This window comes from Heteronotia binoei, chromosome 18 (assembly GCF_032191835.1).
Source record: "Heteronotia binoei isolate CCM8104 ecotype False Entrance Well chromosome 18, APGP_CSIRO_Hbin_v1, whole genome shotgun sequence".
In the NCBI taxonomy this organism is placed as follows: Eukaryota; Metazoa; Chordata; class Lepidosauria; order Squamata; family Gekkonidae; genus Heteronotia; species Heteronotia binoei.
Genome location: NC_083240.1, coordinates 20,135,005 through 20,279,183, shown reverse-complemented (window position 1 = coordinate 20,279,183; position 144,179 = coordinate 20,135,005).

The window sequence follows — 144,179 nt, the reverse complement described above, 5'->3', positions numbered from 1 at the left end:
TTTGTATAGGTATTGCATAACAGAGATGGGGCATGAAATTATGCCTACGCACATGTGAATCTGTTTTGGCTTCCATCCATCTGAAGAAGACAATGGCTGGATTCAAAATTTTGCTCCAAAAGAAACCAGCAATTCTTCCACATGGCAACCATCTCTCTCTCTCTCACATGAATGTCAAGCATCTCCCACTGAGACACCCATTGTAGTCAAAAATTAATTTAAAATACAAAATTTGGCAGTGTTTCAAGTGGGGAATGCTGAGAAGTTTCAAGTTGCCCTTTGGAAAGCTTATTTTGAAGAATGCTTTAAAACATAAACCTTGTTATTTACACCGAAAGCAATAACTTGATCCTTTTTACTTTCCCCCAAACTCCCTAAATTCAACAATATTCATAACTGAAAACGGTGTTAAAAATCACTGCAGAAGATTAGATAAGTTTTGGCAAACAAACAAAGTAAGGAGATACTTTTCCCTCTCCAAAATTCATTCTGGTTCCATTATTTATTACTCTGTAGAGCTCAGGGCTGTGTTCACAGGTCCTGGGTCCCCAGAAGGTGTACCATCCAGGTTTTGATTGGATGCAGACCTATTTGATTTCAGCAAGGTGTCTGTTTCATGTACCTTTCAACCATTCCATAGCATCAGTTCGGTGTCTGGGGTAATCTATATTTAGGGCCATGAAAAAAAAATGATATGGCTTTCATCATCCTCTTAAATGCAAAGTTTTTGTCTTGGATTTGCTATTGAAGAAAGAGGGGAGCTCTATAATATTGATATAATACATTTTTTTTTAAATGCCATCATTGCTGTAGAAGTATCAATGCCCTTGGATGTCAGTATTTCTGCAGTATTCCTCCCTAACCCTGTATCACCATTTCAGGGAGGACAGTTCAGGTAGTGGCCCAGAGAATCTGGTGAACTTGGAAGCTATGTCTGACATAAAATTTGCAAACCTGCTGCACTGCTCCACTCTGGGTAAATTATTGCTGAAGGAGGCTGTTAGGTTCTCCCCCTGTGCTGCCAGACTACCAGGCTCCTACCTGTTTGCCTTCTGACTGAGTTCTTTCTGTTGGCTGATCAAGACACTTGCCTGTAATTAAGCCTGAACATCTCACAGGTCTTCTCTCATTCCAGTAAGTTACCTTGAAGTGATCTTGATCAAGCATTAGAGCCCCAGTGTTTCTGAAATACACCCCAATGTTGCCAAACCTCCAAGAGCTTACAGGGCTTAGTACAGGGCCTACTACAAGTTCCAGGAGGATTGGCTACATCAGGGGGTGTTGCCTAATATGCAAAGGAGTTCCTGCTACAAAAATTCCCTATCTGTGGCCATTATTTCGATTATCTGCCATCCACTGCACCGCCTCAGTGGAGTGGGAAATGCATCTCAGAGGAAGGGGAAACAAAAAAAGGTCACTGCTAGAAATGTATTTCCTGTTGAAAGCAATGAAATGAATCTGAAAGTTTAAAAAAGCAAATCCAAAAGATAATATTATAACTTGTAGAATAGTAATAATAGGACATGGAACAATCTAAATCTCACTTGTTTATGCATACTGATTAACACTCATCTGGAAGCCATTTCTGGTTCCTCAAAGAGTCTTCCAAGGCCTGAACTTTTAAAAATAAACAACAATAATAACACCTTTCTAACTCTTAGCTAAGCGGTTGGACTTAGTTATCAGGTCTGAGGATGACATCTGCACTCCTGTGGAGCTCTCCGTGGTCCTGAACATCCTGGTTCTCCTTTGTGTTATTTGCCGCTTGAAGAAAATAGGAGTCAATTGCACTTTAAGACCAGCTTAGTTTTAGTCAGAACGTAAGCTTTCGTGTGCATGCACACTTCTTCAGATGAGGAATGAGGTACAGTAAGCAGAGACACATATAGCTGGTGGGGTTTGGAATGCCAAGTGGTACAAAGTAAAAAACCAATAGCAGAATAGTAAAATTAATGAATTCAGAAAACCTTTGATCTGGGTTGTATTAGCGTGGGAAACCATAAAACAGTAACATGTCAGAATGTGAGAATGCCTGTTAATTATTCTATTGCTAATAAACCTGGGTCAAAAAGAAGGTATTTCTTTCCCCGAAGTTTTTCCTGTCCAACTAATTTACTTTTTAACATGTGACATACCGGTAAATATATACATAATTCTAGTTTGCTTTTAGGAAAAATTACATTAAAATATAGTGGAAGATGGGTTTAGTATAGGTAATGAGATAAACAGCCAATATCCCTTGTTTGAGTATGCCAATACAAAAGCATTATTCTGATACCCTATCCTAAAAGAGAAATACATTGGAATACTGTGGATATATCGCCATACTTGGTGAAAGTGGGTTTAGCATATATAATGAGTTTCTGTTGCTAGATAGTCTCTGTGCCACTCTGGGGCTTCACCCATCACCTTCATAACCCTCAGGCAGACTAGTGTAGAATCAAGAGTTCTGTAAATGCCAAAGACTTAAATTCTTTGGATTTTCTTTTTTACTTTGCATTTTAATTAGCTGAGTCGCTTGTTTGAGGAGGCAAAGCTGCATGTGGAAACAAGCGATACCCTAATCTCATGCACAGGGACCAGTTTGGATGTTATTCAACTCTGGTTCCTACACTGAGTTGTTTGATAAGATACAGTGGGGAAAAGTAAGGAAAGGGAAGAGGGAAAGGCAGAGCATGGGATGACTTGGCTTTCCAAAACATTTAATGCAACTTTTAAAAAAAAGCTACTCAAATAAAATTGAATTTATCAACTAGCAGAAAAGGAGGACTGGATTATCTCCAATCATCCACAGACTTTGTGTAGTAGGACTTTCTTGCTTACCCTTCCTGCTGCAGCCTGTTGACCCCCTCAAATTTTATTCTTGGGTGTTGCCTTTTGGAACAGCATAGGAGGTAAAATGTAGCTCTTTGAAACATGTTGAATAAAGATCCTTGCATATTCCAGCTGCAGAGTTACAGAGTGCTTTGACTGTAGGAGCTTGAAAGACAGTGACTGAGGTTTATAATGAATGCACAGGTGGGATGGCCCAGGCTTGACCAATCTTGCCAGATCTTGAAAGCTAAGAAGGCTTTTCCCTAGTTAGTACTTGTATGGGGAAACCACCAAGGAAGTTCATGGTTACCACATAGAAGCAGGCAAGGACAAACCACCTCTGGTCATCTCTTGCCTTCAAAACCCTACAGGGCTGCCATAAGTTGTCTCTGACATGATGGTGCTTCTTAGCTCAATCATACAGGGGAGGCAGCCTTGAAATCAGGGATGCTAGTCTGTGGGAACTGAATTTGATCTCCCATTACCAACCTATTTTATGTCCTTGCCCAGCTTTGTTCATCAAACCAAAACAGAAGTAGAAAGTAGGAGTCAAGTTGCACCTTTAAGACTAACAAAGGTGCAACTTGACTCCTATTTTGTTCTACCACTTCAGACCAATGCTGCTGCCCACTTGGATCTATCGAGAAAGTAGAAAGGGAAAGGAAATGAACTGTTGAAGGCACTGTCCAAGTGCTGAAATTAGGAGATAAGATTTTCTTAAAAATCATGATCGCTTTATTGCCTGTCCGCTTGCTGCACCAGTCCAGGATGCCTTTGCCAGTCTGCAGTCAGCTGCCATGGACTGTGACTTGCTGCCTTCACTGAAAATAAGCTTGTAAGCCAATGGAGAGAAAAATCAAGAGCTCCTGAGAGAGATTACCCACCAATTATTGACTCCGTGTCATGCAGCTATTGCATCCGCAGCCGCTGCCTTCTCCCAGGAGAGCCAGACCCATGCTCTAGAATAAATTCAGCATCACCCTTTTCTCAGATATAGATGGACCCAGCCCTCTTTATTGAGCTGAATTTGAAATATGTGGGTCAGAGTGGTTTCCACCAGCATCTCTGCAAACTCAGAAACTCTCGGTGGAGTATTTCAATAGGGGAGGCATGCTGGAGCCAAATCAGATGTTATGGCAAGCGTTCAACTCCTGATGAAATATCTGCATGTGGCCATCTTATTCCTGTAACACCTACAAATGGGTTGGAGAGGGGCTGTGGCTCAGCAGTAGAGCATGTCTTATATGCAGAAGGTTCCAGGTTCAATACTGGGTGTCCATGGTTGAAAGTTTCAGGTGATGTGGAACACCTGAAACCCCTGGAAGACCATTGCCAGTCAGAGTAGACAATATTGACCTTGATGGACCAGTGGTGTGACTCAGTAGAGGACAGCTTCATGTGCTTATGCGAACTGCCATCATCATACAATGTTATCATAAAAGTCTGCATTTTATTGTCACAAGGATAAAATGAGGGGTGGGGGGTGGGGGGGGGTGGAAAACCATGTATGTTGCCCTGAATTCCTTAGAAGGAGGCCTAACTGGAAATATAACAGATAAATGAATGCTCCATACAAAGTAGGCATAAATGCACTCAAAATGCATCTCCTTTTGAATGCAAGCACCTTATCAGTGTGAGCGCAATTCTCAAACCAAGAGAAAATGGGCAAGGTTCATTTGATTTTCAGAAGGTTTATTTGAATCATCGTATGGGAGAAAAATGTTCTCCTTTTTTAAAAAGCTGTGCTGACTACCGTAGTGGTGATGGAAAGTATTGTCAAGTCCCAGACAACTTTCCAAAGTAAGAGATGAATAGAAGTGGTTTGCCATTGTTTGCCTCTGCGTGAAGCTCCTTGGTGGTTTCCCATCCAAATACTGACCAGGGCTGACTCTGCTTAGCTTCTGAAATCTAATGAGATAAGACTAGCATGGACTATCCAGATCCAGGCATTCACTGCTATAATTCCCCTGTTCTGCTAAAAGGGCCAGTTTGGTATAATGGTTAAGTGCATGGACTCTTATCTGGGAGAACTGGGTTTGAGTCCCCACTCCTCCACATGCATCTGCTGATGTGACCTTGGGTCAGCCACAAGTTCTCTCAAGGCTGTTCTGCTCAAGAGCAGTTCTCAGAGAGCTCTCTCAGCTCCACCTACCTCACAGGGTGTCTGTTGTGGGGGGAGGGAGGGAAAGGAGATTGTAAACCACTCAGAGACTCCTTGGGTCAGTAAAGAGTGTGATATAAATCAGATATCTTCTTCTCTTCTAATGTTTTGCCACGATTTTGTATTTCTTTCTTATTCTTACATTGTGGGATGCAGGGTCAGCATCTCAGAACTGCTTAGTCCCGAGATCTGATCAAATTGGGCCAACCAGGTCAGGTACATCCCTAATATGGTGCTATGAATTTCACATCAAATGTCTTCACCAGTCAAACTTACTGCGTTTGACTGTGAGAATTAGGCATATGCTGATCACAGGATCTATTCAGTGGGTTTGCACTTTACAACCTGTCAAATGGGTTGGCACTTTCCCCCATGTATTTCTCATGTATCTCAATTATTGTTATATTAGAATCATGGAATCATAGAGTTAGGAGGGACCTCCAGAGTCATCTAGTCCAAACCCTTGCACAATGCAGGAAACTCACGAATACCTCCCCCTAAATTAACAGGCTGTCAGATGGCCATCTCGCCTCCGCTTAAAAACCTCCAAGGAAGGAGAGCCCACCACTTCCCAAGGAAGCCTGTTCCACTGAGGAACCGCTCTAACAGTCAGGAAGTTCTTCCTAATGTTGAGTCAAAAACTCTTTTGCTTTATTCTTTTGTCTAGAAGCCTATGTGCTATGTAGACTTCCTTGAATAAATGAATGTTAGCTTTGAAATGGCTTTGCACATTTTTTTTAAAAAAAACCCTGCATTTGTGTAAATTGCTGCCTGTCCAAACAAATGAGCAGCCGCTGACGTCACAAAGGACTACGTAGGTGAACACTGAGCAATAGGATTTTGTTTAACACAGTGTTTATTCCTTATTGATTTCTATAATTTGACTCTATTTAAACAACTGCCTGCCAAGCAGAATGGTGGCAAAGCACAGGCAGAGGGGGCAGAACTCCATGGAGCCGGGTGAGAAGTTGCCTGAGTGAAAAGGAGATTGTGTTGCAGTGCATTGTTAAGAAGGAATGGGATGAAGCAACCTGCTGAACAGTCACCATGGGCCAACAAAAAGCCCATCAGAGCTGTAGCTTCCTGATTGGATAAAAATCCATTCGCCAGATTGCATGCCCAAGCCTCATTTGGGGCAGGAGCTCTGACTGGAACCTCTAAATTTTATGGTGCGCTTTCTTTCTTAAGCACCACGCCCCCCCCCCCCCCGCGAGACTTGCTTCTGGGCTCCATTGTTCAAGCCCCCTCTGATAATTTTGCTGAACTCTAAGTTAAGACAAACTTTCTAATATTTCCCCCTGCCAAAAAATGGGGAAATAACCAAAGCGTATAAAGCAGACAGATGAAAATCTTCATCATGGTCACATAGGAGAAAATGATTTTAGAAGTCTGATGGGAGTAAGGTTTTCTTAGGACAATAATAATTCAAAAGGCATTTTAAGGTCGATGCTGAGCTGATATAATTTAGTACCTCTTCTGGTGATGTCAGGGGTGTGTGGAATATGCAAAGGAGTCATGCTAATGAGTTATGCTAACGAGCTCCAGCACCTATTTTTCTATGAAATAACCCCTGTGCATGTCTAATCATGGATCATGAAAATGTTGTGTTTTTAGAGTACCAGAAGAAGAAGACTGCAGATTTATACCCTGCCCTTCGCACTGAATCAGAGACTCAGAGCAGCTTATGAACTCCTATATCTTCTCCCACCACAACAGACACCATGTGAGGTGAGTGGGGCTGAGAGGGCTCTCATAGCAGCTGCCCTTTCAAGGACAGTTGATGGCTGTGGCTGACCCAAGGTCATTCCAGCAGTGGAAAAGTGGGGAATCAAACCCGGTTCTCCCAGATAAGAGTCCACACACTTAACCACTACACCAAACTGGCTTTCAGATTGTCATGCATAGTCACTGGTTCACTCCTGTGCCTGTCCCTGTAAAAAGATTTCAAGCAGCAGGTTCGGGAAGGAGTAGCGACTGAGAACCTGAAGAGCTACTCCCTTTATGAGTGGAAAGTCCTAGACCAGAGGGGCTGATTGCCTGTTAGCATTTTGAATCAGATGGGCAGAGACTTGGGCAAAACTCGGCATGTGTTCCTTATGGCTCTCTAGCACGGTGATGAGCAGTGCACCTGGGAATGGAAATGACGTCTGGGAAGAAGTGCCACTACGCCTGTGAGTGGCCAGCTCTTGAGTTGTCTCATCAGAAGATCAGCCGCTGAAAGATTAGTTCAGCCTTGGCCATTTGACAGGGAGAGGTATATTTGATTGGAGGGGAACTGTGGACAGAAGGTGTCGGGAAACGGTTGGGAGGATTCAGGCAGCCAGAAAGGTTGACTTGCGACCAAGGATGACATGATGCCATTTCTGTTTCCTTGTTCCTGCAAATTATCTCAGGACCCATAACTATTTTGCATGAATTATGCAGGAGGGCAGATGAGGGACCATCTGTGGAGAAACGCCGTGCTCTTGTGGCGTGAAAAGTCTCTCTCTCTCATGCTTCCTAAAGAGTGAGGCAAATATAAATGACCATGTTAACATGTGCAACTGTAAAGTTTCTCTCAAGCACACCCACAACAAATACATGCCATTCTCTTGCAGAAGACAAGTGAACAGGATATTATGACAAAGAACACAAGAGTGGGTTGTTGGAACAATATCACTCCCATCATGGCCCATCGACACTGGCTCTCAATTTGTTTCCAGACTCAGCTCATGGATTGGGGTTGGCCTTTAAAGTCTCATATGTTTTGGGGCCAACAGACCTGAAGGACCTCCAACACCTTTATGAACCTAACTGAGATAAGGCAAGTGACAACCCAGGAGAAGGCTTTCTGGGTCATAGCATCAAAACTCTAAAACATTTTAGCTAGGGACATTTTGTCTGTCCCCTTCGGTTGCCATCTTCTGCCAGCTGGTGAAGAGTTTCTGTTGTTGTTTCCTTTGGCATTCCCTCAGTCTTGCCCAATGTTTTGTTTCAATTCTTTTTTGTTCTGGTTTTAAATGTTTTAATGATGTGGGCTGTTGTTGAAGGCAGCATGGTATAGCCCGACCTTGTAACATCTCAGAAGCTAAGCAAGGTCAGTACTCACAGGGCGTTTTTTGAGCAGGAATGCACAGGATTGCAGTTCTGGCTGGCTTGGTGCCAGGGGGTAGGACCTAATATGCAAATAAGTTCCTGCTGGCAAAATAAGGGGGTGTGGCCTGATATGCAAATGAGTACATGCTGGCTACTCGGATGGGAGATTGTCAAGGAAGACTACAGAGGAAGGCAATAGCCAACCACCTCTGCTTCTCCTTGCCTTGCAAGACCCTTGTTGGGGTCCCCCAAAGTAGGGTGCAACTTGGCTGCTCTTATGTATGTATCTACCCCTATTTACATATCCTTCTATCCTTCCTTCCTTGTGCTTTCTGTAATAATGCCAATTAGCTATGTCTGAAAGAGCTGCATTTCCCCCCTTCCCACAAATAAACTGAAATCCCACACGAACAGAACCAGGCTGTGTGAGCCGGTTGATAAAGCTAACCAATTACTGCCCTCTGCTTCGTGAACGTCAGCCTAGCATCCCTCATCCCACCCCCTCCCCAGATGTAATTAAAAACTCTCTCATCATTATGTGGCTTGCTTCCACTTCACCGGATGCCACAAGCCTGGCAGGTATTGAAAAGTAATTTAATTGTTTCTACTTAAGCTGCAGGCTGGCTGAAGAGGGTGGCTCTCCAAACAAGGATCCTACTTAGCGCTGCCTACCTGTGGGGGTCAGAGGAAGTCCAAAAGCCTTCACGGTGGGGAAGAGAGTCATTTGGTTATTGAGGAGCAGAGCTGCGTCACTGCCCCCACCTCCAGCTATACTTCCTATTAACACATATCCAAATCCATCCTTCACAATAGCACATGGCTTTACTGTGGCCTGGAAAGTGCACGTTAAGTTGGACATCTCTGTCAAAAATATCCACCCAAATCCCAGCGTGTTTCTTGTTCAGGCATTAATGGGATGGGTAGGTTTTTTGCGGGGAGGGAAGGTGCCCCTCTATCTGTATCATGCATTATTAAGGGATCTTTCTTCCAAGGAACTGAGGAGCAGAGCCCGTGGGAAGGCAGAGTTTGGGGGGAATCTCAGCTGGGTCTAATGCAGGGGTGGCCAAATTGTGGCTCAGGAGCCACATGTAGCTTTTTTGCACATATTGTGTGGTTCTCGAAGCCCCTACTGCTTCAGAGAAGGTATTTGTCTCTTTAAATTTTTTTATTTTGGTAAATTTATATTCCACCGTTTCCCAAATGGGCTCAGGGCAGATTACATCCAAGTAAAACCAGTCAAATACAATAAAACCACTAAAGTGCAATTAAAAGCAAAGCAACACAACACAGTACTAAATGACAAAGGCGGGCGGGCTCATAATGCAGGTTGGAATATAATCAATGGCCCAGATATAATAATTTAGATGACGGATCAATGTGGGGGAGGATTGCAGATGGTATAGACAATTCTCCAGTGGCTTGGAGAAGGCATATAAAGTTAAAATTGCTTTCTTTCCACCTCCCTCCCTCCAACATCTGGCATTTATTCTATATGGCTCTTAAGTTATGCAAGCTTGGGCACCCCTGGTCGAATGCCACAGAGCCCATCCTCCAAAGCAGCCATTTTCTCGAAGGGAGCTGATCTCTGCAGTCTGGATATCAGCTGTCATCCCAGGGGAGCTCAAGGCTCCACTTGGCAGCCGTAGGTCTGACGAAGTAGACAGCAGCTTTGTGCGCTTTTGTGAATCTCCCTGGCTCCGCTTCAGCTCAGTGTCTTCTGCCCCATTTAAGGTAATCTGTCCCTCTTCAGGTGCCATATAGGCCCGAGTGCGAAGTGACAAGCGCCGCTACGTTTTTTTCCCTATTCAGACAGGAGCTAAATGGATTTTTAATGAAAGCCAGCTACTTTCCGACATACTTAGAAACTATAAATTAAGGCCGCCTCTCCACCGGAAGTGTGTGGCGGTTCCCGGATCCATCTATTTTAGGTCTCTCTTCACTGTTTCTCTTGCTGAATGTAGACAACCGGCACTAATCATGGCCGTAACTGTTCATTTAGATGCCCCTGGCAGACTCTCAATTGTATTGCTGCCCCCACTTCCCTAGGAGGTTCGACATCACACAATTTTTAAAAAATCGCCTGAGAGGATACATTTATTGGGTTAACGAAAGCCCAAACCAATTGAAAGCAGAAGTTACCCACATACTGACCCCCCCCCCCGGGAGATTCTCTGTACTAGGTAAATTCGATTGTGATTATTAACAATATTAATACAATAATATGAATAATACTAATCATACCCATAATGATGCCATACTGTATTTATTTATATCCTTAGAGCTTAAACACTAATTACTATGAAAAAATGTTTAGGGAGACAAATCCTCCCCAGGTTTATACTCCAAATTAAAAATATTGAATAGGAATTAACTCCTGGACTAAGGGAGTTCAAGGTTGTTGTCCTTTAAGGGTACTGCTACTGAAATTTCTCTATTTTTTTTGTTTGAAAAAAAAAATTAATCGGTTATGGGGGGGGGGGGTTGTTCATTTTTGTCAGGAAACAACTTCCTGTACACTGCTGTTCAGGGGGAAAAAAAGGTCGCTGGTGGGAGTCAATGTTGCCTGTTTCTGGATTTCCTCCTTCCTCCAGCAAGCAGTATTTGTGAAGAGTGAATGTGCTGTCCTACAGCATTCATGGCACCATGCTGCCTGGTTTGCTGCCCTCACTAAGCCTCCAGGCTGGATGCTCACTGCCTTTTCATCTCATTGTCAAAACAAGACAAATCATTGAGAGGACAGGGGCGTCAGTAAGGTGCAATGCCAGAGAGTCCATCCTCCGAAACAGCCATTTTTCTCCAGAAGGACTGATCTCTGTATTTTGGAGATGAGATGTAATTCCAGGGGATCCCTGGATACCACCTGGAAACTGGCATCCCTAGCTTCAGAGAGCAGCCTTTGCATCATAATGTCCTAGGGTTGCCAGGTCCAACTCAAGAAATATCTGGGGACTTCGGGGTTGAGCTAAGAAACTTTGGGGGTGGAGCCAGGAGACTTTGGGGATGGAGCCAGGAGCAAAGGTGTGACAAGCATGACTGAACTCCAAAGGGAGTTCTGGCAATCACATTTAAAGGGACCATGCTCCTTTTAAATGCCTTCCCTCCATTTGGAAATAATGAAGGATGAGGGCACCTTCCTCTGGGGCTTATAGAATTGGACCCCCTGGTCCAAACATTTTGATACTTGGACAGTGTTTTGAGGAGAGGCACTGAATGCTATGCTGAAAATTTGGGGCCTCTAACTCAAAAAACAGCCCCTTTAGAGTCCCAGATACCCACAGATAAATTCTCCATTATATTCTATGGGAATTGGTCTCCAGAGAGCATAGGGGAGTGCCCAACAGACATTTTCCCCCCACCACTTACTGATAACCCTGAAATGTGGGGAGGGCCTCCAAACCAGGGGATCCTCTGCCCCCACCTGGGGATCATGCAGGTTGAGGGAGCCAGAGTTTACCTCAAGAGGTCTCCAGCTCACAAGCTTGAGAGTGGTAGGGCAGAAGATGTTGCAGGGCGAGTGAATCTTTGTTCACCACTGACTTCCACAAGGCTGTGAAATCTGGCTGGCTGGCAAGTGCTGAAAAAACAAAAGCAGCAATTACAAGGCAGAACAGAAGCAAAACATCATCAAGACCTGCCATACTGTTTCCATCCTCTCGTAGAAGCAATTGTGAAATGTGGAATAAGTACAGCCGCGTCGCGTATGATTCTTTGTGCCTTGCTGTAAAGAAGTGAACATCAAGAGCGTTGGTCTCCGTGGAAAACTCTACTTGTGGAATTACTTCCTGCACTCATCTACTAAAGAACCTTGGACATTCAATTGCCTTTTCAGTGACTTTGGGTGAGGGGTGGATGTTCCTTATGCACTTTTCAATGAAATGACATTGTTCAACATTGGAAGCAATTTTTATATGTTACTTAGTAAACTCAAGTTTGTATATTTTTTGAGGCTGGTTTACGCGGAGGTTTGTTAACCTTTTTTTCCTGCACCACCTGGGGATTGGCAACCCTGCGCTGACTTTCCATACCTCCCCAAACCGCCCCATCCCCAACACTGTTCCTACATCTCCAAGAATTTCTGAGAGTGTGAGTTGACATTGGCAGTCTTCTAGCAGGTGGTCAGGACAGCAAACAGGTTTGGGGCCCAGTAGTGAATCCCTGAAAAACAGAAAACCAAGAAAGAAAGAAAGCTCCCAGAGCCTTTTGCAAAAGGGAGAGACAGACAAGGCATGCCGCAGCACAGTCGGGATTATGCCGCTCCAGCCAAGCAGAATTTCACAAGAGTTAAGCTTGCTAAGTGATGACAGTAAAGTGGTCTATTGCTCTTCCTTCATTTGCACCTGAAAGGGAAGATGTGAAGAGTGAAGGGCACCCTGGATTTTCTATGGGCCATGTAAGAAACAAGGGGGGGGGGAGTACATTTAGCACAGCCCGACCAGTCTTGCAAGGTCTTTGCTAATTCCAAAGGCCTGTACTTGACAAAGGTTTGTTGCCTGGATCATGGATGGATTGTGCCCTCTTTGTCCCGAGGGTGTTTTTCTATGTCCCCTTTCCCCCACCGTTCTCCAACAAAGGCATCCCCCATGAATTCTGTGAAAACAGGTTTCAGTAAAAGGGAACACCAGATCTACACACAAATCTACCCATTACTGAACAAAGCTGGAGTCCAGTAGAGCCTTTAAGGCCAAAATTTTTTTATTGAGAATGTCTGATGAAGTGTGCTTTTAGCACATGAAAGCTTTCATTCTCTGTAAAACTTTGTTGGTCTTAAAGGTGCAACTGGACTCCAGCTTTGTTCTATTGCTTCAGACCAACACAGCTGCCCACCTGGATCTATCTACCTAGAATTGATTGCAGCAAATAACATCACATCCTTGCCGAGCTCTCTACTGAAGCTCCATCCTCCCCAGGCTCTGCCCCCAAATTTCCAGGGATTTCAGAGGCCAGGAATTGACAACTCTAGCTCAGGTAGGGGCTGACCCTCATGGCTGGAGACATGTCATGGACTTATTGTGGCTTGGTGGTTGAGAGGAACGAGGTGAGGTGAAGACAAGTCCCAGCATATTGGGAGCAAGTGGCCAGGAAGAAGTCTGGCGGAGTCAGGGTTGTAGGCAGAGCTTTTTTTCGTAGCAGGAATTCCTTTGCATATTAGGCCACACACCCCTGATGTAGCCAATCCTCCAAGAGTTTACAGGGCTCTTAGTACAAAGTCTACTGTAACCTCCAGGAGGATTAGCTACATTGGGGTGTGTGGCCTGATATGCAAAGGAGTTCCTGCTATAAAATAAGCCCTGATTGTAGGGAAACTGAGATGAGCCTCTTTGGTACCCAGGTGGAAACATCAAAAGAGCTATGGGCTTCCGTCTTGGAAGCAAGGGATATGGCAGTTCTTGGAAGGCTGCTAGGAAAGTTCAGTGAGGTGGCACAAATTGGGTGCTGCAATCACAAAGGAACGTGCCCTAACTTGGCATTATGCCAGAATACAGACTGGATTACTATTGTAGAAGCAAATGCTATAGAAACTAGAAAAGACCTGCCATAAGAAAAGCAAAAACTGGATTGCAGAAATGAGAAATCAGTGTAGCAGAACCCGGAAATGCACGTTTAGATGTTTTGCAACCCGTCTTGAGTTTTCAAATAGGGAGAAAGACAGAAGAACACAAATGCAAGACATACATTGATTTGCAAATTAACAAAAGAGAGGAAAGAGTGTGAGAGAGTCCTCCAATGTGTCCCATGAGCAGAGGAAGTTGAAAGTAGCTGAGAGTCACTGAAAGGAGGACAGGAATTGGCCTGCTCAACTTTGGAGAGACCAGAGAATCTCCAAAGGAGGGGATTTTAAAGCATTCTCCCACTCAGCTCGTTGCAACCACAAGCTCATCTAGAGACAGACTTTTAGTGCGAATCTGCGGCACTGGTTTCCCACCCATACACACGAGTTCAGCCAGCCTTCAGCTGCTCAAGGGAAGCCACAGTTATAAGACTAACTTGAATATACTCTCCCCCCCCCACACACACACACATTCTTTCTCTCCTTCCATCTGTCTCACCATATCAAGCCACATGTCATAAAGTACTCCAATTATGCAGGCTTTCAATGGGATGGAATTGAGTTGAGGGTGCTATTAGTGAAATAATCAGCTCTTCAGAGATCAGCAGTTCAAAGCTTAACTGTGAACTCTCATTGTCAGAAACCAGTGGTACAGCTTTCTTAAAACTTCTCTTTGCCTGCATTCATTTTAGGTATCAGCCCGCTTATTATTTAGTGGTGACCTGATGAAGTCTGTTTTGGATAAGAAGAAGGGGTGTAGAGATTGTCCAGATTTTGTCCCCTTCCACACGCTTATTTCCTCTTTCCCTGCTCCTGGCAACCCCCATATCCTTCCCTTTTCCCTGCTTCTTTCTCTCCTTCCCACTCACCTTTCCACCTACCTTTTATTTTTATCCCCCTCTTCAACTATATTTATTTGCTTCATTTACACCCTACCTTTCTGCACTATGAGGATCCAAAGCAAGTTACATCATTGTCTTCTTCCTCTTATTCTACACAAACAAAACAAAACCCTGTGAGGTACATTTGGCTGAGAATATGTAACCAGACCAAGGTCATCCCATGAGCTTTCCCAGCAGAGTAGGCTCCCCTGATTCTAATGTGAAACTCTAACTACTACACCCACTGGCTATTATGGAGTAGCTGCTGTTGAACAGTTGCAAACAGCTGGGCCTGGGTGAGTCATGTTAGTCACATGGTAAAAAGTGATTGGTCCTGATCCTGATGGAAAGGAAAGGTCCCCTGTGCAAGCACCAGTCGTTTCCAACTCTGGGGTGACGTTGCTTTCACAATGTTTTCATGGCAGACTTTTTATGAGGTGGTTTGCCATTGCCTTCCCCAGTCATCTACACTTTCCCCCCACCAAGCTGGGTACTCATTTTACCAACCTCGAAAGGATGGAAGGCTGAGTCAAAGTCCTCCTTTAAAGACTAAAAATGCCCTAGAAGGGATCTGCACCCTGTTTTTAATTAAATAAGCAAAGGCTTAAAGGCTGACAATACTGCTGTGGCTGCCTGGCAACCCCCACAATAGCTGCTGAAAGTGTATTCATCTCTTAAAGCTACAGACACTTTGTTTTGGCGGGTCTTGCTCCCCCAATGCATTTTAAAAAAATATTTCTGATAACTTGGGGTTTTTCTTGGGTTCATTGAAAGATATGTCTTGTCCGTTAATGGCTGTGTCTCCAGACTTAAGTATCCACAAACAGGGCCATGTTGAGAAATAAATATATTCAGGGCTTTTTTGTAGCAGGAATTCCTTTGCATATCAGACCACACCCCCATGATGTAGCCAATCCTCAAAGAGCTTACAGGGCTCTTCTTACAGGGCCTATTGTAAGCTCTAGGAGGATTGGCTACATCAGAGGGGTGTGACCTAATATGCAAAGGGAATTCCGGCTACAAAAAAGGCTCTGAATATATTGATGATGACTAAATGGAAGCTCCATGTTCAGAAACACAGTGGTTGTTAAATAGATTAAAGTGACAGGGACCTTTGTCTTAGTTGCAGGTCTTTCTGCAGTATGTGAAACAGGATGCTCGATGTGGTAGAAATGTAAGTGAACCTGAGGCATTTCTGTATGGCAGCTTGAATTAGCCCTGGCCTCTATTCTATCAGATCTTTGGCTCAGCAACCCATAAGGCTCTATAGTCTGGCTAAGTGCTGCATTTTTTCTAAAAAGTTCTAAAAAGAATGGTTTACATTTCCAGGGTAACAGTCTAAACATCTAAGATATGGGGATATGTGTCTCCATGATTCCTCCTTGACGCACAGAGTGGTTATCCAGAGTAATTCCTATTATTAATAAATTTATTGACTCTTTTAAAAGTACATAAAAATGAAATAAAACATTTGGTCGAACGAGGAAAAATCAAATAGCCTTGGCACAAGTACAGTATTATAAAAATAGAAGAAAGACGTTGGATAGAGAAAGGAATAGAAAGAGATGGATGAGAAACACATAATTAGAACATATAAAACTGCAGCATGATCGGATTACTTGGAAGTAAATTGTGTTCTGTCAGGTAAGTAATATATGTAGGACTCTTTTTGAGCAGGAACACACAGGAATGCAGTTACAGCTGGCTTGGTGTCAGGGAGTGCGGCCTAATATTCAAATGAATCCCTGCTGTGCCTTTTTTTACAAAAAGCCCTGGTGATGTCAGGGAGTGTGGCCTAATATGCAAATGAGTCCCTGCTGGGCTTTTTTGGTAGAATATATGGAAGTCATTTTGTAGAAAAATGGGAAACAGTAGAAGTTGTGTCTGGTTGTGTTATTGGCTCTTCTATTTTTCCCATGATATAGGAATCCCAAAGCTTAGATCTCCAGTTCACAAGAGATGGAATTTTGTCAGTTTTCCACTGACCGGCCAAGGTTAGCTTCGCTGAGGCTAACGTGGTCAGTATCAGGTGACGACTAGACGATGGAATATGTACTTGGTCCCAACAGTTAAGGAGGATGACTTCAGGTTTAATGGGAACTGTGTAACTCAGAATAATTTTTAACCATTGATAATATACAGATTGCCATTTAAAGAGATGCCAGGATACTTGGTGCTTCTTGCCCTCACAGAAATTGTTTTAGCTATAGGCAAAGTCCATGCCTTGCTGTATGAAAGGGGCTGGGTTTTGTTACATGCACCAGATGCTCATCACAGACCTGACTGTTACATTAGCTCCTCTGAATAGGAAAAGGTACTTTAGGGCTAGGTACAGACAGGCAGCCCTGTGACACAGAGTGGTAAGCTGCAGTACTGCAGTCCAAGCTCTGCTCACAACCTGAGTTCGATCCCGGTGGAAGCTGGGTTCAGGTAGCTGACTCAAGGTTGACTCAGCCTTCAATCCTTCCAAGGTTGGTAAAATGAGTACCCAGCTTGCTGGAGGTAAAGTGTAGATGATTGGGGAAGGCAATGGCAAACCACCCCATAAGAAGTCTGCCATGAAAACGTCATGATGTGACATCACCCCGGAGTTGGAAATGACTGGTGCTTGTGCAGGGGACTACCTTTACCTTTTACAGATGGGCAGCTTGGGGCGGCAGCCTCCTGGCTCAAAGCCAGCATAGTTTAAAGCACCTCAGAGCAGTCAGACAGTGAACACCCGGCTGCTGGAAGAGGGGCAGGCTGCGTGAGACCAGGAGGAGCGGTCACATCACTCAAGTGCATGGGAGGTGCTTCCCTGGCACTCCCTGGCCGCTCAGGAAAGGCTCCCTGGAAGCACTTCAGTAATTTGCCACCAGTTACTAACTAGTGGCTTTTTTAAGCAGCAGAGAGATGGTGGGGGATGAGATAAGGGCAGAAGCAAGGTGGGACCCATATGTGAGTGTTTGAACATGCCTTTTTAATCTGGATGTGGGGGGTGCCTGTGTCAGTCCAAACTGACTATCTGGATTCAGCCAATACCTGAGTTTGGTGTAGTGGTTAAGTGTGTGGACTCTTATCTGGGACAACCAGGTTTGGTTCCCCACTCCTCCACTTGCAGCTGCTGGAATGGCCTTGGGTCAGCCATAGCTCTCACAGAGCTGTCCTTGAAAGGGCAGCTTCTGGGAGAGCTCTCTCAGCCTTATCCATCTCACAGGATGTCTGTTGTTGAGGAGGAAGATATAGACGATTGTAAGCTGCTCTGAGTCTCTGATTCAGAGAGAAGGGCACGGTATAGATCTGCAGTCTTCGTCTTCTTCATTGTTGCTCTGGCTAACCACCCTCTTTTCTGGGTTTTGACAAGAGCATCCAAAGATATCCTTTGCAGAACTACTGTGCACAATGTTTAACCATTGAAATTTGAATTAATGTTTGTATGTTGCATACTAGATTCTTATATGTTTGGAAGGTTTTTTGCATTATGGTTTTAATTCTTAATAAATGTCTGCGGTAGTGATGCTCTGTATTTTTGTTGATGGGGAGGGGCAACAGTGAGAGAGCTTCTAGTGTCCTGGCACCACTGATGGACCTCCTGATGGCACATGGGGTTTTTTGGCCACTGTGTGACACAGAGTGTTGAACTGGATGGGCCATTGGCCTGATCCAACATGGCTTCTCTTATGTTCTTGTTTCACCAGGATTCATCATATGTTTTTGAGCAGGGCTTTGGTGCCAGAAGGGCTAAAAGAAACCTGTGTTTAAAGCAAGAAAATAAAAAGGAAGCTGAGATTCTCAGGAAGCTGAATTTTGAATTACTTGCACGTGGTGTGTTCTGTACTGTACTGCACTCTGGCTATGCCCAGTAATTCAGGAAAGTGAGGAGAGAGAGAGAGACAGAAGAAAATATTAATATTAAAAGAGCACTCATCATTTTAATCAAGTTTGAAGGGGGAGAGAGGAAAGATGGGGGAGAAACACATCTGACACGCCACTTTGCGGAGTTGATAAAATGTTTGACATTTTATTCTCCGCCTGTAATGAATCTTGTCTAACTGTTCCCTTTGGAAATGCCACTCCACACACTATCAGTGGAGTTTCAGAAAGCACTCCGACTGCCGAAGTGTTATCAAGACCAAAAAAAAAAATGGTTAAACTCTGCCACCATTCAGTCACACCCGCGCCGTGTAATTTTTGCCGGAATACAAATCAAAACTTCGGATGGAAGACGAGAGGGTCTCGCGGGCTGCGATTAGCAGCGAGGTTGCAGGAAAGGAGCTATTTGCCGACAGTCAAGGGCAATTTCCTCTGTGAAGAGGGCAACGTCGTAAATTATATAGAACTGCCAAGAGCAGAAAACCAAAAAGAGAGAGGAAGATTTCAATTCCTTCCACCAAGCCAGACAGGCAGTAAAGACAATATGATTTTGTTGGCAGCGCCAGTTTGGGGGTGGGGGGATTAATTCAGATCGGTCACAAAATGCCAAAAGGATTAGATATGCTGTATGATGAGTAGTTAAAATAATATTTGGATCTCTCACAGCTCAACCCTAGGCAGAATTACATCATTCTTCTCCCAATAGACGTGTAGGGGTGCAACTCTAGATAGCCCAGGCTAGCCTAATCTCATCAGAACTTAGAAGTTAAGCAGAGTCTGTCTGGTTACTGCTTGGATGGGAGACCACCAAGGAAGTCCAGGGTTGCTATACAGAGGCAGGCAACGGCAAACCACCTCTGAATGCCTCTTACCTTGAAAATCCTGTAGGGTTCTCAGAAGTTGGCTACAACTTGACAGCAAGACAAACAGTCTCTGGCTACGACTGCACTGTTACCCGCCCCCCCCCCCAGCCATATTTAAAGAAAGCAATAGTTTGAAAGGGATTTGCAAGGGAGAAATCCAGCTGCTTCCTAGAGAGACCACACTGATGATTCTGCCATCTTTCATAGAGTCATAAGAGTTGAAGGAGTCCTTATAATGCCATTGACGCTCAAGTTGCCAGCACTACCTTGGCAAATGCCAGGATATTTTGAGGGCAGTGCTGGGATGGTAGAATTTGGGGAGGATATACTGTGAGCTGCCCTGAGTCCGCTTGCCGAGAGGGCGGGATATAAGTCAAATGTAATAAATAAATAAAATAAATATAAATAAATAAATCTTCAGGTGATAGTCTAGGAATTTCCCCTAATATCTATGGTAAAGACCACAGATACATGGGGAAATTCCTACAGCATCTCTGTGGGAACCATTATCTTCATAAGCAGGAATATTCCTTCCTCCTCTCAGTGTCCTTTCAGCGGTGGCTGCACCATCAAGTGGTGGGCACCCCTGCATGGCACCTCATATGCAGTGAGCCACCTTCCCCCATCAGTTTGACTGACAGCTGTTCAGTAGACAGTACAAAGCTACCCTGAGGCTGTCTAGGCCACTGAGAAACAAGGCCAATCTTGCACTGAGTCTGCTTCTTGCTCAAACTCAAGTAAGATCGAATGAATTTTATTAAGATCATACTTTATACTATATGAGTAATAAATCTGTGGGAGATACTAGTCCTTCTGCATCATCTGCTCTTACTCCACCCCCTTTCCCTGCCCCTCATCTCTCTGCCTCTTTATGCTCACATCCATACCCGCAAAATAACAAAGTACAAGTCGAGTGGCACCTTTGACAAAGTTTCATTCAAGGTGTGAGCGTTCATCTGGAATGCAACTTTGTCAGTCTGAAAGGGGCCACTGGACTTGAACTTTGCCCTGCTACTTCAGACCCACACAACTACCCATCTGCAGGGGTGGAATTCTAGTAGGAGCTCCTTTGCATATTAGACCACACACCCCTGATGTAGCCAACCCTCCAAGAGCTTACAAGGCTCTTTTTGTAAGCCCTTGGAGGATTGGCTACATCAGGAGTGTGTGTCCTAATATGCAAAGGAGCTCCTGCTAGAATTCCACCTGAATCTATATCCCACCTTCCCCTTCCCACCTGAATCTATATTCCATGCTCTCACAACTGCAGCAGGAACATGTCTCTGTCTCTCCCCCTCACACACACACACCCTGGAAACATAGCAGTAGAGATATATTTTGGTGGCTAGAGAGGCCACGTTGTTCCAGAGACACCATAATTTTTCAAGGAAGAGTGAGAGGGAGTTGTAGCGAAGGGAGCAGGATTTCTTTATTTACTTTCTTGGTTTATACTCTGCCCTTTTCCCCAGTGGAGACCTGGAGTGGCTTCAAACCTTCTCCCCTCCTCCATTTGATCCTCACAATAGCCCTGTGTGAGGTTGGTTTGGTTGTGTGCAACCAGCCCAAGGACACCCTACAAGCTTCAATTTTAGAGTGTGGATTTCTGACTGGTTCTCTGACACTCCAGCTGTTATAGCATGTCAGGGGAAGCAGGGAAAGAGACCCTAATCTCCCCCCCCCACACAAAAGGGCTATTAAAATGACCAGAATGCTTATAGATGTCTGAAGCATTTCTATCCCACTCCTCCTGCAAGAAGCTGAGGGTGATATATCTGGTTCTCCTTTTCTTGTTTTATCCTCAGAATACCTTGTGGTGTCGGTCAGAAAGCCAGTCTGGTGTGGTAGTTAAGTGCACTGACTCTAATCTGGGAAAACCGGGTTTGATTCCCCACTCCTTCACATGCATGTGCTGATGTGACCTTGAGTCAGTCACAAGTCCTCGCCGAGCTATTCTCTCAAGAGCAGTTTCTCTCAGAGCTCTCAGCCCCACTTACCTCACAGGGTGTCTGTTGTGGGGAGGGGAAGGGGAAGGAGATTGCAAGCCACTCTGAGACTCCTTTGAGTAGTGAAGGGTGGGGTATAAATCCAATCTCCTCCTCTTCTTCTTCTTCCTGAGACTAAGTGACTGACCTATGTTTATCCAGGGAGCTTTTTGGCTGGGAGGGCATTTGAACCCAGGTCTTCTAGAACCTAGTGCAGTACTCTAACCACTATTTTACACTGGAACTCACAAAAAGAAGACCAGAATCCCTAAGAGACGCATCACACACCCGTCTTCATGAATCTGCCAAAAATGGATGTGAACCTCCAGCTGGGGCTTAGAGTTCTCTGGGAATGACAGCTGATCTCCACTTGCATGCCCTGGAGGAAAAGACAGCTTTGGAGGACAGGCAGTTTGGGACCACATACTTTCTGGTCTCCCTCCCCTCCCCAGACTCTAACCACCACAAGTCCATGCCCAAACCTCCAGAAATTTCCCAGCCAACCAAGAGCTGGTAGCCCTCTTCTCAGGGAAGGTTGAGTTCCCCACCCACCATGAGGGCAGAGGGGCATTCCCTCCCCTTAGAGAACTTCATTTTTATCCCTGGGGCAGTCCTTTTGCACTCTGAGAGGGTCACACAGGAATAACACTAGAGAGGTAGCATCCTTCCCTTGCAATATGGTAGAACTTTGTGCCTGGAAGTCCCCACTTTCATTGTTCTTCCTGAACTGAGATGCCCTATGACTTTTAAACATGGTTGCCAACTTCCGGTTGGGGCCTGGAGACCTCCTGGAAGTACTACTGATCGCCAGACAACAGAGAGCAGTACCCCTGGAGAAGATAGCACTTGGAGGGTGGGCTCTATGACACTGTGCCCCACTGAGGTCGCCTTCCCAGGTTCTACCCCCACCCCATTAGCAATCCTAGAAGGTGTAAGGGGTCCATGACATTTTGCTATTTCTGTATACACTGGCTCTCACAAAAGAAGACCAGATTCCCTAAGAGACACATCACGTACTATCTTCATGAATCTGCCACAAATGTGGGAGGGTGCGCTGTGCCTGCTTTGCCTTGGCTTTGCTCTGTACATTGTAACAGTCACAAGTATTCATTTCTACCCTGCAGAAGGGAGCAAAGCCTGGATGGTCAAGGTTGTTTTATCTCCTTCCAGAGGCAGCTCAGCTGCCCACTATCTAGTGTGAGAAAGGTGTTGGTGGGAACCAGGGGTCATTGTGTAGAAAGATAGGTGGTAGAGCTCATCCAGATATTGTTATGCAGCTGCACCTATTATTCAATTGACAGGAAGGTGGAACTCTCAGAAGGAGGAGGTGGAACTTTCAGAAAGGTTCAGGAGCTGTACTCCTGTGAGTTCCCACTGAATCCAAAGCCTGGTGGAAACCAATTTGTAATACTGTACATGGGCTTTTTGCACTGTAGTTTTGGCAGGCTGCGTAACAGCCCTGGATAAGGTATAAAGAACTGGTCACCTCAAAGGTGAGCCAGTTCTGACATAGTTCTGACACAGTCGTGTAATGCTACTGTTCTATCGAACAATAAAGTCAGCTTTCTCATCACACTGGAGACCTTATCTAATTGAGGATAGTCCCAGAGCTTACATAATGCCTCTATGTCTAGAGACTTTAGAAGGGGACCCCAATTACTGTACTGCCTGCCCCCCTCCCCCCACAATTAGTTTCTCAGGGCAGTGGTTGAGCAGGCTTGAGGATCATTTTAAGATTCTGTGCCCATGGCCCCTAAAGAGATAGCTTTTTCTCTCCCTCTCACTCTCTCTCATATTCAAAACTTCCCTGCGGAAGGAGGAGGAGGAGGTTGCAACCCAGCCCCGTTGCAATTTGCACCTGGACCGCCGATGAGCTCTTCTCCTCTCGGCTCCCTCTGATTGCTCTCCCTCTGAGAGCCTCTTTCAGAGATGAAGCAAGGCAGGAAAGGCCTCTTTGCCCTAATGGGGGCTGCTAATTTTCATCTCAATTGTGAACTGCAAATCAGGCACCTTAAGTCCTCTGTCAAGCCGCGTCAAAGCGGTTTGTATTTATATTCCTTGGAAAATGCAATCAAGTTTCCCGACTATTTGCTTTCCCTTGATTCATTTTGTTGTTTGACACAAAATCGGAATTGGGCGGAACCCTCCTCGGGTTGGAAGCTTCAGTAGAAAAGTATAGTTAGATGCCAATCCTGATTGCAGCCTGGTGAACAAATGGGGTTCACTGCGATGGATACCTGTTTGGTTAAAACAATTTTATTTGGTAACATATGGTAACAAATTATATTTCTTGCATTATTAATAACTTCTTTTATCTATCACATATATTAATTTCTACCCACCCCTCCCCCCGTTACTTGACCCCCGCCGGTGTTATTTACTTAAAGTACTAATGTTTAAAGGTATCCTTAACTAATAAAAACAAAAATTAATATTCTTTTTTCTAAGATTTAATCATTATCAAAAATTGTCCAATGTCCTTTTATTTTCCACTCTTTTTCTACATATCTTCTGAACTTTTTCCACTCCATCTTAAAAACTTCTAAATCATAGTCTCTTAAAATTCTTGTTAATTTGTCCATTTCACTCCATGTCATAACTTTTACAATTCAATTCCATTTCTCTGGTATTTTTTCTTGCTTCCACAACTGCGCATACAATGTCCTAGCAGCTGAAAGCAAGTACCAAATTATAGTTCTATCTTCTTTTGGAAATTTTTCCATTTGTAATCCCAACAGAAAAGTCTCTGCAACTTTCTTAAATTCATATCCCAAGATCCTAGAAATTTCTTGTTGAATCATCTACCAATACTTTTTTGCTCTTTCACAAGTCCACCACATATGGTAGAAAGAACCTTCATGTTTTTTACATTGCCAGCATCTGTCTGGCATCTTATTATTCATCTTTGCCAATTTCTTAGGAGTCATATACCATCTATACATCATTTTAAAACAGTTCTCTTTAATACTATGACACGTCGAAAGCTTCATAGAGTTCTTCCACAAATATTCCCAAGTTTCCATCTGTATTTCTTTATTTACATTAATTGCCCACTTAATCATTTGAGATTTCACTACTTCATCTTCCGTAGACCATTTTAAAAGTAATTTATATAATTTTGAAATTAATTTTTCGTCGTCTCCAAGCAGAACTTTTTCCATTTCTGTTTGCTCTTTTCTTATTCCTTCAGTTTTAGTATCATTCTCCACTAAGCTCTTTATTTGTTGCATTTGAAACCAATCATATTTATTATTCAGCTCTTCAGCAGTTTTCAATTCTATTTTGCCACTTTGTATTTTTAATAGTTGATTATATGACAACCACTTTTCTTCACCCATCTCAGCTGTTATTTTTATCACTTCAGCTGGCACTATCCATAATGGTTTTCTCTCATCTCCATATTTCTTATATTTCGTCCATATATTTAGCACGCTGTTTTTTATATAATGGTGAGAGAAAAAGCCGTCTATCTTTTTCCTCCATAATACATATAAGCGTGCCAGCCAAATTTATTTCCAAGACCTTCCAATGCTAAGAGTTTTTTGTTTAACAACATTATCCATTCTTTTATCCAAACTAAGCAAGCTGCTTCTGGGGTTGGTAAATGCCGAGCTGAATTGCTTCTCAGAAAGGGAGCAGGCTGGGGCTTCTGTTCGGGGTAGTGGAGGGTAATTTAATGCCTATTATTGAAAAGGGCAAGCCTTACTCTATCAAACCTGATAGTTTAAATTTAATTTGGAGAGGTTAAAATTTTTGGTGTTTTTTTTTAAATGTCAAAGCATAAGTTAACCTGTGCAAGGACTGCCTCAATGGAGAAAATGCAAGAGCAATTAGAAGCAATGGAAGCCAGGATGATGAAAGGGGTGAGAGACATGATAACTGCTTCTAAAAAAGAAATTAGAAAAGACATTGAAGAGCTGAGGAAAGATATAGAAGATCTCAGAAATGAGACTGTGGTTACATCAAAGAAAGTGCAAGAGGTGGAAGAGAGAGTGAAAGTACATAATTCCACCTTGCTAAAAATGCAAGAAAAGGTGGCAATTCATGACTGCAAATTGATGGAAACCCAGATACGTCTGAGAGGAGTTCCTGAGGATGAAGAGACTGATTTGAAAAGATATATAATAAGAATAATTGCAGAATTTTTGGAGGAAGATCCTGAAGGAACTAGAAGCATGTATGACTATATGTATAGAGTGAACTCACTATATGCCAAGAAAAATAATCTACCAAGGGATGTGGTTATAAGATATATGACAAAATAAATGGTGGGGAAAATCTTGAATAAAAATTTTGAAAAGACATTGATAGTGGGAGGCTGAAGAGTAAGAATCATGAAAGAATTGCCAGGACAAGTGATAAATGACAGAAAAGCATACAAAAAATTGACAGAAAAATTACATGACAATGAAATGAGGTATAGATGGATAATAGCTGAAGGTCTGAGCTTTGAGTTGTAAGGGAAAAGGATTACAATTACAAGCACACAGGAACTGCGTAGGTTTTATGAAGAACATAAAGAATTTGCACCATGATGGATTACAAATTATTATCTTGGAATGTAAATGGACTAAATTCACCACAAAAAAGAAAGGCAACATTTCATTGGATTAATTTTTTTTTTTTTTTTTTAAGTTTTAAAGTTTTATTAAAGAACAAAGACATAAAAAAGAAAAAACAAATAACAAACAACGAAACACAAAACACATACACAATGCCTATCCTCTAACAACAACAACTACAACTAACAACTAAAACTAATACCCCATCCCCCCCCACTGGGAGAAGGAGAGGATTAAACAGATTATAAAACAGTATTCATTTCTCCATTGTTACTCTTACTTGATATAGTTACTCCATATCAAAACCTCTGCTTTTAACCCAATCATATACCGGGTCCCATTCCTCCCGACATTTCTGCACATTTCCACTTCTTAATCGGGTGGTCATTAAGTCAGATTCCGCAATTTCTAACAGTTTAACAATGAATTCCTCTCTATTAGGAGTTCTTTCTTCCTTCCAATACTTGGCATATAACATTCTAGCAATTGTAACTATGTATAGCAGTAATTTCAACTTCATCACTGGTAGGTTTTGCCTACAAATGTTTAAAAGATACAGTTCCGGTACGTGTTTTACTTGAATTTTCAAGATTTTTAGGATCCAGATGTTTACTTGTGCCCAGTATTTCTTGGCCTTTTTACATTTCCACCATATGTGAAACAAGGAGCCTTTGACTTCTGTACATTTCCAACATTTGTTGGAATAAGAAGGGTAGATTTTTGCCAGTCTATCTGGTGTTAGATACCATCTGTATACCATTTTATACAGATTTTCTTTAAGATCTGCAGGCTTTATTAGCTTAATATTTTGTTTCCATAACTTCTCCCATTCTTCCAAGTCTATATTATAGCCGAAATCCTTCAACCATCGAATCCATGCTTCTTTCACCACCTCGTCTTGCATCTTATTTTGCAACAGCCAATCATACACTTTGGCTATTAGTTTCTGTTTGGACTCTAGAATCATGTCTAGTTCTGAATAGGAGTTCACAAACCCTTTCACCTTATCCTTCTGGAATCTTGATTTCAGTTGACATTGTAACCACCATGATAACTTTGACACTTCTTCTTCAATCAGTTCATTATGATCATTTAACAGGAAAGCATAATCTTGTTGATTATCCCAATTATATAGTTTAGGATGAGACGAAGCCTCTATCGGAGAGATCCATTTTGGAGTATAATTATACTGTACTTTAATATCATTCCACACCAAATACAAGGATCTTCTTATTTCGTGTCTGAAGAACACCCCAGTTCTGATAGGAGTTTTGTACCACATGTAGCTGTGCCAGCCTTCTCCCAAACCATCTCCTTCAATAGATAGTAATCTTTTGTTATCTAATTTACACCAAGATCTCAACCACGCAATACAGCTAGCTTTATAATACAGGTTCCAATCCGGGAGAGCCATACCACCTCTCAGTTTACTATCTTGTAAAACTTTCATTTTAATTCTGGCCTTTTTGCCCTGCCAAACAAATACCTTCACCATCTCATTAAGTTGCTGAAAAAAGGACTTAGGTAAAGTAATTGGAATCGTTTGAAATAGAAACAGGATCCTCGGAAGAATATTCATTTTAATTGTTGCAATTCGGCCAAGAAGTGAAATTTGGAGGTCTTTCCAATTAATTAAGTCTCTACGAACCTCTCTCAAAATTTTTTCATAATTGTCTCTATATAAAGTCTTTAAATCATTGGACAAGTAGATTCCCAAGTATTTTACTTTCTTTTCATTCTTAAATCCCGAAAGTTGCTCCAGCCGTTCAGTTTGGGCTTTATCCATATTTTTCACTAAGATCTTAGTTTTGGTGACATTCAGTTTGAATCCGGATACTTCTCCAAACTCTCTTAATCTTTGCTTTAGAAGCTCTATCGAAGATATAGGTTGTTCCAAAGTGAATACCAAATCATCAGCGAACGCCAATGTCTTTAATTCTGTGTTATTTATTCTAATCCCTTGAATTTGCCTATCCTCTCTGATCTTCTTAATCAGCGGTTCTAACGTTAATATGAAAAGTAGCGGAGATAAAGGACACCCTTGTCTTGTTCCTTGTTCTACTTCTATTAAATCGGTCATTACTCCGTTAAAGTACACTTTTGCTGTCTGCTTCGTATACACTGCTTCAATCATTGTGCGATACCTTTCACCACAGCCAATCCCAGCCAAAGTCGTTCCAATGAAGTTCCAGTTAACGTTGTCAAAGGCTTTCTCCGCATCTATCAAAATTGCAGCAAATTCTTTATCTGGATGCTCCCTATAATATTCTAACGCGTTCAACAACAGCCTCACATTTTGATTCATTAAACGACCTGGGACAAATCCAGCTTGATCTTCATGGACTAGGTTTGTAATAACTTTCTTCAGCCTGTTTGCTAATATTGTCGCAAAAATCTTATAGTCGCTATTCAATAGTGAAATTGGTCTATAGTTTCTGATTTCTGTTGGATCTGAGTTCTCTTTATGTATAAGAGATATTAAGGCTTCTTTCCAAGATTCTGGAATCTCACCTGTGTTGTATACATTTTCAACTACCTTCTTAAATGGTAATAGTAATACATCTTCAAAAGCTCTAAAAAATTCGATCGGTAATCCATCTGTACCCGGGGTCTTATTACTTTTTTGAGTTTTAATGGCTTCTACTACTTCCTGCATAGAAATCGGGTTCTCCAAACTTGCTTGCTGATCCTTTGTTAATTGTTTCATTTCCACTCCCTTTATATACATCTCTTGTTCTTGTTGGTCAGTCTTTTGCTTCCTATAAAGATTCCGATAGAAATTTTGAATAATAATTTTCATTTGAGAATTTTGGAACATCTCCTCATTTGCCTCATTTTTTAATCTCTTTATAATCTTTTTCTCCCTCTCTTTCCTCAATCTATATGCCAACCATCTGCTCACTTTATTAGCGTTTTCAAAATAGCTTTGCCTTGCCCATTTTAATTTTTTCTCCATTTCTTCTGCCAGAAGAATATTTATCTGATGTTGAGTGGCAATAATTTTGGCCTTCACCCCGCTTTGGTTCACAATTTTCTGTTGTTTCTCAAGATGATTCAATTTTGTTAAGAGTTCATTATAGGTCTTTCTTTGTTCCCTCTTTCTCCTTGATGTATACCGAATGGCAACTCCTCTAAAGAAGGCCTTGAAAGCATCCCAAATAACTGAAATCTTCGTATCTTTTTCTAGGTTGTGGTTAAAAAATTCCTGAATTTCTTTTTTGGCTCCTTCTAGAAATTGAGTTTCCTTCAGAATTTGTGAATTTAGAGACCATCGAAAATTCCTTTTTTGTTCCTGAAATGATACCACAATTGGACTGTGGTCCGAATATGATTGTGGGAGAATATCTACCTGATTAACCGACAGGATCATATTCAAAGACACCCATGACATATCTATTCTTGACCAAGATTTATGCGGCTGTGAGTAATAAGTAAAATCTGCTGTAGTCGGATTTCTTGCTCTCCATGCATCAACTAGATTTAATTCCTCCACCATTTTCAAGAAGGAGTTGGGCAATAAGTTTCGAGTCTTCTTCTTCCTTTGGGGATCATCATATTTTTTGTCCATTTTCATATCAAATATTGCATTATAATCTCCAACAATACAATATCTGTCTGCATTGAATTCTCTGAGCTTGAGGTACAACTCTTGATAAAATTTTTCTTGTTTTTCATTGGGGGCGTATATATTCCCCAAAATTGTTTTGAACCCATTTAGTTCCACTTCAACAATAAGAATTCTTCCTTGCTCATCCGAGTATAGACAGCTCGACCTAATATGTTGAGAAATAAAAATTGCTACTCCCTTTTTCTTTTTTTGCGGATCACATGAAACATATAAGGTTCCCAATTTCTTATTTTCCAAATACTTAACATTATCTTTTCGGATATGGGTTTCCTGTAGACAAATGACTTGCGCACCAGATTTTTCCAATTGTTGAAAGACTCTCCTCCTCTTTCCGGGTTCATTTAATCCGTTAACGTTCAAAGAAAGTATTCTAGTTTCTGACCTGGGATTCATTTTGCTAAATCCTTACTATCAGGTATCTTGGCTTCCTTCTTGCTCTGAAGTCTTGTCTTCACCTTTTTTCTTGGAGAAACCCCGGCCGGAGATTTCTCAGGACCTTCAACCTCTTGTTCTTCTTCTGATTCCGATCCATTCCGCCCCACATGCTGCTCCCAGAATTCTTCCATCTTTGCTTCCGTTGTAATGTTATATCTTTTCGCTTGGAATGTGAAAAAGAGGCCCTGCGGGATAAGCCATCTAAACTGAATTTCATGTTTAATCAACCAAGAGGACAGTTTCTTAAATTTAAATCTTCGCTGTCTTACACTCCACGGTATCTCTTTCAGAATTTTTATCTTGTTTCCTTTCCAGATGATTTCACTTTCTCTCGTCTTTCTCAGGACCATCTCAGTCGTTTCTGCTCTCAGAAGTTTAACTTGCACCTCTCTGGGAAGTTTAAACTTCCTTATGTAGCTTGATGAGACCCTTTTAGCCCACAAGATATCCCTTGGACCTTCTTCCAGCAGTTCTTCCCCGTCCACCGTTAGAATATCCATTATTTTACTGGGTAGGTCCTCTTCCCTCTCTTCCGGAACATTTTGGATACGTAAAATAGTTGCAGCTTTCTCCATTTCAAGCCTCATCAACCGTTCTTCCACCTCTGACAGTTCTTTTTGGTTCTCACTGACCATACTACTTGTCTGCTTATTCCGTTCTTCCATTTTGTCAACCTTTGCAGTTAAGTCATGAACCTGTTGTGTATTAGCAAGTAGTTGTTTTTGAAAGTCTGCCAATTGATCATTTGTTTTCTTAACCTCACCCATCAAATCAGTTTTCAAGTCCTGCATTGCTTCTTGGGTTTGCTTAAATCCAGCTGTAACACTCTTCTGCAATTTTTCCAGCATATCTTGATTAACAGAGGTTGGAGTCATTTTACTTCCCCCCGGTGGTGGGGTACCTTGCTGGTACTTTTTGATCTTTGTTTCTGTCATATTAGTTTAGTTAACCCCAATCTAGTAGTTTAAACCACCTTTCACTTACAACTTAGCAAGAGAAAATAGTTACAGATTAACAGAACGTGTCCCCAATCATATATAAGAAAAAACAAATTGATAACAGATCCAGATTTCATTGGATTAAAAAGCAAAATTGTAATATAGTTTGTTTACAAGAAGTGCATATCAAACAAAAGGATTACAAATTTTTATGGAATAAACAATTGGGATTAGAATTTTATTCATTGGCTGAACAGAAGAAAAGGGGAGTGATTTTCTATATTAAACAAGAATTGGAGCTGAAATTAGTGTTTAAAGATAAAGATGGAAGATTTGTAGCTGTAGAAATAATATTAAATGCAAGAAAAAACCATTGTTATTGGGACTGTATGCGCCAAATGGTGCAAAGAATGCTTTTTTAAAAGACATTATACAACAATTTGATGAACTGACTTATGACCAAGTTTTGATAATGGGGGACTTTAATGGAACAATTAAGAACACACTGGCTAGGTCTAGGGGTAAAAAAAATAATAAGGAAGGGAAATTGCCAAAGTCTTTCTTTGAATTGGTCAAACAAGAAAATTTGGAGGATATATGAGGAAATTTAATCCTGAAGTGCGGGACTATACCTTTTTTTCAGCAAGACATAAAACTTAGGCCTTATAACAAAGAAAATAGAGATTTTACCTAAAATTAGGGCTGACCATAACTTAATAATGTGGATTAGAAAATTGTCTAAGAAGTTGAGAAGATGGAGATTGAATGAAGATTTACTACAGAATAAAGAAATAGTGACATCTCTAGAAAATGAAACTAAAGCTTTCTTCCAAATAAATGATAAAGACGATATAGAATTTCAGACAGTCTGGGATGCTTATAAAGCAGTAATGAGAGGAATATTGATTACATTGAATAACAAAGATAAAAGGGCAAAAGAAAAACAGATGTTGGACATTCAAAATGAAATAAAGAAAAAAGAAGGGGAACTGAGAAAAAGGCCAGGGAAAAAGAAAATGATAAGAGATTATAATATTACAAACACAAATGAGAAATTTGTTAAATAAAGAACTGGAATGGAATCTGAAAAGATTGCAGCAAAAATCTTTTGAGGGAGCAAACAAACCAGGAAAATATTTGGCCTGGCAACTGAAGAAAAAGAGAGAAAGTAAAATTATTAATAAAATTGTGGTGAATGGAAGAGAGGTGGTAGATCAAGAAGGAATAAAAAGAGAATTCTTTAAGTATTATGCCAAGTTATTTAAAGGTGTTAAAATAAGGAAAGAAAAGATGGATGAGTACTTACAAAAGATAAAAATAGCACCCTTAGCAGAAAATATGCAAAAAGTTTTGAACAATCCAATTGAAAAAATAGAAATTGAAGCAGCAATTAATGCAATGAAAAATGGAAAAGCACCTGGGCCAGATGGATATACAGCTAAATTTTTTAAAACCCTCAAAGAGGAGTTAATCCCGAAACTTCAGAAATTGATGAATATGATAAGAACAAAAGGGAAAATACCAAATACGTGGAAGGAAGCGGTTATTTCATCGATTCCAAAGGAAGATAGAGATGTCATGAACATAAAAAATTATAGACCAATTTCATTATTAAATAATGACTATAAAATATATACAAGAATCTTGGCAGAACAGTTTAAACAATATTTAATAAATTTTATAAAGGAAGATCAAGCAGGGTTTCTTCCCAAAAGGCAAATAAGAGACAATATCAGAACTGTTGTAAATATTGTAGAATATTATGAAAGACATCCAGAAAAGGAAGTAGCATTATTCTTTGCAGACACAGAGAAAGCATTTGACAATTTAAATTGGGATTTTATGTTTGAAGTAATGGAGAAAATGGAGCTGGGAGAAAGCTTTATAAGAATGATAAAAGCAATATATACTGAACAACGTGCAAGGCTATGCATAAATGCTGATCTTACAGAAGACATGATAATTAGTAAAGTTACAAGACAAGGTTGTCCACTTTCCCCACTGTTGTTTATTATGCCTCTTGAAATATTACTGATGCAAATTCAAGAAGATAAAGAAATAGAAGGATTAAAAGTAAAAGGATTTACTTACAAATACAGAGTATTTGCAGATGATATAATGTTTATAAATGAAAACCCCACACAAGTCACACCTTTGATGTTAGCCAAAATACAAGAATATGGGGAGTCGACGGGTCTTTGTATTAATAAAGAAAAACTTCTATGTAAAATATGCAAATAAATAAGCAACAATAACTGCAGAGACTAACGGGCTGTGAAGTTACCTCCAAGGTGTGGAGATAACAATGAAGAATATTGATTTGTTCAAAAATAATTATGAGAAGTTATGGCATAAAATGGATGAAGATATGTTAAAGTGGAATAAACTTAATTTGTCACTGTTGGGTAGAATAGCCGCAATTAAAATTAATATTCTACCAAGAATAATGTATTTGTTTCAAACTATTCCGATTGTGAAAGACAATACACAATTTAATAGGTGGCAAAGAAAAATTTCAGAGTTTGTGTGGGCGGGGGAGAAACCAAGAATTAAAATGAAAATTTTAACAGACGCAAAAGAGAGAGGCGGATTTCAATTACCAGAAAATTATATCACTGTGATGGATACCTCTGATGGGAATAGGGTTGCCAGCTCCAGCCTGGGAAATACTTGGAGATTTTGGGGGGTGGAGCCTGTGGAGGGTGGGTTTTGAGAAGGGGAAGGACCCAAGTAGGGTCTAATGTCCACTTTCCAGATGGGCCATTTTCTCCATATGAATTGATCTGTCACCAGGCGATCTCCAGCCACCACCTGGAGGTTGGAAGGAGATTAAAAGCAGCGCTTCCGTGCAAACTGACTGAACAGATTTCTTAAAGGAATAAAGACATAAAACATCAAATTACCGAAGTATCTAGTTTCCTTATTAGCGCAACTATTGGACATAGAAAACCAACGAAACAAAGCAGTAAACTGGAAGAGGACACAACCTACTAAATATCTCAGTCCATAAGTAGTTCAACAGGTAAGTCCTCTTTTTTCCCTGTTCAGGTCTGACGTCCACGTTTCCAGTGTGCTCGAGTGAGGTGGACTGCAAACCACGAAGACAGCATTAATCCATCCGTAAGATTCTCTGGTGTGAAATAATTAAATGAAAGTCCTCTTATGCAAGCAAAAGCTGAACGGGCATCCCGGGAATTCTGAGCCTCGTTTTCACCTGCTGGACTTTTCCCAAGCTTTAATGAGTGTCTTAGCACTTCCAATGGATCAACATTCTTTCCACTCTCTTATGCTTCCCAATCAGGTTACAGTCTGGGAATTACAATTACAGAATTATAAAAGATGTTCATGTTTTGCGGCTCTCAAACATCTGACAGTTTATTCTGTGTGGCTCTTATATTAAGCAAGTTCAGCCACACCTGCTCTAAAGTCAAATGTGGCTCAATATGGAACTAAATATGGCTCTTGAAAAGAAAAACAAAACCTTAAAGGCAGCTGGAGTACTGTGTGCAGTTCTGGAGGTCTGATTTGAAAAGAATATAGACAGAATGGAGCGAGGGCAAAGGAGAATGACAAGGATGATCAGTGGTCTGGAGACCAAGCCCTATGAGGAAAGGCTGAGGGATTTGGGGATATTCAGTCTGGAGAAGAGGAGGTTGAGGGAGGAACATGATTGCTCTCTGTATTTGAAAGGCTGTCACTTAGATGAGGGCTGGGAGCTCTTCCTGTTGACAACAGAGGACAGGACTCACAATAATAGGTTTAAATTACAGGCGGAAAGGTACTGGCTGGATATTAAGGGGGAAATTTTATGGTAGGGGTAGTTCAGCAGTGGAATCAGCTGCCTAGGGTGGTGGTAAGCTCCCCTTCACAGCCAGTCTTTATGCTGATGGACACTTGTCACAGATGCCTTAGGCTGATCCTGCATTGAGCAGGAGGTTGGTCTAGATGGCCTGTCTGGCCCCTTCCAAATCTATGATTCTATAATTCTAAGTCTAACAGAGGGTAGGTGGAATGCTAGAATAACCAATATATGAAGAGAACAGGAGAAAAAGACTTACAGCACGGGAGGGCTTCTTTGACATGCTTTAGAGAAAGGGAAATGATGGAGATGAACGGCTGCCAATAATCCAAGGGCACATCGTGCGCAGCTTGATGCCAGTACGCTAAAACAATCACATAGGGTGTTCCTGTGTGTATTCATTGCTTATTGTGAGACCTTGTGCGTGCCAGTTCCTAATAAAGGACTTGCCATAACCAGTGTTTTGGCAGCATGAGCTTTATAGATTATTAATCAGTGTGTCAATTATCTGTCATGTTAAACTGCATAATTTCAGTTATGCAAATAGGTTATCGCACTAGCACTTTGTTGATTTCTCACTCTGAATGTTGACATAATGTGTCTCTTTGATTGCCAAAGGTCGCTGAGCCCTGACAGTTCAATCGCAAAGTGTGCATCTTAAGCCCTGCCTCTCTGGAGAAAGCTGTTTGGGCTTTAAAAAGGTAGGTCACTCTCAGTTATGGAGATGGGGCTGAAATCTATAATTGGAAGATTTAGTGTGGCAGTCGAGAAGAGATCTTTAAGGCTCCAGAGGCTCCAGGGCAGTTGGTAAGGTTGCCAGCACCAGGTGGGAAATTCCTGGAGATTTGGGGTTGGAACCTGGGAAGGGTGGGACCTCAACAGGGTCTAATGCCTTTGAGTCCACCCTCCAGAGCTGCCATTTGCTCCCGAATAACTGGTCTCTGTTGTCTGGAGATCAGCTGTACTTTCTGGAGAGCTCCAGACCTCACCTGGAGGCTGGCAACTCTTGTTTAGTGGTCTAGACGGCCAGTCTGGCCCCTTCCAACTAACTCTATGATTCTATAATTCTGGGTCTATTGGAGACATGATGGTCCTGTAAAAACGGTGGTCCTGCAAGAATTTCAAGGAAAGACACATTCAGAGGTGGCTTGCCATTGCCTACCTCTGCATAGCAACCCTGGTGGTCTCCCATCCAAATTCCCACTCCTTGGGCCAACTTTGCTTAGCTTTCAAGATCTGATGAGATCAGGCTAGCTCAGGGATGGCCAAATGGTGGCTCTGGAGCCACATGTGGCTCTTTCACACATATTGTGTGGCTCTCAAAGCTACCACTGCCCTGTTGGCTGGCTTGGAGAAGGCATTTGTCTCTTTAAATCACTTCTCCAAGCCAAGCCAGCTGGCAGCTTGGAGACTGCATTTAAAGTTCCTTCCTTCCTTTCTTCCTTCCTGTCTTGTGGCTTTCAAACATCTGATGCTTATTCTATGTGGCTGCTATGTTAAGCAAGTTTGGCCACCCCTGGACTAGCCTGAGCCATCCAGGTCAGGGTGACCCTACGTTTAAGGTTCAAAAGCAGATAAAATAATCAAAAAGAGAGTAGAAATCAGTTGTCAATCCCTGTGGTTACTCACAGGGTCCATGACTGTGTGGCATCTTTCACCCAAATAAAGCCCAGGACCAATGACCTTGGTTGTCCAAATGAAGGCACACACTTTACACAAGCGCAACGTCCCATCTTTATCTTTTGTCATTAAGTGGCAGTAGCCTTGCATAAATACAGCTTATGTTCCCTTCCGAAGTAAATTGCAGTGGAGCTCAGGGTATTTATGTTCCTCTTCAGGAAAGGACATGACCGTGAGAAATGGCAACAGTCCACGGCCGAGGAGGCTTCATTCTTCTCGGGGCCTCCCCTCCTGCATAAAGGAAAAATACATCAACTAACAAATTAAGTCTCTCGCAACTCCTTCATTTCTCAGGAGCACTGCATAGGAAATTGGGTTTTAAGAGGTTTGGAATTGAAGGTCGGAGGGGGTCAACGGGACAAATTACGGAGAGCAAAATGACAGATCTATTTGAGGGAAATCAAATGTTATGTTTGGTGTCAGACAGAGAGCCTCGGTGGTCGGTAAATTGCGACAAAGTGTTTTGAGAAGTCTTCAAAATGACATGAGTATCCTGCAGCAATTATACTACTCCCCTCCTCTAGGCCAGTGGTTTTCAATCTTTTGTAGCTTTATCAACCGCTCTATCAGAGAGCTTAGGTCCTGCCATGATACAGAAAAGCAGTCAGTTTCCCAAAGAATGACTTTTGTATATTGACATCAGGGCTTTTTTCTTTTAGCTGGAACACACAAGAACGCAGTTCTGGCTGGTGTGGTGTGGCCTAATATTCAAATGAGTTCCTGCTGGGCTTTTTCTACAAAAAAGCCCTGTGCTAGACAATTTATTTGATTTGTGGTGATTTCAGGGAGTGTTGCCTAATATGCAAATGAGTTCCCACTGGGCTTTTCCCACAAAAAAGCCCTGTGTGAATCAATGGTGGTGCCAGGGGGTGTGGCCTAAATGCAAATGAGTTCCTGCTGGATTTTTCCTACAAAAAGCCCCGCACAAAACAAAGGCTGTGTCAGGGTGTGTGGCCTAATATGCAAATGAGTTCCCACTGGGCTTTTTCTGCAGCCCCCTGCGAAATGATGGTGGTGTCAGGGGTGTGGCCTAATATGCAAATGAGTTGTGCTGGGCTTTTCCTACAAAACCCCCTGTCCAAAACAATGGTGGTGTCGGGTGTGTGTGTGTGTGACTTATATGCAAATGAGTTCCTGCTGTTCCCCACCACCACCAAAAAAGCCCTGGACATCTTGTTACTATTACTAAAAAAAAAGGTAAAGGTAGTCCCCTGTGCAAACACCAGTCATTTCCGACTCTGGGGTGATGACGTTTTCACAATGTTTTCATGGCAGACTTTTTATGGGGTGGTTTGCCATTGCCTTCTTCAGTCATCTGCACTTTCCCCCCAGCATCGGTCCCATCGTTGTGGGGCCCAGGGGGCTGGTGCAGCGGCACGCTGAAGCAGCCTGTCGGTCACTTCCGGGTTCCTGTCCTGCATCTCGACCTGTGTTATTAGTGACAGGCTGCTTCGGCGTGCCGCTGCGCCGGCCCCCTGGGTCCCACAACGATGGGACCGATGCCACAGGGATGGGCTCGAAACACTCTATAACCCCTCAAAAGAACAGCAGTCTAGCTCGCTTCCCCCGAGCCCTGCCGCCATAAGCCTCAAGGGGGCTCATTTTGCGACATCTCTTGGCGGGAGGGTGGCACCCGCACGGGACACATATCAAATGAAAGAGGGGGCGCAGGGCTATCAGAAACAGCCGGCGGAGGGAGTCGGGAGACCACCCCACTGGGGGATCCACACCCCGAAAGTGATGAAGGTGGCGCAGATAGAGCCAACAGAGCAAACAGGACAAAATAAATAGGCTGCATTATGCAGCACAGTTGAGAAAGTGCCTTATCCCATATACTGATGAAGTATATACAGGATTTGAGAACAAAATTGTTTCCGGCGGTGATATTTGGGGGATTTTTGGGGACGTCACAGGAAGTGCTGTGAAGTCACTTCCTGTTTCCGGCAGTGGCATTTGGGGGAAATGATGTCATTTGGGGGAAGTGATGTCACAGGAAGTGATGTCACTTCCCGTTTCCGGCAGGTGACGCGGGGGAAATGATGTCACCGGAAGTGACATCACTTCCTGTTTCCGGCGGCGCACACGCTTTGCGCGCGCCCCCTACCTTCCCCCCCCCAAGGTGTCCCTGGCTGGCCTTCAGACATTATGGTCACCCTAGCAGAGGCAGACCACTTCTGAAACATCTCTTGCCTTAAAAACAAGTCTAGCTCCCACCTAGTGGTGCATAATGCTAAAAGAGCTAGAACATCTGGCTGCCAGACAATCTTAGGTTCTCCCGGCTATTCTACACACTATTATTGTTAATTATTATTACCATGGTAGCACGGAGAGTAAGATGCATGGGTCACACAGCTAGGATCCTATATTTCAAATCTTACGGTAAGGTGGACCGCAAGTATAATTAAAAATAGAAGAAAAAGTCCCTGGATTGGTTATAAAAAATCAGCACATGGAGGGAAGACAAATTAAAGGCACAGACTGGAAATCTTTCCTATATGGAATTGGTTTGACTCAGCTTGCTGTTGTTGTTCTTGTGTGTGTGCGTGCACAAGCAAAAAAGGAACAAGGTAATTAAAATGAGTGACTTGCAGGGGGTTAAAGAGCCCCAGCACCCTCGTGGTAGAAAGCCTAAACAAATTCCACCAGATTTTGAGACTGATTTGCTTCCCCCCCACCCCCACTAATTAAAAACACAGCAAATCCAATTAAAACAAAACCCAGAGATCTCTTGGGGCCTTTGCCTTTGCCTTCTCCACAAACCACAAATAAGTGCGATGAAACAAACTGGCATTTCTCTGCGCACTTTCCTAGCAATTCTGGGCAATCTCTCTCTGTCCTCTGCCAACTTGCACATACTCCGGCGATCCCTAACGATCAAGGGCAAGTCTTGTTTCCCGGCTCCTATCTTTGCTAAATTGCTGTCCTTTTTTTGTCTTTGGGTAAGAGATGCTATGTTCTTTACCTTTGATATTGAGATAGTAAATCACTGAAGGGTGGGGGGGAGCACATGCTTCTTGACTTTAAAGCACTTTCTCTTACATGTATGCACGTGTGCACAAATTGCCTGTATACAATCCTGCTCACTAACCGTCTGCTGTATGCCTTTGACAGAGATGCTCGAGCACCCACTGGTTCACATTACGTCTTCACAATAAGATGATTTTTAGATGATTGGTTTCACTTTTTTTTGGTATTTTTATGTGCATGTGTGCACGCGCATCTGGAAGTCATGGTGACCTCTGGTGACTGATCCCTACTGGAGGGGATGGAGGATATTCAGAAGGGTGGCTGAACAAAGCCTGTCCCTGCTTGCAGCTCTGGTGTTCCAAGGAGGTCTCCCATCCAAGTACTTGCCAGAGTTGGCCCTGCTTAGTTTCCAAGATCAGATGAGATTAAGCTTGCCTGGGCTATCCAGGTCAGGACCATTGATTGGTTTAGCTCAGGGCTTTTTTTGTACACCTCTGATGTAGCCAATCCTTCTGTAGTTTACAGTAGGCCCTGTACTAAGAGCCCTGTAATCTCTTGGGGGGTTGGCTACATCAGGGGTGTGTGGCCTAATAGGCAAAGGAGTTCCTGCTACAAAAACCCCCTGGTTTAACTTGAATAGAATAGATTTACAAAGTTGGAAGGGGCTTATAGACCATGCAGTCCAGCCCTGTGCGCAATGCATTGTTGACAAATGGTCATCCAGCTTTTGCTTAAACACCAACAAGGAAAGAGAACATACTGCACCTCTGGGCAACTGATTTCACTATGGAAGCAGCTTTATTGTTTAAAAAATCCCCCCCCCCCCAAAAAAAAAAAAATCCTGCTACCTTCCCAGCAACCTCTTTGAGGCTCTTCAGCAGACGGCTTTGCAGAATTCCTTCTTCACTGAGCAGTACATCACAACTGGCTTTTCATGCATGCATGTTCTTACATAGACTGAGTTCTATCCCCTCCCCCATTGCTTGCTCCACTCAGCAGATGATGGTATAAATAGCAATTAGATCAGTCACAAATTGTACAAATCAGTCGTAAATAAATGCTGTTTTAATAAAGTTCTATCCTTTGGAGTTCAGTTAAGGAACGCCTAGTGATGTTAATGGCTGTCGATCAGTTTGAGCATGCAGTCTTTGTGCATGTTCAGCTTTGCAAAAAACCTGATGCAAACTGATTCCAGGGGCATTCACAGATTGTCAGCCCAAACTGAATGGAATGAGTGATCAGCTCACATCTGATTGACACCTTCAAAAATGGTACGTTTGACGGTCGAACATTCTCATGGGGAAATTCGCAGCATCCCCAGTCTTTAACCTGCACCCATCCTATGATAAGCACAAACAGATGATTTGTGAAAGTTTTAGAAAACTTCCCTGGATTTCAGAGAACAAAGAAATCTGATGCACTTCCTACCAACATATTCTCCTTTAGAAACTAGTGCAGGACAGACTAGCTCAAAGGTAATAGAGACATTAAACCCAGCAACTGAAGAATGTGCCATAGTGGAGACTAGGGATAGGCACGGACCTCATCACTAACCTAAATTCATCTGTAGTTCTATAGTTCTCTAAATCCACCTATAGTTTCCTAAAGCATGCTATCATATCTATAAAGGAAATTTAACAAGCCCTATAAAAATCCATTTAATAAAAATTTCTTCTCTGTGTCTGTGTTTGAATTCTGACAGGCTTTACCACTTAACAATAACTCTCTCTCTTTATTCCCCCTCCTTTCCTCTATGTTACTATGGCATTGAATCAATCCCTTGTAAAAACTCCTTAACTTATAGGAAATCATCTCTTCCACCCTTTTATCTTTCTCATCTTTCCTCCAACAGGGTATAAACAAACATCCATGCATTATTCTATAAGATTCAGGCTGATGATGAATCTCCTGAAATTTACATGAAACACAAGGAACTTTTGGCAATTGCAGCAGAGATAGTACACCTTCCCATGGGTAGACCAAATTTTAATACAGATTGATTTAAAGAGGAGTTGGTAGATAGTCTGAATGTTCAGGCCAAAGTAATGTTGGGAGCAATAGAACCAGCATTGATAACGTATCTACAGTTCCAGGCAAGAATCTGTGGAGTAGGGCAGTTGTTTAGAGAAGGTAGGAAGTTTCAGGTAAAAAAGGGAAAAGACAAGTAAGGGGTTGTACGTAATGTAACCTTTTCCAATAGTGGACCCTGGAATTGGACTAATGGTCCTCCAGATGTAAGACCAAGAATCCTTAGACCCAACCAATCCTGGAATGCTGCTAGACCAGCTCCAGGAAGAACTGGACAACCCAGAGGAGCTCAGAACCCCTCTGCAGTGATCAGTAGAGACTTTCCCAATAGACTACCCAGGAGAGAGAGTGATGGGATTAGACAGAAGGCCTGGGAGACAACATGTCTATGACATATACATGGTGACAAATGCAGACCCTGTGGTAATCTTTTATAATAATATTGTCGCCCATGAAATGTGAATGCAAATTTATACCTGGGAGAACAGGAGAACAAAGAGAGAAATGGGATAGGGGACCCACTAGTGAACTGGTTCAGGGTTTGGCAGACATAATTAAGGAACAGGAACAGGTTGGGCATCCCATAGCACAAGTACAGACTCCCATAGCGCAGGCTCGCTCTGTGGGGTAGCCTAGTTGGGGTGCAGCTGGGAATGAAATGACTGGGTAGGACTGCCCTTCCCAGGGATTCCCCAGGTGTATTGCAAATTTGACTTATGATCCTTGTGGAAGACCAGAGGCTCACTTGGGAAAAGGGGACAAAAAGCCTCTGCTTTTAGTGGATTCAGTGGCATCAGTTAATGTGTTGAGCCCTGAATGGATACTAAAAGAGGTTAAATTTGAAAAACCAGTTGACAGTTAGTGGGGTTTAGTGGGGGGATGATTCAGCATCTAGAATGTTGAATCCTTGCCTCATTCAAGTGGGATCACTAATCACAACCATAGACTTTTGTGTTCCTCGAAATAAATTGCAAGAATTAGGTATTATAGGTAGCCCATCTCTTAAAGAGCATCACTTGGTGATTGATTTGTCCAATGATTGTTTATAGCAGATGCCAACAGAGGAAGAAGTTATTCTTCTAATTTATTCTATACAGAAATGTTGCTCTTTAAGAAACCCTGAGGAAATTAAATTTCAAGGGAAAGAGGAGTGGATTAAAGAATTTCCCCTTATAGGAATTAAAAATAGGAATGAGTGTGGGAAAATAGATGCAGAAGTTTTGATTACTGGTCCTTATCCCAAACCACAGAAACAATATAAGTATCCACAGCAGGCTGAGAAAGCAATAGCAGAAATTATTGATTCTTTGGTGGAACAAGATGTTTTGGTCCAGATGGAGAGTATTAATAATGTTCCTATATGGCCAGTGAAGAAGAGGGATAATTCTTACAGACTAGTGGTGGACTTTAGAGTACTGAACCAAGCCATCCCTAATACAGCCCCAGTAATGGCTAGCTACTAGGAAGTTATTGCCGCTATAGCAGGGGATGCCAAATACTTTAGTGTCATTGATCTGACTAATTGTTTCCATTCTATTCCATTGGCGGAGTCCTGTTGGTATAAATTTACATTCACATTTCATGGGCGACAATATTATTATAAAAGATTACCACAGGGTCTGCATCTGTCACCGCATATATGTCATAGACATGTTGTGCAGATGCTAGACAAGCTTCCTATAGAGTATAGGGAAGCCATGAATAATTATGTGGACGATGTGGTCGTTTTTGGGAAGGATCTGGAGTTTGTGCAGGATGCTACAAAAGCAGTGTTAAAACTTATCCAGGAAACTGGATTTAAAATTAACTGGGACAAAGCTCAGTTGGTTCAAAAGGAAGTGAAGTACTTGGGGGTGTGTTTGGGTCAGGAGGGAAGAACCCCTGATGCACAAAGAGCGGAGGCCATAGGAAAGTTACCAGCTCCCACTGATGTACATTCTTTGAGAGCCATTTTAGGAACCCTAAGCTTTTCCAGGGAGTTCATAGAAGGGTTTGCTGAAAAAACTCGTCCTTTATGGGCTGTATTGAAAAAGAATCAGAAATGGGAATGGGGTCCAGAGCATTCAGAAATATTGGCCCAATTGAAATGAGATTTGGCTCAAGCCCCGGCTTTGGCATACCCTTAAATAGGGGAGCCGTTCATAGTTCAATTAGCATCTATGGATATAGCAATAGGAGCCATGTTGATCCAGAAACAGAGTGGAAAACAGAGAGTGATAGCCTATGCATCTAGAGCCCTTAGTGGAGTAGAACAGAATTTTACTCCGTGTGAAAGGGAATGTTTGGCATTGTTTTGGTGTTTGCAACAATGGGAATATATATTGGGGGAAAGAAGAAGTGCCTCCAATCAGGCAATGGTCTGGTGTTGTCCATGGCAACTCTAGGACTCTCTCAATTTGTTATGACACCCATGCATCAGGCTGGACACACGTTAGACCTGATCTTTGCATCTGGGATTTTGGTGAACGATATCGTGGTAGAAGTGGTACCATGGTCGGATCACCTAGCCCTCAAGGCCCGTATGGAGACACCGCCTCAACCCTGTATGGGCGGAGAGCCTATTTTGGCTCGCCCGCGGAGCCTAATGGACCTGGAATGGTTCCAAATGGCCCTGCGGGATCCCTGGCCTCCTGGCGATTCCCTTGATGACCTGGTGGAGGCCTGGCAAAACCGGCTATCCAGGGCAATCAATGAGATCACACCTCGATGTCCTCTGCGCCCCCATGTGAGGCTGGCTCCATGGTACACCTTGGAGTTACGCCAGCTGAAACAAGGGCTCAGACGACTAGAGAGGCAGTGGCGGCATACTCATGATGAAGCGACGAGAACATCCTACAGAATGTTTATGAGGTCTTATGAGATGGCAGTCAAGGCCGCGAAGAAAGCTTACTTTGCGGCCAGGATTGCGTCTGCAAATTCGCGCCCAGCACAATTGTTTAGAATAATTGGAAATCTTACTGCACTACCTCAAGGCAGACCAAATGTGAGAGAATTAGAGATAGGCTGTGAGGCTTTTGCGAAATATTTTGCAGATAAAATCTCGTCGCTCCGCCAGGACCTGCCTATCACATTGGATACAGTACAGGAACTTGAGGCTCCATGCCTGTCTTCCAATTTCATTCTGGATAGCTTCGACCCACTCAGCCTGGAGGAAGTCGACGGAATTCTCTCTTCCGCACGCCCAACAACTTGTGATTTGGACCCTTGCCCCTCTTGGCTGATTAAACCTTGCCAAAGGGAGCTTAGATGTTCTTTATGGGACATCATAAATAGATCCCTCTCTGAGGGGCGCTTTCCAACACCCTTGACAGAGGCTATGGTCCGCCCCCTCCTGAAAAAAAGTACAGCAGACGCGGCCGAATTGGCAAATTACTGACAGGTCTCTAATTTACCGTTTCTTGGTAAAATCATTGAGAGGGCAGTGGCATTGCAGTTGCAGGGTTTTCTGGATGACGCTTCCATCCTAGACCCTTGCCAGTCTGGCTTTCGCCCAGGTCATGGGATGGAGACAGTGCTGGTCACCTTGGTAGATGACCTTCAGCGGCATCTGGACCGAGGCAGCGTGGCGGTGCTGATGCTATTAGATCTGTCACCTGCATTCGATACGGTCGACCATCAGCTACTGACCCGCCGCCTCGCCGACATAGGGGTTAGGGGGCCTTACAATGGCTTTCCTCCTTCCTCAAGGGACGGGGACAAAGGGTGGCAATCGGGGGTGAGCTGTCCCAGAGGCACACACTAGATGGTGGGGGTGCCGCAGGGAGCAGTTCTCTCCCCAATGCTATTTAACATCTATATGTGCCCCCTTGCCCAGATTGCCCGGAGGTATGGGCTTGGGTGTCATCAATATACAGATGACACCCAGCTCTATCTGCTCATGGACGGACGGCCTGACTGCGTTCCAGGGAACCTGGACCTGGCATTGCAGGCTGTGGCAACCTGGCTTAGGCTGAGTGGGCTGAAGCTGAACCCGATGAAGACAGAGGTCCTTTGTGTGAGCCGCGGCGCCCTAGGGAGAGAAATACCTCTCCCGGTTTTTGAGCTTGGGAGTTCTACTAGAGCCTTCATTATCAATGGAGGCCCAGATAGCAGCCACTGCCAAGTCGGCGTTTTTTCATCTGAAGCGGGCAAGGCAGTTGGCTTTCTTTCTGGAGCGCCGGGACCTAGCAACAGTGATCCACGCAATGGTCACCTCAAGATTGGATTACTGTAATGCCCTCTACATGGGGCTGCCTCTGTGCTGAACCCGGAGGTTGCAGCTGGTGCAGAACGCAGCAGCTAGGCTGTTATTGGGGCTCCTGAAGTGGGAGCACATACAGTCGGGGCTATGCGGACTGCACTGGTTGCCAGTTACTTACCGGGTTCATTACAAAGTGCTGGTTATTACCTTTAAAGCCCTATATGGCCGAGGACCTGCCTACCTGAGGGACTGTCTTTCCCCATACGAACCCCAGAGAGCACTGAGGTCAGCAGGGAAGAACCAGCTGGCTATCCCCGGACCAAAGGAGGCAAACTGCAAAATACTCGCACACGGGCCTTCTCTATCACAGCTCCACACCTATGGAACCAGCTCCCGGAAGAAGTGTGAGCCCTGCGAAGCCTTGACCAGTTCTGCAGGGCTTGCAAGACCACCCTTTTCAGGATGGCCCTTGCCAGCTGAGCGACTGATGCTAGGTGACTTCTATCACCATTATTTTTATGAACAGAATTAGCACCTGAAATGTATTTGTATTTGTAATTGTTTTAAATTGGAATGTTTTTAAGATTAATGTGATTTTAAACCTTTGTATAATTATATGGATATGTTGTTAGCCGCCCTGAGCCTGCTTCAGCGGGGAGGGCGGGATATAAATAAAATTTATACTTATTATTATTTATTAAAGTAAAGTTATAGTTCAACCCCCCATAGTCCACTAGGGTATATAGTGAGTGGGAAGATTCAAGATGGTCATGTTAGTAATCTCAGAATTTCACAATGGACATTGGCTTTGGTGAATAGAGGCATTCAAATAGAGACGGGGAAAGTGTTATCACCAGCCCTTTATGGATTGATTGTACAAGGGGAGAAACATGAATGCCCATTACCAGAGTATGTGCATATTGAATGGCCAGTGTCATCAGGATTGTCCCTAGAAGAAGCATTAGAGAAGAATTATAAAGTTTGGTTTGTGGATGGATCTTGTTACTATGAAAAAGGAAAGGCAAAAACTGGACATGGAATCATCAGAGTTAATGATAACTTAATGAAGGAGGAACTGTAAGTCCCCATTCGGCAGAAGCAGCAGAAGTCGTGGCTGTTAAAGAAGTGCTTGCAACTGAGAGTAATACAGAGAATGTTGCAATTTTCACAGACTCAGATTGGATCAAGCAAGCTCTTTTAGTCTGGTTTCCAATCTGGAAATCTCATGATATGTGTACAGCAGATGAAAAGCCTGTGGCTTATGCACAATGGTGGATGGAAATTGCTGAATATATAGGAAAATGGCAAGGAGATATTAGAATAATGCATGTAAAAGCCCACCAGAAAACTAAGACTAAATAAGCATATTGGAGTGGGAAAGCTGATTCTTTAGCAAAGTTGTCAGCTAAATCAGTTGAGCCTACAACTGAGCCTCCAGAAGAAGAGAAAGACAAGGTGGCAATGGTGACCACTAGGTCTAAGGGAAAGAAGTTACCTCCAAATATTTTAGATCTGGAGACTTTGCAGAAAGATGATGTAGAAGTCCAGCAATTGCTTGAACAGGGAAAGAGTTCTTGTGGGAGATATTTAATTCAGAAAATTGAAGGGGTAGTATGAGCTGTGAAGGAGGATTTCAAATTATGAGTTGTTCCAGGAATAGTTAGAAATGACCTGATTCAATATGTGCATGAACGGGGACATTTTGGTGGGGAAAGGACTCTAGAACGAATGAAAGGTGTGGGGTGGTGGCCTCAAATGAAACAAGATGTAAAACAATGGTGTGATGTCTGTGATGTGCAATGGTAAATGCAGATTCTAAGATTAAGACAGGGCCAATGAAGCATGAGAGATCAAGTGGAGTGTAGTCTGATGTTCAAATAGATTATATAAGTCCCTTACCCAGATCTAAAAATGGAAATCAATATTGTTTGGTGATAGTCGATAGCTTTTCAAAATGGGTTGAAGCCCTGCCTACTAAGGATAATACAGCAAAAACCACTGCCAAACAATTGTTTAACCATGTATTTACCAGATTTGGTATTCCTAAAGGGTTAAATTCTGATTTGGGATCTCACTTTATTGGTCAGGTAATGCAGGAATTCAGTTATTGGGAATAAGACAAAGGTTCCATGTAGCCCATCACCCAGAGTTGTCTGGGTTAGCGGAAAGGACAAACAGGGTAATAAAAGAGGCATTGAAGAAGATGGTGAAGGCAGATGGAAAGGACTGGGATCAGAAATTACCTGTAATACTTATGGCTCTTAGAGCATCCACTGCCTCCCATGGATATACACCCTTTGAGGCTACGACGGGGAGATTAATGAATACCCCGCAGCAATGGTGGTTAGATACAGAGATACCAGGTGAATGGCAACCTAGAATCCTTAAGGATCAATGGATACAACAATTAAGTGAAAGATTGACTGAAATTCATAAAACCATAGCTGGTCAATTGGGTCTGAATATAAAGAGGATGGATAAATACTTAGGATGGGTAAAGAATCCTATAGAATGGTCTGTTGGAACAAAAGTGATGGTTAGGGACTTTTCTAAGAGAAAACATACTTTGACCCCAAATTGGAAAAGACCATGCTATATAGTGGATAAAGCCTCACCTATAGTATATTTGGTAGAGATAGTGCAGGGGACCAGCCCAGATACAAAGAAGAAATGGTTCCATTCTTCCCAATTGAAGGTTTGGAAAGGGAAGTAGGGGTGAATTCTGTGTTGCTGTGTATATAATAAATATATCTTAAAGAAAATTGTACATGCTTATCAAATACAGTAGTGTGTGTGTGTGTATGTGTGTGTGTGTGTGTATATATATATATAATTTAACTTTAGGAAATAGAGGTTTGACATCTGGTAACTGGAAGGACAAGTAGGAGAGATGGCTGACAATGGGATTGAATTCGACAGTTCCTTGTTCTCTGAGAACTCTTTATTGGCAGACATTGTGGATCTGTGTTCAGTGTATTCTCCCACCTTCTCAGGGAGAGCCCAGGATTTTGAGGATTTGAGTTCGGTATATTCTCCTACCCACCCCACCTCAGAAGGGAGAGCTCAGGATCATCCAGGGGGTGAAGAGCGTAATATACCTATGGATGGTATGCTTCCTAGTGATTTTGGCTCCTCATCCCAAACTCCAACACACAGATTTAATGCTCAAATGGGTTCAGAAATGTGGGGAGTGAAGGTGGAAAAGGTTCAGAAGGTATATTCGAGGAGATGGGTTCGGGACAGAAGCGGGAGATGGAAGCCTGTACCTAAAAACATGATCAGTATGACTAGGACCACCAAAAGGAGATGGCAGAGGGAGAAACCATTCTCCTTGCCAGATACTTTTGGATATAATGGACGTCGTTTTGGCAGTGACACTTAGGTAAGCTTTGGGGAGTATATTATGAAAACATTATATGGAAAGATGTGCATATATAGTGGCATATCGAACAAATATGAGAATAAACATATATATATATATATATATATATATATATATATATATATATGCACCTATAACTGGTGCCAAATAGCCTTTTACAATTTATTTTCAGGAGGAACCCGTGAAGTAACTGAACGTAATACCAGATGAGGGACAGTGTGTCTGAAATGTGGATGCTGTATATTTTGTTTTGTTATGGTGTTTGCCCTGTTTTTCTTCTTTTGGATAATACCCCCACCAGAGAGTCAGGAGACAGCTCAAGTAACAAAACTAGACTCTCTCTTGATTCGGATAATTATATCCAAGTGAATAATGATTTTATTGGATTAGATAAAGTCAGATGGTCTCAGATGCCAAGTACACGACAGTGTGTTTGGAACATGGAGAGTGTTGGACGGATTACACCTGAGACACATACGGTTAATGTAAACTGTGGAACCACACTACGTGAACCATGGAAACTGTTGAAGGGTAAGGTAAAGGTAACTTTCCAGTATCACAGGGGGATTTGCTCCATTAGAATGAAACAAGAATCAAAGGTGTGTTGGCTGTCCATTCTGGGAGGTGAGAATGAAATGCTCTTTGCTATCTATACAATGGCTTTGCTTTTACCAAATGTAATAGGCTAGGGAACCTTAGTGTAGGGAAAGCTGTAGCCATGTAACTATGTGACCTTGGGATTATCCCTAACCTTTTAAATTAATGTATTGACTAAATAAATTCTTCATATATTTAAGAGCTTGAAGTTTGGTGTCCTTTCTGAAAGGTGTTCTTCTCAGAGTATTTGGATATAGGGGTAAACCTTGTATGCTTTTCCTTGTTAACACCAGGCTGCCGCCTCTTTCCCTGCCACCTCCCTGCAGCTGGTTTGCCACATTCTTACAGTGAAAGAAAAATAAATCACAACATTTTCACAGTGGTTTGTGGAATTCTCTGTATCCATTATGGATACCTCACTAAACATTCATTAATGCCAAAGGCAGACAAACCATCTGGATGGGAATGAATTACATCCTCATAGTGCCTCATGGGAGCTGTAGTTCATTCCATGTCCCTCAATAGCTTGTTGTTCAATGTTAGTTAAATGTCTTGGGGCTGCGTGGCTTGTGTTTTGGCACCTTAAGCTTGCAGAAGAAAGAGAAGAAGAAGAAGAAGAAGAAGAAGAAGAAGAAGAAGAAGAAGAAGAAGAAGAAATTGGATTTATATTCCACCCTATACTCTGAATCTCAGAGCAGTCACAATTTCCTTTACCCCCCCCCCCCACACACACACACAACAGACACCCTGTGAGGTAGGTGGAGCTGAGAGAGTTCTTGCAGCAGCTGCACTTTCAAGGACAACTCCTATGAGAGCTATGGCTGACCCAAGGCTGTTCCAGCAGCTGCAAGTGGAGGAGGGGAAATCAAGCCCAGTTCTCTCAGATACGAGTCCACACACTTAACCACTACACCAAGGTATCCCCAGGCGGTCTGTTCTGATGGAGAATATTTTGCACATGTGGACACAATGTTAGGGATGCCAGCCTCCAGGTGGAATCTGGGGATCCCTTGGAATTAAAGCTCATCTCTAGACTACAGAGATTTATTCTTCTGGAGAAAATGGATGCTTTGGAGGGTGGACTCTGGGGCATTTTATCCCACTGAGGTTTCTGTTCTCCCTAGGCCCCGACACCAAATCTCCAGGAGTTTCCCATCTCAGATTTGGTAATTCCCTGCCAGTGACCAGGGGAGACCTGGCAACCATAGGACACATGAAGCTGCCTTGTAGTGAACCAAACTGTTGCTCCATCAAGGTCAGGATTATTTATGTAGGCTGGCAGCAGCTTTCCAGGGTCTCGGACAGAGGTCTTTTGCATCACCTCCTATCAGATCTATTGAAGTGGAATCGCCAGGGATTGAACCAGGAAACTTCTGCATGTCAAGCAGATGCTCAGTCGCTAAGCCATGGTCCCTCTCGGCATTTTCAAACTACTTTGTGCGACTCATAATTATTTTCAGGAGAAGACCTAGACACAAGAGTGCAGTTCCGGCTGGCTGGGCATAGGGGGTTTGGCCTAATATGCAAATGAGTTCCTGCTGGGATTTTTCTACCAAAAAGCCCTGTGCAATACAATGGTGGCATCAGGGGGTGTGGCCTAATATGAAAATGAGTTCCTGCTGGACTTTTTCTACAAAAAAAAAAGCCCTGAGAAGACTCATTGTTTGCTAGGCAACTGTATGACTCTCCTTCCTTCCACATGACAGATGGAAAGTCTGCAGTGATGATGAAGGGATGAATGCAGGGCATGGCAGGGGGGGAGAAACTCCAGCTTCAGCCTCTGCCTGTTTAAAGGCTAATGGGTGCCTCAGATCAATGCTTGTCCCCATTTGTCTTTATTAGGGGAGTGTGTTTGCTTGAAACTCAGCCTCAACAGCAGCTCCACCGCCAGCACAAAGAGACCTTCCTTCCAAGAAGTGGAAGGACATACAAGAACAGCCAGAAGAGAAAAAAGGAGGCGAATAGAAGTTTTATGTTCCCTATTCAGGGGGAATATAGGATATAGGAGAGCTCGAAACAAGCACCGCCTCCATCAGCAGGAAACTGGAAATTCCCCAAAGAATTATAGGATATAGCAGGAGTGGCCAACGGTAGCTCTCCAGATGTTTTTGCCTACAACTCCCATCAGCCCTAGCCATTGGCCATGCTGGCTGAGGCTGGTGGGAGTTGTAGGCAAAAAACATCTGGAGAGCTACCGTTGGCCACCCCTGGTATATAAGTATGCAAATACATGGACATTTTAGGGGTGGAGCCCGGGGAGGGTGGAGTTTGGGGAGGGGAAGGACCTTAGCAGGATCAAATGCCATAGAGCCCACCCTCTAAAGCAGCCCTTTTGCTCCAGGGAAACCTATCTCTGTCACTTGGAAATTGACTGAAGGTTGGTAACCCTAGTATGATCACAAGTTGGTTGCACCGCCAAATGATTAGAGGTTTGGGAGAAAAGAGATGCAGGGGCATGGTGTCGATAATTGCATTTCCCTGTCCTCCACCAATGACACCCTTCAGATTATTGGTCTGCCAGTGTCAATGTGAAAATTTCGAAGAACCCTGATCCAAATTCCTTTCAGGTCTTTTGGTTTTTCAAGGGGAGGGAAGGGTAGTCCCTGCAGTGCTATTTGGATCCTGCATGGGAATTTTACGCTGGAGGGCAAACCTCGCCAGATTCTTTAGGTGGACCATCATTTTCCGCTCCATAAAAGAAAGAAAAGAGCTGGTGCACCTTTTCGCCTTGATGCACATCACTTGCCTGGCACACTGCTGTGACATTTCAAAAACATGTGCCTCCGAGGCCTGAAGGGGCTCAGAGAGTTCGGCTGCCAAATGAACACAGCTGGAACTTGACCAACTGTGACCTCTGGAATTCCTGGCAGATGGCGGCCCTAGAAGAGCTTCTCTGATCCTGGCTAGAATTGGCTTCAGCAGGGCCTGCAAGGAGAACGGCGGCCAGGCCAAACTGCAAGGGGGCTGTGATGAGCTCCCACAGGAATCCCAAAGTCCTCAGAAGGCAGAAAGAATCACAGGAGGATAAACTACCTATCAGAAAGCAGGAGGGACTGCATACCTTTCAGCCTGTCCCTTGGGAACTGAAGGGTAATCTGAAGTGGAGTTATCTTCTTCTAAACTGGCAGGGCTGACCAACTGAGGCTCAGGAGTCACATGTGGCTCTTTCACACATATTGTGTGGCTCTCAAAACCTCCATCGCCCACCAAGCCAGCTTGGAGAAAGCATTTCTCTCTTTAAATCACTTCTCCAAACCAAGCCAGCTGGCAATTTGGAGAATGCATTTACAGTTAAAGTTGCTTTCTTTCCACTTCCCTCCCTCCCTCCCTCCCTCCCTCCCTCCCTTCCTTCCTTCCTTCCTTCCTTCCTTCCTTCCTTCCTTCCTTCCTTCCTTCCTTCCTTCCTTCCTTCCTTCCTTCCTTCCTTCCTTCCTTCCTTCCTTCCTGTCTTGCAGCTCTCAAACATCTGATGTTTATTCGATGTGGTTCTTATGTTAAACACGTTTGCCCTCTCCCCCTGCTCTAAACTGATAGACAGGCATTAAGTCTCATAAGAACTACTTTGCCAAAGATGAGTTTTATGGGGAACAAAAAGATCAGGAAACCTTCTCTGATTAATGTAGGGTTGCCAAGCCCCTGCGCCGCTGTGGTGGGGGACTCCTCTTGCATGCAGTGCACATGTGGCATGAGGACATCACCCGGAATTGATGTCATTGCTCAGGCAACGTCGTGCAATGAAGGGACTCTTTGGGGGCAGGGATCCCCTAGGTGGTCTGCTCCATGCTGGGGGGGTTGGGGACTCTCAAGCTGGGGGATCCCCTGCCCCCAGTGGGAGTTTGGCAGACCTAGATGAATGTCTACTAGAGTTGCCAGCCTCCAGGTGGAGCCCGGAGATCTCTCAGAATTACAGCTGACCTCCAGGCAACACAGATCCTTTCCCCTGGAAAAAATGGCAGCTTCTGAGGGTAGATTCTATGGCATTGTACCCTACTGAGGTCCCTCCCTTCCTCAAACCCCACTCTCATCAGGCTTCACCCCCAAAATCTCCAGGAAATTCCCAGCCCAGAGCTGGCAACCCTAATGTCCAGCCGGAAACTATACTGGAATTAGATAGGTTCACCCATCTCCACTGACAGGTTTTGATCAATTAAGTAATTGTTCTAGCTTTTCTCTCCAATGGAGGACCCAAAGCAATTGTCAACGTCATTCTCTCCTCCTCCATTTTATGCCAAGATTTGGGCTTTCACCATGTTCGTTTCACATTGCAAATAACTGGGTATTTCCACTATCAAATTGCATGGAGGGGAAGCAAAGTTACAACGGGGAATGGTGTGGGAAGGGAAAAAAGAGTTAAATACACTTTGATCTCTCTCTCTCCCCTCCATGCTGATGCCCCAATCTAATTTGAGGGGAGCATACCAGTATTCCCTCTAAACTGAGGTAGCGTGAGCTAGCTCATAGATTTTTAGCCTCCAGCTCACACATTTTTGCCTTAGCTCAGGCAAAATGGCCCCAGAGCACACTAATTTATCCAGTAGCTCACAACTTTAATGTCAATAGCTCACACCTTTAATGCCAGTAGCTCACAAAGTAGAATTTTTTGCTCACAAGAATCTGAAGCTTAGAGGTAACATTGGAAAGACAGAAAATGGATCGTGCTTCTCAAGCCTGTCATTTAATGTCACCCTAATGGCGAGATCAGATTTTTTTTTTTAGTTTCTCTGAGGAAGAAAGTGCACTGCTCTGTACTCTTGAAAACTACACTTTTGAATGACTCAGAATCTTCCCTTTCTTGAACCTTGAAATGTTGATTCCATTTTCTTGCTACTTCACTGCTGGGGTGCTGCCTTTCTGTTGGCTGACTTCTGTGCTAAGATTTGGGGGGGGGGAGGAGATGGCATGGGATAGCCTGATCTTGTCAGATCTTGGAAACTCAGCGGGGTCCATACTTGGAAGGGAGACCACCATGGAAGACTCTGCTTAGTGTCTACCTTGTGCAATCGAAGCCAGGAGTCTTTACTTTGTGCTAATACCTGATTTCCCCCCTGCAATGATTTTGCCTTCCATAAAACTATCCATTTCAATGCAATTAGGTATATTTTTATACATGCCTGTAATTTACTGCCGATGTACAAATGCCATACAAAATTGAGCATAAAACCATAAAGCAGATGTACGCTATACAAAAAAAAAAAAACAACACAGAGAGAAAAAGCAACATTGAAAAGTGAAGAACCAGAACTGATGATACTTGTTATAAATGATTTTTTTTAATAAAAAGGAAATAGGGAACATTCACTCATCTGTAAAAGCAATTCCTGATGAATGTACTTATATGATAAGCATGTTTGTGAATGCTCAGATTACAGCTGAGACAGACATTAAAGCTCTCACATCACTGCCACTGAAAACAGATCTGGGTTTCATTCTCCCCGGTGACATCTGGTAGCCCCAGTCCTGTGATCTGTTCCATATTCCCCTTTCCTCCCAAAGCCGCAGCCTGTGATTGGTGCAGAGTACCTGACAATGGCAAACCACCCCGTAAAAAGTCTGCCGTAAAAACGTTGTGAAAGCAACGTCAACCCAGAGTCGGAAGCAACTGGTGCTTGCACAGGAGACTACCTTTACTTTTTTACCTGGCAAATCAGTGCAATGTTGGGTGGACCCATTATTTCCAGTGTTCGGAAGACCTGGCTTCTCACTGGCTTTTCCCCGGGGTTGTGATCACACACATTAAATACTGCCCTTTCAACCCACTTTTGGTGCACTTTCCAACTGGATTTTACTGTGTGAACTGGCAAAATCCAGTTGGAAAGTACACTGAAAGTGGATTGAAAGTGCATTATTTAGTGGTGTGATCACAGCCCCGATGTTGTCTCCTGGCAGTGAGAGTCAGAGGCTGACTTCTTCTGAATGTGGAGGTTCCCTTTAGTCACCATAGCTAGTAGCCACTGATAGACCTCTCCCCCATGGATCTATTTAATCCCTTTTTAAAGCTATCCATGCCTGTGGCCATCATTGCATCCTCTGGCAGTGAATTCTATGTGTTAATCTCTTGCTACATAAAAAAAAATAAGTGTTTCCTTTTATCTGTCCTGAATCAACTGTCCTGAATTTAGTCTGGATCCAACCCATGTTACTGGGTTGCTTGGTGCATCCCACCCACCTGTTATTAAGCAGGTTCTTCCCCTGTTGCATTTCTCTGTGAATTGAATGACTACCCATGAGCAAGCAAGAGAGAGGGAAATGAAAATAAATGGGTTCTAGCCAGTGTTCCCTCTAAACTGAATTAGTGTGAGCTAGCTCACAGTTTTTTAGTCTCCGGCTCCCACATTTTTGTCTTAGCTCAGGAAAAAATGCTCCCGGAGCAAACTGACCCACTTACCTTACACTAGTTGGAGGATGTATGAAAGGCGTGGAGGCAACTGATATTACCAACTGCCGAACCGGAGTTTGTTTTTAGATTGTTATATTGCTTTTAGATTGTATGTTGTTTTATTATATGTATTTGATTTTAAGCTTGTATTATTGATTGTTGTTACCCACCCAGAGCCCATTTGGGAATGGGTGGGCTATAAACTGAAATAAATAAAAAATTAAATTAAAAATAAATAAATAAATAATTTATGCAGTAGCCAGATTGCTCACTCACAAAGCAGACATTTTGCTCACAAGACTCCACAGCTTACAGGGAGCACTGGTTCTAGCTCCTCAGGGATCACATAGTCCTTTAGATGAGTCACAGTCCTACACAGCCAATCTGATTTGGCTATGTGGTGATGTTACTGCAAGGAATTGATTGTTCATAGGCATAGAACATGTCTCAACAAGTTGATTGTTCAATATAGAACACATCTCAACAATTGTAAAATAATCTTCAACAAAGATGTTCAGCATAATTGAAAAGGAGAACACTTCTCAACAATTGTAAAAACCTTCACTAAAAGGGGGGGGGGGGTGTTCTGAAAACTGTTGGAAATCTTGGCCAAAAAAGGCGAGTGGTTCCATCTCAGCCTCGCATAAAAAAATTCTCAGTTTTCGTCCCGTGGAAAAATGCTGCCCCCCTGAAAGGACAGGAGCTGGCAGAAGCACATGAGAGGTAATAAATAAGTCAGTGAGACTGATAAAAATAAAGGATGAAGTATAAGTCAGCCGCCTGGTGACAGATCCCATCTTTAGCTTTGAAATAGAGTCTGTTCAAACTGTCATTGCTTCAGGAAATTAAAAGAATGGCCCCATTAGGAAAGGTGCTTAGAAAAGGAGTCAGTATTAAGCTCAAGACGCTTCAGGCCCAGCTGGTGCTGAGAGCTGATCCCAAAAAGGGCTCGGCACACCTTATGTTAAAAATAAATACAGGAACATTCCAAAACCTGAGCTACAGACAGACAAACAGGCAGACAGACAGAGGTGTGGGTGTGCATATATATGTGTGTGTGTATATGGATATGTTTATATACACATACACATACATATCCTTATACTCAGGGCTTTTATTTATAGAAAAAGCCCAGCAGGAACTCAAATGCATATTAGGCCACACCCCCTGATGACAAGGCAGCTGGAACTGCATTCCTGTGTGTTCCTGCTTTTAAAAAAAAAGCTCTGTTTATATACACACATAGACATGCACACATATGCAAGCATATGGTATACATATGGGTGTGTGTATATGTATGTATGTGTACACACACATAGATAGATTTGAGAGAGAGAGAGAGAGAGAGAGAGACTTACATGAATACATACAGTTACTGGGCCCAGCTTCTTGGAGATTGTTATTCTGGAGCTGGTTGTCCATTCGAAATGACATTTCTGAACCTTTCCCTCCCCTACTCAAAAATTCTTCCATCCTCTCCTTCCAGGAGGGAGTCTGATCTCCTTATTTATAGGGTTTTGAAAAGTGTACATGAGCACATTTGTTTCACAGCCAAAGGGAGTCAGAGCGAAGCTTCAAATCACATGCTTCTAGAATCACAATTCAAAAGCCTTTTAAAAGCCTTTTAAGGAAGGGAGCACGTCCATATTTTCCAAGTCAGTGCACCATCCAAACAAATGCTAAAGCTGCTTAGCAAACAAATAGCCAAGAGCTGGGGTATATTCAGAAAGGTCTTTGCCCACATTCTGAAGGTCACTAGCAGGTTTTTTTTTAAAATAGCAGGAACTCCTTTGCATATTAGGCCACACACCCCTCATGTAGCCAATCCTCCAAGAGCTTACAGGGATCTTAGTACAAGGCCTACTGTAAGCTTTTGGAGGATTGGCTACATCAGGAGTGTGTGGCCTAATATGCAAAGGAGGTCCTGCTACAAAAAAAGCCCTGGTAACTAGAGAGCTTGTTGTGTGAGGCTGGAGTTCCCCAGATGAGCTTGGCAACCAGCAACAGGGTTACAGATGGAGACATGGTGTGGGGAGCATCATCATGAGCATGATGACATCACTTGCTGGGAAAACCTGGATGCAAAAGCGGTGGCTCTAGGATTTGGCAGAAACTCTGTGGTTTTACCGTAGCATTTCTGGCAATTTCTAGAGCTACCACTGTCATTTTCCAGTTTTTCCCAAAGTGACATTCTCATCCTTGTGACACCAGTGATTTCTTTTTTAAATCCCAGTTGCTGCTTGAAGCAAGCAACAGGAACTCAGGGCTTGATTCCCTGGAGAGCTGGTAATTTGTCATAGGGACCACCACTGAAAAGGCCTGCACCATATTTTTCTAATTACAATAATACCAGTAGAGAGAAACTTATGGATGAATGTCCTACCTACTGGATGAAGACCCACATGATCAGAAGACACTCACTGCACCCACCCTGCCAAGACTTAAACATATTTCTTCTGCTCCATGAATGGAGAGTACCTCATGTCACTTAGCCATATGTTCCATTGAAAAACATAACTCTACATTCCTGCCCATTGATTTATTTAATGATGCCTCTTGAAGCCCCCACCACCCTGCCCTGTTGACCTGCTTGGAGAAGGCATTTCTCTCTTTAAATCACTTCTCCAAGTCAAGCCAGCCGGCAGCTTGGAGAATGCATTTAAAGTTAATGTTGCTTTCTTTCCACCTCTCTTTCCCCCAATCTATTTGCCTATCTGCCTGCCTGTCTGTCTGCCTTCCTTCCTGTCTTGCAGCTCTCAAACATCTGACATTCATCTCTTGTGGCTCTCAAACATCCGACGTTTGTTTGTTCTTCCTCTTAAATGAAGATCAAGATATTGGATATATATGGTCATGCATGCGCATGACCATGTAAGACGCCCTGAGTCCGCTTCGTCGGGGAGGGCAGGATATAAATGGAATTAAATAAATAAATAATCCCGCCCTCCACTCCGAATCTCAGAGTCTCAGAGCGGCTCACAATCTCCTTTATCTTCCTCCCCCACAACAGACACCCTGTGAAGTCGGTGGGGCTGAGAGGACTGGGGCTTTCAAGGACAACCTCTGCCAGAGCTATGGCTGACCCGAGGCCATTCCAGCAGCTGCAAGTGGAGGAGTGGGGAATCAAACATGGTTCTCCCAGGTAAAAGTCTGCACACTTAACCACCACACCAAACTGTTAAGCAAGTTCGGCCACCCATGTCATAAATTATACATATATGTACATACACAAGCACACAGTTCTAGCATTCTCCTGGATTAAAATAAAAGAGAGAAGGGTCACTGAAATGAATTTCAAGAGACTGGTTTGTGGCTTCCAGGAGAATGGAGGGAGGAAAGACAATGTTGCTAAAAAGGTTACGATCTCCAGTCCCCGGCATGTCAAAAACTGATGGATAATTGTAATTAGCTTTCAGAATTTTTAATTATAGAAGAGGTATAAATAATCACAAAGAACAGCTCCTCTAATGAGTATCCTTGTTCGAAAGAACATAGGGACCCATTTGTTAGGGGGACTCTGAAAGCACCACTGTTAATTAGGTGTCTCGCAGCCAGCAGGGTTTCAACAGTGGCCGGGGGGAGGGGGAGTGGATTTATACATTTAAATCAAGCCCATTCTGAGATGTATCCAAAATCAATTATTGGGGAAATTGTGGTGGGTAATGGCGGGGGAGGAAGATGGAAGACATTCTCTGCTGAACAAATGCATCAGCGAGGTGTGCGCAGACCAACAGGTTTTGGCAGACTTTGTTTTGGCCGGATTTAATAGATATTTGCTTACTAGCCAAGAAAAGCAAAGCCTTGCGGGAATTGCTCACCTGCTCGGCATTCTCTCCTTGTTTGTGGGTGAGTGTGCGTTTGTAATGTGGGCACTCCCCCTTCAACATTTGGGATGTCGGGATGTCGTTCAGCACCCTGGTTTCAAAGCAAGCCTCTACATTTTAAGTTTGAACAGAAGCGCTCCTGTTTTCACAAGGAGGGGGATGGAAGCAGGCCGAGAATTGCAAATCAAGGTGTGATCTGCCTGGAAGAGGTGTTGTAATGAGGTGGTGCGCGCAGAAGCTGCTGTTTTGATAAGACTGCTCCTTATTAGAGTTGCTTTATATATAAAGGAGAGCAAACAGGTCTTGCTTTCTGCCCGGGCCAGAAATAAACAGACAGGAAAATAAAAATAAAAATAAAAAAACCAAACTACTTTATCCTTCAATAATCCTTTGGTGTCTTGGGTCGGTCATGGCTCGATGGTTGAGCATATGCCTTGCACTGCAAAAGGGGCCCAGTTTAGTCCCAGGAATCACCATTTAAAAACTCTCATCAGGATGCAGGTAATAGGACAGAGCTCTCTTGGCTTGAACCTCCAACATTTCTGATAGATAAACACAGAGTTGGATGGACTCTGCATATGACATATGGCAGCTTTGTTTGTTTGTTTGTTTGTATGTATGCAGGCCTGTAGCCACAAGGCGGGCCTGTGGGGCCCTGTCCCCTAGCTTCTGGGCAGGGCCCCGACTTCCAGGGGAGAAGAAGAAAGCTTTTGAGAAGTGGCAAGCCCCACAGTGGATGGGAAAGGATGCCCCTAGGGTTGCCAATCCCCAGGTGGGGGCAGGGGATCCCCCGGTTTGGAGACCCTCCCCCCGCTTCAGGGTCATCAGAAACCAGGGGGGGGGGAGAGAGAAATGTCTGCTGGGAACTCTTATTCCCTATGGAGATTTATTCCCATAGAAAATCATGGAGAATTGATCTGCGGGTAACTGGGGCTCTGGGAGGCCTGTTGTTTGAGGTAGAGGCACCAAATTTTCAGTATAGCATCTAGTGCCTCTCCCCAACATACCCACCAAGTTTCAAAAAGATTGGCCAGGGGGTCCAATTCTATGAGCCCCCAAAGAAGGTGCCCCTATCCTTCATTATTTCCTATGGAAGGAAGGAATTGAAAAGGTGTGCCTTCCCTTTAAATGTGATGGCCAGAACTCCCTATGGAGTTCAATTATGCTTGTCACAGCCTCGATCTTGGCTCCACCCCTAATGGCTCCTGGCTCCACCCCCAAAGTCAGCTGGCTCCACCCCCAAAGTCCCCAGATATTTCTTGAATTGGACTTGGCAACCCTAGATGCCCCCCCTTTTTAAAAAGCACCCTGATTTTTAAAATCCTGCCTATACCCCTGTTGTATGTATTATAATGTGTTTGTGTGTTTGTGTTGCTGGTATATTGCACAATAAGCCAGAACCCATGAACAAATGTCCATATAAGAATCTGGCTAAAGCCCTGGGAAACAGGGTTTCCAATCTCTAGGTGAGGTCCGCAGATCTCCCAGAAGTACAATTGGTCTTTAGGTGATGAAGATCAGTGAATAAGCCCCAGTTCCTGATATGGTTTAAGGTTTATTGGATTTATATTCCACCCTCCCCACCGAAGCAGGCTCAGGGCGGCTCAGTCGCAACCAGTAAAATCAATCAAGTCACCCATACTACTTACATCTGAAATTAGAATTAAACAATTAAAACAGTTAAAACAGTCTGGTGCTAATATAATTTGATGTTGTTTCACTTCAGCTGGCGTTCAGTATATTTTAGGTGTCATTCCCTATTACCATATCAGTCATTCCAGATCAATTAAAGGCCAGCCAGAATTAGGCTTGCCAATCCCCAGGTCCCAGTGGGGGTTCTTCCGCTTTCCCAGGCTCCTTCCCACCCCCAATCAGCTGGCCGGCGGGGGGAAGCCCCGCCCCCACAACCAACATATGACTTTTCACTTCCAGAGGCTTCAGTCTTGGATTGAAAGGCTTCCTCTTGGGATGGTGTGTCTGTGTTACTTTGAAGAAGTTGGCAGCGACTTCTTGGAAACAGGGGGAAGGGGGGAGGGAAATGTCTGCTGGACATTTCATTATTCCCTATGTGGAGATCAATTCTCATAGGGTATAATGGGGAATTGATCTGGAGGTATTGGGGGCTCTGGGGGGGGCTGTTTTTTGAAGTAGAGGCACCATATTTTCAGTATAGTATCTTGTGCCTCTCCCCAAAATACCCCCCAAGTTTCAAAATGATTGGACTAGGGGGTCCAATTGTATGAGCTCCCCTAAAAAAGGTGCCCCTATCCTTCATTATTTCCTATGGAAGGAAGGCATTTTAAAAGGTGTGCTGTCCCTTTAAATGTGATGGGCAGAACTCCCTTGGAGTTCAATTATGCTTGTCACACCCTTGCTCCTGGCTCCACCCTCAAAGTCTCCTGGCTCCACCCCCAAAGTCTCCTGGCTCCACTCCCAAAGTCCCCAGATATTTCTTGAATTGGACTTGGCAACCCTAGCCAGAATAGTGTTGTCTTACAGGCCTTGTGGAGCTGGGTGAGGTCCCACAAGGCCCTAACTTCTTCCACCAGCTGATTCCACCAATGACCATCGCAGAAGGATATCAGGATTCTGTGCCCTGATGTCATCATCTTCTGCCAGAGGCAAAATGTCCCTGGGTGGGCTTAGCAGTTTCTGGTAGGGTTGTCAGCTCTGGGTTAGGAAATTCTTGAAGATTTTGGTGTGTGGGGATCCTAGGCAGGGCAGAGTTTGGAGGAGGGGGGGACCTCAGCAGAATATAATGCCATCGAATCTACCTTCCAAAGTTGCCGTTTCCTCCAGGGGAACTGATCTCTGTGCTCTGGAAATCAGCTGGAATTCAGAAGAGCTCCAAGTCCTCACCTCCAAGTCGTTAACTCTATTTGGACCAGAAGTCCAAGCTGCCTGTGCAAAGGGCTGACAGGCTAAGGCATCAAGTTCTGGTCTCCTTTGCCCTGAATCTCCATCCTTGCCTGTCCTGAAAACCTGCTGCCCTGTCTATCAAGAGCTACCTCCATAGTGCCCTGACCTGGATAGCCCAGGCAAGCTGGATCTCATCAGATCTCAGAAGCTAAGCAGCGTTGACCCTGGCAAGTACTTGGATGGGAGGTCTCATTGGAATACCTGAGCTGGGAGTCTGGGGCAGGCTTTATTCAGCCACCTCCCTGAATATCCTCCAGGCCCACAGTAGAGGTCAGTCACCAGAGGTTGCCATGACTTCCAGGTGAATACATGTACACACACACACACAAAAAAAACAAAAACAAAGAGAGAGAGAGAGAGAGCTATCTCTGTACCCAAGAGTCTACCTGGAATTCTGGGTTCAGCTTGCATTGACTGGAGATGTTGCAACATCATTATGAGGAGGCCAGCTGGTTTGTTTTTTTTAAATCGTCCATTCATGTGAGGTTACTCCTGAGCTTTTTCTTCTCGGGCAGAGGTCCTGCTCAGGCGTTCCTGGCCCTGAGCATGGCTGAGCAGTTTCTATTGATATAGGATTACCTGAACACCAGGTAGTGCTTCGCTGAGTACAGAAGAACGTTGAATTGGGGAGGGGGAGAGATGGAAGGGATTCCTGACAGTCCAATTAATATTCATCATTAAGAGGAGAGAAAATGCTGAATTGTTTGTCATTGGTTCATTAACTGTATAGCCAAACAGAGCCTGAGCCTAATTATTCCAGTAAACCATTCTGCAGAAATTACACATTCTAGGAAGACATTGATGTCTTTCAAAAGGACTGGTTTGTGTGTGTGTGTGTTGTTGTTTTTTAAAAGGTGAGCTTTCTGTTGGAATGGGTGGCCTCCTGTCACGATTAGGGTTACCAGATCCAATTCAAGAAATATCTGGGGACTTTGGGGGTGGAGCCAGGAGACTTTGGGGGGTGGAGCCAGGAGACATTGGAGGAGGAGCCAGGAGCAAGGTTGTGAGAAGCATAATTGGACTCCAAAGGAAGTTCTGGCCATCACATTTAAAGGGTCTGCACACCTTTTAAATACCTTTCCTCCATTGGAAGTAATGAAGGATAGGGCACCTTCTTTTGGGGCTCATAGGATTGGACCTCCTGGTCCACTTGAAGGATATTTTGAGGAGAGTCATTGAATTCTAGGCTGAAAATATGGTGCCTCTACCTCAAAAAACAGCCCCCCAGATACCCACAGACCAATTATCCATTACACCCTATCTAGAGCATCCCTGACAAAGATTTCAAATACAGCCAAATCTGCCAAAATAGTTCATTTGCCACTGGAATAAAAATAGTCTTACATGTCTTTCTAGAACAAAGTTTTAGTCTAGTGGTACCTTTAAGACCATCAAAGTTTAATTCTGGGTATAAGCTTTTGTGTGCATGCACATTTCTTCAGATACAATGATACAGATTTCCTCAAGCCTTACATACAGATGTGGGGAGGTTAGTTGCTAGGGAGAGCTAGTTAGTGTCAAGATGTATAAGTCACTGGGCAACAAGTATAGCTAAGATTGGATTAAAGCAGTTGGTAAAACCTTTAACCCAATGTTAGCTATACTCATCACCAGGGCTTTTTTTTTTGAGCAGGAATGCAGAGGAACACAGTTCCTGCTGGCTTGGTGTCAGGGGGTGTGGCCTAATATGCAAATGAGTTCCCGCAGGGCCTTTCCTCAAAGAAGCCCTGTGTGAAACAATGGTGATGTCAGGGGGGGTGGCTTAATATGCAAATGTGTTCTTGCTGGGCTTCTTCTACAAAAAAAGCTCTGCTCATCGTCCAGTTACTTATGCATCCTGACTCTAACTCTTCCAGGCAATTACCCACCCCTACCCCCTACTTACATGTAAGGTCTGAGGAAGTCTTTTCAATTTCTCTGAAGAAGTGTGCATGCACACGGAAGCTTCTACTTAATTTTGTTGGTTCTAAAGGTGCCACTGAACTCTTTGTTCTGCTGCTTCAGACCAACACAGGTACCCACCTGAACAACTTTCATAAAGGCAGTGAGTGAACAAACACTCCCCACTCACACTGGTAAATTGTTGCAGAGGAATGAACCTACCATAGACAAAGCCTGTGACCCGACTGTAGCTAGATGGACAATCCTGACAGGGTAACTATAAGGAGAGGTCTGACCAATGCATCTGGCATGTGGGAGAAGAAGATATTGGATTCATATCCCACCCTATACTCTGAATCTCAGAGTCTCAGAGTGGTCACAATCTCCTTTACATTCACACACACAAGAAACACCCTGTGAGGCAAGTGTGGCTGAGAGAACTTTCACAGCAGCTGGCCTTTCAAGGACAACTCCTACAAAAGCTATGGCTGACCCAAGACCATTCCAGCAGGTGCAAGTGAAGGAGTGGGCAATCCCAGATAAGAGTCTGCACACTTAACCACTACACCAAACTGGAGTATACCAGAAGATGCAGTTCAATAAGTACAACAGTTTTAGGCCATGAAGAGCACTAAAGGTGGTAACCAGCACTTTGAATTGGAGCCAGCAGGGCTTTTTTTTTTTTTTGTATCAGGAAATCCTTTGCATATTAGGCCACACCCCCTTGATATAGCCAATCCTCCTGGAGCTTATAGTAGGTCCTGTACTAAGAGTCCTGTAAGCTCTTGGAGGATTAGCTACATCAGGGGTGTGTGGCCTAATATGCAAATGAGTTCTTGATACAAAAATCCCCAAGTAACCAGTGCAGATGACACAGTAGTGGAATTATGTGTTCTAAGCGGTTAACTCCAGACAGATGGAGTCAAGGTTTCATGAGAGAGAGGGGGGGGGGGGGAACAATGACATCTGGCCAACCAGTCCAGCTCAGACTAGTCTCCAGCTGATTGGCTTCCCTTGGCAGACGCCAAATATAGATCAGGTGACCCACCTGGTTTCTTGCTGATTCATTCTTCCTGAAAGGGAGCTCTGTCTCTTAGCCAGATGCTACACCAAGCAGGAGCCAGATGTGCACAAGCTCACACATTCTGCTTTGCAAGGAGTGGGCAGCTGGGCTTCTAATGAATGTGGCACCCATTTTGTGAGGTAAACCTTCAGTTAAGAATAAAAAAAATGGAAGTAGAGAATAGATTGTGACAAGACCTCCGAACGAAGCAAGGATAGGGATGGGCAAACTGCAGCTTGGGAGCCCCAGGCGGCTCTTTCACACATATGTGCAGCTCCCAGAGGTCAAGGAGATACTGAATGCAGGCTTAGCCTTAAGTAAGTGTGCTTAGCATTGGGACCTCAGTCAGCCCATAGATGAGCAACTATTTCTGCTGTATGTGAAGTGAGAAAGGAGGAGGTAGTCAGGCTTGCAAGCTCTTCTCCTTCACCACAGAGGTCGCCCAGAGGTCTAGAGCAGGTAAAGAGAGTGTAAGAGCCAAGAGAGCCACTGAAAGGAGGGACAGAATTAAAGAGGACTGTGCAGGGTTCCCCCTTAGTTTCATAGCTCTTGTAGGAGCTTTATTTACTAACCTTGGAGTCAAGCAAAGAGAGATGTATAATGATGCAAATGGTGGTCAGTGATTTACATGGTACATGCGTGTTTCCTTCTCCCACTGGTGCCAAAAATAATTCTCTAACCTTTCCCTTTGCTGGTCTTATGGGGACTGTTATTCCCAGCTTCTCTTTTTTTAAAAAAAGTCTCCTTCTAGCATGGTCGTTTTGTAAAGTGCATATGTATGTCTTTTATGTTTCTGTGCAAAGAAAGTATTAAGAGTTTTAATTACAATGTGTGTGTGATATTTGTTCATGTCTTGTGGCTCTCAAACACCTAAGTGGCTTTTATGTTGTGTCTGGCCGCCCCTGAGCAAGGAGGTACTGATCAGACAGGCAGAGAAGCTGGTTGGTAGGTCTTCAAGTTGGCCCATGAGGAACCTGAAATCACCTTAATAGGAGACCCTACTGGATCAGACCAGGGTGGCCCATCTGCTCTGCCTTCTCTGGTTCTGCCCTGGCATCACTTGAGGGAAAGGAGAAGTCTGTGTAGAACCCCAACAACTGCTTCAGCCAAAAATGTGGAAAGGAAGTGATAAACCAAAACGAGTGGGGTAGGGCTGAGGGAGCTTTCAGGGCTCAATGCAAGGAGGAACAGAAATGAAGGAGGATGTTCTTAGGTCCACATGGTTGGGGTTGTCATCTCTGAGTTGGGAAATACCTGGAGATTTGTGGGGGGGGGGGTGGAGCAGGGAGGGGGCAGAATTTGGGGAGAGGAAGGAACTTAGTAGGTTATAATGGTCCATTCTCCATTTTCTCCAGGGGGATTGATTGTGGTTGTCTGGAGACCAATTGTAATAGTGGGAAGTCTCCAGGTGCCAGTTGGAGATTGGCAGCCCTACTGGTGAATGATGCGGTGCTTGATCCTCCCTTCACCAGCAATCTAAATCTCTAGTTTCCAGATCTTCCTTTTAAGGCCCTGGTGTATTCAGCCACCCCCAACCCATGCTCAAAGTGTGTAAGAGCACAGCAGAACGAGTCTGACATTGGTTGGGGGGGGGGGGGATCCTGCAATGTTGTACTGATAATTATCAAGTTTCCCCATGATTCCCTTTCTTGCAGCATTAAATGGGCTGTTACTGATACATTTCAAAAGTGCGTGGCTGATGTCGCCTCTCAAAGAGTCTGTAGATAATGATCGGCGTCTCATTTGAATACAGTTAAATTGGGTGCAGCGGAGCAGCCCCAAGCCTGCTGTACGTGTACGTCAGATTGAGCCATGGTGGAGCGTCAGCTGTAGAGATCCAAGGCTTGTTCTCCAATGTTGTATATGCGACCAAAGGGAAGACTATCTGTGTGTGGGTCCCTGCCGGGCTCATCTGAGCCATAGGACTAAGCTTGGGGAACTGGGAATAATGGGCAGCAGGATCCAAATACCTGCTGCCCTACACCAATCACTGGAACCTGGCCGGTTTGAATGAGCCAATACCGTGCTTGCGCGGAAACCCAGCATTGTATATAGTTGAGGCCCCGTTGGCTGGTTCTTCAGCCTTTTGAGTACAGCCCTATACCATGCTGTATCGAATAAAGAGCTGATTATCATGACCACCTCGCCTTTTCAGTGCATTGAACGCACAATATTATATTCAACACACATTCTTTCTGGGTGAAGGAAGGAAAAGTAAACCAACTTTAATTTTCAAGACGTAGATCCACTCTAGGCAAACTGAAATATTCACATGATTATCAAGTGAACTTACTTTGCTTGACTCCCACAGTCAGAGGCAAACTCCTGGTTGAATTGGCTCAGTGATCATTGTTGAAGTTAGCATCAGGCAACTTTGAGTTTAGATGGTAGCCCTAGCCATTGTGGTACAACAAGGGCCATCTTAAGAAGTAGAAGTGCTTCTTCTGCAAGCTTCTGGGTGGATTGGCTCAGTGATCGTTGTTCAAGTTAGCATCAGGCAACTTTGAGCCTAGGTGGCAACCTCAGCCATCAACTTATGAAGCAGAAGTGCTTCTCCAGGAAGTTGGGAGAACACAGTGGAAGCTGGCAAAACATTGTCCCAAACTGGCAAGATAATGAACAAGGTCTCCGTGACTTTAGAACATGCCTCCAATAAAAACTATCCACTATGTTTGCTAACATCTTAGCTAAAAGGGATCAACTCAAATTAGAAGAATAGAATCATAGAATCATGGAGCTGAAAGGGGCCATTAGGCCGTCGAGTCCAACCCCCTGCTCAATGTAGCAGGATCAACCTAGAGCATCCCTGACAAGCGTTTGTCCAGCTGCAGACTGCCAGTGAAATGGAGTTTACCACCTCCCTAGATAGCTGATTCCACTGCTGAACAACTCTTGTTGCAATTACTGGACTGCTGGTTGCTGTACAAAACAAAATTAGATTGTTTGGATATCATCTTCTTTTTCTTCTTACCATTGGATTTCCTAGTGAGAAGACAGCATTGGATTGCTTGTGAGTTGGACTTTATTTCTGATGGCTTTCTAAGCTATACTGTGTTATTTAAATGTGCATTGATTTTTGCCAATTTTCAGTATATATTATATTAATCTTGATAGTTTTTTGGAATTTGTTTATGTTTGAAGCTGGTAATCATGGAAGCTTAGATTTTCTTTTGCTACTCATTACCATGGTTCTCATTTTTGGTTTACTTAACCTCCAGGTGGAGACTGGAGATCTCCCAGAATTACAGCTCATCTCCAGAACCACGGAGATAAGTTCATCTCCAGAACCATGGAGATAAGTTCCACTGGAGAAAATGGCTGTTTTGGTGTGTGGCCTCTATGGAAGAATCCCCAGGAATTTCCCAGCCTGGAGTTGGCAACCCTAGCCCAGATGCAGGACAGGTGTTGAGTGATGCTTTCAATAGTGGTTGGAGGAAAGTAAGAAAGGAGAAAGATGCTCTGTTTGGTGTTTGCATGAGATGCTGCCAAAAGTGTCAACATACTGGTGCAGAAAGACTGCTGATCAATGTTTCAATAGAGGACATATTGCACCATTCTTGAAACCAATATACTGGCTGCCCACTAGCTTGAGTCCAACCCAAGGAGCTGTTTTTAGCCTTTGATACCATAAATGATCTTGGCTCAGGATCTTTGGGTGGAAGAAACTCATCTATTCCTGCCTGGCCATTAAAATCTGCATCATGGGGTCCTGCTTTGTCAGTAGTAGGGGCAAGACAGACTGCCACAAGAAGCAGAGCCTTTTTGGTCATAGCACCCTAACTCTGGAATGATATCCTTCTAGCCACCAACCTGGGACCAAACCTCATGAGTTCCTAGTGCCAGGTAAAGATGCGCTTTTAACCCATGCTTTCTGTTCAATGTGATTAATTCCGTTGGCATTATTTATTGCTGTTTTGATTTGGTCATTTAATTTATCTACTGTTTAAAAAACTGTCCCTGCACTGTCACCTTGGTGATGTCTCATTTGCTTATATTTAATTTAGCTGCTTCATGCTTATATATATGGTTGTGGGGGAGTTGCTTTTGAGTTCATCTGTATCGATTACTGCTGTATTATTTTACTTGCGATAGGTTTGGCTGGGGTTTTGATATGTTTGTATCTCTGTTTTATTAAGTTTTGAGCCAGGCCAAGAGTCTTCAGGTCTGGGAGAAGAGGAAAGATACAGTTTACATAAATATTGATGTAGAAAAGAGCTGGAATGAAATTGGTCCCCCTAGATGCTCTTTCCATGCTCTGCAACAAATCCTTATGACAAGCCTTCCATAATAATTTAAGAAGAGCCTGGCAGGATAAATCTAGTGATTCAGTTTTATTACACAGTGTGGTTTCACACAAGAGTTTTGGCCCGACCTAGCCCCACCTCCCATTCGGATTAAAAGCGCACGATCACATGAGCATATCTGCCCTCCGAGTGGCACCTGTTCTCATCCTGTCTTCAGACTCCTCCTATCCAGATTAAAAAGCTACCTGGATTTTCAGGGTAGTATCCCCCTGAATCGCATTTAGGTTGCATAATCGGTGGCTGTCTGAACGCCCAACGTCATAAGCAGAAGAGCTATGTGATCACGCCAAGCCATTTCTGGCATGGTCAGGTTTTTCCCCCTCCCCCAACCCCTCTTCAAGGAGCACTTGTGTGCTTCTCTACTTGAGCGCACACACCAGGGGACTTTAAAAAAAAATTCTGCAGTGGATCCATGGTTGAGCCAGTTTGGTGTAGTGGTTAAGTGTGCAGACTCTTATCTGGGAGAACCGGGTTTGATTCCCCACTCCTCCACTTGCACCTGCTGGAATGGCCTTGGGTCAGCCATAGCTCTGGCAGAGGTTGTCCTTGAAAGGGCAGCTGCTGTGAGAGTCCTCTCAGCCCCACCCACCTCACAGGGTGTTTGTTGTGGGGGAGGAAGGTAAAGGAGATTGTGAGCCGCTCTGAGACTCTTCGGAGTGGAGGGCGGGATATAAATCCAATATCTTCTTCTTCTTCTTCAGTATGAATGGGCAACCACAGACTGCTGCCAGGATTCTGCTGCTACGGTGGCAGCTGTCTGAGAGCCCGGAAACGGATCAAACTGAAGCAGGTTTTTTGGGGACAGGATAACATCACGTCAATTTCACAGTGTGAAGCCAGTCACAGTGGCCAATCTAGTTTTCCCGGAGGGCCAATGAACAGGGAATAGGGGCTATGGCTTTCCTTTGATGCTGCCTCTTGGCACTGGTACTCAGAGGTTTCTCTAATGTCCTTTATCATTTACTTTTTTTATACCCCACCTTTCTCCTCAATGGAGACTCAAAGCAGCTCACGTTGTTTTCTTTTCTTCTGTTTTGTCCTCACAATAATACCTCCAAATCTCTAGGAGTTTCACCAACTGGATCTAGCAATCCTACTCCCTCATCCATGGCCAGTGGTCAAAGGAGACCTAGTAACCCTAAGTTTCCTAGGTGGAATTGACAGCTTTGGAGGCTAGACTTTATGGCATCACGTATCCACTGAGCTCCATCCCCAAACTTTGTTTTGCCCCAGAATACTTTGTTTTCAAGTATTCCAAGACCAGAATTGCCAACCTCAACTGTTACGGTTAATGTTGGACTTGGATCTGGGAAACACAGGTTTTAAATTCCCACTCTGTGATATAGTTTGACAACATATTCCTGAATTCTCCAGCCATGCCAATGATTTTAGGAAAAAGGGAACATGGGCCCAGATGATAGAAGTCTACTCTGAAGAAACTTAAGCTTCTCAAGTTGGTTGAGGTGAGGATCATCCACAGTCTTTTATTTTCTCTTTCTTTACCTTTATCTTCTTTCTAGCAGAATTGCCTGGGTAGTCGCTGAGTTTCATTTCTTGAGATTTCAGTATTTTCAACCTTGTTTTCTCCAAATGTTATCTCCACACACTCCGGCCCACTCTGTGATATAAGCTCTCTAGATGATCTTGGGCCATTCACTGTTTCTCTCAATCTGACCTCCCTCATGAGGCTGTTGTGAGAAGAAAAAGGAGGAAGACAGGAAGAAGATGTTGAAAGCTGCTTTGAGTACCCCCTGGGAAACAAAGTGCGGTCTGAATATCTTAATTTAACAACATTACCTAGCCTATGGCAAAGCCACATGGGGGAGAAAACGATTGAGTGTGAGGGGGAATTCCTCTCCCTTCTGGGGATTCTGACTGAAAACCACATTCTGTTGTCAACACAAAACCAGCCTTCGTTGGCGCGTACGTCTGAGAGCTGTTAGGACATTGCTCTCTTTTTTTCCTCAGAGCTGTCATGTTCCTGTCATGATTATGAATCGCTTGGTAAACATGCAGCCCAAACAGGACTCGGTTTTCATTTATTTGTGAGGCAAGAAGGCAAGGCTTCCTACCCATCTCCAAAGTTGATTTCATATGCAAGGAGCAGCAGGGATTAGGTAAACCTGGTGAAGAAAGGCAGGGAGAAGAAAAGGCAAAATGAATTGTTGATTGTATAGGAGGAAACAAAGGGCAGCAGTAATTCAAAAGAATGTGGAACCTGAAAGCCCCTTGATGGATATTGATGAAGCCCATTTGGAAGCAGGTGATCCAGGCATTCCAGTGAAGGAATCAGTCAGTGAACAGGACCCAGAGTCAAAACCCAAGCCTGTCCTTTGTTCTGAAAGTCACAGGGAAGGTGTGACTCCTTGTCTCCTCAAAGCTTGACTTCCATTGCAATTTCTCAGGTGTTTCACCTCAGGAGAGCCTCCAGCTTCACTCCAAGGCAGAACAATACTTTGCAGCACTCTGCCCTGAGAAATGTGAAGCCTTCCTCTGCTGAGGCTGAACTTCTGAACTCATAATGGATTGCACAATCCATTCCTGATTTCAAAATCCACTATACACTTTCACTGGCTCTTTCTCTGGAAATCTAAGGTTGTAGAAGAACCAAGCTTCCTTTCTGTTTCTATGTTGGGGGGGTTTTCTTCCACAGATTATGAGAGACTTGCTCAGATTATATGCAGGAGAATTCTCCAAAAACAAGACTCAAATAGTGTTGGATTAAGACAATGAAGAAAGAGGGGAGAGAGTCAGCAAGGCCTGATCCCTTGGCCTAGCCTGGGACCACCTGCCAGTCGTCCTCTCCATCCCAGAATGTTCTCTGACAGTGGCCATTTGACCCGATCACATGAAGCTGTCTCATACTGACTCCGAACATTGATCTATCCAGCTCAATATTGTCTACTCTGATTGGCAGCTGCTCTTTGGGATCTCTCATCTTTCACACCTTTTACTTTCAGGGCTTTTTTTTCTGCCATAGCCCACAGGAGTGGAGCTCCACCTGGGCCGGCCAGGGTTCTGGCTGGCCCAACTTGCCATATGGCAGTCATGCGTTCTCAGGCCAGGAGGTGTGGCCTAATATGCAAATGAACTCCTGCTGGGCTTTTTCTACCAAAAAAGCACTGCTTACTATCTGTTCTTTTCAACTGGAGCTGTTGGGGACTGAACTTTGGACCTTCTGCATGCAAAGCAGATGCTGTGCCACTTAGCCACCCCCCCCCAACCCATTGTGAACTGTTTTGAAACAGTGGCAAGTATAAGCAACTATAAACAAAATCCCTGAGGCAGATTGCTGTCCCTCCCCTCTGTTCTTTTAATCCTCTGCCGTCTATGGAACTAAAAGGCTGTGTCCTCACACAAAAGTTGCAAAGGGTTGATAGAATATCCAACCATACGTGGATGTATATATGTGGTTTCCAATCAGTCCTCCATCAACACATTGACAAGAACGACACCTGCTTACCTTCACCAATGCTACTGCATTCACCTTCAGGCCATGCTCTGGGATACAGGTCCTCCACTGTGCTAAGCCTGTGAACACCTTTGGCATTTTGAAAAAAGGGTAGCAGGCACTACCACAAAATGGTTACCATGAGGGGTTGGCTCAATCACAAAATGGTTGCCATGGGAGAGGGAGGCAATTACAATTTTTTAACAAATTATTCTGACAGTTCCAACACGTTCTTCTAGGATGGAATCAGCTATTTCCAAATGGAAATATTTTCAAGCATATCCAGCGGTAAGGCCTGCCGGGATCTTCTGAAAAATCTCTCACTCCAAAGAGATGGAGGAAAGCCAGAATAGCTTCTGTGCTTTGGGGAAGAAGCAAGCGGATGCCATGAAACACACTAATGAGAGCAGTTCTAGGACCAAACCATCAGCACCTAACCTGCCAGATCAGCATCCAAGGCTTTGTTCAGAATACAGGGAGATAGTGACCAGAGGTGGAGCCTTTTCTGTGTTGGTACCTCAACTGCAATGCCGTTCCGACAGCCGAATGCATGATTTCTGGCCTTTTAAACACCAAAGTAAAAACACTGCTGTTTAACCAGGCCTTTCATTGTGTGATGCCTTCCCCCTCCTTCAAATTAGCATCCTGTCTTCTAATTTGTTTGTGGTTTTTTCAAGGTGAGAGACATTCAGACACAGAGGTGGTTTGCCATTGCCTGCCTCTGCACAGCAACCCTGGTATTCTTTGCTGGTCTCCCCTCCAAATACTGACCTGGGACAACCCTACTTAGCTTCCAAGATCTGACAAGATTGGGCCACCCTCAGTTGTCCAGATAAGGGCCTGTTTCCCTGTGCAGTCTGTTTCCCCCCCCTGCTCTGTTCCCCCCCCCCCCATCACATGGCATCCGCTGCTTTGAAATAGCGATTTATTTCCACTTTCTTTCTGCATTGTTCGTTTCCGGTGATTAAAAGTATTTTATCTTTGCTGTTTGATGCTTTAACTTGGTAAGTCGCCTCGAGCATTTTTAATAAATATCTTAAGAGGATGAAGAAAATAGCTGGGAACTTTTTGTGTGTCTCAAACTGTAACTTAAATGGGGTCTATCTGACCCCCCAAGAGCAGATTACTGAAGAGATTTCTTTTTATTCTCAGGCACAGTGGGATTTTATTTTAAAAAGAACTATATAAAAACCCAAACCTCACTCCCCCCTCCCTTTAGCAACACTTCAAATGCATAAAAGCCACTTTAAAAAGAATTCATTTTCTATCTCGTTCTTCTGTCGCCTCTTCAGCCTTTCTTCTCTGTTCTCTTCACAATCTTTTGTACCTCTGTTCTTTAAAACAAGTGAGAGCTCAGCTCTTAGGATCGCATGTGCCTGTTCCTTACTTTCAAACACCCTGTGGGCTGTGGAGCCATGTGGCTTTCCTCACGGTGTGAAAGGAAGCGTGTGCTCACTCTGAGGGAAGAGGCGGGTGTGAAAACGATTTTTCTTGAGTGGGTGATCAGGGAGGAATTGTACGTTATGGCAGGGGAGAGGAACATGCATTCCCGCACATCTCAAAATGTCTATTTTGTCTGTAGAAATTACCTCAGGCAGAATTGACGCCGGTGTTAGCAACATATGTGATGAATTGCTGGCCTAGGGGAGAGAGGCCAGAATGTGGTAGTTGGGACACAGAAAGGGGGATTGATGGATTGAATGTCCATTCTACTGTTCAGGCAAAAAAATGCCTCATATAGCTGCTAATGACATTTTTTTTATATTTTTATTTTTGTATTTTGTGTGTGTGTGTATGTGTGTGTCTGCACCTGGAAGTCATGGTGACCTCTGATGATTAGGGCATTTTTGGTAGCAGGAACTCCTTTTCATATTAGGCCACACCCTGTGATATAGCCAATCCTCCTGGAGCTTACAGTAGTCTCTGTAAGCTGTTGCAATATTGGCTACATCAGGGGTGTGTGGTTTAATATGCAAAGGAGTTCCTGCTATGAAAAAAGCCCTGCTGGTGACTGACTCCTATTGGGGGCCTGTAGGATATTCAGGGAGGTGGCTGAATAAAGCCTGACTCTGCCTCCTGACTCTTGGTGTTTCATGGAGGCCTCCCATCCAAGTACCTGCCAGAGCTGACCCTATTTAGCTTCCAAGATCTGGAGAGATTGGGGTTGCCTGGGCTATCCAGGACAAAGTCATGGCAATTATTGAAAGGCATTACACATATCAGTGATAAGGTCCTTTTAAAATGGTGTTTGTGGAGGGACTTCTCTGTAAAGTCCTCTTAGCCAGACACGGGAGAATGAAGACTGGACTGTTTCTTCTCCCTCCGGCCTCAGGGATGACAGTTGGTAACTGGGAAAAGGGGACCCACAGTTGGCTCTGGACCAAAGTGTGATGCCTGCCAAACTGTTTCCTCTTCTCCCTTTGGCCACAACAATGGCAGTTAACAGCTGAGCGGGAAGATACCGTCAACTGAGCAGAGCTCAAGTAGAAGGAAGGGGGATGTAGCTATTTCTTCCCCAGGGCTTTTTTTTTGTAGCAGGAACTCCTTTGCATATTAGGCCACACACTCCTGATGTAGCTAATCCTCCAAGAGCTTATAGGGCTCTCATTACAGGGCCTACTGTAAGCTCTTGGAGGACTGGCTACATCAGGGGTTTGCAGCCTAATATGCAAAGGAGTTCTTGCTACAAAAAAAGCCCTGTTCATCCCCTTTCTCCAACAGTCCCATAATGGCAGTTAAAGTTTCCAGAAGATGAAAGTAACGACTACTGGGGAATTGCACAACTTTAAGGTTGACACAGTGAAGACATTAGAAATTGTTCAAGATTTTCTATGCCCTGGCTCCATCATCAAGCCAAAGGGAGAATGCAACTTAAAAAAAGAAATCAGAAAGAAATTGAGATTGGGAAGGACAGCCATAAAGGAGCTAGAAAAGTTTCTTCAGCGTCAGGATGTGTCTCTGGCAACCAAGGATAAGTGAATTCATGCCATGGTATTCTCCATTACTATGCCTGGGTGTAAAAGCTTGATGATGAAGACAGCTGACAGGAAGATGGTGTTGAAGGAGAGTTTCATGGATACCGGGCTCCCAAAAAGAAAAATGAGTGGGTTCTAGATCAACTCAAGCCTGAACTGTCCCTTGAAGCTAAAATGACAAAATTCAGTCACCATATAAGAAGACAAGATACAGTGGAGAAGCCAATAATGCTAGGAAAAGCAGAAGGCAAAAGGAAAAGAGGAAGATCCAAGATGAGATGGATTGATTCCATTGAGGAAGCGTCAGGCGCTCAGTTCAAAAGACCTGAGTGACGCTATTAATGATGGGACATTTTGGAGGACTCAAGTTCATAGGGTTGCCATAAGTCAGAAGTGCCCTGATGGCAAACTCTCAACTGGACCAAGAACATGGAGAGCAGTCTCCACTCCCATTAATGACCTCATAGTGTGAGGAGGTCGCAATCACTCATCACAGCCAGCCTATTCTAGTTGGTGATGACTGTCTAGGAAAGACTGAACTGATTCAGCTGAACTACATCATGTCCATGTTTGGGAGGTTGCTTGCTTGAAGCAGGTCAATGGTAAGCCTTGCATGTGCCAGATGTTGGAGTACTAAGAAGGGGCAGGAAATGGGCAATACTCTACTGATTTTAGCACCATTGCTGAAGGGCTTTCCTTGTCTTCTTCTTTTCTTTCAGATACAAAGACTCGGTTTGTCTGCTTTTAAGCGAGATTAGTAAATTCAGCAAGGTATAAAAGCATGTGTGGAGAGAAGTGCCAGTTCATTCCTGGCATTTGTACACTCTCTTCCCTCTAGTCTAGAACACATGAAGCTGCATTATACTGAATTAAACCATTGATCCATCAAAGTCAATGTTGTCTGTTCAGACCTCAGCAGCTCTCTGGGGTCTTGAGCAGAAGTCTTTCACATCAACTACTGCCTGGCCTTTTTAAACTGGCTGTACTGAGGATTGAACCTGGGACCATCCACATACCAAGCAGATGCTCTTCCACTAAACTACAGCCCCTCCCTTTTTTCCTATTCCTTTTTGTGTGTGTGTGAAATGTGATGTCCTATTCAGTCCATGTGGTTACTGCTTCATTACTTTTCTTAGATAAGTCAAACGGGTGATTCCAACCAATCAGGTAATTGGTTGGTGATTCCAACCAATCGGGGATCACTTAATGAATTATGCTATGTAGTCAGTAAGATTCAGCTACATGATGAAATCTCTGGAGCAACTGGGGAGGCAAATGCTTGCTGATTAGCCAAGGACATAGCTATGAAGGGATTGTCGATAAATGGGAGGACAGCATCATGCTGCATAGCAAACCATATTTGGCTATGTGATAACCTCACTGAGGATATATGGAGTCAAGTAAGGGAAGAACAATAAACAAATGTTTTTGCAAGCAAAAAAAAAAAAACCCGAGGAAAGGGCCAAACATCTCTGCAATGCTGTAAACTTCCCACAAATAGTGTGAGCTCAGCCATAAAAATAATACTTGATGTCGTTTTGCATGAAAATCATCTTTGGTTGCTATTTTAATGCTTCTCCCTTCAAGCCATAAATGGGAATGGGGAATAGCAAGATTCCCCCTTCTTAATGCAAATAAGATCCTCAATCCGATTCCAACAAAATTATAAGAAACAGAATCTGCAGCCATGGAGATAAATATGGTAATAATGCTAAGCATTTGCTGTGATTTCCTATGCTGAAATTTACTCGGTGAGTCGTTTATTGCACTGGGAAGCCCCTTGCTCCCCAGCCGAACATCAGGCAGCTGGGTAGTGCTTGCAAAAAAATAAAATTAAAAATGGTTCCATCACTGTTATAAACACAACATGAGTTGTCAGCTGCTGTGGCACCAAGGAACTGGGCACACTGTGGATCAGGTCCAACGGTGCCCTTCCTCTGGCATAAGCAGGGCTTTTTTTGTAGCAGGAACTCCTTTGCATATTAGGCCACACACCCCTGATGTAGCCAATCCTCCAAGAGCTTATAGGGCTCTCAGTACAGGGCCTCTTGTAAGCTCCAGGAGACCTCGAATAGATGTTGGAAATGCCAGAAGGCAGTTGGGTCTTTCTACCATATGCGATGGCAATGTGAGAAGACAAGGAGATTTTGGATTCAAATTCATAGCAGGCTACAAAAGATACTAAAAATAAGTATAAAACATCTACCTGAACTATATCTCCTGAATATATATAAAATCTCCATTGCTAAATTAAAAGCTAGCTTTTTAGTGCATGCAGGATTGTATATGCAGGATACTGGAAGACACCACAGACACCAAAGAAAGAAGAATATGTTCTAAAGCTGTTTGAAACAGCAGAAATGGACCTTCTTTCAGTAAAATTAAATGAGGGAAATGTACAGGAATGTAAAGAAGTATGGCAACCTTTATATGACTGGTTGAAAACAGATGGATAGGTGAAGAAAAGCAAAAAAAAAGAAATAAGTAGAAATAAGAAATGGGGTTATGTTAAAGGGAAATTGTAAATACGTATGATGAAGTATATTGTTAAAAACAGACTTAAGCTCTCATTCTCCAGTTTATTGTTCATTGTTGTTTTGTTTATTATTGTTTGCATTATGTGTTGATGTGTTGAGTCATCTCGTGTTCTTTTTTTGTGTGTCTTTGTTTTATGTATTGATGTGGTGGATTTTTCTGTTTTTCTGTTTCTTTATGCATTTATTGGAAATGAAAGCATTAAAAATGTAAGCTCCAGGAGGATTGGCTACATCAGGGTTCTGTGGCCTAATATACAAAGGAGTTCCTGCTAGAGCTGCCAAGCTCCTGGGTGGGGTTCTCCCAATTTGAGGGTCCCCAACCCACCAGCCCACAGTGGACCAGCAGGAGGATCCCCTCCGGATGTCACCGACATGATGATGTCACTCGCGCGACATTGCCGGCACAATGACGTCACTTACGAGTGCTGTCATCGGGCTGCGTGCTCTAAGCACGTGCAAAAACCCTGGTTCCTGCTACAAAAAAAGCCCTGGGCAAAAAGCCCTAGCAAAAGAACAGATTTCTGTTAGTGAATGAATGGTGTACCGAAGAAAAAAAGACCATTGTATGCTGCATATTTATTCCACAAGTGGAATGCAGGGTGCAAGACTGAACAAAACTCTGTTACAGTCCCAGATTTTGCCACCCAGACAGCCCCTAGGCCTAGGTATAAAAGGGTCAGGTCTATATTCTGGCTTGTAAGGCTTTTTAAGTGCATTCCATCCCTTTCCCCTTATTGCATATTCCTCTGTCTCCTTTTTTAACCTGCCTTTCCAGTTCTGACTAAACATTCATTTGGATTTGCCCAGCTTGGAGTGGCCAGTACTGTCTCAGCAAATGCTGGGTGATCATAAGGGCCATACCTGAGGAGGGTGTAATATGGGGAGGATGTGACAACATTTCTGGGTGATGCTCTAGGAATCTCCCTTAATCTCTGCGGTAGACCATAATGACATTAAGAAATTCCTAGAGAGTCACCCCAGAAGTCATTTTTTTCTGGCAGCAATGTTTCTCTTGAGTTTAGTTAACAGGTCCAGGAATAAGGGTGGCCATCCCGGGCATGGAGAAAGCAAAAAATAAATTTTAGTCTTCACAGAGGGGTCCTGGGATTTGGGAACACTTTTCTGCTATTCCATGCTTGCCAACCTCCAGGTGGGGACTGGAGATCTCCTGGAATTACAGCTGATCTCCAGACGACAGGGAAAGTGGCTGATTTGGAGGGTGGGCTGCATGGCATTCTACCCAGGAGTTGGCAACCCTATGCTGCTCTTGACTGTCTGCATCTCTTCCTGCTCAAGGGCCTGATGCCATTTCATGCATTGGAGCCATCATCAGACCAAGAGCAGATGTGGAATTTGATAGCATTTTGGAAAGCGACCACCGAATCCTCTGAGCATCACTTTCCACACAGTCCTTCTCTCCCTGCCTGGCATCTCAATTGTGCTTGTAAAGAAATATATGGGTCAAATAACAGGTGGAGCTTTGGATTTCTTTTCTTCTCGAGGGCGCAGGCGACACCAAAGTGCTAGAAAAGAGAGTGCTGGGGTGACCGTCTGCAAACATCTTGTCACAGTGCCCCAGTCCACCTCAGGAAAAGTACTAGAGCAATAGAGAAACTGATTTGGCAAGTTGTCCGGGTCACTCACCCCATGCTGCGGATGTGATTGAAATGTCTGCTGTGGATATCGCAAGGGAAAGACGGAGAAAGGCAACCCAGAATGCTAATTTTTTTTCCGGGTCAGCACACACCAGGGTGCAGTTTGTACGGAGAGAATACTCACAATTTTCTCTTTCTCTCTCATCCCCCCCCCCCTCCAAAGAGCCTTCTGTAAAAGGATAGGTTCCATTGGTAACCTTTGCAAAAGTTGTTTCAAAGCTGTTTTTATTTCCCTACAAAGGTGGGACTCAGCAGGGAAGGCAGAGCCACTCACCCCAGGATAGGAAATCCCTTTAGTGAGGTCAGTCTCCTCTTTTGGCAAAACAGACATTTATCGGCTATTTGGCATGCCAGCCAGAGAAAACACTAGTTTATAGCAGATTTTAATAGGGGGATGGCCCCATGGCACAGAGTGGTAAAGCAGCAGTACTGCAGTACTGTGATCTGAACTCTCTGCTCACGACCTGAGTTCGATTCTGGCGGAAGCTGGGTTCAGGTAGCCGGCCCAAGGTTGACTCAGCCGTCCATCCTTCCTAGGTTGGTAAAATGAGTACCCAGCTTGCTGGGGGCGAAAGTGTAAAAGACTGGGGAAGGCAATGGCAAACTACCCCGTAAAAAGTCTGCCATGAAAACGTTGTGAAAGCAACATCACCCAGAGTCGGAAACTCTGGTGCTTGCACAGAGGACTTTTCCTTTTCCTTAAGAGTGGGAGGGGAAAAGATGAGAACTGTGCCAGATATTCTCGGTTATTTGATGTTCTGTTGCTACTTGTAATTTTGGAGGGGTAGAAATCATTCTCAGGCAGAACATACGCTGTGCACTATGGAAGGGTTAGTTTCCCGCAGTCCATTGTGAGAGGAACTGATACCGAGATTCTCTTACATAGTGCTATTTTCTCCCTGAAAACAAGATCTTCCAATTATGTTTACTTGGAAATGAATCCAGCTCATTAAAGGTCCCACATCTCTATGCACTTTTTCTGTTGCTACTTTGTCTTACATTCTAATTATTTCTTTATTTTCCCTTTGAAGCTGAGTGCAACTTTTATAACTCAATTATTAACCAATTCAGGGCAAGGGACAGCCTAGCAGTCTTTGCATTCCATAAGAACGCTATAGTTTTTGTCATAAAGTTTTTGTGAAATGCTAGAAGCCCCCTACGTCACGTCCAGTTTTTATCAGAAGCAACATAAGCATGCAGGTAGGATGCCCACGCACATTCATCCCCACCTGTTTCCTGCTACCAGGGCCTGGAACACTAGCAGGAAACAAGAGGAAATGTCCAGAGGCTTCCCTGGTATCCCTACCCATGAGTCAACAAAGAGGTGTGCTTGGGGACCCTGGTGGAGTGGGATCCAAACTCTATTCTGGTATAGTGGTTAAGTTTGGTGCCAGTCTGGTGTAGTGGTTAAGTGTGTGGACTCTTATCTGGGAGAACCGGGTTTGATTCCCCACTCCTCCACTTGCACCTGCTGGAACGGCCTTGGGTTAGCCATAGCTATTGCAGGAGTTGTCCTTAAAAGGGCAGATGCTGTGAGAGCCCTCTCAGCCCCACTCACCTCACAGGGTGTCTGTTGTGGGGGGGGGGAGAATATACAGGAGATTGTAAGCCACTCTGAGTCTCTGATTCTGAGAGAAGGGCAGGGTATAAATCTGCAGTCTTCTTTTTCTATTCTGCCCATTGAGAAAGAGGCCTAATCATTGCAGTCCCACTTCTTCGTCTGTAGAGCCTCACCTAGATATTGTTCCTTCATCACACAGGAATGTGACAGGCAGGGCTGGCCCTACTGTGTGGCACCTTAGGCGAGGCTAACTTCTCTCCCCTCTCTGCACTGATAACATAGAATCATGGACATCTCTGAGTCACATGGGGAGCACCCAATCTAGTGCTCCCAGAAGGCCGGCACCCTAGGCAATTGCCTAGTTTGCCTAGGGGCAGGTCCGGCCCTGGTGACAGGACGTTACCAACAGCCTTCTAGGGACAGAGGCAGCCTCTTTTGCTTGTTCCCCCTGTTCATGCACCAGGCTTAACCATCTGCCAGAAAAGGGGTCCAGTGTCCCAACCACCTTGGAACGAGCTTCCTCGAAGTGTGTGTGTGTGTGGGGGGAGGGAGGTGAGAATTGTCTTTGAGGTGGCCAGGCAGCTGTCCTCCCCTGGGGTGTGCATTAGAGATGCTCAAGCAAATTAGCCCAAAATAGAATGTGGAACATATGGGTCTGCAGATAATGTTTCATTATAAATTATCACATTCTTCAGGGAGCTACGCCTGTTCTCTTCACACCAGTGATGTGAAGAATGGGCTCCCCCCCCCCACACACACTATTTCCTTCTATGCAGTTTAAAAAAACAAAACACTTACACTTTTTCCTTTACTCCTGTTACTTTATTTTATTTTTTGTAAATGTCTGGACTGTATAGTCAGTTCCTAAATGGGGGGGGGGGGGGATAAAGTTGCCAAGCCCAATTCAAAAATTATCTGGGGACTTTTCGGGGTGGAGGCAGGAGACATTGGGGATGGAGCCAGGAGCAAGGGTGTGACAAGGATGACTGAACTCAAAAGGGAGTTCTGACCATCATGTCTTCCCTCCATTGGAAATAATGAAGGATGGGGGTACCTTCTTTGGGGACTCATAAAATTGGACCCCCTGGTCCAATCTTTTTGAAACTTGGAGGATATTTTGAGAAGAGTCAACAAATTTTATGCTGAAATTATGGTACCTCCATCTCAAAAAACAGCCCCCCCCGAGCCCCATATGCTCACAGATCAATTCTCTGTAATACCCAATGGCAACTGGTCTCTATAGGGAATAATGGAGTGCCCAGCACACATCCCCCCCCCCCACTTTCTGATTACCATGAAGCAGGGGGCGGGCCTCCAAACTGAGGAATCTCCTGCCCCTACCTGGGGATTGGCATCCCTAGGAGAGAAATAGAAATGCCCTGAGATTGCAGTTATTAAGGTTACAATACCTGCATTTGTCACAGTACGTGCAAAGGCAAATGAGTATAGGACCAACATGCTTTAAAAAAAAAAAGGTTTGAGAGGGCTTCCAGAAACTTCCCCTTCTATCACAAAAGGCCCTTTTCCTGCACTCCAAACATCTAGTTCAGCCATTCTATATTTTGATGGTTAATTTATTTATCCTTATTTATACCCATGTTTGTCCCCAAAGCCATTTACAACATTGTGGTCCACTCTCCAGTTTTTTCCTCACAAGAATCCCCCTATGAGGTAGGTTAGGCATAGAGGCAGTGACTGGCCCAAGGTCCCTTCGTGGGGTTCCAGTGCAGAAGAGATTCGAACCTGAGTCTCCCTGATCCCAGACTGACACTCCAATCACTCCGGTCACACTGTGCAGGTGAACAAACAGGCAAAGCCTGTTATGAGCCTGGAATGAAACACAGACACAATGAGGATGTAGATTCCATGTAGGATCACAAATGGAGGTGATTGCAGGTGAATGAAGGTGCATGCAGATCAGCAATGGTGTAGGAGCTGGAAAACTGGGGACCAATTTTTAAGGGTAGGGTACTGCATGACCATGGCAGTAGCATGACCCAAAGGATGGGCTACAGCTAGATATACCAACAATTTCGTGGCAAACATACTTTGTTTGGACTCCCTTGGTTACACCCAAAGTTAGCCCCTGATTGGACCACCTCAACGTTCCCTGGAGACGTTTGTTGCAGCTTTGCACCAGCACAATAGCTGCATTGTTATTTTATTTTATCTACTTTAAATTTATATCCCGCCCTCTCTGCAAATGGACTCAGGGTGACTAGCAACAACAATTGCAGTTTGCAGTTGCTTTTTCCTGGTCTAAGAACGATATCATCTAATTTACTATATAAAATATTTGGTGTCTCCTTGGATCAAGGTTACCTGGATTATGAAACTGGCTAATATAAAGCACAGAATTGTTTGCAGTTCATCTCTTCTTTGGCATGCATTACCAACCCTCAGTAGAATGCATTGCCTGGTTTTTCTGCCTGTGCAGTTAGCAGCATCTGTTTGGGAAGGGATCGTAACAATGAATTGCAAGATTCGCTGGATTTATGGACAGACACCTAATGCATTCCAAGACATTTAAGTAATAAGTCTCAACTCAAAACTCAACACTCCTCCTTTTTTGTATACTATCTGATACTGGAGACAGAAGCAATGAGTGAGGTGGGGAGAATGCGGTGAAAATGCCATTTAATCATGTGAGAAAGCTATGCAATCATGCAAATGGAAACATCCAGATTCATCTCAACTCATCCAAACAGTTTCCTAGGTGATCAGCTCCATCCTTGTAGCTGGCATGGAGGATGTCAGCCAACCCGATATTTCCTTCAGCTGCAGCTGAAGGGAAGAAGGAAAGGAGGCAACTGCAGAGGAGTGCAGAGATGGAAGTCCTACCTGAAGGAAGAAGGGAAAACAAGAAGAAGGAAATAAACATGATATAATGTACCACGACGAGAGACGAGAGTAGGGCAACATGCTTTATTGCAGGTACATTATAAGGTAAGGAGCAGAACACGTGGGCCGGGTCCCGCGTATATATACAACACCCGGGACCCGCTTATATATACAACACCTGGTGTGGCCAGCCCTATCCAGGCTGTTTGGGCTTCCCACCCTAGTTGGTGGTTGGTGGAGCGTTCGCGCGCTTTGTGGTGCCGATAAGGGACAGCCCCTGACATTACCGCACCTGGCCGTTAGTGGCGCAGTGCCGCCATTTCGTTATTGCGTTATTACGTAATGGCGGCCTTGCGATACACTACACATGAGATAAAGCCAGCTGTGCAAGGAAGTTGGGGCTAGCACTCCCCCTCTCTTATGTACACACATACTCAGCTACACCCTACCTTGAAGGTCTCCTCAGTTCAAAACAAAGCCCTACCATCTCTGTGGCCTCCCATCTGCAAATATCCATACTATCACTTGTGCATTCCCTGTGTTTGAGTATCTTGGGCTACTTTAAATGAGGTTTTTTTTTTTAATAGGCTGGGTAATTTGACTGCCTTAATTAAGAAAAAAAATCTTGGCATTCACACCATGAAGCTAATTGGCACCATCAAAGCACTGAATGATCCCTAATTTTGCTAGTTAGAGACACACCTGTTACCTGCGTCTCTGAGTAATATCCAGAGATTAAGAGGAAAGACGATATAAAAAAGTAGCAGCTGCTGCAAAGCAAACAACTCGGGCAGACGACACTTGGAACGGCACACCTTCCCTGCTTGTGAAATCAGGGAAGTTTCCTAATATCTTCTTGCAGCTGCCAGAGATGAAGCTCAGTGGAAACACGAGGACAGTGCATCTCCTTAGCATCGTAATGGATGGATGTGAATGAGAGGTCACTTATCCCAGAGCAGGACAGTCGACATTGGCACCCCGATCACATCACCATGCCCTAGGAATTAATCCATGTGTCCTTAAGTGTACAACAGAACTGCAGAGTGTATTGTATGCTCTCCAGCAGTGGTTCTTTCCTGACTCGAGGATTTAGTTAAAAACACAATCCATGTGGCTCAGATGAGTGAATCCAGGCAAGCATTCCAAGACAAGGCAAGAGAACCCTGGTAATCTAGCCCATGAACATGCCGGAGATGTTGTGGAGGAGATAAACAGGTCCACTTCTGCTTGGGTGACTCATAGAGCTTTCCTGAGAACCAGTTTGGTGTAGCGGTTAAGTGTGCAGACTCTAATCTGGGAGAACTGGGCTTGATTCCACTCCTCCACATGTACCTGCTGAATGACCTTGAGTGAGTCACAGTCCTTGAAAGAGCTGCTTTCTCAAGAACATTTCTCAAAAGAGCTCTCTCAGCCTCACCTACCTCACAGGGTATCTGTTGTGGGGAGAGGAAGGAAAAGGAGATGGTAAACCGCTCTGAGATGCCACATGAAAAGCAGTGTATAAATCCAGTCTCTTATTCTTCATCATCTACTTGAGCATGCAAGGTTCTAGGAGGGGTAGGCAACTGTAAAATACTGGGTTCGGGGACGTTCAACCATAACGATGTTTATTGAACTAACACATAAAAAGACTTCATGGTGGGGGCAGGGCCCTGCTTATAAGGTCACACCTGGATCAACCTCCCCCACCCCCCACCCCGCAAGTCCTGGCCAGTCTGGGCCATTGAATCTCTCTCTCGGCTTGACTTTGCGAATGAAACTTTAAGAAAGGTGCAGTAGTCCACTTCTGCTGCAGGCTCGTTGGTGGCTGACAAGACCAATGCGGGACAGGCAGGTCGAGCCACAGTGGCTGCAGGGAAAAGTCTGATTTGGGTTTGGTGCTGTAGCAGTACGATTCTTCCTCAATCTCTTTTTGTCCTCAAGACCAGCTATACGTGCGTTCTCAAAGGAAGAGACAGCCTGGTGGATGGTGTGCCTCCATGCTTTGCGATCTGAGGCTAGGTCAGACCACTGGTGATGGTTAATGCAACAGGTGCCAAGGGATTTCTTCAAGGAGTCCTTGTACCTCTTCTTTGGTGCCCCTCTATTTCGATGGCCGGTGGAAAGTTTGCCATACAGGGCAATCTTGGGAAGGTGGTGGTTTTCCATCCTGGAGATATGCCCTGCCCAGCGCAGCTGCGTCTTCAACAGCAATGCCTCGATGCTTGTAACCTCCGCCCACTTGAGGACTTCAGTGTTGGTCACAAAGTCACTCCAGTGGATGTTGAGGATGGTGCGAAGGCAGCGCTGATGAAAGCGCTCAAGGAGTCGCAGGTGATGACGGTATAAAACCCACGATTCGGAGCCGTAGATGAGGGTTGTCATCACAACCGCTTTGTAAACATTGATCTTTGTGCCTTTTTTCAGATGCTTGCTGCTCCACACCCTTTTATGCAGTCGGCCAAATATTGAATATTTGGGCCATTGAATATTTGCGCCCTAAATGCACATTGGCTCCCCAGAAGGGTCCAGCCTCTCTCAGGTGACCCACAGTTGCCCGCAGATCCCTGGATGCACAAAACCACACTGAATTCTAAATTCAGGTCATGAAATGGTACACAACAGCAACGTTGGTCTCTGTGATTATCCAGCAGCATGAGGCATCCATACTCACCAAAGCTCACACCCTGCCACAAATTTTGTTAATCTTTAAGGTCTGCTGGACTCTTGCTCTTTTTTACTGCTACAAGACAGACTAAAACAGCTAGCCATCTTGATGATAAACATATTTGGGGAGGGGCCGTAGCTCAGTGGTAGATCTTCTGCTTGGCATGCCAAAGTTTCCCAGGTTTAATCTCTGGCATTTCCGTTTAAAAGGACCAGGTAGTAAAGTGATGTGAAAGACCTTCCTCTGAGACCCTGGAGAGCTTCTGCCAGTCTTGAGTGGACAATACTGTCCTTAATGGACCAATGGCAGGCTCATGTGTTCAAGGACTGTGACTGACCCAAGGTCACTCAGCAGGTGCAAGTGGAGAAGTGGGGAATCAAACCTGGTTCTTCTTGATTAGAGTCTTCACACTTAACCATTACACCAAACTGGCTCTCAGACGAAGCAGGAAGGGGAGGGAGAGGAGTGCAAGATAGGACGGTACCCATCACTGTTCTCAACCAAAAGCCAGAACTAAATTAAGTCCCACAGGGTGCAGATGTTATTCGGCAGAGAGTGCCACCAAGTGGGAGCCAGGGCTGAAAAGGCCCTGGCTTTGGTCAAGGACAGCTGGACATCTTCCCCAAATAACATCTAGATAGCAAAAACAAGCACCTTTTAACAATTCAGTTTCGCCTTGTTGCATGTAGCCTACTTTTCATTGCCATTTCCCATCACCATCCTGACTCCTTCCTTTCCTCTTCCTCTTCCTTCTTCTTTTTCTTCATATAGGTGAAGCCACCCAGCCTGGGATTGTCCAGAGAACAGTCTGATGCAACAATGCTACAAGGCCCATTAGATTCAGCTACATGATGATAGCTCTAAGGGCAAGTGATGGCAATTGAGAGCAAGGATAAGCAAGCAATGCCAATAGGTACATAGCCATTTTCACAACGGGCACTGCAAAATCCCTGAAAGCAGTGGCATTTTTAATACTGTTGAAACTTTTTCTGAGAAAAAAACACAAATAAGAATATCTTCCTGCATCGCCCTAATAAAACCAAAATCTAATTTCAGGACATCTGTTCTGCAGGTTTAAAAACTATCCCTGGTAGTTATTTGTATTAGGGGAACAATCTGGAGATTCTAAATCTGTACCAGAAGAAATCCAGTGGAACAGAATGACCTAGATTGGATAACAGATGAGCATCAGCTGGATTTTTGCTGAGAATGTATAAACTTTGCAAATACAGAATAAGAATAAGAAGAAATTGGATTTATACCCCACCTTTTGCTACCCAAAGTGGCTTACCATCTCCTTTACCTTCCCCTCCCCACAACAGACATCCTGTGAGGTAGGTGGAGCTGAGAGAGCTCTGACAGAAACTGCTCTTGAGCAGAACAGCTTTGTGAGAACTTTTGACTGACTCAAGGTCACATCAGCAGGTGCATGTAGAGGAGTGGTGAATCAAACCCAGGTCTCCCATATAAGAGTCCACACACTTAATCACTAAACCCAACTGGCTCTTGTACAACTTTTGTACCCTACAGAACAAGAGTACAAAAACTTCTAATCTTTTGAATCACTTTTGATGGGAATCATAACAAATTGTAAATACATCACTCATCTGTCTTTTACTAGTATTGGGGGGCTAAATCTGTTGGCCATGCCAAGAAGTCAAACAGCAAACATGACTGTATGTGTATAGTGCTACCTCATGCACAGATATGCCAGTCTATTCCCATTGCCTTCAGTGAATGCCGACAGAGTGGTAAAGTAGTGATTTGAAGCCAGGTCCCCCAGACACTAGTTCAACACTTAAGTACTACATCACATTGCCTTTCTAGCATATAGATTTAGTAATAAATATTAATAACCCAACAGCTGCTCCCATAGACTGGGAAAGCACACCCATAGAAGGCACTGAGACCTAAGAATACAGAGTCTAGAGCACTGTTTTCCAACCTATGAGCTGGGACCTAAAAGTGGGCCGCAAAGTCTCTGCAAGTGGTTCATGGGCCAGCTCTCTGCAATGGTTGTCTCCAGGGCTTTTTTTGTAGGAAAAAGCTCAGCAGGAACTCATTTGAATATTAGGCCACACCCCCTGACACCAAGCCAGCTGGAACTGTGTTTGCAATGTACTGAGTGACGAGACGTGTTGAAGGCAACATGCTTTATTAGCGAGTACATCACAAGGCCCTGCAACGTGGGCCGGGTCCCGATTATATACATACCCCGGAACAACCCTCAGCCTGGCCAGGTCCAATCCTGGCCAGTTAAACTTCCCGCCACAGATCTTGATTGGCGGAGCGTATTTGCGGAGCTACATCCGGGGACCAGTGGACTTCCACTGGACACCTCCATAGCGTCCGCTGTGTGGTAATTTCGGGACTGAAATGCAAGACACAACAGTGTTCCTGCTAAAAAAAAAAAGCCCTGGTTATCCCTGCCCTTTCCATTGTTCTCTTGCATCTTGGAATCCAAGATCTGACACTGGAAACAGACTCTTCCATGACACACATTAGTTGGTAGATTTTCTTCACTGCATATACATATTGATCAAGTAAAAAGTGTCCCGACGGTCACCAGAGTGAGTGAAAATCTTAGAGAGGATTAGATGGAATAATGGAGAAGGAGAGGGCAGTCAAAGGCTGGGATGTAACTTCTACGTGAAAGGCTGTGTATGTTGGAATGTCACTTGCTTAGAGTGCACATTCTGTTTGAAGTTTGTAGGCTTCTCCAAAACATCTGGTTAGCCACTGCAGAAAACAGAATGTTGAACGAGGTGGGGGCAAAGGTCATCGTTTGCCTAGGGTGCTCAAAGACTTTGGGTCAGCCTTATACTGGATCACCATACCAAGTAAATTTGGATGTGTGGATCACCATACTGGAAAGGCTGGGAACCATTTGTCTAGAGTCGTCACTGAATTTGATTGTAAATTGTGGGAAGAGAACAAAGTTGGAGTCCCCTAGCACCTTTAAGAGCAATGAAGTTTTTATCAAGAATGTAAGCTTTCGCGGGCTAGACAATGAAATGTGGTACAGTGAGCAGTGCTACATATAGCTTGAAGGTAGGGTTAAGCATGTGAAATGGTACAAAGTTAGAATCCAATGGCAAAATAGTGAAATTAGCCAATTGAAATAATAACAGTTAGGTCTGGATAGTATAAGTTGCATGGGAAAACAGCAAAAGGTAATAAACATGTCGGAATTGGAGAGTGATGGTGAGAATGGCAGTAAAATGCAGAGTCTGTTAATTGCTCTATTTCTCCTCAAACACACAAAAGCTTACATTCTCAATAAAACTTCATTGGTCTTAAAGGTGCTAAAAGGTAAAGGCAGTCCCCTGTGCAAGCACCAGTCGTTTTCGACTCTGAAGCGATGTCACATCACAACGTTTTCACGGCAGACTTTTTACAGGGTGGTTTGCCATTGCCTTTCACAGTCATCTACACTTCCCCCCCAGCAAACTGGGCACTCATTTTACTGACCTCGGAAGGATAGAAGGCTGAGTCAACCTTGAGCCGGCTACCTGAAACTAGCTTCCGCTGGGCTCGAACTCAGGTCATGAGCAGAGAGCTCGGACTGCAGTACTGCAGCTTTACCACTCTGCGCCACGGGGCTCTTACCTTAAAGGTGCTACTGGACTCTAACTTTGTGGGAAGGAAGGTCTAACAATGGGGGGGGGGGGAGCTTGCTTTTTATGCCTTAAGTTATCCCCAAGAGTTCTGTGAATGTTTTGTACGTCTCTCACTTTGTGGCTGTTCCTATCTTCCCATTTCCATAACCTAACAACAACAAAAAAAAGATGTGTGGGGGAGGGAATGATCAGTTCTCAAACAAATTTTTCTTAGTTGTCTTTGGTGGCAAAGGGAAGAAATTGTGTCTCTAATATACCAACTCTGCTCATTTTGACTACCTGACACTCCCAAACTATGCAAGTTTGCGTTAACTGGGTGTTCGACACTTGATCTCAAATACACAACACATTTTTGCATGGGTATCTTGGGACAGCTGTTCCTCCCAGTAAATTCTGAGAACACGTCCATGCGCTTAAATGCTGTGGACTGCACAGGAGCAAAAGCATTTGAAATGTAGAGCTATTTTAAACCGACGCTTGTCATGCCCATGGTGACCGTGGGACATATGTAACAGCAAATTGTGAGCATGTGCCAACAGCAGATGCCCAGCTAACCGACTTGCTAGATGCCAACACTGTGCATAAGCATTTTTTTCTTGAATTACAAACAAATTATCAATGCAACCGTCTATGATGCTCGACTTGGCAAAAAACAAACGTTGTGAATAAACCAGGGCTCTTTCACGCATGCTGAATAGTAGTACAGTTTCAATGCACTTTGGAACTGGATTGTACTGTGTGAAGGGGCAAAACCCATTTGCAAATGATTGCTAATAGCGCTGACAGTCTCTGGGTGGCGATTGGAGATCTTGTAGGTTTACAACTGATCTCCCAGCAACATAGATTAGTTCCCTTGGAGAAAATGACTACTCTGGAAGATGGACTTTATGGCACTATACCCCACTAAGATCTCCCAAACCTCTCCCTCCTCAGACTCCTCCCCCCAATATCCAGGTATTTTCCAACCCACAACTGACAATACAAATTGCTAAAAAAAAATGAATGGAGAGCAGGGCTTTTTTTTGTAGAAAAAGCCAGCAGGAACTCATTTGCATATTAGGCCACGCACCCTGACATCACCATTGTTTTGCACAGGGCTTTTTGTAGAAAAAGACCAACAGAAACTCATTTGCATATTAGGCCACACCTCCTGACACCAAGCCAGCCCAAACTGCGTTCCTGCTCAAAAAAAGCCCTGATTGAGAGCATTATTTAGCATGTGTGAAAACAGCCAAGGTTTCATTGTTCTTCACCTTACTTACAAATAGTGAAATCATCCCTGTTCCACAGTAGTTGACCAGTTGTCACCAGCTTAGTGTTTCCAGCAAGAAGTGATTGGAAGCATTTGGGGAGCAAAGATTGGGGAAACAACGGTTGTGTAATGCTCTAGGAATCTCCCCAATCTCTATGGTAAAAAACCATAAGAGTTTAGGGGAATTCCTAGAGTGTTGCATGATGCCATGATATTATTTCCGGCTATTCATTCAGAAGTGATGTCACAGTGTCACACCCTATCCCCATCCCATTGTGGCTCCACTGAGCAAGGTGAAGGCTGGCTCGGCAGGCAATCTGGAATGCGTACCCCAGCTTCACAGAATGAATTCAAGGTCCCCAAAGCCAAAAGGCTGGGGCTTCTCATCTCTCTTGCAAAAACCAACCGGCTTTCTCACTTCCAATGATGATTAATCAAAAGTTTGTGGCGGTAAATGTTCAGAGTCTTGATGTATTGCTCTCGCCACAATTTAATTATAGATTTGAAGACTTGGAAATGAACAGGGGAGAAAAGCGCCAGGATGACCACAGCACATCCGGCAGGGCTGCAGCTGCTTCTGGCTGGAGGACAGTAGACTCTTCCCTCATTCTCTCCTGACATTAAAGAAAATGGTCCTCTATCAGATGATCTTCAGGATCCTGTAAAGCCATCAGATCAGCATCCAAGCTGCCATTAGCGTCCCTCCTCCTTGTGTCCCCAGAGTTGCAAATCTTCTGCATCTGGTATGTCTGTATTCATAGAGGCTTCTTTTGGTATTTTTGTATTGTTCATGTGTGTGTGTGTGTACCTGAAAGACATGCCAATCTCTGGTGATTGACCCCTACTGGGATATTCAGGGAGGCGGCTGAATATTCAGGATATTCAGGGAGGTGGTTGGATAAGTGTGGTTGGGTATTTCAAGGACAGTCTCCCATCCAAATACTAACCAGAGCTGACCCTGCTTAGCTTCTGAGATCTGACGAGATCACACTTGCCTGGGTTATTGAGCTCAGGGCTGCATTCACAGAGTTTAAATAAAGATATACAAACCTGCCTATGGATTAGAATTGTGAGTCCCCTGGAGGGGGCAAGGGATTCTTTGGCTGGGGGGGATATGCTAATAAGTCATGCTAATAAGCTCGACCACCTATTTTTCTACAAAAGGATCCCTGAGTTTAATTACGCCTGCCGCAACCTTGCTTCTGGCTTCACCCCTAGTGTCTCCTGCCTCTACCCCCAAAGTCTCCTGGCTCCACCTCCAAAGTCACCAGATATTTCTTGGATTGGATTTAGCAACCGTACCCAGGATTCTGCCTTATATGGACAACTGGTCTAGCGCAGCAGGGCACTCTCTTAAATTCTAAACCAGCTGCATACAATCCCATTCAAGCTAACCTCTACAAAGCCAATTACCTTTAACCAGAGTCCTCAAAAGGCTTCTCGAGGGAGTAATAGGCAAGTCCCTGTAATATAAAAGCAAGAAGGGCATGACTTAAAAAAGAAAAGCAATTGTTCACGTTTTCTTTTTAGTGCCCTGAAAAACTAATTTTGGTTCCCTAAGAATTCTTTGCATGTTGCTCGGAATCAGGAACCTCCCAAGTCATGCTAAAATTAAACCATACTTCAGTGAAATTGGGTGGCAATTTCAAAATCAAACACCCACAAGCGATGCGCAATGAAAACATTGACATGATGATCAAATGCAGCAGCCTTGGAACAAACAGGAGGGGAGAGACAGAAACCCACACCATTCCATACGCTGAACTGAATTCAGTCATGAGTGAATGTTTTACGTTCCAAAACCTAAATGTTTAGGAAGATCAGTTTTAATGGAATTCAGGCTTTGGGGGGGGGGTGCTTCTGTGAGAAGTGATCCCCTTACAACAATATCACCATCCATGTCTTCCGAGAGCCACCATGGGCCTCCTGGACAAAAATTCCATCTGGAACCTCCATATGACTCTGTTCCAAACCAAATAATCCGAACACAACAAATTACTTGGCTGGCTATTAACATGCCAGTATCACCATCCAGGGCTGTAAGAAAAAAATCCACATGTCCATCTGTCCATCTGTGGCAAGTACAACTCACCAGAATGTAAAACTGGGGAAGTCAAAACTGGGCCACCACTTTCAGGATAAGCATGGAATTCCAGGGCCAAAACTGAGAGGAACTGGAATATCTTGGCCCAGGTTATCTCCAGACCACCCCCTCCATGCAATTTGCAATGGAAACTGAGGTTGTGTAGTGATTAAAGTGCAAGACTACGATCTGGGAGACCCAGGTTCGAATCCCCTCTCTGACCATAGAAGCTGGTTGGGCGTCCTTGGGCCAGTTCACTCCCTCTTAGCCAAACTTACCTGACAGGATTGTTGTGGGGATAAAACAGAGGAGAGGAGAGCGATGAAAGCTGATTTGGGCCCCCCTTGGAGATAAAGGCGAGATGTAAAGTAAATAAATAAATTCTAGCATCTGTTGATCATTTGTTTCTACTGAGGCAGATTAACATTTATTATCGTGCATGTTCAGGGTAGAGGGGGGGGAAGCATCCTTTTACTACTTTAATAGAGTCTGGGGAAATATTAAGCCCCCTTGCCCATACTATTAACAGAGGTTTGCTTCTGTACTACTACCAAATATATTCTAAGGAATAAAAACTGCCATGATGTGAGACGGCTAGGCTGGACAATATGTGATGACATGGTAATCTGAGTGCTGTTGAGTTGTCTGTTTATAGAATGTTTTCATTGTAATTTACTGTTTTATCATATGTTGTACTCTGCCCTGAGCCCTACGGGCAATGGGTGGAATAGACATATACTAAAATAAAATAATAATAAGTTGCCAAGCAGGATGAGTGAGGTGGCATTAATACTGAAAAATGAAGGGGTAAAGGGAGGAAAATTAGATTGGGATAGATTTTCTTTATCTACTCAACATGGCAGGGTCTCTCCATGTTCTCAAACAGAGGTCCTTCACATCGCCTACTGCTTGGATCCTCTTAACTGGAAATACCAGGGATTGACCCTGGAGCCTTCTTCTTGCAAAACAGATACTCGAGTCCGGAGCCATGGCCTCTTCTTCTGCTGTTAAGTCACAGCTGACTTATGGTCAGGGCTTTTTTTTTGTAGCAGGAACTCTTTTGCATATTATGCCACACCCCTCTGATGTAGTCAGTTCTCCAAGAGCTTACAGGGCTCTTAGTACAGTAGGCCCTGTACAAAGAGCCCTGTAAGCTCCAGGAGGATTGGCTACATCAGGGGTGTGTGGCCAAATATGCAAAGGAGTTCCTACTACAAAAAAGCCTTTGTTATGGTGGTGACCCCTTGGGGTTTTCAAGGCAAGAGGTGCCCAGAGGTGGTTTTCCATTGCTTGCCTCCCCCTCATGACCCTGACATTCCTTGGAGGAATCCCATGCAAATACTAGCCAGGGCCGACCCTGCTTAGCTTCTGAAATCTCATGAGATTGGGCTAGCCTGGGCTACCCAGGTCAGGACCATGCTCTAGAGAGCCATAAAACAGGATCTGCTGATTCCTGGCCATGGTCGTTTCATAGAAAAAGAGGTGCCAGAGCTCATTAGCACAACTCATTTGCATAACTCACTTGCGTATGCCACACACACCCCTGACATCATCGGAAGGTGTCCGAGATTATATCAGCTCCGCATCTACCTTAAAATGCTTCTTGAATTGCAATTGTCACAATAAAACCTTATTCCCACTTGTTAGCCAAATTGTCCTAAAATTAGGTTTGGGGAATTAGTTTAGTGGGCAACTAGGCTCTCGCGAGATCAGGCTCTATGTCTACAGGAGGCGTCTCCTTTGGAAGTCACCCAATAACGAGGAGATGTTATTTGATCAAGGGTGTTTTTATTATAAAATATAGGCAATCATACAAGGATGCAAAATCATCCAATCGCACATACAGTCCTAGGAAAACAGCTTGAAATATACAGGGGTAACACAAGGGTAAAACATAGACAGGGTATGCTACCTGGTGCTGATGGGCTTAGGGTCCAGGTACAACTAGAAGATATAGACATGCACTGCCATATGCCATGTCTGATGCTCCTTACTTAGAGTAGAGGGGGGGGGGGGACAATCTGGTTGCATGTTGCTCAGGCACAGAGAGAGAGAACTGCCATGTGCTTGGCCTTATATTACCTGAGTTGTGCCTTTAGGGGATGAGGTCATGGGAGCTGTGATCAGTAGGTCACATGACTGGTGACACTGTGGGGATGTCACGACATGTGACTCCTACATCACCAAAAAGGGGTGGACAGGGGGAGGCTCCAGTATGACAGCTGGGGTGAGGCATGTGTTGAGGGGATTAAAACAGGCTACACAAACTTATCTGAAATGACAATAGAGGGCCAAATTGATATCTAAGGTGACACCCAATACACACAATAGCACTGACTCTGGATTAAGACTGGTCTTCCTCTTCTGGCTGACATCTTCCTTTGTTGAACATTCCGTTTGACAAAAGCTTGGGCAGTCTGGCAGGATACACGCCTAAGATAAGCATAATGGCCTTATGTAGATGTCGGAAGCAACTGCTGAATACGTGGGCCTCCCGCTTCTCCCTAATGGCGTCTGGAAGTGCAGGAAGGTGTTCGCTGGTGATGTTAGCCTTGAAAATGGCTCCCATCTAAAAGGGCTGAAAAAACTGTTTGACTGGACAGTTCGTGGCAGTTCAACTTCTTCCACTGCAACAGCTGAGATTAGGCATGCGCAGAGAGGCTGGGAGATACTTTTACTTCTGGCCTGCACCCATTCAAAGACGGAGAGTGCTGCTGTAAAGATGAAGCCTTTAGTATACACATAAGCCTGTGAAAAAATGGCAGGCCAAAACCCAAGTCTTAGTGCAGATGTGAGTTGTAACTCCAGGCACCCTGGCAACTTAACCAGTGATCACGATGTCCATATATAAGTAAAAATAGGGGGTTCTCGCTCACACATCATACTTTTTAAATTACTTTCTCCTATGTGGCCACAGTGGCATGATGAAGATTCCCACCTGTCTGCTTTATATGTTTTGGTTATTTTCCCTTTTTTTGTGTGTGGGGAAAAATATTAGAAAGTCTGTCAAATCTTAGAGTTCAACAAAATTCTCACAGGGGGTTTGAACAATGCAGCCCAGAAGTAAGTAATTTTTTTTGGGGGGGGGGGGAGGAGTTGAGAAAGAGCACAATAACATTTAGAAGTTCCTGAGCTCTGCTCCTGTGATCTCCTGCCCAAAATGAGGCCTGCCCCTGGCTTTGAGAATGCAAGCATGTAGGTAAGGCAAATCTGGACTGTTTCCTCTGAGATTTAATCACCAGCTCATAAGTAGAGTTTTTTTGGGATAGGTAATGAGAATCCTTGCAAATCTGTTTGCACCAAGAAGGGGGGGGGAAGCAATGTGGGAAGCCTGTTTTTTCCCCCAAAAAATGTTTCATTGTAAATAATCTGGGTTTTAATAACCCCCTCATTAGCACATGAAAACGTGTCACAATGTTTGCTTTGTCATCCCCCTGCAAACAGAAGAGGCAGCACCTTCCATTGGCAGAACAAAAGGAAAATGGGATAGGGAGAAAGAAAAAATATGGTAATCTTTTTTTTTTTGTTTGTTTTTTAAATAATTGAGTTCACACTAAACAAATCATTAGAGCAGTGTTCAATTGTCTTCAGTGGAAGCTTGTTTGTCGAAAGCTTTGGCTAGAAGACTTGAGAGAACATGCTGGCCTGAATGTTTGCAGATTAATCTAGTTGGATTGAATGGATTAAATACTGTGGGCATGATCCAGCACCTCTCCTTCCCTAGACACAGGGCTTTTTTGTAGCAGGAACTCCTTTGCATATTAGACCACACCTCCCTGATGTAGCCAATCCTCCTGGAGCTTACAGTAGGCCCTGCAATGAGAGCCCCGTAAGCTTTTGGAGGATTGGCTACATCAGGGGTGCATGGCCCAATATGCAAAGGAGTTCCTGCTACAAAAAAGCCCTGCCTAGATACAGAAGCATGTACAACAGAGGACTGACAAAGTTCTCCATGAAGTTCTTTTCCCTCCCTCCTCCTAGGCAAACACACTGACGTGCACACATTGCAACACACCAGCTATGATGTTCAACAAAAGAGCTGGGTACATTTCCCATAGCACACAATGCCACTTTCCTCTCCAGAGCCCCAGTCTGTATGACATTCCTGGGAAAACAAAGGGGGAAATGGCTTCTCCATCCTTTGCCAGTATTCATCTGCTGCTCTAACTACCAAGCTATTGATGAGAGTATGAATGTAATACAGCCGTGGGCATTTGGATTAGGCCATCACCAGTTACTACTGACAAACTAAGTCATCAGAAAGCCCTTTGTGACATCTGTGAGGGAGGATAGTCACATAAAACCCATAAAACTGTTCTTTACTGAATCAGCCATTGGTCCACCAAAGTCAGTTTTTCAGACTGGCAATGGCTCTCTAGTGTCTCAGATGGAGATCTTTCAACTGGAGATGAAAGGGATTGAATCAGGGCCCGCCCTGCCACTAGGTAAACTACGGCTGGCCCTGGATTGAACATGGAACCTTTGGCACACCAAGCAAATGCTCAGTCACTGAGCCTGAGCTACAGCCCCTCCCCATGGTTAGTCTGCCCTCCAGTTCTAGGGCAGCTGGTTGGCCTCTGTGTGAAACAGGATTAAGATCACATGGACTACAGATGTGATCCAGCAGATCCTTTCTTGTGTTATTATGTTTTGAGGTGTCATCTTTTTTTTTTTTTAAATAAATATTTTTATGTTTTATTGACTTTAGTACAATTGGCCATTACAGCATATGGATGTTGAAATTACAAATAACCCTCCCCCCCCCAACCCTCCCCGTCTTCTCTTAGTCTTTCCCCTCAGCCAAGGGCACAGAGTCCTGATCTTCCACTGAATGTCCTTCCTTGTTTCTCCTGAGATCCACTCTAAATAAGGGTTCCATCTGGTCTCGATTTCCTTGGCTTTATCTTCCCACGTGGAATCCTTGTTTATTGTTGCCACGATGTCAGACTGTATGTAATCAAACAAATAGCTGTGCCAGATTTCTATTGACCATTTACTTTTATCTTTCCACCCCAAAGCGATGACCGCCTTCCCCGCTAATATCATTGCCTTGACAAGGTTTTGCATGGGTCTACTTATCTTATATTTTCCTCCTTATTTTTTTTAAAGAATGGGGGTTTTTTTTGTCTTATCATCAGATGGTTTTATTGTATTTAATGTTGCCCACTTTGAGCCCTACTGTGGGGTAAGCATTTAACACAAATCACTATTAGTAGGATTCCCTGTAAATATAGGTGGATTAAGTGGTTAGAGGGCACAGGATCTAATCTGGGAAACCCGGGTTTGATTCCCCACTGCTCCATATGCAGCTGCTGGTGTGATCTTGGGTTAGTCACAATTTCTCAGCAGAGCTGTTCTCTCAAGACCAGCATTCTGATAGCTTTCTCAGCCTCACCTACCTCACAAGGTGTCTGTCATGAGGAGAGGAAAGGAAAGGAGATTGTAAACTGCTCTGAGACTCCAAGTGAAAGGCGGGGTATAAATCCAATCTCTCCTTCTCTTCTTCTAATTGCAGAACTGGAAAAAGTTCAGGAGAGGGCAATGATTAAAGAATCTGGGGCTTTTCGGATAAGGAAAATGACTCCTTTAGAGAGGGCAACTGTAGAGTAAGGTTTGAAAATTCCATTCTCCCTCTCCCATAGCTCTAGATAGAACATGGAGACACCCCAATGTGGGCATTAGATTCATGATGGATGAAAGGAAGTACTTCTCTACCCAATGAAGACTTGCTACCAGCTGATGTACTGATGCTCTTAAAGTGGAGAACATAAGAACATAAGAGAAGCCATGTTGGATTAAGCCAATGGTCCATCCAGTCCAAATCTGTGTCACACACTGCCAAAAATACCAGGCGCCATCAGGAGGTCCATCTGTGGGGCCAGGACACTAGAAGCCCTTCCGCTGTGGCCCCTGAGGAGAGGTTCATCAATGGCTACTAGCCAGAATAACTAAAGGGAACCCCCACATCTACAGTCAGGAAGCCAGTGCTAGGAGGCAGCTTCAAAGAAAGACATAAGAAGAGCCTTGCTGAATCAGACCAGTAGTCCATCTAGCCCAGCATCTTGTCTCACACAGTGGCCAGCCAGTTCCTCCGGAGGGCCAACAAGGGGGCATAGAGGCTGAGGCCTTCCCCTGATGTTGATTCCTGGCTCTGGGATTCAAAGGATTAGTGCCTCTGAATGCGGAGGTTCCCTTCAGTCAGATCTTGGCCTCTTGTTCTGTTTTGCTGGCCCTCCAGGGCAACTTGTTGGGTGCTGTTCAAAACAAGTTGCTGGACCAGACTGATAGTGTTCTGATCCAGCTGGGTACTTTCTGTGAATTTATGAGATTGTTATGGCTCAGATTAGGGCAGTAGGCCCTCCTTGATTTAGCTTGCTTGGCAGAACAATTTAGATCTCTGCTAGAAACACTCAATTCCTACTGCCCTTCCCTAACATTTGGTCAAGAAAACTTGTTGTTTTGATACCCTGGGGCACTGTGTATCTCTCCTCTACAGCTGGTGGCAGCCGTTTATGTGAGCCAAGGTCATCTAGAGTGCCATGATATCAGAACATGGGTTGGTTACTCAAGATGTTCTGGCAAAAGACATTAAACACCCCATTTCTGGATTTTGCGACGGCAGCTCTGGCCATGTGGAACAAGAGCTGGGCTCAGCTGCATGCATTTAACTCTGGCTGGATCACAAAGGCAAATTCAGCTGCAGACTAATAAATATTTACTGACAGGTCTCCACTTCTCTCTGATGAACATTAGAACAATGAGTTTGGAGATAACAGTGCTGTTGATTTATGCCCCAGAAAGCAAGTGAGACTCAGCTTTTCCTGGAACAGCGATGGCTCCACTCCTTGGAAATCCATCTTGCAAGGGTTTGCTAGAAAGTGATATATTTGCACGGCACAGACGTCGTAGAAACCCAGACGGAAACAGATTCGCAAATGAAATCCCCTGACCCGCCCCTTTCAATTAAACCAATTGTGCAGGGAGGGGCCATATTCAGGAGTGAGGTGTGTGTGTGCTCAGAGGGGACTCTACAGCAGCTGAAGACTGGATAGTGGTTAAGGAGGAAAAATTGGGATGCTTCTGTAATTTCTCTCATCCGAATTCTGCATGACCCAGTCTTGAGTCCAATGTGAAAGTGACAAATTAGGAATCTTCCAACGGAGCGTTTCGTGCTTCCAAATGTTGTTCAGGGTGCAAGCCGTGCACCATTTGCCACAATTTTCGGTTTATTCGTCTCGTTTGTCTCTCCACCGCATTAGCAATGCTCGATGACAAAACATTGCAAATGAGCCAACTGGATGTAATTGTGCATATAGTTGGATGGGGCATAGACATATTTTCACACTAAAACGTCTTGAGAAAGAGTACACTCATCGCTACATTAAAAACTTGGATGTTGTGCACCCAGTCCCTTTTTTTTTTTCAAGTGAGGCAAGAGCCACCACTGGTAGAGGGGGGCTGGCACTCTGGAGATGCTGATAAAATGGCTTCACCTTCCTCATGGAGGCATTTGCCATGTTTTTATAAACCACTATCCCCTTAGAAAATAATGTCGGACAAGCAGGTTGCTTTGAGCTGAAAGGCATTTTACCAGCCATGTTGGGCTTATTTTTTTGTAGCAGGAACTCCTTTGCATATTAGGAGGATTGGCCAATCCTCCAAGAGCTTTCAGTAGGCCTTGTACTAAGAGCCCTGTAAGCTCTTGGAGGATTGGCTACAGCAGGGTGTGTGGCCTAATATGCAAAGGATTTCCTGCTGCAAAAAAAAAGCCCTGTTGGTCATATTGAGTGTGGTTGATGTAACATCTTTATGGGGTTGGTTAGACCTATTATATGAAGACTTCTTGTTATTATACTATTTTATTATATAATAATAATATTATAATAATATAATTTAATGAAAACAACAGAAATGACAGCATTTTTGTCCCACTTTTCCTCCACGGAGCTCAGGGTCACGGACATAGTTCTGTTCTCTGTCTTATCTTCACAAACTACCTTTGAGGAAGGTTAGGCTGAGAGCGAATGACTGTCCAAAGGTCACCCAGAAAGCTTCAAGGCAAAGTGGGGATCTGAGTCTGGTTCTCCCAGTTTTATTTATTGATGCTTTCTATTTCAAGTTCCTATTTTAACCTACACTTAGGGTTGCCAGCCTCCAGGTGGGGCCTGGAGATCTCCTGCTTTTACAACTGATCTCCAGCTGGCAGAGATCTGCTCCTGTGGAGAAAATGGCTCCCCTGGAGAAAATGGCTGCTTGGAAGGGTGGACTCTAGGGCATTGTACCATACTGAGGCCCCTCTCCCAGATCCACCCTCAAAGTATCCAGGTATTTTCCAACACAGACCTGGCAGCCCTACCTACACTACACTAGACTGCAGGGCTGTTTTTTTGAGCAGGAACGCACAGGAATGCAGTTCCAGCTGGCTTGGTGCCAGGGTAGGGTTGCCAAGTCCAACCCCAGAAATATCTGGGGACTTTGGGGGTGGAGCCAGGAGACTTTGGGGGTGGAGCCAGGAGACACTGGGGTGGAGCTAAGGGGGCGGGGAGGAAATGGCGCCGGGGAGCGTGGCCAGCCGCCCCGTCTTGGAGCGGGCGACGCCGCTGCACAGCTGCTGCCTCTTCTCCGCTCGCCATGGCTGCTCCTCCGAGATGGGCTCAGCCTGAGATGGGAGCAGCAGCACGGCGAGTGGAGAAGAGGTGGCAGCGGCACGGCGGCCTCGCCCGCTCCGCTCCGCCTCTGGGGTAGAATCGGGGGGGGGGGTGGAGGCGGGCCAGGGGCGTGGCGAGCCGCGAGTCCAGGTCCTAGAAGGGCCCGGATTCGCGGCTCGCCATGGTCCTGGCCTGCCTCCGCCCTCCCCTGGTTTTGCCTGCACTGCTGCTGCCTCTTGGCTGCTCCTCCGAGATGGGCTCAGCCTGGGCCCATCTCAGAGGAGCAGCTGCGGTGGGCGGGGAGGGGGCGGCGGTGGCGCGGCAGCCTTGCCCGCTCCGGGATGGGGCGGCTCGCCATGCTGCCTGGCGCCGTTTCCCCCCCTCCCCCGCTTTATACCGCTGACGTCCTTCTATCCCAAAACCCTGGCCTTCCCAGGCTCCACTCCCAAACTTCCAGGAATTTCCAAACCCAGATGGTAGGGTTGCCAGCCTCCAGGTGGCACCTACAGATCAGGACCACAGCCATCAGGGGGGTACAGGAGCAGCACGCCCTATGGAATCGCAGCAAACCCCCCCCCGCCAAATCTTCCCCAATCTGCCTTTTCACTGAAATCACATATAAAAAGGTGACCATGTATCCTTTCAGTCAGACTTTTTTTGAGCAGGAACACACAGGAACACAGTTACAGCTAGCTTGACACCAGGGGGTGCGGCCTAATAGGCAAATGAGTTCCTGCTGGGCTTTTCCTACAATCCCCACCCCACCCCTGCTTTCAGTAAAAAAGCATCCAATGCAGAGGAACATTTTTTTAAAAAAAAAAATGTGGTTTCACTGAAAGGGAACATTAGGGAAGACTGGGTGAGGGTGCTGCAGATTCTGCAGAGGGCAGTGCCCCTGTCCCCCCCTGCTGGCTACAGCCCTGTATAGATCTCCTGCTTTTACAACGGATCTTCAGATGACAGAGATCATTTCCCCTGTAGAAAATGGCTGCTTTGGAGGATAGACCTTATGGCACTGTGCTATGCTGAAATCCCTCCCCTCCACCAACCCCACTTTTTTTCCAGGCTGCACCCTCCAAAATCTCCAGGTAGTTCCCAATCCACAGCTGGAAACCCTATAAGACAATGTCATCAAACATCTTCCCTGGGAGAGCTTTTAAAGCAGTGCGCTTTCAGAAGGTTTTGTGCTGATCCTTTGGAGTTTTACCACAGTGGATTGGAATATGCTAAGATTGTATGGAAATATCCTTAATTTTCAATGGCTTTATTCTGTATCTGGGCATCCTACAGAAAAGTCTATCAAAGAAAAGGTGGCCGCATATACTGGAAGTAAACAAGCATCCGATGCAGAGGGGGCATTTTTAAAATTTGATTTCTTAGTTATCTGAGGAAGAATTGCAGCCTCCCAATGAGCTTGGCACCGGGATCTAAGTGGATCATACACTGAACATGAGTCAACAGTGTGATGCGGTGGCTAAAAAGGCAAATGCAATTTTGGGCTGTATCAACAGAAGTATAGTGTCCAGATCACGTGATGTGATAGTATTGCTTTACTCTGCTCTGGTAAGACCTCACCTGGAGTATTATGTTCAGTTTTGGGCGGCACATTTTAAGAAGGATATAGACAAGCTGGAACGGGTCCAGAGGAAGGCAACGAAGATGGTGAGGGGTCTGGAGACCAAGTCCTATGAGGAAAGGTTGAAGGAGTTGGGGATGTTTAGCCTGGAGAGGAGGCGGCTGAGAGGTGATATGATCACCAAGTACTTGAAGGGCTGCCATATAGAGGAGGGTGTGGAATTGTTTTCTGTGGCCCCAGAAGGTAGGCCAGAACCACTGTGTGCAGTTCTGGTTGCCGCACCTCAAAAAGGATATTATAGCATTGGAAAAAGTCCAGAAAAGGGCAACTAGAATGATTAAAGGGCTGGAGCACTTTCCCTATGAAGAAAGGTTGAAACGCTTGGGACTCTTTAGCTTGGAGAAACGTCAACTGCGGGGTGACATGATAGAGGTTTACAAGATAATGCATGGGATAGAGAAAGTAGAGAAAGAAGTACTTTTCTCGCTTTCTCACAATACAAGAACTCGTGGGCATTCGAAGAAATTGCTGAGCAGACAGGTTAAAACGGATAAAAGGAAGTACTTCTTCACCCAAAGGGTGATTAACATGTGGAATTCACTGCCACAGGAGGTGGTGGCGGCCACAAGTATAGCCACCTTCAAGAGGGGTTTAGATAAAAATATGGAGCACAGGTCCATCAGTGGCTATTAGCCACAGTGTGTGTGTATATATAAATTTTTTTGCCACTGTGTGACACAGAGTGTTGGACTGGATGGGCTGTTGGCCTGATCCAACATGGCTTCTCTTATGTTCTTATGTTCAATGGGTTGAAATTAAATCAAAAGAGTTTCTGGCTCAACATTAGGAAGAACTTCCTGACCATTAGAGCAATTCCTCAGTGGAACAGGCTTCCTCGGGAGGTGGTGGCTTTCCTTCCTTGGAGATTTTTAAACAGAGGCTAGATGGCCATCTGATAGCGATGAAGATCCTGTGAATTTGGGGTAGGTATTTGTGGGTTTCCTGCATTGTGCAGAGGGTTGGACTGGATGGTGCTGGAGGTCCCTTCCAACTCTATGATTCTATGAGCTGAATATTGCATCTTATGGGAACATCACGTTGGGTCTCGACATTTAATTTCTGCATATTTATGGACTGATGTTCATCTTTCATTTGGCTGGAACTTTCTCTTTATCTCCTCCGTTCTTTCACAAATTGATAATATCTTCCGAACGCAGGAGGGTTTGGCAGTTTCCCCTGCCTCTGAGCCCCCCCCTCCAATTGGGTCGCTTGATTTAGCTTTTCGTGCAGAATCCATTTTCCTTCCTTGTTATGGCTTTTATTACTTTCATTTTCAACGTTCGCCTCCAAATGGCACGATCCATCTCACACTCCTTAGCACTTGAGATTCGAGACTTTAAATTAGCTGCTGTTTCCTTACCTGGAAACATTACAGCACAGGCATAATTTGTTTATGAATCAACCTGTCTTTTGTGCTAGCGGCTCTAATTCATTCATTAATGAGCAAGCCGGTCATTTTGTAGCTTGCTACAGCTGGCCGAGATGTTGCAACCAGACAATGGGCAAAAAGCTGGCGCTTCTTTCCTTCCTTTGGGACTCGCTTCATTCAAAGCTAAACTCTTTCTCAATGGCAGAGGTCACCGGTAGGGTTGTTAGCTCTGGGTTGGGAAATTCTATGAGATTTGGGGTGGGGTGGAGCTTGGGGGAGGATGTGATTTGGGGAGGGGAGGGACCTCAGCAGGGTACAATGCTATAGATCAGGGGTGGCCAAACTTACTTAACATAAGAGCCACACAGAATAAAAGTCAGATGTTTGAGAGCCACAAGATGTGAAGGGAGGCAGGCAGGGAGGGAGGGAGGCGGGGAGGGAGGGAAGGAAGGAAGATAGGGAGGAGAGGTGGAAAGAAAACAACTTTAACTTTAAATGCATTCTCCAAGTCACCAGCTGGCTTGGCTTGGAGGAGTAATTGAAAGAGACAAATGCCTTCTCCAAGATGGCTAACGGGGTGGGGGGAGCTTTGAGAGCCACACAGTACACATGGTAGAGCCACAGGTGGCTCCTGAGCCACGGTTTGGCCACCCCACCTATAGAGTCTACTCTCCAAAGTGGCCATTTTCTCCAAAGTAACTGAACCCTGTCACCTGGGAATCAATTGTAAAACTGATAGATCTCCAGACCTCACTTGGAGCTTGGCAACCCTAGAACTGGGGCAGGGAGCAGATTTAGAACTAGTACCATAGGATGACCATGTTCCCCCTGGTAAGCTTGTGAAACTTCTAGAGATTTGGGGGTGGAACCTAGGGTGGGGCAGGACCTCAGTAGGAGAACTGATCTCTGTAGCCTAGAGATGAGCTATAATTCTGGGGGATCTCCAGGTCTCACCTGGAGGCTGGCATCCCTATGTGCCATAAGGAAATCCCTCAACAGACATTTTTACTTTCTCTGATGCAAACAAATGGCTCAAATTAACTTGCAGCTTCCTAAAGACTAGCCATTTTTATGGGATGATAAACTTCCCCGGACTAGAGCCCCCTTCAGCAGATGCATGCATGTAATGGGGTCCCACTAGACAGACCTATACATTTGTGAAGTTAAAACAACAACAAAAACCAGCATCAGGGCCAAAGGGCCAAAGTAACATGGGGTGGGATGTAATTATGTAAAACGTTCAGAGTCAAATTAAAGCTCATTGATTGTGTGCTGCCCTCTAGAGGTGAGGTAGGCAGACCACACTTGGGTGTTGCTCGGTTGTTTTCCAGGGGGCCTCCCATGCCTTGAATCACGGCGTGCTTTAAATTCAGATTGCCCGAATTTTCTTTTCACACTTCCCCTCCACCCATGCCCCGCCAACCGCTCCCCCGCAGGAAACATACTGATTGATAATAACAAACCTACCCTTCTGCTCATTAGGTAACCATTTCTGATATGCAAATGTTCCCTTAATATGCCGTAATAAAAATACCGTTAAATACTAATCCGATTGCTATTTATAAATGTATACATAATTAAAGAGAGATAATTCATGTAGACAGGGTTTGTGAAAATGTATTTTTTTTAAAAAAAAAAAAGTTATATTGGAATAATGAGAGGTAATTATGTTTGAATAGGAAAATGTCAGAAAAATATTGAAGTATCTATTTGCATTATTTAAATCTGAACAGTGGGATGAGAAATATTCCCGTCAGACGCAGGGAAGAAAGGAATGCTGCACTCTTACTTCTTGCAGTTTGCCACAGTAGCCAGGAAGGAGTGGACCAAACATGGCATGAGAACTCACCATGAACCAAATGAGGCTTCTGGCAACATATTTGTTCCTGGGTCATCAGACATCTGGAAATCCTGGGCGAGGGGAGGGGGGGAGGTATTTGAACCCATGTCTCAAAGAGCCTAGTCCAGGGGGCCTCAGCCTGGTTCCCATAGACACCTTCTCTTGATCCCGCCAAGTGTTTTTTAGCAGGGATGGAATTCTAGCAGGAGCTCCTTTGCATATTAGGCCACACACCCCTGATGTAACCAGTCCTCCAGGAGCTTACAGGGCTCTTACTACAGGACCTACTATAAGCTCCAGGAGGCTATATCAGGGGTGTGTGGCCTAATATGCAAAGGAGCTCCTCCTAAAATTCCACCCCTGGTTTTTAGAAAGTGGGCAGGGCCAGTTGGGGCTCCCGCCCAGTTCTGCTTCTGATTGGCCACTGGAGATCTGATTGGCTATGCACATTAAAACAACATAATTTGGGTGGCAGCTACCACTGCAGCATTGGTTCCGTTCTCTCTCATGCACTCCTCTTTCCAAATGTATTACTCCTCTTGTCCCCTGCACTTTGACTTCTTTTGTGTGTGTGTGTGTGTGCGTATGGCTGGCTCCACTTCCAAGGGCAGCCATTTTATGGTTGCTCCCACCACCTGTGTCAGAATTTTAAAGTTGCCTGCAGACTCAGATAGGTCGGGAACCCCTGCCTTGGCCTAACATTCAAGCCTCTATACCTTATGAGGCATGCTCCTTACTGTGTTGCTGTCCAGTTTTGAACCAGGGGCCTTTGGAGCGTGTGGTGAATGTGCTTACCACTATGCTATAGAAAGATCAAGTAGATGCATGCCTCTGAGATTAAGGTTCCCAAGGTGAAGGCTGTTATATCTAGGGTTGCCAAGTCTAATTTAAGAAATATCTGGGGACTTTGGGGGTGGAGCCAGGAGACTTTGGGGGTGGAGCCAGGAGACATTGGGGGTGGAGCCAAGAGCAAGGGTGTGACAAGCATAATTGAACTTCAAGGGAGTTCTGGCCTTCACATTTAAAGGGACTGCACAAATTTTTAAATACATTCCTTCCATAGGAAATAATGAAGGATAGGGGCACCTTCTTTTGGGGCTCATAGAATTGGACCCCCTGGTCCAATCTTTTTGAAACTTGGTATATTTTGGGGAGAGGCACTAGATGTTATACTGAAAATTTGGTGCCTCTATCTCAAAAAACAGCCCCCCAGAGCCCCCAATACCTGCGGTTCAATTCCCCATCATTCCCTATGGGAATCGTTCATGGAGGTGCATGATGGCTCTGGGGGCGGGGCTTCCCCCGCCGGCCAGCTGGCTGGGGGAGGGGGAAGCCTGTAAAACCGGGGGATCCCCCTCTGGGACCTGGGGATTGGGAAGCCTAGTTATATCCAGAAAGTGCGCCATATCCTACTAGCTTTTCCATCAGTGAAAGAAAGAGGGGAGCTTTTGACGACGAGTATGTCAGAGATAACGGGTCCTGTGGAAACACAAAAGTCACACAAGATGTCTGTAGTGATCAGGGGGGATTGGGAGAGATCCAGCAGGAAGGCTAGTAGGATTCAAACCAGTATCTCTTGTTGCATAACAGTTATGGAATTTGTACTTGACAATCACTCTAAAGCAGTGGTGTCAAACATGCGGCCCATGGGCCAAATCAGGCCCTCAGAGGGCTCCAATCAGGCCTCTGAGCACCTAGCTGTCGTTTGCTTCCTTCTCCCTCTCTCTTGCTTCTTTCTGTTTAACAGTTTGCTTTGTAAGGCTTGCTCAATCACACAGGAGCTACAGAGCAAAGTCTATATTTTCTCCATTGGCTGAGACTCCTCCCTTGGGAAGGAATGTGAGAGAAGGATAGCTTGCTTTGCCAAGCTCCCTCAATAGCACAGCAGAGCTACTGAGCCAAGCCTCTTTTTCTTCTATTGGCTGAGGCTCCTTCCCCTCCTGGCCCCCCAGGGAAGGAAGGAAAGAGCCGGAGCTTCCTTTGCCCAGTTCCCTGGATCCCATGGGAGAAATACAAAGAAAGGAAGGGCTTTTCCCAGCGCCACTTAAAGAGGCTGTGGTCCGCCCCCTCCTAAAAAAACCATCTCTAGACCCGGCCCAATTGGCACACTATAGGCCGGTCTCAAACTTGCCCTTCTTGGGCAAACTTATTGAGAGGGCAGTGGCGAGGCAGTTGCAGACTTTCCTGGAGGACGCTTCCGTCCTTGACCCACTTCAGTCCGGCTTTCGCCCGGGTCATGGGACGGAGACGGTGTTGGTTGCCCTGGTGGATGACCTCCAAAGGCATCTGGATCGGGGTGGCTCGGCGGTACTGATGTTGTTGGACTTATCGGCGGCGTTCGATACGGTCAACCATCAGTTGCTGACTTGCCGCCTCGCCGACGCGGGGATCCAGGGGCTAGCCTTGCAGTGGCTTTCCTCTTTCCTTGAAGGTCGGGGACAAAGGGTCGCGATTGGGGGGGAGCTATCCCAGAGGCGTTCACTTAATTGTGGGGTGCCCCAGGGAGCGGTTCTCTCCCCGATGCTGTTTAACATCTATATGCGACCTCTTGCCCAGATTGCCCGGAGGTACGGGCTGGGGTGCCACCAGTATGCTGATGACACCCAGCTCTATCTACTTATGGACGGCTGACCGGTCTGCGCCCCAGAGAACCTAGATCAGGCATTACAGGCCGTGGCTGAGTGGCTCAGACTGAGTGGACTGACACTGAATCCTGCGAAGACAGAGGTCCTTTGTTTGGGCCGTCGGGGGCCGTCGGGGGAAATCCCCCTGCCAACTTTTGACGGTGTACCACTGAGGCCGGCGGACAGGGTCAAAAGCCTTGGGGTGCTATTGGAGCTGTCCCTAAAGATGGAGGCTCAGATAGCGGCCACTGCCAAGTCCGCGTTTTTTCATCTTAGACGGGCAAGGCAGATGGCCCCCTTCCTGGACCCCGACGACCTAGCAACAGTGATCCACGCTACGGTCACCTCGAGGTTGGATTACTGCAATGCCCTCTACATGGGGCTGCCCCTGTGCCGGACCCGGAAATTGCAGCTGGTGCAGAATGCCGCGGCCCGGCTGTTATTGGGCCTCCCAAGATGGGGACACATTCGGCCGGGTCTTCGGGCTCTGCACTGGCTTCCAATAACATACCGGGTCCGGTACAAGGTGCTGGTCATTACCTTTAAAGCCCTATATGGCCTGGGACCTGCCTACCTGAGGGACCGTCTCTCCCCACACGTTCCCCAGAGAGTACTGAGGTCTGGCACCCAAAATCTCCTTAATATCCCCGGGCCCAAGGAAGTGCGTCTCAAGACAACTCGAGACAGGGCCTTTTCTACAATGGCCCCTATGTAGTGGAACCAGCTACCAGAAGAGGTGAGGGCCCTGCGGGATCTTACTCAGTTCCGCAGGGCCTGTAAGACGACCCTCTTCCGGTTAGCTTACGCCTGACTGGACTAATGTAGCTCTCTAGATATCTGTGATTACTGTATAGTTAATACTAGTTTTAAGGTTTTTAAGGTTTTTAGGTTTTTAAATGTTTGATTTAAATGTAACTATCTTATTCCGATTTTATTGTTTTATTGTTTGTTGTAAGCCGCCCTGAGCCACTCGTGGGAAGGGCGGGATATAAATCCCGGAATAAAATAAATAAATAAATATAAAGCACCTTTAAGACCAATGAGTGCTAATGTTTTAAGTTTTTGCGTTTGTCTGTGTACTTTATAAAGTTTATATCTCTGCTACCTAATTTTAAATAGGTACCCACATGGCCCGGCCCGACGTGGCTCGGCCCAACAAGGTCTCTTTTATGTCAGATCTGGCCCTCATAACAAATGAGTTTGACACCCCTGCTCTAAAGGTTCCCAGTCCTAGCATGAATGAGAATGTAACCCGTGTGTGTGTGCCAGCAGAGACTGTGGAGGATGGAATCATGGATAGCTCTTCTCAGCAAATATACCCAATCCTGATGTATGTCATGTCACACAATGTTGCCTTTTAAAGAGCTGGACCAATGGTCAATCAGTTTCAATGCTGTCTGCTCTCCATGATCCCATATCGGCAACTACCCTGATGGCTTTTTAACTGGAGATGCTGCAGGCAGGGCTTTTTTTTAAATCAGGAATGCATAGGAACGCAGTTTCGGCTGGCTTGGTGTCAGGGGGTGTGGCTGAATATGCAAATGAGTTCCTGCTGAGCTTTTGCTACAGAAAAAAGCCTTGGCTGCAGGTGATCAGACTTGCGAAGGACAAAGCATGCCGGTCCCTCCCTGATCCAAAGCTACAAGCTCCTTTGAGAATGGGGTTGAAAAGAACAGGATCAACCCGTGATGGGATGACAGGTGAGCTGTGAATTCACAGTAGGACAGTGGTGATTAATAGGGTTGCCAGTACCTGGGTGGTGACTGGAGATTTCCCAGAATTACAATTGGTATCCAGGTAAAAGAGATCAATTCTCCCGAAGAAAATGGCTGCTTTAGAAGGTGGACTGACTTTATGGCATTGTAGCCCCACTGAGGTCCCTCACCTCCCTAAACCATGCCTTCCCTAAACCATGAAAGCCAGTTTGGTATAGTGGTGAAGTATGCAGATTCTTATCTGGGAGAACCGGGTTTGATTTCCCACTCCTCCACTTGCAGCTGCTGGAATGGCCTTGGGTCAGCCATAGCTCTCGCAGGAGTTTTCTTTGAAAGGGCAGCTTCTGTGAGAGCCCTCTCAGCCCCACCCACCTCACAGGGTGTCTGTTGTGGGGGTGGGGGGAAGGTAAAGGAGATTGTAAACTACTCTGAGACTATAAGATTCAGAGTGTAGGGTGGAGTATGCATCCAATTTCTTTCTTTCTTTCTTTCTTTCTTTCTTTCTTTCTTTCTTTCTTTCTTTCTTTCTTTCTTTCTTTCTTCTGATTTCTAGTCCGCCCTTTCCCAGGTCAGGCTCAGGGTGGATTATAACGTAATAAAATAGTTAAAATCATATCATAAGACAATTAAATTTAAACAGTTAAAACCTTTAAAATAAAATTATTATTATTATTATTCTCCAGGCTCCAAACCTGCCCCCCCCCAATTTCCTGGAATTTCCCAACCCAGAGCTGGCAGCCCTAGAAGGAGCTGAGCATCTCACTGTGCAAGAGAGAACTGCTTATTTTGGGAACTCAGATCCCTCTCAGATATCTTTATTTAAAAGCATGACAGCCAAGAGGGACCTGATAGGCACACGCGCCAGTAAAACAGGGCAGGAAAGGAATGAGAGATCGCCATATGAAAGAAATCAGGGGGTTTTAGGCACATGGAATACAAAATCTGCTAGAGCCACTGAAAACCAGGCACTTCTAATATGCCCAAGAACAATGTGCGTTTTCCTCACATCATTCAGAAAAATAACACTTAGCATTGGGGGGGGGGGGGCAGTCAACATGGTGAATTCAGTCAACCTTACTATTTGAGTTTGATGCCTCTGATTTAAGGACAACAGTTTTACAACCAGGGCTATTTTTTTGTAGCAGGAACTCTTTTGCATATTAGGCAACACACCCCTGATGTAGCCATTCCTCCTGGAGCTTTCAATAGGCCCTGTACTAAGAACCCTGTAAGCTTTTGGAGGATTGGCTACATCAGGGATGTGTAGCCTGATATGCAAAGGAGCTCCTGCTACAAATAAAAGCTCTGCTTACAACCTCTATAATTTCATAGATACTGTGTACTGGTAATGTTCCCTGTTCTCCTATCAAGTACCACGGAAGCGTGCCCCCATCAGTGTTAAAAAATGGCCCGAGGCTTTTCAGCTGTCTGCTGTATTCATTTGCTTTGCAATAACTTTTCCCGCACCGATATAAAAGCAAACCGGAGGTTTGTTCTTTTGCTTAATGATGTACTAGAAATACTCATTTGTCATTCAAAACAAACCTCAACCATGGGAGCATGTGAGACGGCAGGCTGTGCACCACATGGTGCTTTAGTGTTCATGTGCGTGCATTGACAGGCAGGCATGCTAAAGATAAATTTATCTAATCAACCCCCTGGAGATGTAACTTCCAGAGACATAATGGAAGGAGGTGGAACTTGACTATTTTGACTTAAAAATTGGTATGCTGTAAAAAAAAAAAAAAAAAGCTTACCATAACTTCCCTAAAATCTTAGCTGGAGACTGAACAGGGACAGCCATTTGCACCTGGAAATTGGGACAGTCTCTCGCAAATAAAGAACATAGGATCCTATGATATTTGCATTCTCCTTCCTTCCCTCCCTCCCCATCTTCCTTCCTTCCATCCCTGCTCTTCTGACCTGCAGGTCTTGAGTAATGTCAATCTATTCCAGCTAAGAATAAAAGGAAATAAGGAAGAATTCAAGTCAGAGAGGACAGCCTATACTATATTACAGAAAGTGTCTTGTCACAAACTGCCCAGACTCTCATGGCCTGAACTAAAATTTTAGCTTTAAAAAGTGTATTTGCTGGCCTAGGATCCATTAAAAAAATTAGTAACTAAAATGTCTGGAGGAGGCCTGTTTTGCTGGGGCATAAATGGATCATATTGAATGATTGTGTGAACGATTGAATGATTTAAATTCCCTTGTTAAAACACATGTTCTCCACTGCCCAGAACACCTATAAATAATGCCACCCACTTCTAGGTGGGAGATGGAAGAAAATGCAACTTTTGATGATCGTACATCAGGACTGGAACTAAACTTGATGGAGAAAGTGTGCTGATTTCTGAAAATAGCTTCTTATTGTTGCCTCAGCCACCTCTCTGTCCTGTAATGTACAAAATATGTAACAATAGCACTCTGGGGGTTCCTAGAAAAAACCAATGAAGTTCAGTGGGGGTGTAGAAGTGTCACACTTTGTATTGCTGGATGTTGCAGCAGAAGGAAAAGGAAGGTAGGTGAGGCTCCATATTCTGCAGAGGTAATGCATCATCCATATGTCTAGATACATCCCAAGGAGTTGCTGAATTTGTCACCAAGGGCAAAACCAGATTCCAACAGCTTCCAAAAAGAGTCCAGTTTGCTACCAAACCCATTAAAGCTCTTTCTCTCCTGTACCAGATCTCTTAGGTTTTCCATGGCTGACATAGTTGGTTATCTTTATGACACATATATAGTGACTTTGGCTGTCTTAGCTATTTGACTAAAATTAGTATCAATTGACAGATTTATATTAAGCCCACAAAACAGAACGGAGAGGGGGAAACTGATTCAAATGTACCTTTTCTCTACAGATCTTAGGGATCCCCTATCATGGCTGTTTCTGGGAGGGGCTAGGAAAGAGAGGCCTGCATCAGAATGTGGACGATTCCTCTCAGGGGCAACCTCAACTTTTCACATAGAATAAATTCTCCTCAGGAAGCTACACTTCATTGCAGGCCGACAGGCAGACCCTCATCCTCAGTCCCTCTAGGAAGACTCTTGGATCCTTGCCTCCTCCCCCCATTCTCTCCCACATCCATCTCTGAGGAAGCCTACTAGGCCTCCTTCTTCCATGTTGCTAGGCAACACCTTTCAGAGACTTTCCACAAAAACTCTTCCTTTTCCCCTGCCCCCAGAAGAGCAGAATCCTTCAGCCTGTGTTTTATTAAAGGCTTATGTTCTCCCACCAGCTAAACATTTGACATCCCAGTGGATTCTCCAGTACATCCATTTCTGCTCATTATGAGGCCTGCATCCTCCCTTTTATGCAGAATGTTGTCACAACGGTCCCTAACTACACTCTCTGTGGGCATATATAAAAGGTGGATGCTTTCTTGTTGCCCCTGCCAAGGGCACAATGTGTGAATTTCATCTCCAGTTGTCCTTTGTAAGACCCAAAGGCTCAACTCCAATAGTTGTTCCTTCTTGGTCTGTTGAGGGCATAATATAGAGGAAATCAGGAAGGAGAAGACGACATTGGATTTATATTCTGCCCTCCACTCAAGAGTCTCAGAGTGGCTCACAATCTCCTTTATCTCCCTCCCCCACAACAGACACTCTGTGAGGTAGGTGGGGCTGAGAGGACTCTCACAGCAGCTGCCCTTTCAAGGACAACCTCTGCCAGAGCTATGGCTGACCCAAGGCCATGCCAGCAGGTGCAAGTGGAGGAGTGGGGAATCAAACCTGGTTCTCCTAGATAAGAGTCCACACACTTAACCACTACACCAAACTCTTCTCAAAAGTAGGGTTCCAAGTCCCCCACTGCCTCCGGCAGGGGACTGTTTTCACGCACGCAAAGTGCACACGATGTGATGATGTCACTCGGAAGTTATGTCATCACATCAGTGACGTCATGCACCAGCCACTCTAGGAGCATCTGGGAAAACTCTGGGGGTTTCCCGTACACTCTGGTTTTCCTCCCAAATTGCTAGAGCATCCAGGAAACCATAGAGTTTCCCCGGAAGCTCCTATAGCAGTCGGTGCACGATGTCACTTTCAAGTGACATCATTGCACCAGTGACATCGGGGGAGGATCCCCCCACCAGCCTAATGTGGGCCAGCGGATTGGGAACCTCTAGGGTGGGAGAACCACCGCCTGGCACTGGAACTTGGCAGCCCTACTCAAAAGTCTAGCATAGACTCCACTGCCTCCTTGAGACCTGTAGATCCCTTAGAATCACCGTTCACCTCTAGACTACAGGGATCAGTTCCCCTGGAGCAAATGGATGGTTTTATGGCTGAGGTCCCTGTCCTCCCCGGGCTCCACTTCCAAATCTCTAGTTTCCTAACCTGGATCTGGCAACCCTACCGCCATCTCCCGCCATCAGCTGGGGAAGGGGGCTGACAACCCTACTTGAGAGTGAAAACATCCAGTGGTGGATTTGGGCCTCTCTGGGTAGGATGCTCAATATAGGAATCTCTGTTCTGCATTCAATATGATTGGGGGTGGGATTATAGCTGGAGTTCCTTTGCTTTTTAGGCCACACACCCCTGATGTAGCCAATCCTCCAAGAGCTTACAAGGCTCTTTTTTGTAAGCTCTTGGAGGATTGGCTACACTAGGGGAGCATGGCCTAATATGCAAAGGAGCTCCAGCTAGAATTCCACCCTTGAGTATGATAGAGACTGCACTACCTTTTCTCCAAGATTCATGAACTACTGAAACCCACATCCCTTTTCTGGGAAACTATGTGCTGAGGATTCCACTAGTCTTCTAACCCATCGTGTTAACAGGAGAGATCTCTCCAGGTGTATCATTGCATCAAACATCTAGCGATTGCCATGTCCTCTTAGATGTATCAGTCTTCTGCGTTTTAAATCCTGGTCCTCCTTCCATGGAGCTCCAGGTGACAAAGATGGCTCTCTTTCTCTATTTCATCACATCAACCCTGTGAGGTAGGTTCAGCTGAGAGAGAGGAAATGGCCCACAGTTACCCAGCAAGCTTCAAGGCAGAATCAGTTCTCCATCTGGGTCTCTTCCATCGTAACCCTACACTCCAGCTGCTGTGCAACACTGGTCATTGAGCTGTTGTATTGCCGCCACCTGGTAACCAGTGTTCCCTCTAAGCTGAGTTAGTGTGGGCTAGCTCACCGTTTTTTTAGCCTCCAGCTCACACATTTTTGTCTTAACTCAGGAAGGATGACCCCAGAGCACACTAATTTATACAGTAGCTCACAAGTTTAATGCCAGTAGCTCACAACTGTAATGCCAGGAGCTCACAACGTGGAGTTTTTGCTCACAAGACTCTACAGCTTAGATGGAACATTGCTGGTAACACTATGCTAGCAAATTTTTTTTTATTAAAAAAAATGCTGAAACGCAAATGGCACAGTGCAAATATTTGGGGCGAGGCGGAGAAAATTGTACCCCACCAAACTGCATGAGCAGTTTGGAGTTGTTCCATTTAAAAACATTGCTGTGATTTTTTTTTCCGCTTCCCCTCCCAATCTTTTCAAGTTTGCAAGCATCCTTCCTGGCTGGTGGTACCCAGTGTGAAACACGCAACTTGGAAGCGGCCACATTGCTTGCGTCGACACAACGTTAAGTGGCAGCATCTGCCTCGAGTGCTGCCTCTGTGGCTGTGAAGCGGAGAACTTCGGCCAAGTCTTGTCGGGATGACGGGCAGCGACTGATCCACTGTGAAAGAAACAGTGATGAATGCTGACTCCCCACCCCACCCCATGAATCTCTGTGCAGTGGAAATGGACCTGACAACAACCCGAAGATATGCAAAGCGTTTCACTGCTGACACTAAGCAGGTTCAGCCCCGTAGGCTGCCTGGATGGGAGGTTGATTCTGAACAATATGCACATGCTGAACCCCTTGGAGGCAGAGAGGCAAGCAAGCCTTGGATGCCAAGTTTTTCCAGAGAGTTTATGTCCTTAAAGAAAGACAGTGGCGCCCTGACCTGGATAACCCAGCCAAGTCTGATCTCATCAGATCTCAGAAGCTAAGCAGAGTCGACTCTGGTAAGTACTTGGATGGGAGGCCTCCTTGGAATACCAGCAGTCGGGAGGCAGGGGCAGGCTTTATTCAACCACCTCTCTGAATATCCTCCAGGCCCCCAGTAGGGGTTGGTCACCAGAGGTCCCCATGACTTCTAGGTGTGCACATGCACACACACACACATAAAAAAAGGCAGTGGCCCAGGTAAACAGTTTAAGCTCGGACTGCAGTACTGTAGCTCTCTTGAAATGTGATGCATCTGGAAGAGGTCTGAGATCCTTCTTCTTGACCATCAGAGGTTGGCTGGCCAAGCAATTAGCAATACACAGTTACACACTGTGCCATCTTGCAGCAAAACAACAGTCATTCCCTCCAGAAAATAGCTGTTTGTGCTCTACTCTACCCCCCATGTGTTTTTGCATACCAAATTCAAATGGCCTAACCTAGGGGTGTCAAACATGCAGCCTGGGGGCTGAGTCAGGCCCTCCGAGGGCTCCTATCAGGCCCCTGAGCAACTGGTTGTCATCTGCTTCCTTCTCCCTCTCTCTTCCTTCCTTCTGCATCACAGCTTGCTTTTAGGGTGTGACAGGGATAATTGAACTCAAAGGGAGTTCTGGCCATCACATTTAAAGGGACAGCACACCTTTTCAATTCCTTCCTTCCATAGGATATAATGAAGGATAGGGGCACCTTCTTTTGGGGCTCATAGAATTGGACCCCCTGGTCCAATCTTTTTGAATCTTGGGGGGTATTTTGGGGAGAGGCACTAGATGCTATACTGAAAATTTGGTGCCTCTACCCCAAAAAACAGCCCCCCCAGAGCCCCAGATACCCGCAGATCAATTCTCAATGATATTCTATGGGAATAAATCTACATAGGGAATAACAGAGTTCCCAGCAGAAATTTCCCTCCCCTCCCCCCACTTTCTGACAACCCTGAAGTGGGGGGAGGGGCTTCAAACCAGGGGATCCCCTGCCCCCACCTCCGGATTGGCAACCCTACTTGCTTTGCCAGGCTTGCTCAATCACACAGGAGCTACAGAGCAAAAGCCTCTATTTTCTCCATTGGCTGAGGCTCCTTCCTTGGAGAGAAAGGAGAGCTTGCTTTGCCAGGCTCTCTCAATTGCACAGCAGGCTACAAAGCCAAGCCTCTCTCCTTTCTGTTGGCTGAGGCTCCTCCCCTTCCTGGTCCCTGGGGAAGGAAGGAAAGAGCTAGAGCTTCCTTTGTCCAGTTCCCTGGATCCCATGGGAGAATGTAAAGGAAGCACCTTTGAGACCAAAGAGTTCTTGTTTTAATTTTAAAAAGTCTTTGTGTTTGTCAGTGTCTTTTATATAGTTTACATCTCTGCTACCTAATCTTAAATAGGTACACACATGGCCCCGCCCGACATGGCCCAGGCTGACAAGGTCTTATTTATGTCCAATCTGTCCCTCATAACAAATGAGTTCAACACCCCTGGCCTAGCCAGTGTGCAGAGGTTTGTTTACTCACACTATCAGTTTCGATTTGATTAAATGAGGTTTTGCTGTCAAACTGCATTTGAGCTGGTAACGACTGCATCTTTGGCTCTCCCTCTCTTATCCGTTCCTCTTTGTGTGTGTCTGTTATTTCCATTTAATTCAGCAGGATAATCAGAAATGAGTTGTCTTGAACTCACTTGTCATACATCAATTTGCCACTGGAGAGGAAAATATTAAATACAGCAGAAGACTTTCTTTCTTTCTTTTTTTACATCCAAGCTTTGCCTGTATGAAAACAACAGTCTGATTTATTTTTTGTGACCGATGTACTGATGCTGGTTTTTCTTCTTTATATCATTTAAAGTTCTCCGCTTTTCAATAGGCCTCCCATTTATCTAGCTGGTGTGGGGAGTCACCTACGACCAGCCCCAATTTCCTCTCCCTGAGGGATTTTATTTATTTATTATCAGATTTATATCCTGCCCTCCCCTAACGGGCTCAGGGCGGCTAACAATGGTCACAATTTGATGATAGATTCACATTATAACAATAAAACATTAAAATATTAAAACAGTTTAAATACGGTTCAGATGGCGTTCTGTCTATTTTGAATTAATTTGTGATGATACTGTGGGGTAGATAGTACAGCCACACACACACCCCCATAGATGTTAAAAGTACCTCCATTTTGTTATTAAAAGCCTGCCTGAACAGATATGTCTTACAGGCCCTGCAGAATTGTGATAAATCCCGCAGGGCCCCTAATCTCCTCAGGAAGGGCATTCCAGAGGGGAGGCGCAGCCACGGAAAAGGCTCTTGCCCTTGTAGTGGTCAAACGGGCATCCTTTATCCCAGGGATCTTAAACAGATTTAACGAGCTTGATCGTAGTGCTCTCTGGGGCTCGTATGGGGAAAGGCGGTCCCGAAGGTAGACAGGTCTCAAGCCATATAGGGCTTTAAAGGTCATAACCATCACTTTGAACTGGGTCAGAACACTACAGGCAACCAGTGCAGCGTCTCCAGTGCATGTTGGATGTGCACCCATAAAGGCAGCTCCAATACCAACCTGGCCACAGCATTCTGCACCAGTTGCAGCTTCCGGGTCTGAGTCAAGGGCAGCCCCATGTAGAGGGCGTTACAGTAGTCTATTTTTGAGGTGACCGTTGCATGAATTACTGTAACTAAGTTGCTGCATTCCAGGTATGGAGCCAACGGTCTTATCTGCCTAAAATGATAGAATGCAGATCTGGCAGTGGCTGCCACCTGGGCCTCCATAGTTAATGAAGGCTCCAGGAGAACCCCTAAACCCTTGACCCTCAAAGATGGTGCTAAAGGCACCCCATCAAAGGTCTTTGTTATTAGCTAAAATACAAGAATATGGAGAACTGGCGGGATTTTATGTTAATAAAGAAAAATCAAAATTTTTATGTAAAAATATGCAAGTAAACAAACAAAAGGAGTTGCAGAGACTAACAGGATGTAAAGTTACCTCTAAAGTAAAATATTTGGGTGTGAAAATAACAATGAAGAATATTGACCTGTTCAAAAATAACTATGAAAAGCTATGGCATAAAATGGATGAAGATATGATAAAATGGAATAAGCTTAACTTGTCATTGCTTGGAAGAATAGCTGCAATTAAGATGAATATTTTGCCGAGAATAATGTATTTGTTTCAAACTATTCCGATTGTGAAAGACGGTAAACAATTTAACAAATGGCAAAGGAAGATTTCGGAATTTGTATGGACTGGGAAGAAACCAAGGATTAAAATGAAAGTTTTAATAGATGCTAAAGAAAGAGGAGGATTCCAATTACCAGATTTAAGATTATATCATGAAGCAGTTTGTTTAGTGTGGATAAAAGATTGGGTGATGCTGTTGAATAAAAATTTTTTAGCGTGGGAAGGTCATGGAAACAAATTCGGCTGGCACACTTATACGTATTATGGGAAGAAGAAGATGGATAGTTTTTTCTCTTACCATTATATAAGAAATAATTTGTTGAATACCTGGATGAAGTATAAGAAATATGGTGATGAAAGAAAACCATTATGGATGGTGCCAGCAGAAGTGATAAAAATAACAGCTGAGACAGGTGAGAAAAAAGGGCTGTCATACAATCAACTATTAAAAATACAAAGTGGCAAAATAGAATTGAAAACTGCTGTGGAGTTGAATAACAAATACGATTGGTTTCAAATGCAACAAATAAAGAGTTTGGTGGAAAACGATATTAAAACTGAAGGAATAAGACAAGAACAAACAGAAATGGAAAAAGTTCTGCTTGGAGATAATGAAAAATGAATTTCAAAAACTTATGTTACTTTTAAAATGGTCTACAGAAGATGAAGTAGTGAAATCTCAAATGATTAAATGGGCAATAAATGTAAATAAAGAAATACAGATGGATACATGGGAATATTTATGGAAGAACTCTATGAAACTTTCAACATGTCAGAGTATTAAAGAAAACTGTTTTAAAATGATGTATAGATGGTATATGACTCCTAAAAAATTGGCAAAGATGAATAACAAGATGCCAGACAGATGTTGGAAATGTAAAAACATGAAGGTTCTTTCTACCATATGTGGTGGACTTGTGAAAGAGCGAAAAAGTATTGGCAGATGATCCAACAAGAAATTTCTAGGATCTTGGGATATGAATTCAAGAAAGCTGCAGAGACTTTTCTGTTGGGATTAGAAATGGAAAAATTTCCGAAAGAAGATAGAACTATAATTTGGTACTTGCTTTCAGCTGCTAGGACACTATATGCACAGTTATGGAAGCAAGAAAAAATACCAGAAAAATGGGATTGGATTGTAAAAGTTATGACATGGAGTGAGATGGACAAATTAACAAGAACTTTAAGAGACTATGATTTAGAAGATTTTAAAAGGGAGTGAAAAAAATGTAGAAGTTATATAGAAGACGAGTGGAAAGTAAAAGGACATTGGACAATTTTTGATAATGATTAAACTTTAGAAGAAAGAAGAATATTAATTTTAGTTCTTAGGAATTAAGGGTACCTTTTAATGTTAGTATTTTGAGTAAATAACACTGTCGGGGGTCAAGTAACGGGGGAGGGGTGATTAGAAAGGGTGAGGACTCTTATCTGGGAGAATCAGGTCTGATTCCCCACTCCTCCACTTGCACCTGCTGGAATGGCCTTGGGTCAGCCACAGCTCTGGCAGAGGTTGTCCTTGAAAGGGCAGCTGCTGTGAGAGCCCTCTCAGCCCCACCCACATCACAGGGTGTTTGTTGTGGGGGAGGAAGATGAAAGAGTTTATGAGCCGCTCTGAGACTCTGAGTGGAGGGCGTAATATAAATCCAATGTTGTCTTCTCCTTCTCCTTCTCCTTCTCCTTCTTTTTCTTCTTCTGACAGTGAACAACAGGGCACAAAGGCTGAGGCCTTCTCCTGATGTCGCTTTCTGGCACTGGAGTTTAGAGGTTGACTGTCTCTGAACATGGAGGTTCCCTTTAGTCTCTCCTCCATGAATCTGTTTAGCTCCCTATTAAAGAACACAAGAATAGCCCTGCTGGATCAGACCAGTGGTCTATTTAGTCCAGCATCCTTTCTCACACAGTGGCCAACCAGGTCCTCTGGAAGTCCAACAACAGAGCATAGAGACTGAAGCCTTCCTCGATGTCATCTCCTGGCTCTAGTATTTGACTCTGGTTTGACTGCCTCTGAACATGGAGGTTCCCTTTAATCGCTCATAGCCATGGATAGACCAGTCCTCCATGAATCTGTCTAATCCCGTTTTAAAGTTGTCTATGCCTGGGGCCATCACTACAGTTTTTTGGGTGCCCACTGCCACAGGTCTCTTGCCCAAATCTCATACTATATATGGAAACTCTAAAGTAGAAAAAAAATTAAAAGTCTCACATGAGACAAAGGTCCCAAATAGGGGAGAAGTAGGGTTGCCAGCTTCAGATTGGGAAGTACCTGGAGGGTTTTTTTTTGGGGGGGGGGGGTGGAGCCTGAAGAGGACGGCTTGGGGAGGGGAGGGACTTCAGTGGGGTGTAATGCCATGGAGTTCATCTTCCAAAGTGGGCGTTTTATCTAGGTGAACTGATCTCTATGACCTGGAGATCAGTTGTAATCCCAGGAGATCTCCAGTCATCAGCAAGAGGCTGACAACCCTAGGGGGTACAGTGACTCCACACCATCGACTTTGCTCTACCCTTCTAGCTCCCACCTCCTGGTTCCACCATCCCAGCACCAACAGGATCATGGCAAAGTCTCCAGCTTCGGTGCCAAGGGAAAACCCATCGATGCTGGCTCGTTCTCCTCAGATCTATCCTTATGTAAAATACAAGTGGAATCCACTTCGCCACGAACCTCTCCAAACAGAGGAGCCCTTTGTGCAAATCAGAGGGGACCTTTGTCAGGCGGATCGTCCGTCATATCCATCCCTTTCCCGCTCCCGACAGAAACTTTCCCCCAAATCGTGTTTAATATGTGTGAGTTTTAGAGAGTCTCATTTTCAACCAGAGCAGTGAGAGACCCAGAGGATTCCAGCCCCTGCTAAGCGCCGACTGCAAATTACCATCAGTGTAATATATATAGTGTGATATTTATGATTTCGTTGCGTTTTCTCCACCATGCTCTTTTCTAAACTCTTTGTGTTTTATGGCGCCTGGGTCCTCTGGAAGTGCTTTCTCGCTGCAAATCACCGTCGCCAGCTGCCTCGCTGATATTAGCAGATCAATGGGAGAAGAAATGCAAGCTTGCGGTATAAACGCTATAAATGTAAACGCCGGTTTCCCCAGTTGCAGCAGAACTGTGAGGCAGAATCAAGAATGGGACTAGGCAGACACGGGTTGGCTCATTAATCTCAACGGTTAGAATCAGCAAAGGCAAAGCCTTCCCCTCAGGGTCATAGAGTTGGAAGGGGTCTTATCGGCCATCAAGTCCAACCCCTCCATGAAGGAAATCCAAAATTAGAGCATCACCACTTCTCTTGAAAGCCAGCGTGGTGTAGCGGTTGAGAGCAGCAGGCTCTAGTCTGGAGAGCCGGGTGGGGATTCCTCCTTCATGGGAAGCCTGCTGAGTGACCCTAGGCCAGTCACAGTTCTCTCTGAACTCTCTTAGTCCCGCCTGCCTCACAGGGTGACTGTTGTGGGGAGAGGAAGGAAAAGGGGATTGTAAACTGCTTTGAAACTTAAGGCAGAGAAAGGTAAAGGTAAAGATAGTCCCCTGTGCAAGAACTGAATCAGTACCAACCCATGGGGTGACATCACATCGCAACGTTTTCTTGGCAGACTTTTTGTTACAGGGTGGTTTGCCCTTGCCTTTCCCAGTCATCTACACTTTACCCCCAGCAAGCTGGGTACTGATTTTATCGACCTCAGAAGGACGGAAGGCTGAGTCAACCTTGAGACAGCTACCTGAACCCAACTTCTGCCAGGATCGGACTCAGGTCGTGAGCAGAGCTTGGACTGCAGTACTGTAGCTTACCACTCTGTGCCATGGGGCTTCTTGTGCAGAGAAAGGCAGAGTATAAAAATCAACTCTTATTGAAAGCCCCCAGAGAACCCCACCTCAATCCTGGGTCATTGGGTCCATTCATGGCCAGCTGTCACCAATTCTCCTGACATTCAGCTGATATCTGCCCTCCTGTAATGTAAACTCATTAGATCTGGCCTCGCCATCTGGAGAAGGAGACAACACACCTTTGTACTCTTTCAAGTGACAACCCTTCAGGTATTTGGTGCTTGCATTGTTATCCCCTTGCATGGTTTCCCTTCAAAGCGAGTGGCTTCCAAAAGTTCCAATGGAGAAATCATAAAGCGTTTCACAGAAGAATGTTCCCCCCACTTTGATCCTGGAGGGGGCGTGTCTGGCCTTCAGCCCCAGGACCACATGGCAGGAGAGGTTAGCAAGACCCCTTTTCGCACCCCAGCTCCTCATCTAGAAGGCAAGTTTAGCCTTGCGAGAGTGCAAACATCTCTAATGCTTCCCACTCACCTGAGATGGAGTTTCATGGAGATAAATATAAGGGTTTGCATCTGGTAATAAAAAATGTTATGCACAAGTACCAGATGGGGGATATTCTTCTGGGTAGTAGCATGGGGGGGGGGGGGGGATGGGGTCGAGATTTTGGTGGCTTGCAGATTGACTATGAGTAGTCAGTGTGATGCAGCAGCAAAGGAAGCAAATTTGATCTTTATGGTGGTGGTGGTGGTGGTGGTGGTGGTGGTGGTGGAAAGTGCCGTTAAGTCACAGCTGACTTATGGTGACCCTGTACGGTTTTCAAGACAAGAGATTTTCAGAGGTGGTTTGCCTTGCCTGCCTCTGCATAGCAGCCATGGTATCTCTTGGAGGTCTCCCATCCAAATACTAGTCAGGACCAACCCTGCCGAGCTTCCAAAATCTGACAAGATTGAACTAGTATAGGCTATTCAGGTCAGGGCAAATTCAATCTTAGGGTATATCAATGGACGCATGGTGTCTAGAACACAAGATGTGATAGTACCCCTATATACTGCACTGGTCAGGCCCCATTTGGAGTATTGTGCCCCGTTTTGGAGGCCTTTTTAAAGGAAGGACATAGAAACCTCAGAGTAGGGGCAGACGAGAGCAACAAGTAGGGGTTAGGAAACTAACAGTGGAATTCTAAATAGACTACATGTGCCAAAGTCAATGGACTTAAAAAGGTGTAACCCTGTTTAGGATTGCATAGCAAGCCTTTACAAAGAGTGCCTGAGGGACTTGGAATATTCAGCCTAGAAAAGGGGGGATATGATTACTCTTTTTAATCATTTGAAAGGGTGCTATTAAGAGAAGTTAAGAGCCCCGTGGTGCAGAGTGGCAAAGCTGCAGTACTGCAGTCCAAGCTCTGCTCATGACCTGAGTTCGATCCTGGCAGAAGCTGGGTTCAGGTAGCCGGCTCAAGGTCGACTCAGCCTTCTATCCTTCCGAGGACGGTAAAATGAGCACCCAGCTTGCTGGGGGGAATAGTGTAGATGACTGGGGAAGGCAACAGTGAACCACCTCGTAAAAAGGTCTGCCGGGAAAACGTGATGCGACGTCATCCCAGAGTCAGCAATGGCTGGTGCTTGCAGAGGGGAATACTTTTTTATTCAAAGAAGGGCAGGGCTCTATTTCAGTTAGTAGTGGAGGATAGGACTTGTGGGTTTAAGTTGTGGGTGGTGAGATATTACTGTGACATTAGGAAAAACTTTTTTTTAAGAACAAGGGCAGTTCAGTGGTGGAATCCATTGCCCAGGGGTGCTGCGGCTTCTTCTTCCTCGGAGGTGTTTCAGTCCAGCTTGGATGATTATTGGCTCAGATGATTAAAATGCTTTAGGGTCCTCCTGCCTGGTGCGGGGAACTGGAGCGGAGGGTCTTGAAGGCCCTTCCAACTTTGTAATTCCATGATGCTATGAAGACGCAGGGCAGGTCGCTGTGGAGAGCACGCTTGGCTCTGGCACCATTTCAAGAGCAAGATGCACAGCACGGTTCACAGTCTTGCTCCAGATTATAGCAAAGCTGAAATGGCCCCAGAGCGGTACATTTTCAGAGCCATTGACAGGACGGTTCTTGTTGCATACCTCATAATAGCTAGATGCACTGAGGCCCCAGGGAATGCTCAGTGGATCAGGCAGAGGTGCAGTACGTGGCTCCTAGCGCTGATTTATGGACTTTAATATGTACATCGGTATGACACAGTTTCAGCCCACAAAATGGCTCTTGTCGCAGCTTTTAATGTATCACAATCAAACAACACTTAAAGCAGCAGGAGTGTGTATATCTCTGTATGTGTGTGTATGCATTTGTGTGTGTGTGTGTGTGCAGGGCTTTTTGGTAGAAAAAACCCAGCAGGAACTTATTTGCATATTAGGCCACACTCAATGACATAATGATTGTTTCATACAGGGCTTTTTTGATAGAAAAAACCCAGCAGGAACTCCTCATTTACATATTAGGCTGGGGAAGGCTGAAGCCATTGGGGAGGCATTTAAAGATGCCTCACTGCACCTTCCCCAGTGTGCCAGCCGGAAATTGTGAGCAGCTCTGAGACTCTGAGATTCAGAGTGGAGGGCGGGATATAAATCCAGTATCTTCTTCTTCTCTACTTGCAATGGTTTGTACTTCCTCATGTTGCATGTTCAGTATTCATGTTCACCAGTGCAGGTGGAGCTCCACTCCTGTGTGATCCTGCCCCTCCAAAAGCCCTGAATGTGTTTACATAATTTCCCTCTAGATCAGGGGTGTCAAACATGTGGCCTGGGGGCCAAATCAGGCCCCCAGAGGGCTCCTATCAGGCCCCTGAACAACTGGCTGTCATCTGCTTCCTTCTCCCACTCTCTTGCTTCCTTCTGTATAACAGCTTGCTTTGCCAGATTTGTTCAATCGTACAGCAGAGCTACTGAGCCAAGCCTCTCTTCCTTCTATTGGCTTAGGCTCCTCTCCCTCCTGGTTCCCTGGGGAAGGAAGGAAAGACCCAGAACTTCCTTTGCCCAGTTCCCTGGATCCTATGAGAGAAATACAAAGAAAGCACTTTTAAGACCAATGAGTGCTAATGTTTTAAGGGTTTTTAAAGGGTTTGTCTGCGTGCTTTATAAAGTTTATATCTCTGCTACCTAATCATAAATAGATACACAAATGGCCCAGCCCAACCCGACATGGCTCAGTCCAACAAGGTCTCATTTATGTCATAGTTGGCCCTCATGAGTTCGATACCCCTGGATGCTTCTCCATATTCAGGGCCAGCTTGACCCATTCCAGAGGTCCAGTGCGGTCCAAAGGATACGTCTCCATCTAGAAAATGTCCCTTGAGATTCCTTTTGGTATTCACAATATAACATACAAGGAATTTACAGACGAGGGGAAAAAAGAGAGAGAGAAATCTCACTTTCATTGGCTGCTTTTGCAGTTTATTTCCGGCAGCCAAACACCAGCTGTGAGGTGCCTGATTCATGTTAACTCCTAATTGAAAATGAAATGGTTATTCCCTTTAAATGCCACTTCTCCATATAAAAATGCTCTGAGCAGAGCGTGAGTAAACCCATTAATGGCTTCAATTGTACTCAGTACTTTGAAGAGCACTGTGGGGGGGGTGTCCTTCTCCCCGGAATAGTCTTTTAATTCCACGCCTCCCAAAATCTCCTTGCAACGTTGACATGTTGTGGAGTCGTTTCATGGTTTTGTTTTTTTAACAACACTGCTTCCCAGAGCAAGCTTCTAGACCATTTCCGGTGTTTTTAATCACATTGTCCACTGAAGAATCAAAGAAGAATGCAGTGAATACTGAACATGCAACATGAGGGAGTACAAACCATTGCAAGTAGAGAAGAAGAAGATACTGGATTTATATCCCACCCTCCACTCTGAATCTCAGAGTCTCAGAGCTGCTCACAATTTCCTTTACCTTCCTCCCTCTCAACAGACACCCTGGGAGGTAGGTGGGGCTGAGAAACTGCCCTTTCAAGGACAACTCTTGTGAGAGCTATGACTGATCCAAGGCCTTTCCAGCAGCTGCAAGTGGAGGAGTGGGGAATCAAACCCGGTTCTTCCAGATAAGAGTCCGTGCACTTAACCGCTACACAAAACTGGAGGTGGACTGGAATAATGCATGCTGGACATGGACCTTCCTGGAATGATATGTCCTGGCCCAGCCTCTGCCTGAAACCTGGGAAAATGTCAATCCAAGTCACTTATAAAAGGTAAAGGTAGTCCCCTGTGCAAGCGCCAGTCGTTTCTGACTCTGGGGTGACGTTGCTTTCACAACATTTTCACGGCAGACTTTTTGCGGGGTGGTTTGCCATTGCCTTCCCCAGCCGTCTACACTTTCTCCCCAGCAAGCTGGGTACTCATTTTACTGACCTCAGAAGGATGGAAGGCTGAGTCAACCTTGAGCCAGCTACCTGAAGCCAGCTTTCGCCGGGATCAAACTTAGGTTGTGAGCAGCATGCTCAAATCAATAAAACTGAAAGCTTGACACCCACTGCCCCATGCTTCACAAGCCACTTTGGGGGTCGAACCAAGAGGCTGGGAAACAGTGTTCCAGACCATCTAGTTTGGCCACTGTGGGAGATGGGATGACGGACGAGATGGGCCTGTAGTTTGGCAAGAAGTTTGTACATTGACTTCCACATCTAAAGTCTGCTTCAGGAAAAAAAAGTAAACGCATGCATTGGCTTGGAAGATGTTCTTATGCATTTGGCTGATTTGAAATGCACCAGTTTCTTGGAGAAAAGCGCTCATTTAGGAATGGGGAGGGGAGCCTATTAGCCAAAGTGCAAAAACATGTATGGTCCTTCCCAGCTAAATTACAATGCAAACTCATGTAAAAAGATTTTCTTGGAAGAAACAGCCCTTATTTCTAAGGCGCAGCATTTGGTATGCATGTTCAACTCACTGTAACCCTTGTTTCTCCCCTTTGTGATACTCTGGAGAACATGGAGCCCAATATGTGCTGGATAATTCAACGCCTGTTAATGGAGTGGCAGCACAACAGTGTTCCCTTAACTGAACACCACTGCCGTCGACACCAGAGAGATCAAGAAGAACCGGGCTCTTTTATTTCTCATGTTCTCCACAGTCTCAGCATTAATAACTGGACTTTAAAGCAAGTATGCTTGTTTTAGTCATAGAAATCCCCAGTTCAAATGCAACGCAGGAGGCGAGTGAGCAAAGGCAGCAATTATGGTAGACTCTGTCTAAAATGGGTTTTGGTTTGCCTGACTGCATCTTTCTTTTTTAAAATGAGCCAAGCATCTGGCAGGTCACAAATCCATGGCTGGGAGGGACTGTTTCTCACTTCCTTTTCCACCTTTCTTGAGTAATTACCTTTCACTCTGCTATTTTATCCAGTGGGTAAGTGGAACAGTTGCCAAGGGCCCAGTGCCATCAAGAAGAAGGCAGTAGATTTATACCCCGCCCTTCTCTCTGAATCAGAGTCTCAGAGTGGCTTGCAATCTCCTTTATCTTCTTCTCCCACAACAGACACCCTGTGAGGTGGGTGGGACTGAGAGAGCTCTTACAGCAGCTGCCCTTTCAAGGACAACTCCCACGAGAACTATGGCCATTCCAGCAGGTGCAAGTGGAGGAATGGGGAATCAAACCTGGTTCTCTCAGATAAGGGTCTGCACACTTAACTGCTACACCAAACTGGCTCCTCTGGTGCTTGCATTGCCATGATTTAAATTGAATATTTGCTGCCATTTGGCTAGTTTTACATTGAATAGCTCCTGCAAAGACCTGAGAAAGCAGAGGATTCCGTTACTCGCTCCTCTCTTTCTCAGACATTCACAGCAATGCAGTTCAAGCCTCCCTTCTTCCAAAAGCTTTCCTATCCAAAATCAAGACTTGCTCTTTTTTTTCCTAGTTATCAAAAAAGTAACCGTTTAAGTACTAGGGTAGCCAACTTCCAGCTGGTGACTGGAGATCTCCTGCTGTCACTGCTGATCTCCAGGTGACAGAGATCAGTTCACCTGGAGAAAAAGGCCACTTGGGAAGGTAGATGGTTTAAGCATTACACCCCATTGAAGTCCCCCTCCAAGCCCTGCCTTTCTTAAGCTCCACTCCCCAAATCTCCAGATATTTCCCAACCTGGAGCTGGCAACCCCGTTAAGTGCCTTCAGATCCTACCCATCCTATCAGCTTCTCCCTACAACAATTCCCTATCATTGTCCCATGAGTGACACAACACCCATCAGTTTGTTTTCTGGCATGTCCTTGCTTCTTCCCCAAACCAAGGTGCCAGTCTAAGCTTTCCCTTACCCAGGGCTTTTTTTTTTTGTAGCAGGAACTCTTTTGCATATTAGGCCACATCCCCTGATGTAGACAATCCTCCTGGAGCTACAGTAGGCTCTGTACTATGAGCCTTGTAAGATTTTGGAGGATTGGCTACATCAAAGGAGTTCTTGCTACAAAAAAAGCCTTGCCCTCACCTCACCAGAGCAGAAGGTGCTTCAGACAAACTCAGGTAGCATCACCTTTATGGCTATACTGAGTACTGACTCAGAAAAAGCTGCTGCCACTGGAGAATGCTTGGCTTAGAACTTCCCATTGTTTTGTGATTCGGCATTCTTGGTAGCCCCGTGGTAGCCATTTTGTGGTTGGCCATACATCCATGGCAGCCATTTTGGTTGCCACACTTCCATGGCAACCATTTTGTGGTGGCACCCACTGTCTGTTCTCAAATTCTGGAAGGTGTCCACAGGATCCACAGACTTGGGAAACTCCTGCTGTATGAGATTTCTATCAGCCATCATTCACAAGTCCTGAGGCCAGTGGAAGAAGAAATGCTTATGTTCTCTTGTTACGGTACAGGGATGCCAGTTGAGATGGGGGGGCCCACCACCAATAGAGGGTGCAGGGACTTTCCAGGAAAGAGAGGGAGGTCCAGGCTACATCACTGGATATGTGTTGATGTTACTTTTGGTGCGGATGCATGATGTCATCATGCTGGCGACATTCAGGTGACACTCTGGTTTGGGGGCTATCGTAGAAGCCATTGTTATCATAGAGGTTTTGCCCAAATACCAGGGCATCACTGCGACTTCACAGTGTGATGACATCACTTCTGGTATACAATGGAAGTGACATTGCCACATCACAGGCAACTAGGGCTATCAGGTCCCCTTGCCTAACTGGTGGATTTGGGGTGGGGTGGGGACATCACACAGGGACACTGGTGTTTGGGTGAAACTCCATGGTTTTTTCACCCTCAAAACCATAGAGTTTGCCCAAATATCTGAGTGTCCCCATGTGACATCCCTGATGTGATGACATCACTTCTGGGTGGTCATCATGTTGGGGATGTTGCATGGTAACATACCCATTTAGGGGAGGGGCTTCTCCTGCTGGTCAACTGGTCCACGGTGGAAAGGAGCCCCCCAAACCAGGCCATCCCCCACTAGGACCAGGGGGCTGGCAACCCTACTGGTGACTTTGCCTGGGCCTCCCTCTCCTAACAGTTCTCCTGTCGGTTGCCAGGAGGAACCCGGCAACGCTATTACTGAAGCTTAAAATATGAAAGGCCATTTTCCAGACTGACCCACAACCTTCTTGTCGACTCATGTAAGGTGCTCTTAGCTTCAACTCTGAGCTTTCACAGAGTACAACATGAAACAGTGGAGAATCCTGAAGCTATAATTTTGCACAGATAGCTGTGAGGCAGAGGTGTCATTTCGCTGTGTGCCCACCCTTGGTTCACCCTCAAGAAACACCGGAGAGGACTCCTTGCCTGCTGCCCTTACGCTGTAATTAAAACAAAGGAAAAGAGAGCCATAAAGTTGATCTATATGGAACACAAAAGAGCATCTGTTTGGTCTTTAACCAATGAACTCCCAGAAACAGAAGCCGCATAATTAAGAACATAAATCAGTGGACTCAAGTTACGGAAAAGCCAAGGTGTGATGAAGGTCAACGCCGCTTTTTCCCCTGTTGAGTCTTGAACAGCAAAACCAGAGAGCAGCTGCAGATTTTATTAATTTACTTTGTGAGGGAGTTAGTTAATAATTGAATTTTTTTCTCCTGCTCTCCTGACCTCACAAACATAACTTAATGGGTGTGTGTGTGTGCGTGTGTGTGTGCATGCATGCATGTTTGAATCATACATTAGTTTCAGCCTGTGCCCCTGAGGAAACATCAGGCTGAATCCGCAATAACAAAAGAAGCCACTCCTGGCAGAAGTCTCCTTTCCATATCGCTCTTAAAGGTACAAGAATCATTTCAAAGGCTAGAAGTGGGAAACCAGGGCTTCTTTTGTAGCAGGAACTCCTTTGCATATTAGGCTACTACACCAGGGGTCATTTTGTAGAAAAATAAGTGGCAGAGCTCATTAGCATAACTTATTAGCAAATGCCACCCTCCCCAGCCAAAAGCAACCTGATGCAAGAAAGGAGAGCCCTGGGCAAGCGAGGCCTGCTTGGGCTGGCTAGAGATCCAGCCAGCCCAAGCAGGCCTTGCTCGCCCGTGGCTCTCCTGGACTGCCCCCCCCCCCAGTCAAAAGGCCAGCAAGCCACCCACTACCCAAAATCACATAAGAAGTGCAGAAAGGGTGGTGCGGGCTTCTCCAGGGATTAATGAGGACTGCTGGGGGTGTGGCAAAGCTCCTGGTGGCTGGCTGCCCACTCTTCTAACCCAGGGATTGTTATGCAGCTGCACCTATTATTCAATGGACAAGGTAGGTAGGGAAGAAGAGGGGGAACCCTCAGAAAGGTTCAGGAGCTGTGCTCCTGTGAGCTCCTGCTGAATCTGAGGCCTGGGCTATATCCCCCTGATGTAGCCAATCCTCCAAGAACTTACAAGTAGGCCCTGTAAGAAAAGCTCTGTAAGCTCTTGGAGGATTGGCTACATCGGGGGGGGGGGGCGTGTAGCCTAATATGCAAAGGAGTTCTTGCTACAAAAAAGCCCTGGGTCCATCCATCCTAACCTATTTTACAGGGTAATTGTGAGTATAAAAGCCCCGGGGGAACTGATGCATCCATTTGGCTTCCCAAGCCAGCTTTACACAAGGCTACACCACATTGTAACTGAATGCTTTAATCTGCAGAGAATGATTCTTGGATGGTGCCTTGCTTAAAAAGAGTGTAGAGTCATGGAGGTGAGCTCTGTTCTTTGTGGGCATTTAACTGACGTTGCCTTCATCCCTGAGGGTGCACAAAGGAAGACATTTCAGAACGGGCTCAATAGCTAGAATTCCTGTGTGGACTTTGGACTTGAGTGTTGTTGAAATAGTATTGGGAACATTGCATTGAATATTTGTGTGAAACTATGTATGTCTGTATAAAAAGGTAAAGGTAGTCTCCTGTGCAAGCACCAGTCGTTTCTGACTCAGGGGTAACGTCGCTTTCACAACGTTTTCACAGCAGACTTTTTACAGGGTGGTTTGCCATTGCTTTCCCCGGTCATCTACACTTTCCCCCCAGCAAGCTGGGGACTCATTTTACCAACCTCAGAAGGATGGAAGGCTGAGTCAACCTTGAGCTGGCTACCTGAACCCAGCTTCCACCGGGATCGAACTCAGGTCATGAGCAGAGAGTTCAGACTGCAGTATTGCAGCTTTACCACTCTGCGCCATGGGGCTCTGTACACATATGAATTCCTGCTCTTTGGACTTTCATATCACCTATTACCTGAAACTTTTTAACTGGAAATGCTGAAAACCGAACCCAGGATGCTCTGCATGGAAATCAGATGCTCTACCACTGACCCATTGTTTCCTCCCTTTAGACAGGGCTTCTCCTCTGTGGATTTTCTGTCTCTTACTTTCCCTGGTTTCTGGCAAACTCTTCAAGTCCTTAGCCTATTGCCCATAGCTCTCTCCTTCAGGGTAAGTGTGCTGTCAGAACTGCAGCCAGCCTGTCAGTGTTTCCCCCATACAGACACAGCGAAGTTTTTGTCAGGAACAGTGTTGCTTCTGAGAAATGTTTGTGAAGATTCCGTGTCACATCAGCTTATCTGATTGGCGTCAGAGGCTTCGCTGTCACAAAAGCAATGCAGGAGTATGTACTTTCATATGTGGGTGTTTGGGCCTTCCTCATGGTTTTGTTGACTTAGTAGCAGTGCAACCTAGAGTTGCCAACCTCCAGGTGGTGGCAGGAGATCTCCTGGGATTCCAGCTTATCTCCAGCCAATAGAGATCAGTTCACTTGGAGGAAATGGCCACCTCTGGAAGGTGGACTCTATGGCACTTATATCCAACTGAAGCTCCTCCTCTTCCCAAACCCCGGTTCCTCAGGCTCTTCTCCAGTATCTCCAGGTATTTCCCAATCCAGAGCTATAACCCAAAGCAGATACACCCTCCGGAGCCCCTTGACATCAACGGATCAACCTGCAATTCACTCAAAGAAGAATCAAAACCCACCCAGGAGCTTGAGGGGAAAACCCAACAAACTCTTGTACAGCTCTTGCCTGAGTGAGGGGCTCAAACAATACTGCAAGCTCCTCAGAAAGTTAAGGGTTGATGTTCACGACCAGAAAAAGAACTGCGTCCAAGATGAGAGATTTGTATGCCTTTTGCTCAACAGGGGTATTCAGCTTAAACCTTCGTATACATGGCTAGGTTCTTCCTAATGCATTTCCCCTGCTTCCCCCCCAAGGAGTTCAGGGCTGCGTGCATGGCTTTTGAGTCCTCATTTTATTCTCACAAAAACCATGTGAGATAGGTGAGCTCTGTAGCTGACTGGAGATTTGAACAGAATTGCGCAGCTCACACTTGAACACACATGAAGCTGCCATATCCTGAATCAGACCTTTGGTCCATCATGGTCAGTGTTGTCTACTCGGACTGACAGGGTCTCAGGCTGAGGTCTTTCACATTGCCTTCCTACCTTTTAACTGGAGATGCTGGGGATTGAACGTGGGACCTTCTGTCGGTCAAGCAGATGCTCTATCAGATGCTGTTCATGGCCTCTGCATAATAGGAGACAAGGCAGCCAGAGTCACTTCTGCCCATCCTCCTGGAGATGCTGGGGACTGAAGTTGGGACCTTCCTCGTGTTAAGCAGATGCTCAGCCCCTGAGCCCTGTCTCCTCCACTGATCCTAATGCAGCACTATAACCACTTTGCCACACTTCCTAGGGTTGCCAACATGAGTTTGGGAAATACTTGGAGACCTTGGGGGTAGAACCTGGAGAGGGTGGGGTCTGGGAAAGAAAGAGACTTTGTTGGGGTATAATGCCATATAATCCACATTCCAATGTTGCCGTTTTCGCCTGGTGAACTGATCACTGTCACCTGGAGATAAAATTCCAGAAGATCTCTGGGCACCCCCTGGAGGTTGGGAACCTACTGGCTCCTCCTTCTCCTCTTCTTCTGAAAATTCCCAGAAAGGCTAAGTCAGTAGACCCTGTTGGAAGGAAGGTTTCAGCTGTGATCAGGCACATTGGGTGGGGAAGGTTAATGACTAACCTAAATGCCACTTTAGTCATCAACCGCTAAGGACTTGATTCTTGTTTCTCCCTCCCCACCCCCTCTGGCTAATAGGAGAAAAAAAAGCAAGAGAATTAATAAGAAAATGCAAACACAATAGGACCCCCATGCTTCCAAATCAATTGTCATTAATCCCAGATCTCCAGCCACCAGGGCAGTTCTAATGGAAAGAGTCTTTGGAGACTTCTATATTAAGCTTATCCCAATTGCAGCAGTAAGAAGATTACAGAGGGGAAGAATGCCTTGAAGGGCCCCGCAGAGGTTTACATGGCAATAAGGGGGAGAACCTCCCCTAAAACAATACTTTATACCAACCCTGCTTTTACCAGATGAAACAGGCTTGTAGGCACACTGTGACGTCAATCCCTGTTTCCATTTGTTTAAATGTCTTCCCGCCCCCTGTGATGTACAGTACCCCCCCCCCAAAAAAAATAAAGAATGGAAACAAAAACATGGGAATTGGCATGGAAACAAGAATGGCATGATAAAGCGCGCGCACACGCACACACTTCAAAACAGAAGGAGCTCAGTGCGCTTCTAAACAGCGTTATGCCTTTTTCAAGCTGTTGGAATTGATAGGCTTAGCAGAGCGCAACTCTGCTTAGGATGACACTGCTTTTAAAAAGGACTTGGGAGTGTAAGACTATAAAAAAAAACAGGCTTCGTCTTCTGGTAGAGAAGGGGAATGAAGAGCCTTCTTTGGAAGTTTGTTGGGCAAAGTAGAAGCCATCACCGGTACTTGGAGGCATGGAAAGTCTCTAAAGGAGGGCAAGCAAAACAGGAATTCTTATCTTGGTGCAAAAAACATGCCTCTCGCTAAGTGTTGTCCTTTTTGACTAGCAGGCACTTTCCAGGATCATGGGCAGAGAAAGGTCTTTCCTGAGATCTACGTATCCAAGAACCCTGACCTGGGTGGCCCAGGCTAGCCCAATTTCATCAGATCTTGGAAGAGTATCGTGGTTGGCCCTGGTTAGTACTTGAATGGGAAACCAGCAAGGAAGTCCCAGGTTGCTACACATTGGTAGGCAATAGCAAACCACCTCTGAACATCTCTTGGTTTGCCCTGGTTCACACTTGGATGGGAGACCACCAAGGAACTCCTGTTTCACTAAGCATCTCTGTCTGCGTAGCTAATACTGACTTTGATGGACTGAGAGTCTCCTTCAGTATAAGGCATATGTGTGTTCATATGTTCCGTGGCTAAGAGAGAAGGGATGGGTTCACTGTGGCTTACCCTGTTCCCATAGAATGCTAAGACAAGACACAGCCTGGGGAGCCTTTCCAAAGGCAGTCCCACAGTGAGATCCCATCAACACATGAAGCTGCCTTATATTGAATCAGAACATTGGTCCATCAGTCTATTCAGATTGGCAGTAGCTCTCCAGGGTCTCAACAGGGCTTTTTTTTCGGAAGGGTGGGTAGCAGGTACTCCTTTGCATCTTAGGCCACAGACCCCTGATGTAGCCAATCCTCCTGGAACTTACAGTAGGCCCTGTACTAAGAGCCCTGTAAGCTCCAAGAAGATTGTCTACATCAGGAGTGTGTGCCCTAATATGCAAAGGAGTTCTTGCTACAAAAAAAGCCCTGATCCTTTGACTTGATCCTTACTGGAGATCCTGGGGATTGAAACTGGGTCCTGTTGCATACCAAACAGATGCTCTGCCACTAAGCCACAGCCCCTCCCTACCCGCCATTTGCCATGCACTGTTTTTCTAATCTAGAGCTTGAAACCCAAACTGCATTTCTGAATTCCAGCTCCTTATTACTCATGTCAGGTTCCTTGATTCATCATAATGTTAACTAAATTAACACAGTGGTGGTGGTTGCCCCCCCTCCTTTTCTCCTTCCATCTCTTTCTGTATTGTTAGTCACTGGACAGTACTCCCACACAGATGCCTGCTGAAAAGTATCTCTGTGATACATATTCAGAGGAATCCCAGGTGCATTGCCTCAGGTGTAATTGTCGCAGGTACATTGGGAGCAACTGGTATAATTAATTCAGTATCCAGTCTCAAACTCAGCAGAGTGCACCTTGGCTACAGCCAAAGGAAGTTCTTTGTTCTTCATGTAACTTACAAAGTTACACAGAGCCGCTTGTCAGTTTCAAGAATAAGGATAGTCCATTTATTTAGGAACTACATTCTAGATAGTAAAGCTTGGAGAAAGAAACAGAATCTAATCTAACCAATTTAGACAGGTGTGGAGGCTGAGAGGCACCCTGCCTCCATTGTGCTGAAGAAGACAGTAGTGTCCTCCTTCTTTGGGTTGGAGGGGTGGGGGGAGAGAGAGGAAGGAAGGAAGGCAATTCCCTTGCGTTATCAATCTACATGTTAGAGGAATAAAGGCAGAAGGGTAAACAGGAAGGAAACCCACAGTTTGCCTGTCTATCTAACTAACTCTCTTGTAAGCCCCCCTCTGGAGTCTGAGGCTAAGAGACAGCACCAAGTCCTTCTTTTCCCACAAGATGAACCTACCTTGCAGAGTTGTTGTAAGGAGTGGTAGCAGTTCTCCATGTATGCCACCTTGGGCAACGTCACAGATGAGCAAACACCCAAGTGTGAACTGAGGAACTTTTCTGAGAGCTTTCAAACATTGTCTTATTCGTTCTACAAAGCAGCCAAACCCCTCCTGGGTCGCTACGGTGATTTCATTCCTCCTTGCAACATCAAAAAAGGAATTTCTCATTAGTTATCATATTGAAAAACTGTACCTGAGAATTATGGATTGTTTTACTAGTAGTAAAATTTATTTTCCCTCGACTCTCCCAGGAGCCGAAGATGAAACTCGGAAGGGCTGTCACTTTTGTTATTGACCAGTTTATGGGAGAAAGGGGGGATGTAAATGCCAATCCATAAATTGCAAGTGCTCTCCCTCTACCAAGGACTTAATTACTTTGACAGCCCTCATCCTTTATCCCGGCTTTATTAGCCAGGGTTCTGAAAACCTGGGAGGAGTTTGGTGGTGACTTTCTTTCATGTTGGGCACAAGAGACTCCAGTGACGTGAGTCAGGACAGCTGAAGCCTCAAGCCACGAGATTTCTTTCAAACTCAAGGATGCTTTGGAGAACTTAGCCAAATGGAGAATCTTGCCCCACTTGACCCTGCTGCGACCATCTGAGATTTCCTCTTCCAGTGCAAGCACCGCATTTTTGTGATGGCTACTGTTATGTATCCCAGCAGTTATCCCCTCTCAGAATTCTCAGGTACCCACCGGTTCGGCTCAGGTCATGCTCGCCTGTCATAAACGGGGAGCCAATTATTCAGCTGGCAGTTTGGGTTGCCCATGGGCAATTTGATGCTGTACAGCTCAGCTTGCAAGAAATCACGACTGTCAGAAACAGGATGACAAATTCTCAGCATCCCTAGTCTCCGCAGGCCTCAATGATGCTGTTTTCTTGACTGATTACAGTGTTTCTTCGCAGTAGCCACTGCCAGCAGCTCCGATTTTTAAAGGGCCATCGTTACAAGAAAAAAGGGAATCAGTGTGATTTTTTGAAATGAGACTTACCGCTAGTGTTTCTTTGTGCCTTCCATATCTGTCCTTGAACCCAATCATTTTTACAATTAGATTTCCATGACTGTGCAGGTGCAAAAAAGCAGGCAATGCAATCTTGCCAAGTTCAGTAATTTAAAGGATACATCTGACTATACAGGCTCAAAGAGGGGATGAGCTACAAGGAATAAAAGGAGGGTTATTTTAATTTCCCAACTGTGACTTAAGGAGGATACAGAGAACATTTGGTTATGCACAGGGCTTTTTTTTTTTGGTAGCAGGAACTCCTTTGCATATTAGGCCACCCTAATCCTCCTGAAGCTTACAGTTGGCCCTGTACTAAGAGCCTTCTTGGAGGATTGGCTACATCAGGTCTAATATGTGTGTGGTCTAATATGCAAAGGAATTCCTGCTACAAAAAAAGCCCTGGTTCTTTACACGTGCAAAACTTCTTGAGATGAACTTCAACCACCACCACCAAGGTAATCTGGTCAGGAACTCACGTGGCTTGGCATCAAAGGAGTTGAGCAAGGGAGCCTCACTCAGTGATCCCATTCATGTTGAAGCTCACAGCCTTTCTAGTCCTTTCTCGTAAGTAAATTGTTAGAAGTTCAGTGGCCCGAGATCCTCTTCCCAAGACAGAGGCAGCAGGTGAAACGGCTCTCGTTTTCATTTCTTTTTCATTCCACACAGCTCATTGTCATTGGGCTCCATTTCCCACACTGCTGTTGATGCTTCTTTTGTTTCCTTCACACATTTCCGAAGCCATTTATACTCGGCGCAAAAAATAACATTGAAGATGTGTTCATTTTAACAGTTAAAATGCAGTGAGAGTGAAGCGACACGGGTGTGAAAATTACGATTTACAGATTTGTCTCCCCCAAGGGAGAAACTGATATCAGAATTGGGAATTGGAATCAAACCAGCTTGAAAGTTTCCCCTGCACTTGTTCCTCGAGATGTTCATTGCTGCCTCGTTTCTTTCCTCTCCAAATGATGCCAACTATTCCAGAGTGGTGGTGGAGTCTGAATGTGGTATCAGGAGCTGGGCAGCCTAGGATTCAAAGCTCTACCAAATTTACTATCAGAAGTCCTTCGAGTACACAGCTTGAGGCATAGGATTGCCATCCTCCAGGCAGATCCTCTGGGAAGTACAACTGACTGGAGAGATCAGTTCCCCTGGAGGAAATGGCAGCTTTGGAGCATGAAAGCAGGAATCAAATCCCCACTGAGTTCCTTCCCCTCCCCAAACCATGCCCTCCATACACTCCACCACCAATTCCCTTTCTCAAACCAATCTTTTTTTAGGCAAGAAGCCAACCCTAAGTTTTTTGCTGAAGCAGGAGTGGAATTCTAACAGGAGCTTTGCATATTAGGCCACACACCCCTGATGTAGCCAATCCTTCAAGAGCTTACAGGGCTCTTTTTTTGTAATCTTGGAGGACTGGCTGCATCAGGGAGGAGCTCCTGCTAGAATTCCATCCCTACCCTGAAGTATGCATTTCTCTCATCACCAGCCCTTGCAACTGGAGAGGATGTTGCTCCACACCTTTCCCTTAGATACCGTCAGATCTTCAGTAGGGTTGCCAACCAGCAGTTGGGCCAGATGTTCCAGAACCACAGCTGATCTCCAAATGACAGAGATCAGTTCCCTTGGGAAAAAATGGCTGCATTGTAAGGTTTGGTTCTGTGGCCTTATACTTTGCTGTGGCCCCTCCCCTCCTCAAACCCATCCTCCCCAGGCTCCACCCCCCCCCCCCCCAAATCTCCAGGAATTTCCCAAACCAGAGTTGGCAACTCCAGCTTATCATTGTCATATTGCAATACCACAACAAATAAGGTTGCCAGCAATGTGTCAGGAGACTTTGGGGATGGAGCTGAACTCCGCAGTGTTTGCTGACACAAAATGTCATTTCCAGTGAGAAACTGGAAACGATGTTATCACACTGAGGCCCTTTCTACACTTGGACCTCCACTCAGGTTTTCTCTGAGTGTGACTCACGTTCATTTACCTTGCCAGAAAACCCTGGGCAAAACTGCATCCATATATCCTGGGACTATCGTGAGGCAAAACTGCAAAGAACTCAGTATAATGTAGAAATTGGAGGGCGGGGGGGGGACCTGAGATAAAAAGGGGGTGAAGCAAAGTGTATTGTGGGAATGAAAAGAAAACCAGATAAAAACAGGGGTGAACTTGAGTGTAGTGCAGAGTGTCCATTCAGGGACAGGCCTGAACCAGGATTAAAATCTAGTGTAGGAAGGTCCTAAGTGACACTTTAGGATTCATTCAAAGTATATGGTTTCACCATAGAGTTTTGCATGAATCCTAGACCATCACCCAGCACAATGATGTCATTTTAGGCTTTTCACGGGAAGTGATACTGTGCAATGACACAACACCAAGGAGCCCCTTTAAACTCTCCAACCAACCTGATGTGGTAGCAATGCCTTGGGAACCTAGCCAAGTGCTCTTCCACTACTGCGGTAGACCTGGTCTTCGTATAGCGACAAGACAGCAATATCTGTTCATGCCACTGTGTGGTTTGTAGTAACAGGTAGGATCCAATGAGGAGATTCAATGGAAGAAAGAGAGAAGGGGCCAGACAGGTGTTGCGGGAACTAGTTACCACCTGTTTGTTTCAATATTCTGGCTGGAGGAGGATGGAGTCCTATCTTTCTCCATGTCTCAATGGTGATAAGTGTCAAAAGTTGATAGAAACGAGATAACAACAGGGGACAAACAACTGAGACGGTCCAGTTCTGCAGGTGAAGAAACTGGGTTGCAGGTGTGCCTACTCTGTCCTTCAAAACAAATATATTTGGAAGGAACAGGGAGGAAAAAACCCTCATCTAATGAGTGAGATGTCAGCTTCTGTGACTTCAGAAGCTTATTTTTAAAAACAAGAAGGAAAACAGATCAAAACCTTTCCCCCCGCACACAGTCATTTCCCCAATGTAACATGCTTGCCTTAAGGTAAGAAAATCAATGTTCAAAGCCTTTTACTGATTTTTCAAAAGGAGAAGTGCCGTGTTTAATAAGCTGTTGAAGGGATCATTCAAGAAAACGTTGCTGAGGCACAGGACCCTGAGTGAGCGCGAGCAACAGAATATGGATTTCAGCAGTGGAGGTGATACCTTTGAGAAGTCATCCGCCTAGAGAGAAACGAAAGTTATATTTGGGAATCTGTAACTTTCAGCAATTATGCCCCAGGATATTATAAAACAAAGGCGGGTGATGTTGGGTAGAAGCATCTGATTCAATTCTGAACAGCTGTGGAGGACAGAAGATGGTTCGCAGCCCTCAGCTCCCAGATCGTGGAATGAGCCCGTTTGGTATAGTGGTTAAGTAAATGGACTCTAATCTGAGAGAACTGGGTTTGATTCTCCATTCCTCCACATGCACCTGCTGGGTGATCTTGGGTCAGTAGCAGTTCTCACAGAGCTGCTCTCTCTCAGCCCCACCTACCTCACAGGGTGTCTCTTATGGGGGAAAAAAGGCAAGGCGATTGTAAGTTGCTCTGAGACTCCGAGTGAAGGATGGGGTATAGATCCAATCTCCTCCTCTTCCTCCACCGCTACTCTTTCTTTCTTTCTTTCTTTCTTTCTTTCTTTCTTTCTTTCTTTCTTTCTTTCTTTCTTTCTTTCTTTCTTTCTTTCTTTCTTTCTTTCTTTCTTCTGATTTCTAGTCCGCCCTTTCCCAGGTCGGGCTCAGGGTGGATTACAACGTAATAAAATAGTTAAAATCATATCATAGGACAATTAAATTTAAACAGTTAAAACCTTTAAAATAAAATTATTCTTCTTCTCCAGGCTCCAAACCCGCCCCCCCCCCCCCCACAATTTCCTGGAATTTCCCAACCCAGAGCTGGCAGCCCTAGAAGGAGCTGAGCATCTCATTGTGCAAGAGAGAACTGCTTATTTTGGGAACTCAGATCCCTCTCAGTTATCTTTATTTAAAAGCATGACAGCCAAGAGGGACCTGATAGGCACATGCACCAGTAAAACAGGGCAGGAAAGGAATGAGAGATCTCCATATTAAAGAAATCAGGGGGTTTTAGGCACATGGAATACAAAATCTGCTAGAGCCACTGAAAACCAGGCACTTCTAATATGCCCAAGAACAATGTGCATTTTCCTCACATTA